At 36.7% G+C, this 144,179-nt stretch overlaps 4 protein-coding genes, 5 non-coding genes and 1 pseudogene across 24 annotated transcripts; 9 read left to right on the top strand and 1 right to left on the bottom strand.

The window, feature by feature from the left end:
• Positions 1–10,478: 10,478 nt before the first annotated feature.
• Positions 10,479–30,726, top strand: LOC109107289 (zinc transporter ZIP9-like). The gene is made up of 7 exons (XM_042774427.1): positions 10,479–11,108; positions 20,554–20,662; positions 26,067–26,267; positions 26,357–26,425; positions 26,575–26,660; positions 27,146–27,280; positions 28,214–30,726. Exons 1-7 carry the CDS (start codon positions 11,013–11,015, stop codon positions 28,445–28,447), a joined length of 930 nt encoding a protein of 309 aa, XP_042630361.1. The 5' UTR covers positions 10,479–11,012; the 3' UTR covers positions 28,448–30,726.
• A 1,513-nt stretch (positions 30,727–32,239) lies between these two features.
• LOC109107287 (pleckstrin homology domain containing, family D (with coiled-coil domains) member 1) lies at positions 32,240–45,199 on the top strand. Its single transcript, XM_042774426.1, has 14 exons — positions 32,240–32,434; positions 32,567–32,726; positions 33,306–33,399; positions 35,884–35,973; positions 36,595–36,671; positions 36,860–36,951; positions 37,042–37,094; positions 37,288–37,382; positions 37,624–37,717; positions 38,026–38,216; positions 39,331–39,463; positions 39,911–40,055; positions 42,271–42,414; positions 44,234–45,199. The coding sequence occupies exons 2-14, from the start codon at positions 32,575–32,577 to the stop codon at positions 44,389–44,391; spliced, it is 1,518 nt and encodes a 505-aa protein (XP_042630360.1). The 5' UTR covers positions 32,240–32,434; positions 32,567–32,574; the 3' UTR covers positions 44,392–45,199.
• A 51-nt stretch (positions 45,200–45,250) lies between these two features.
• On the bottom strand, positions 45,251–51,322 carry LOC109107286 (coiled-coil domain-containing protein 177-like). 3 transcript variants are annotated; one of them, XR_006162190.1, is made up of 3 exons: positions 50,992–51,322; positions 46,593–50,139; positions 45,251–45,976 (listed from the first exon to the last, which is right to left on the bottom strand). XR_006162190.1 is itself a non-coding variant. In XM_042774425.1 (2 exons), the coding sequence occupies exon 2, from the start codon at positions 50,131–50,133 to the stop codon at positions 47,629–47,631; it is 2,505 nt and encodes an 834-aa protein (XP_042630359.1). In that variant the 5' UTR covers positions 50,134–50,139; positions 50,992–51,322; the 3' UTR covers positions 45,251–47,628. The 3 variants fall into 3 exon arrangements, 1 of the variants encoding a protein (XP_042630359.1); XR_006162189.1 differs by having other exon boundaries at positions 46,945–50,139; XM_042774425.1 differs by having other exon boundaries at positions 45,251–50,139.
• A 7,158-nt stretch (positions 51,323–58,480) lies between these two features.
• LOC109109660 (SPARC-related modular calcium-binding protein 1-like) lies at positions 58,481–120,484 on the top strand. Of its 14 annotated transcripts, none has more exons than XM_042774419.1 (15): positions 58,481–58,842; positions 81,392–81,557; positions 83,055–83,135; positions 87,414–87,526; positions 87,937–88,036; positions 89,463–89,513; positions 90,670–90,714; positions 96,381–96,470; positions 96,585–96,656; positions 101,907–102,099; positions 103,735–103,817; positions 105,511–105,616; positions 106,351–106,580; positions 107,742–107,778; positions 118,934–120,484. In XM_042774419.1, the coding sequence occupies exons 1-15, from the start codon at positions 58,741–58,743 to the stop codon at positions 118,968–118,970; spliced, it is 1,506 nt and encodes a 501-aa protein (XP_042630353.1). In that variant the 5' UTR covers positions 58,481–58,740; the 3' UTR covers positions 118,971–120,484. The 14 variants fall into 14 exon arrangements, with proteins under 14 accessions (XP_042630353.1, XP_042630351.1, XP_042630352.1 ...); XM_042774417.1 differs by having other exon boundaries at positions 118,931–120,484; XM_042774418.1 differs by having other exon boundaries at positions 107,742–107,798; positions 118,931–120,484.
• On the top strand, positions 61,458–61,531 carry trnat-ugu. Its single transcript has one exon. It is a non-coding gene; the product is annotated as a tRNA-Thr (tRNA).
• On the top strand, positions 63,966–64,039 carry trnat-cgu. The gene has a single exon. It is a non-coding gene; the product is annotated as a tRNA-Thr (tRNA).
• trnat-agu lies at positions 65,263–65,336 on the top strand. The gene has a single exon. It is a non-coding gene; the product is annotated as a tRNA-Thr (tRNA).
• Positions 66,143–66,216, top strand: trnat-cgu. The gene has a single exon. It is a non-coding gene; the product is annotated as a tRNA-Thr (tRNA).
• On the top strand, positions 67,465–67,538 carry trnat-ugu. The gene has a single exon. It is a non-coding gene; the product is annotated as a tRNA-Thr (tRNA).
• A 9,466-nt stretch (positions 120,485–129,950) lies between the features above and the next one.
• Positions 129,951–137,762, top strand: LOC122148245 (annotated as a pseudogene).
• The last annotated feature ends 6,417 nt before the right edge of the window (positions 137,763–144,179 follow it).

The following is a 144,179-nucleotide window of genomic DNA, read 5'->3' as shown; positions in this document are numbered from 1 at the left end:
ACAAAATTGTGAAATTGTACATATCTTTTATAGTTTTGCTTTATGGCTAAGTTATGTATGACATACATTTTTATATGACCTAAGTTGTATGATTCCATACATTTTTGTGATTTCAAATTAATTATAACATTGACTGAGTTGAAATCAATATATAGTATTGACCATAATGACTGCAAAACTAAAGCACTTTAATGTCCCATAGGTTAAAAACGTTTTATTATTTATTATGAAAAATTGTATGAAAACTTCTGAAAATTAAGATTTTTTTTTGTTTTGTTTGTGTGTGTGTTTGTGTGTTTTTTTTTTTTTTTTACAAAGCTGTACTTTTTTACAAAAAAGATAATTTTTACAAAGCTGTACTTTCTTACAAAAGTGATAACATTGTGTACCTTTTTAATATATGTGAAATATGAGATGAAAGTTGAAATATATGATTTACAAAAATGTGAGAATTTTTTTTAAGATAAATATAGTCATGTGACCAGATTTCTTAATCGTGTGTTGTTTTAAGCATGTTTTGTACAATTATGTAAAACATTTGAAAAAGTTATGTAATTGTGAAGGTGTACTACCACTTTCCTATATAATATAATATAATATAATATAATATAATATAATTTTTTTTCTCAATATTGTCAAAACATCGCTCTTTTTTACTTTAGTTATTATACCAACATTTTTCCTATCCAATGACGTGAGTTAGTAGACCAACATTTTTCCTGCCACTGCCAATATTTATGCAGTTTATATTGATGACATCAGCATGCCAGAAATTAGACACTTCACCTTCTAGATTAAACCATTTATTTATAAAGTCACCTTGTTGTAGCCTATGCACCATGCTTTGTTTATCGTCCTCAAAGTAATAAAATAGCCTATGAAGTCTCTTATAATCACATTGGTAAGAACTGATTGGAGTATGAGTACACAGTGCAGGCAGCACAGACGAAGACATTCAATTATTTTAGAGACGGTCTAAATTTGATTGCGTTGGCTTTTTATTCCACACACTACACAAAATAGCAGTAACCCTCAGAAGTAATTTTGCTGGAACTAACGAGCAGAGAGAGGGAGGGGGCTCCTCACTTCAACTAAAACAGTTTTGATGAACGACCGCTGTCCCACGGCGCACGTTGTCATTAGCCTGACACCAGATAGAAGTTAAGTCTTAAGAAAATGGAAAATTGATTTACCTCTAATTTGCTTTGGAGCAAATGGTCAGTTCCCTGGAATTCAGACCTACTGCATAAACTTTGCAAGAGCCACTACCATTGTTTTTTTTTTCCTTTGTTTTTATTTTTTCTTCTTCTTCAATGACAATTTCAGCAGCTGCTGTCTAGGTAACAAGTCAACATTCATTTAAATGCAACATGAACATCCAATGACCATTGAAGAACTGTAAAATAAATTGAATATCTACAGCTGAATAAATAATTTAGTAAATTTCTGTGTCTTTTAAGCATAATGGGCTTGGCTCTGAAAAATGGGTTCTGTAAAAAGAACACTAAAAGCAGAGTTTATGCATGTTGAAATAGGGCTGATTGATTCCTGAAGAAAGAGAGAGATACTGTATGAAGGTCTTTCACCTGCAGAAACTGTATGTGCACAAGCACATTGTAATAACAGTAATATTCTCCTCTTTAAGAGACACATTTCCATTAGTAATAAATAGAAGAGACTGAGACTAGTCGTCACATTTTTTTTTTTTTTTTTTTTTTTTTTTTTTTACTCCAGTGAATATTTCTCAGGTTGAGTTTATTTTTAAAAATCAATATCTGAGCAGGCAAAGATGTCAAATACAGTCTTACATAAAAGCTATTGAATGTGTCCACAGTTATTGCTAAGGAAACACACTGACTCCTACAGCAGGTTACACTGCCACATCAATATATATTGTCTTGATATATGAAATACTGTATATATTATATAACAATTTATTTGTAATATGATCTGTTATATTGATCTTCAGACCACAAAGATATCTTAAAACCAATATATATATAATATATATATATATATATATATATATATATATATATATAATTTTTAAATGTGAAATACTAAGTTTAAAAAACAAGCTTTTGTGTCTATATTTTAAATTTATTATCATCTAAAGTATTGATATGATATGATATGATATGATATGATATATGATATGATATGATTGATATGATATGATATGATATGATATGATAAGATATGATGATATGATATGATATGATATGATATGATATCTGCATATGCAAATCACAAAACAAATCTTGTTTTGAAATATGAAATACTTCATGGCTCTTCAATTATATTATATTATATTAGTTTAGATTAGATTTATTATATAACAGATCTTAATATAATTTAATTCAGTATTATTATAAAAATACTAGGTCAGAATTCACAAAAAAAAATAATAATAATAATAAATAATCATAATTTGCAACAGTTTTGAACAAGGTGTTTAGAAATCTACATGCAAGAGAAAATGTTGTGGAGTTGGACAAAATGTTCAGTTCAGTTGCCTAAAAATCTTATATAGAAGTTGCTGAGATATAGGTCTTGTGTCAACTTTCTCATGTGACAACAAGCCTTAGTTTCCTCCATTCTTTAGAATAATCATCTTAGTCTTTACACTACTTATATTATTGTAGCTCAAACAATAGATCATTATGCGTAGCACTAGAGAATGCATGAACTTGCAATGTATACTTAAATGCAATGTACAGTAAGTTGCTTTTAATAGATGCATTTGTCATATGTACTGTATAAATGCCAAGCCCCTGGGAAAGGTTCAGGCAACAGGTGTGGGATTAACAAACAATACAACAGTTCCATCTAGTGTTTGGTTTCAAGTCCTCATTTTCTGTGGATGAATGTTCCTACATTTTTCTACATTCCCTTTAAAGATCCAAGGTCAGAAAAGATAACAGATTTCTATTTAATAAATAAATAAATAGATAAATCTTACAGTGATGTGTGTATATATATATATATATATATATATATATATATATATATATATATATATATGTGTGTGTGTGTGTGTGTGTGTGTGTGTGTATTAGATTTTATATTAGATTTTAATTGTAACATATCCTAACATTGCAGTTTTATTTACTGTAGTGGTAATTTCAAAATTAATCTTGAAAGACTTATGATCATTTTTGATATGGAAATAAATATTGTTCTATTTATCCTTGTAATTCCAACTTTAAATTTTGCAAACATGACTTATCAAAAATTGCTTTAGAAAAAAATCTTAATTGTTGTTGTCTTACTGTCATATCTTGCAAATGTATTTCCAAACAATGAGAAATTCTATAGCAAATACAAGAAATGAAATAGTGATTGTGAAAACTAAAGGCTCAATTACAATACCAAACATTAAATTATTTATAACAGTCGCAACAATAATGTACAAAACTGCAATAAGGCATTCAGAAAGCAATATTAGAGCTTGGAATACATTACATTTTTTATTTCTTTGTTGATTTTACACCATGCCAACAGTCACTGGCACACATTCAGACACTCTTCGATCAATATCAGTGTTACATTTACAGTGCTTTTTTTTTCTTTTTCTGGCACTGTGCCTTTCAGCATGAAGGCAGTCAGCAGCCTGTGAGATTGACCATTAGCCATCACAATATTTTGAGGTTATATTTAATATTTTTAGACCTTTACCCCCAAATTTAGTTTTTAGTGCTATTGTTAATGGTATTTTTAAAAATACAAAACAAGCTGAATCTCAGTAATATTTTTCTCTACGGTATTCCCTAAAATCCAACAGTATAAGCAAAATTCTGCAGCATGCAAGTGCTAAAAGAACAGAAGCAGAGAACACTCAGTGTACATGAGGGACGTTCTAAATACACCCGTGGTCTCCTGACATCAGGATTTGGGGCTGACAGACATAAATAGACCTGAAGCCTGTCAACATGAATTTAAATGAAATTCCAAAACATATCTTTTAGCTATTTATATTTATTTTATATTCTCAGATTTTAGTTTTGCTTTTAATCTTTTACTTTGTTGCTCTCATTTTAATCATGGGATGCTGTGTTCCCACCTGCCCTTCAATGCGCAATATGTATTTTTTCTCCGCTAGAGGGCGCATATTCAAAATAAACAAAAGCTGTGTTCGAAATCGCTCACTCGTTCACTAATCCCTATATAGTGTATGGCAGATGAGTGCACTATATCAGAAAGGAGTTAAATAGTTAAATGAGGGTGACATACACACTGCGCGTGAGACTTAGAGCTGTTGCAAAAACATTGTCACATATGTAGCTACTTTTATATTACATGTACTGTACCTTATTTTTAGAAAATAATATAGCAATAACACTCAAAACACTCAAAATGACTTTATATTGTAATTATACATACCTCCGCGTTAGCTTTGTGGTTTCATTGATGGTATATTATTAATTTATTTTGTAACGCTTTTATGTTCATAATCATTAAATATTATTAAAATACTAATAAATCCATAAAGGGTTATGTGGATTTAGGGTTATTGTTTATTACATTGTTTTTGTAGGGGGTTAAACAAAATGACACTGATTAAACAAATCAAATCACTTTTTGGCCTAATTCACTTATAATTTTTAAGACCTCCATATACCAAGATTTGTATTAGGTTACACTACAAGTTGGTGATCGTATTGATGACGTAGGTTGACGTGATTTAAATAGGGGGGTGGGGCATAGATACATCTATGGTTCTCAACGAATAATAGAAAATGGCACTCCTCAGGGAAGTGTAATAAGTCCAGTGCTTTGTTTAATAATGATAAATGATATGTTTAGTAAGGTGGATAGGAGTATTGGAAGATCGCTGTTTGCAGATGATGGGGCTTTGTGTTTCAGAGGAAGAAACAATGAGTTCATTATGAGGAATATGCAGAAGGCTGTGGATGAGGTAGTTAAATAGTCATACAAATGGGGATTTAAGTTTTCCGTGGAGAAGTCACAAACTATTATATTTTCTAACAAGAAAGTAGACAATGAATGGAAGTTAAGAATATTTAAAGGGGTCCTATTATGCTCTTTTACAAGGTCTTGATTTTGTTTTGAGGGTGTACTAGAACAGGCTCTCATACTAGGCTATTCGAAAATCTTTTTTTTTTCACGTATTTTACATTATTACAACACCTCTTTCCCCAGTCTGGCATGAACGACAGGAACAGTTCCTGCATCAAATGAAGGCCCACCTTCTGAAATACGAAATGCGCTGTGATTGGTTAGCTGTGCCAGTCTGTGTTGTGATTGGTTAGCTGGGCCAGTGAGTGTTGTGATTGACAGCACTCAGTGCCTGGTCGGGAAATGTCATGCCCCTTACCATAGCCACCGGCTGTGAGCTTCAGTGTAAATATTGCATCAAAATCAAATCAATTTGAGCCCGATTTAAACCCGTATGATTTTAACCGCTCTAAGCTCATCTGCCTTGGGAAAGCTAGCGTGTTTCCAACATAGTGATAACACTCGTTGCCTTCTCCAGTGCAGCTCAACCAGGTCTCATCCCATTCGTCGATATTTGTGATATCACAAATCCCAGAAAATATGTGTTGTAGTCCAAACGAGTCGTTTGTTGTAGTTTTTCAAAAGTGATTTCTGTTAAATAAAATATCTCCTTTTGAACTTTTTAACTTTGCAGATATTTTTATAAGCACAAAAACCATAATTACACAATAACTAAAGATTAAAAACTCAAAAACCAAAAATAAACCCAATTAATGAATAAATGGCATGAGTGACATCAGCTAGATTCCTAGGAATGTGGTTGGATACTAGACTTGGAAAGAACATATTGATAAGATAGTGAGTAGAGTTTTAAATGTAATGAAATGTATGTCAGGACAAGAGTGAGAAGCAGATAGAGAGGCACTTCAAACTGTTTATATAGCAAGGATAAGATCTGTGTTAGATTATGGAAGTATAGCATATAGGCTGGCTGCAAAATCTCAGTTAGAGAAATTGGACAGAATTCAAGCTGTGGGGCATATCCAACATATTGCAGCAATGCATGTAGAGATAAATGAAATGCTGCTTGATATTAGAAGGTAACAGTTAATGGCTGTATATTGGACAACTCTTAAGAGTCAGGATGAGGTACATCCAAAAAATAAATAAATAAATACTAGGAATATGTTAGGAACAAGGAATGAATAAACATAAGAGTTTTGGATGGGCTGTAGAAGAGGATATTAAGGAGATAAACAATTATAGATGTTTACCAAGAGTAATGTATCCACATAACCCTTTATGGATTCTTCCTCAGCTAGTAGTAGATTTAACATTACTGGAGATAAGACAGAGAGAAGGAAGTAATGAGATGGAAGTAATGAGAGCAAATGAGTATTTAGGGCTTATGCATGGAAATAATATACGGATATACACAGATGCCTCCAAAAAAAGGAGGGAGAGTAGGAGGGGCAGTTAAAGTGCCAAAGTTACTGATGAAGAAAAAAAGCTAGAATAAGTGATCAACTGTCAGTATATACAGGTGAATTGATGGCTATTCTGCTGATTAATAATAACTTATTAAAGGGGTCATCGGATTGGAAGTTGATACGATTCTTTAGGGTCTTAATGAAAAGTCGATAACATATTTTGGTTAAAATTTCTCAATGGTAGTGTAATAAACACCCTTTTTACCCTGCCAAAACCAGCTCTGTTTTCAGCGCGGTTCTACTCCATGTTGCTTTAAATTTTAATGAGCTCTGCTGACCCCACCCCTCTCTTCCGTGGGTGATGTCTGTTTACTTTAGCCACGGAACTTGCTAACTAGTACGTTATTAGGAAAGGCGATTTGCAAAGATTCATAAAAAACCCTTATACTCACTCACTACTCAGTCAGGGTGGGTCTAAGGTAAGACACCAGTCCAGTCTTATATAGACTAAAGCTCACCGTAAGGGGCATGACATTTCCCGACCAGGCGCCGAATGCTGCCAATCACAACACACACTGGCCCAGCTAACCAATCACAGCACATTTCGTATTTCAGAAGGCGGGACAAAAGTCAGGATCATTTGATACAGGGAAATCCTTCAATATATCTAGTTGGAATAGAAATACGTTCATGCCATCCTGGGGAGAGAAGTGTTTAGTAATAATGAAATGGTAAAAATAGCCCTTGCTACCCACATAGTGAAAAAAAATAATAAAAGTGTTGATTAAAAAGTGGCAACATTTAGTAATGAGACTAAAGGGAGACATTAGACCCCCAAACAAAATCAAAAGTGGGAGAAATTGTAGGAAAATGAGAGCAATGGGACATATAGGAATAAAACTTTTTAATAGGAAACATCAAATAGAAATGCAGTCAAATGTGTAGAATATGTAATTATTCAGCAATAGTCAGAAAGAGAAGAAAATGATAACCAAAGAGAAGTACTAGGAATCAAGAATAAGGAAAAGATTTAACATTCATGGTTAACATTCCACCATTCAATAGCAGTGGTGCAGGAACTAGACTGCTTTCAGGCATTGCAAACATAAAGTCTAAAATTGGTTTTAAATACAGTTTAAAAAGTGGGTCTTCTCAAAAGCTCGAGCACAGCTGACAATTGTGGCATTTTGTCATTAGAGGGAAATCAATTGAAAGAGTGTCTTCAACAAGCTTGGGGATATGATGATAAGCTTAATGAACTATTACTGCAGTTAGAAATTAAAGTCAAATGGTAGAAATCGAGCTTTACTTTTACATAGTGAAAAGAAAATCAAGTAATAAAATTGATTATGGAGAAGTGATTCCATCCTGTCATGGATTCAACAGTAATGAGATAATGAGACTACAAGGGAGACCCATTTATATGAGTTAGCATCATACAAAAGACAACAGTGGAAAATAAAGCTATACTTTGGCAAAATTTCCAGTACCTCTGTAAACCTCCTCTCTGTTTGGGTAGATCAATAGGAGGCTTTTAATGTGCCACGAGTTACAACCGAATGGGACTAAGCCTGGGACACCTTGGGGGGGTTAATCTAAAAAGAGCTAAAACCCTTACATCCTTAATGAATTTAAAACTACTATAAAGAGTGTTGTGATGGAGACATGTGGTTTTTCTTAAGAGTCTCATGTGTTTTATAGATTTATGTAATTTTGTACTTCTTTATTGCAAAATGTACTTTGGTTTTGAAATGTAGAAGAAATGATGAAGAAAGCTACCTTGGCCAGGTCTCTCTTGTAAAAGAGATTCTGAATCTCAATGGGACCTCCTGGTTAAATAAAGGTATAATAAAATAATAATTAAAGAATATTTTAGACTCAGATATAGAAAATAGTATGGTAAATGTGTTGTTTCAGTTTCTGAATAACACAGGTTTAATGAAGAACTACTCATGTAGGTGAGTAGGCTATATATTATAGAAAGGTAGAAGATGCAGGTAAGATACTGATATAGTGTGGGTATGAAGGGAAAGTATATCTGAAGGTTAAATAAGGATACAGTGGGATATTGGGAATTAAAGGGAATTGGTGTGGAAACTGGAGGAGCTGAACATGCAATGCTTCTGATCCAAGCTACCTGATGATGGCAGTAATGCATTGTTAAGTGCGGTTGCCAATAAAAGAAAAAAGAAGAAGAAAGAAGAGGAAAGATACATCTATGGGGGTGGGGGGTTTGCATAGACATATAAAATACATAGACACCTCATTGGCCGCTTTGGACCGTTGCTGCGATACGTCAATATCATCCGCCATATTGGTCCGGGCAAGACTGATCTGTAAACAAATACAAGTTACAAGACAAAAAGTGGAGTAAAGTTTACATTTATCAACCGATTTCAACTATTTTTATGACCTGCGTGGAGTACAAAAATGTTTCAGTTTCAAATTACTCAGAATCTCGCTAGTTGAAACTTGTAAAGTATTCACTGTAGTAAGGAATTGTGAAGAATCATGTTTGTCGAGCATAGATATGGTTTATTTTTCTTGGTTAATTATTGTAGAGATGTCCTTAATGTAATATAATGTAATGTACATGAAATTTGCACAACGTTTTACTACAGTACATTGTGGAAATGGCTTTTTCTGTATTCAAAACCTTATTTTATTTTTATTTTTATTTTTTTAAATCACATCATAGGATGTCACAGGACAATTTCAGATGAACGCAAAGATAATTTGCTGAAGCATTTATCTTTACCTTTTCATTTTTACAAGTTGTGTTTACTCCTAACCTCATGCTTATAATGTTTGTATAATATTTGTTTTATTATTCATACCACAACAATAAATGTCTTTACAGAAATGTTTTATTAGTGAAAAAAATACATAAAATATTAATTTAAAAAATAGGTCTAAAAAAATTTTCCTGATCAATAAGCATCTCGATAAGCATTTCACAGATTTACTGTCAGTACACCACAGTTACACAAATAAACCATTTATTTAAATTCAAATGGATGTAAACGGATAGAAAATGACTGGGCTTGAAATATTCATGTGGCTCCCTCTAGTGGGCAACGTTAATATCACAGCTTGAACCCCTATTTATAGAATAATCCTTAATGGATCCAGTAAACAATTAAGTTACAGCAGTAAAACATTTATAACACACCTACAGTACAGTTTAAATTTATTAATTTAAATATAAGTGTACTATAAGGTTAAAGGTAAGATGTTATAGTTAAATATACAGTATATGACAGTTTTATTCTATAGCATATTATTATTATTATTATTATTATTATTAATAGCCTGAAAATAAAAGTCAGTATGAGTATAAAGTAGTTATATAATAACTATGAATAAAATAGCAAATTGTATGTACACACACACACACACACACACACACACACACAAACATAAACTGTAAAATAATATAGTCTATAAAATAAATAAATAAAACAGTGAGTAGTGAATAGTACAATCATATAATAGGCCTAGTATAAGTTGTATAATAATATAATATAATATAATATAATATAATATAATATAATATAATATAATATAATATAATATAATTATTTAATATGCAGAAGAGTACAGTCTCTTGGAAATGCAGAAAACAGACCATGGCTTTCTTCAGACTTCCATGAGGTTTGTGCTGTCCTGGTTCTACTGGCTAAAATGGGCAAAATATAAATGAGCCACGATTATATGACAAGCTCTTCGGAGATGATCTCATAAACTATAAAATAAGCTCAGACTTCATAAGAATCATGTAAGCTTTATATCATTTCTTATAAACTTTGGTGGCTAACTAATGTAAACATAATGTTATAATGACAAAATAAAACCAAAAAACAACTATTCAGACTTACATGTGAAAGGTCATTTCCAGAGAAATCTTTAGAATTTTACGACGATTTGTAAAACCTCAAAACAGTCAGGGAATCCGGGATCTGTGTTCAGTCCACTTATGAGAGTTACGGCAAGTTGCCCGGACCAATATGGCGGCGCCGTTGACGTACGATCCGGATCCAACGGCAAATGAGGCGTCTAGGTATTTTATATGTTTATGGACTTTTGTTTTGACGGCGATGTGGCCCGGAAGTGCTTCATTCACACTGCCAACATTACACTCGGCTAGTTGACGATCAGTGTCGGTCGATGCTGCGGAATAGGTGGCAAACTAGATGGGTTTACCGCGACAAAATAATCTCGCCTATTTAGGAATCACGATGTCATTAAGCGCAGCCTGAGATCAGAGAAGTAGACTATGACAGACATTCACGAATCTGTTGATTTAACGTTATGTGTTTACGCGCAGACCGATTGTTATGATTTTAGCTAAGCGTAACGTGACCCTGTGTGATTAAAGTCGATCTGTTCAGTGTACCAAAAGCTCCAGACCGACTCTGCAGCAGATCAGTAGTGGATGTTCGTGTTTAATCGTGTGATTTGTAAGGGTAGATGCATACAACTGACTAGCTAACCGGCTAATACACCAATCCAAGTAAGAAGTCTCTGCTGGGACCATACATCGGCCGATTGTAACGTTGCAGGATTTGTTGTTAAACTCTAAAGTGATCCTCGAACTGAGACAGCGGTGTATCTTGAGCTGAAATGGATGACTTCAGCTCCATCAGTCTGCTGTCTCTGGCTATGCTAGTCGGCTGCTATGTGGCTGGAACTATTCCCCTGGCTGTCAACTTCTCTGAGGTGAGCCTTCACTTGAGCTGAACATGTCTCCAGTAGTTTATTTAGGACAGGTGTGTTTAGTACTCAGTCCATGAGAGCTCTCTGGGGAAATAACTGTGTCTGAGAAGATAAGTTTAGTCGCCCATCACGCTCAGGAGCAGGGCTGAGATGTACATGAAGATTGAGCACTCTTGATTTAAACTACAAAATAGTTTAAATGTTGAATGTGATATCAACTGTAAGTTTATACTGTAGACAAACCATGTTTAACTTGCCACCTACGTTGTATTTATTAAAATAAAATTAAACACGTAACAAAAAACAAAAAACATTTAATATCTATACAATGGACAAGCTATGCTGTATGTTTTGTGAACCATCAAAACGTGTTTTAGTTGCTAAAGCAGAAAAGTAGAAGGTCTGAATTTAAAATTCTGAACATACTAACCTTTTTGAATACCATAAATATTATTTTTCCAAACTTTGCATGCCTGTAACTCTAAAAGTATTCACGACGTTTTAATATCCTTCTAGTTTATCATTCTTAATAAACTTTCCTTTTAAAATCTTAATTTCCAAGGCCCCATATAGTTCATTCCTGTAGACATGGGGATTTCAGAGCAGCCCCATTTTTCCCATTTCACATTCCCATTTTCAGTGATCGAAAACCAAATGTGGTTCACTTTGCATACAGCTGATGATACTTACTGCATTTAAAGAGGAATGTTTAAACTAGAAATGCATCTTGTTTCTTCTACCGGATGCCTGTGGACTCACTGCTCGATTCCAGCCCAAGTCAATCGGGACAGATGCGGCAGCCGTTCTATTTGAATTGGTTCATTTAAAATAAAACAGAAGTTATATAGAAAGTATATATAAAACGTAACATTTAGTGAAATTACATTTGCATTTATTTATACTTGGATACTGTAGAAACAAACACTCAGGTGACACTTTATAATTTACAATAAGGTTTCATTTGTTAACATTAGTTACCTACCTTACATAACTTAACATGGCACATACATAATAAAAACCTTAGTTAACTGTAGTTAATATATAAACCTAGTTAATTTCAACATTTACTAATACATTATTAAGAACAAACGTTGTGCCTGTTGACATTGAAGTTTTAAATTTAAACACATTTTAAAGTTTTAAAAATTAAACACATTTTGTATTTTAATTTATTTATCTAATCATTTACTACTATTACCACCATGGATCATTTCTGAGTGAAACAGTGAGTACTTTTTTCCTTGGTCGTTGCCAATTTTCAAATCGCTCAGGATTTATGGTTGCTGTGGTGTAACATGTCTTTCCACTTCTTAATTCAGCGACCTCTTTGTTTGGGAGCTTTCATTTCTGCACCTGTAAAGAGCAAATAATATGCAAGTACCTATTTTGAAAAGTATAATGTAAAGGCATCGACATGAACTACATTAAATTTATGTTGTAGCCATGTACGTGTTGTTTGACAGACTATTTACAGCACTAACTGCAATGACAGCACAATAAGTGGCTGTGCCCAGCATAATTAATATTTAGTGTGTAGCATGCTAATTAAAGAGAGATGAAAATCATTTAGTCCCGTTCATACTGTCCGTACCTGACAAACTTGTCGGTTTTGATTACCTGCATTCTTCAAAGTGTTTTTTAAATAATGCAAAAAAACAAAAGTCAGAGGTTTGGTAAAACGTTTATGACAGAATTCTGGTTAACTATGCATTGAAGTACATTAATAAACACTAGTGTTGGGCGATATGGTAATTTTTCAAATCGTCAGCCCGTGAGATCGATGATACACGATATTATCGTGCATGGGTGGAGCAAGAGATAGACTCTTTGTTCTTGTCAGAGCATAACTATTTGGTATTTTAAACTGTGCAGGTGTGTGAAAGAGATCCTATGGAATCACCAATAATCGAAAAAAAATACTTTCAAACATACTGATAAACTAACGTTAAATATAAAAATACTGTATTTAAAACAGCTAGTTCATATATAGTCGGACGCAACTGTCATATCGCATGTCCTGTAAAAAACTTGCAGCATCTCCGCACGGAAGTTATCAGTCTAAATGTTCTGCAAAATCTGTCAATGGTGAAAATCAATAGTAGATTTAATTTAAAGTCCAACAGTTTAACACTAATGTTGGACATAAACGAACACGTTAAATATAAAGTATTTAAAAGTGGTAAGTTCATATATTTGGAGTAAAGTTCAATTGAACTGATGCATCAGTCATACAGTGCTCCATAAGCGGACAATATTTAATGTGCAACCCTATTTTAAATTTTTTTGTTTGTTTGTTTTTACATTAATCACAGATATTTTGTTTTTGACATTTAACGTGTAGTTAACATTATAAGATACTGTAAAGGTCTTAAGTAAAGTTTAAAACAATTTTATGTTAATTATTGCTATATTAATGTAACCATCTATGACAGAACCGAGCCGACTCATTGCCAGAAGTGGCCAGTACTCTCCAGCCAGACTCGGGCCGGTTAGGGTGAACAGTAATCGGTCAAGTGCTTTACAGCCGCATCACAAACACATGCGTGAGAGCGAGCTGCGGGCCACACTCGGCCCAGATAACACTCGCCGATGCCGAGTCTGAGCCAGAGGCACCGCAGGGCATCCAAGCTTGGGCCGATTACTACAAACTATCTGGGTCTCAAAGGTGTATTTGTAAGAATCAATGTTTGAATCAGTTTTATGGATATTTGGAAGATGGAATTTTGTTGATTTTAACCACTTCTGAAGCTACCAAGAGTTCAAATACAGAGTTATTGTAACTATACGTTACCACATTGACATCCTGATATCTTTGAGACTGAACTATATAGGGCCTTAAAAAAGAAGACTCCAAATAAAAAAAAAAAAAATCATAATCTTAAGAACAAGAGTCTAAAATGACATTGAGTTTAACACTTCTTGAATTAAAGACTTAAACTTAGGAATTTTTTTTGTGTTTGTTTTTGGCACTCAGAAAGGTGTATTGTATTCAATTGATTTGATTGACGGAAACAAGATACATTTCAAGTTTCGGTATTATTAGTTCTTCAGACATTCCTCTTTAAACACTGTAATTATCTGGGCCCGTATTCACAAAACGTTTTATCTTACCACTAAGAGTTCTCCTAAATAGCAGTAAAAGCTTTTAGCTTAGAGTTTTCTCTTAAAACCTATTCACAAAGCTGCTGAGACAAATTTAAATTAGGAATAGACAGAAGTCTTAAGCTAAGAGTAAGGGCAGGGTTGACCTTGTTGCTATGGATGATGTCAGCATACTTACTAACTATGCACATGGTGATTGGCTGATAGTCTCTGTCAGAGATTTATTCACAGAAATATTGTAGAGCGCAATATTATGTTGCCATATTCAAATAAAGGTTTTAAAATAAAAATGTTAATTGCCACATTCAAATAAATATTTTAAAATGCAGACTAAGAGTCACTAATAAAACAAGTAGGCTATACAGGTCCTTCTCAAAAAATTAGCATATTGTGAAAAAGTTCATTATTTTCCATAATGTAATGATAAAAATTAAACTTTCATATATTTTAGATTCATTGCACACCAACTGAAATATTTCCAGGTCTTTTATTGTTTTAATATTGATGATTTTGGCATACAGCTCATGAAAACCCAAAATTCCTATCTCAGAAAAATTAGCATATTTCATCCGACCAATAAAAGAAAAGTGTTTTTAATACAAAAAAAGTCAACCTTCAAATAATTATGTTCAGTTATGCACTCAATACTTGGTCGGGAATCCTTTTGCAGAAATGACTGCTTCAATGCGGCGTGGCATGGAGGCAATCAGCCTGTGGCACTGCTGAGGTGTTATGGAGGCCCAGGATGCTTCGATAGCGGCCTTAAGCTCATCCAGAGTGTTGGGTCTTGCGTCTCTCAACTTTCTCTTCACAATATCCCACAGATTCTCTATGGGGTTCAGGTCAGGAGAGTTGGCAGGCCAATTGAGCACAGTAATACCATGGTCAGTAAACCATTTACCAGTGGTTTTGGCACTGTGAGCAGGTGCCAGGTCGTGCTGAAAAACGAAGATCTTCATCTCCATAAAGCTTTTCAGCAGATGGAAGCATGAAGTGCTCCAAAATCTCCTGATAGCTAGCTGCATTGACCCTGCCCTTGATAAAATACAGTGGACCAACACCAGCAGCTGACATGGCACCCCAGACCATCACTGACTGTGGGTACTTGAAACTGGACTTCAGGCATTTTGGCATTTCCTTCTCCCCAGTCTTCCTCCAGACTCTGGCACCTTGATTTCCGAATGACATGCAAAATTTGCTTTCATCCGAAAAAAAAAAAGTACTTTGGACCACTGAGCAACAGTCCAGTGCTGCTTCTCTGTAGCCCAGGTCAGGCGCTTCTGCCGCTGTTTCTGGTTCAAAAGCACACGCCTGTGCACGGTGGCTCTGGATGTTTCTACTCCAGACTCAGTCCACTGCTTCCGCAGGTCCCCCAAGGTCTAGAATCGGTCCTTCTCCACAATCTTCCTCAGGGTCCGGTCACCTCTTCTTGTTGTGCAGCCTTTTTTTGCCACACTTTTTCCTTCCCAGACTTCCCACTGAGGTGCCTTGATACAGCACTCTGGGAACAGCCTATTCGTTCAGAAAATTTCTTTCTTCATGTGTCTTACCCTCTCGCTTGAGGGTGTCAATGATGGCCTTCTGGGTTAAGCTCTTACCCATGATTGCGGTTTTGAGTAATGAACCAGGCTGGGAGTTTTTAAAAGCCTCAGGAATCTTTTGCAGGTGTTTAGAGTTAATTAGTTGATTCAGATGATTAGGTTAATAGCTCGTTTAGAGAACCTTTCATGATATGCTAATTTTTTGAGATAGGAATTTTGGGTTTTCATGAACTGTATGCCAAAATCATCAGTATTAAAACAATAAAAGACCTGAAATATTTCAGTTGGTGTGCAATGAATCTAAAATATTTGAAAGTTTAATTTTTATCATTACATTATGGAAAATAATGAACTTTTTCACAATATGCTAATTCTTTGAGAAGGACCTGTATATTCAGCTAATTGTCAGCCTCTTAAATGCATGCATTTAGTCAGTATGCATTAGGGCTGCCCTCGACTAAAGATTTTTCTGGTCGACTAGTAGTAGTTAATTTTAATTATTAGTCGACTATTAGTCACACTTTTATTAATAAAGCATATAAATCATAATAATGAGCCTTTAATTGCTTACATAGCCTAATAAGCGATCAACAAAACAACAAAAAACAAAAAAGGCTTGCCACAGCGCACCGGCAAATATTATAATTATTAATGTGTTAGGGAAAAACAGCAAGTACTCTGCATTAATGTTTTAATAATTTGTTACATTAGTGTTTTCTGTTTTCTGTTTAAGAGATGAAGTCGGCGACACTGACTTGTCGTCTCCGCAGTATGCGCCTGATGCTTGTTTAATACGGATAACATAATCTGAGAATATTGGCCTTTTATTGTGGCCAGCCTAAGCCACACCTGTGCAATAATCATGCTGTCTAATCAGCATCTTGATATGCCACACCTGTGAGGTGGATGGATTACCTTGGCAAAGGAGAAGTGCTCACTAACACAGATTTAGACAGATTTGTGAACAATATTTGAGAGAAATAGGCCTTTTATGTACATAGAAAAAATCTTAGATCTTTGAGTTCAGCACATGAAAAATGGGGGCAAAAACAAAAGTGTTGCGTTTATAATTTTATTTAGTGTAGTTTTAACGTGATTTGGTCTTTAGATATTCTTCTTTTTTTAAAAAATAAGCTGTATGCAAAGTGACCCACATTTGGTTTTTGACCACTGAAAAATAAGAATAATTTACCAATTTATTCATGGAGCCACATTAAGATCTCCATATCTTTGGGACTGAACCATTGAGGGCCTTTAAAACGAAGATACCAAAAGGAATGTTTGTTAAGAACCAGAATCTAAAATGATTAAGATGTCTTTAATACATCTTGAAATTTTCTTTTTTTTTTCTTCTTTTTTTTTTTTTTTAACTGTCACTGTTGGTATAATGAAACAAGATTTTACTGATAGACCTACCAATCTCTGTGTAAAAATAAATTGGTCCTGCCACCTTTCTAAAGCCATTTTACACCCTTCTAATTTGGCTCCAAATCTCAGGTGAAAACTGTCATTCTGACCCCCCTCTACAAAATAGTGGATTACTCAGTAAATGCACGTCTGTGACATGTAATATTTTGGTTTTCATCACTATATACTAGGGATGCATCGATCCGATACTCAGGATCGGTATCGGCTCCGATACTGGCATTTTCTGCAGATGGGGTATCAGTCAGACGAGACCGATCCAAATCCAATATTGTGCGTATACTATTCTGTGTTATTCATGAGCCCCACGAAAGGCACAAAAACATGATAAAGCATCAAAAAAATTTCATGCACTAATTTTAAGTGTTCTGAAGCTCCATAGTTCAATGTGAGATACAGATTAATATTTAAGTCATTAAATTCAAGTTCACATAAACTCTTTTCTCTGCTGCGGTAGATAGTCAAAACAATGAAACACTCTTCAAGAGTGCAAAGTAACAGGTTTAAAACTGTTAAAAGAAAAGGCTCAGTAAACTTATGCACAGATTTTTAATACACTACGTAGTGCTGGGCGGTTTGACCAAAAATTTATATCACAGTTTTTTTCAAAATTATGCCGTTTTGCCGTTTTATGTCACTACGTATCAATATTGCTTCCCTTTGTAGTAACTTTTCTATGCGGACTCGGAGGGCTACGCAGCCTGTGCACTGTGACTCTGTGTTGTTTCAAGCACATCATTCTGCGCACAGGATGCACATAAGCGCTTTCTGCCGCTCTGTATTGGAGCCTTTAGTATTAAAATACTTTTCTGCGCAGTGAAAGATTATTATAAGTCTTTCTTGTTCTGTTCTATTAATCATATGTTGCTGCCTTCATTACTGTACTATACATTTAAAAGAAATGTCTTTTAATTTCATAGAATATATTTATATATAAATGTATTTACTTGTTTTTTCATGAATGTATTTTACAACAATAGAAAGAGCAGTGTGTTACATTTTACCAGATTTAGACATTCACTTTTATTTGTAAATAAAATTTTCACTAGATTTTATGAAATTATTGTGCACCTGCAATTTTTCTAGAGTATCTGTTGCCGCTGAATTATCCACTAACCTAGTTTATAATAGTATTTTTGTCGTAGATTATGATTATATATTTTTTCATTTGTTATTTTTCATTAAAATTAAGTTGTCTATATGTAGTAGATTGTGTTTAACACACAAAAGAGTGACGATCAGAGAACACAGAGAAGTGTAGAAATTCTACATTTATTTAAAAAAAAACCCTGTGCTGGTATCCGATTGGATTTTTATCGGCAGATACTCAGAATTTTTGGTATCGGATCAGTTCTGAAAAAACTGTATCATTGTATCCCTACTATATACGTTTGTCTTTCCACAGAAAAAAAAAAAAATTAACACAATCAAAAATTTGAGCTGGGGACCTCTGGTTGAGTTGACATGGAATGACCCTTCTGTGAAATATTATTACTAGTGATCGACCGATATATCACCAAAGCCGATATATCAGCTGATATATGGCATTTTTCAAATATCGGCATCAGCCAATAAATTTTTCTGCTTGGCCGATGCGTTCGAGGCAGGCATTTATTTTGACATAGCTGAGAGCATTATAATACATTCTCATTTGCCGTCAGCATTAAGCAAATACGCATTTATATCATTTAAACAAATATTTGAATGACTAATGAACATTTAATATTAGAAACCTTGCAAACTTAAGGCTGATTTATACTTCTGCGTCGAAACGTATGGCGTAGCCTGATGTGCACCTCTCCAAAAATGTCATAGCGCGTCAAACTTACGCGGACCGCAAGGCCTGCGATTGGTCTGCTAATACCACTCCCTCCATATGTGTTAGAGTTTTGTGTGTGTTTTTTGCACTTTAATATATTTTAATGTTACACCTTCTTATTTAAAATAAAACAAAGCAAAGATCAAGTGTCTTATCAATTATTATAAAACGTAGCATTACATCACTTTGTTGTTCGCGACAAACAGTTGTTCTGTCATGGTACGTTACAAGTCCTTGTGGAGATTGAAAGAATGCCATCTTCTGCTGTTCCGTTGTCATCTCTTTTTTTTTTTTTTTTTTTTTATAAATTATCTGTTCTTTGATATTATTTGCCGCAGTCACGGCTGATGCTTCTCCGACAGGCTGCTTCTTCTTCGCCTTTTGTCGTGGTACTGCGGGTAACACAAGCAACATGCCCATGGACACTGTAGACTAGCGGTTTGCATTTGTACTACACGTCAACGCGGACAACAACGCAAAAGTATAAATGAAGACCGACGCACAGCCTACAGTGTAGAGGCTACTGCGTATGTCCGACGCAGAAATATAAATCAGCCTTTAGTCGAATCCAGCTGTGAGATCTTGTGAAGTGTGCATTTTTATCCAGCATGATCGCAAGTTCTCTGTGTGACGGTCGGTCCATGTTAATTGAATGCTAAACTTAAACTCGTGATTTCAAATTATGCTGTGCTTTATGCATTCGCCCACTGTCATATTCATGTCATTTTTTTCTGCGCTGTATGTAAAATGAGTGTTACCCTGGCTTTATTTGAAAAATATGATCCCTACTGCACACAAACTTCCCAGAATACTGAGTGCCCTGTTGGTTATAGTGTTTGCTTCCTTTTTAATTATATTTTATTAAATATTTATTTATTTGTGAAAAATACGTTGTCATCTGATTATTTTACACATTTATTTTTTAATACATTGTCAAATGATTTCAAATTTCTTAAATATTAATTTCAAATTTTTAAAAATGATATTGCCTATTGGTCCTCCTGTTTTCCAAGATATCGGCATTGTCATCGGCTGTCAAAAAAACAATATCGGTCAACCACTAATTACAATTTAAAATAACAGTTTTTAATATACTTTAAAATGTAATTCATTTCTGTAATGGCAAAACTGAATTTTCAGCAGCCATTACTTCAGTTTTTAGTGTCACCTGATTCTTCAGAAATCATTATAATATTGTAGTTTGTTGCTCAAGAAACCTTCTCATTATTATCAGTGCCTTAAACAAAAAATAAATAAATAAATAAATAATAATCATAAAAATTTACTTTTAATGTTACGTATAAGCTAAAGCTGATGATCTCAAAATTGCTAAACATTTAAATTTATCTGCCTGGCCATTTTATTGCTCTGTCTGTGGTGATTAATGCCCTTTGGGTTTGAATGAGCGCAGTGATACCAGCATGCTTGTCTTGATGAATATATTTTTAAGCTATTTTTAATGATATCCAGCTTATGCACATTAAGTTGACCTGATATCAACCCCACCTAAATACATCATTTTGTGACCTAAATACAAGTTTTTGTGATAACTGTTCTTCAGGAGAAGCTGAAGTTGGTGACAGTGTTGGGAGCCGGGCTGTTGTGTGGCACTGCACTGGCTGTCATTATTCCAGAGGGAGTTCATGCACTCTATGAGGAAATGCTGGAAGGTGAGATTAGAGTTTACGCTTCAGTTGATGCATTTGATTCCTTCTCTATTTTATGCAGGAGGTATTTCAAAAATTAGGGCTATGGGTGTGCAATATCACGATTTTTGATCGTGGATGATTAAAATATCTCTATGATCTGCTTTCGAAGAAGTGAAGTATGTTGTGTTATGTTTTATTTAAATATTTGTTCATTCATTTTCTTGAATGCTACTGCTAAATAAACCTACTGTTTGTTTGTTTTTGTTGTTGTTGTTTTTTTTGTCCTATGTGTATTTGTAATGCGTATCTTTGTTCTTATTTTTTAATAACAGAAATAAAATAATAACAAAGATATTTATCTTTGCTCATTTTGGCCTAAATATCTGCCAATCTTTTTTTTATTTTATATTTTGTTACTTTGTAAATCTTTGATTTTTAAATAGGAAATTAGTTTTGAAAATAGTAAAACCAACATGACAAGGAATCGTGATAAAATCAAGAGTCGTGATTTTCCTGAAAAAAAAAAAAAAAAAAAAAAAAGATATTTTTGGCATATCGCCCACCTCTAAGTTGGGCAAAGTTCTTCATTCCTAAATCCTTATCCAGTCCCTCCAACTTTTTCTGTTAAATTCAGTAATTTAATATCTTTTTTTTTTTTTTTTTTAAATAATTGTTTGCTTTCCTACATTATGAAACTTTTAGTTTTACACATGGGGGAAACCTATGAAGGATGAACAAATATCGTCACATTAAAAATAACTTTCAAATTTGGTAATACTTAAAGCTTTGAAGCTCTGAAAAAATTTGTGTATAACATAAAAAAACCAAAAAAACATAACACCACTTCCACAACAAGTTCCTCCAGTATTACTACTAAATCATCCTTGGTGAATGGTGGTGATTTGTGTTTACAGAACAGTGTTTTGCCTGGTTTCCACATCAGTGGCGTTTGTTCTAAAATCTGTAGCTTTAACAGAATTCGGCGCCGAATTTGAATGCTTCTCACGAGATTTCACAGAGATGTTATTGATTCTGTGTCAAATTCGACTGCGTTCTTCACACTGTATCTCCCAGCGCTGTGTCTACTGGTGTCACGTGATCGAGATCAGCCCGCAGCTCTGGCTCGAGCAGAAAAACGGTCGGCGCTGCGTAGCCCAAACTAGTAGCATGGATCCGTTCTGCTTTCAGTTCGTTTATCCAATGTAGCTCTTGTAAATCAATCATGATGAGAACGCACGGCTGTTCGTTCCATTTTTGGAACTGAGAAACAACCTTTCTTTGACTGAATGCGCATTGCAATAATGTCACGGGACGCGTCTAAGCCCAAATTCTGCAGAAAATTTGCGGTAATTATGAAAATTTTCTAGCTATAAATTCAGATAAATCCAACCACTACATATCTATATATATTAATCCTTACAAATGCTCTCATCATTCCACTACAAACCAACAAAAAAAAACAAGAGGCAGGCTATTAAACTATAGGCAGGCTACTTTTATTTTATTAATAAAAAAAAAGTTATAGTTAGCTTTACTATAAGCTACTAATGAAATGTAGCTGACTCTTTGCAGAGATTTGAATTATTAAATGGATCAAACTATATGAGGTTAATCCAGTAGTAAATGAAAGAAGTAATTACTTTTTTGAAAAAAAAAAAAAAATATATATATATATATATATATATATATATATATATATATATATATATATATATATATATATATATATATATATATATATATATATATTTATTTATTAAAATATGTCGAATTGGACAATCAAGACTCACTCATTCATATTTATTGATAGGAGATGAGAAACCAGTCTGTGACTTATGTAAGAATTTTTTTGTGTAAAACATATTTTAATAGAATATCCTATTTTAAATGATATTAGACAACGACATTATTCAAGAAATATACAAAATTATTATTTATATTTTTTTAAAGTCTCTCCTGGAAGAATTTTAGAATTTTTATCACTGCTTTAACTGGAAGATTGTGTATGATTCTTATCAGCAGTTGTTTCTTGTATGTTTTTGTGCAATGATTATTTCTTAAGAAAATGTTATAATATTGTAAATGATGTATTGAAATAATATTGTTAATGTTGCCATGGATATAGCTGATATGGCGTTAAAACATAAATAATTATATTAAATGGATCTGAATATGTAACTAAAATAATTTAGTTAGACCTGCATTATTTGATGAATCTTTATTAGTGACATCATCAAGCAATCAAGGCTTTTATATATATATATATATAATATACAGATGAATCTTTATTAGTGACATATATCAAGCATATATATATATGCATATATGCATATATATATATATATATATATATATAAATTGTACACTACTAAATACATGTTTGGGGTGATTTTTTTTAAATGGTTTTGAAAGAAGTCCATTATAAACACCAAGGCTGCAAATTTTTTTAATGGTTTTGAAAGGAGTCTTTTATGCTCACCAAGGCTGCATTTATTTGATCAAAAATGCAATAGGGTCAAAGACGTTAAAAAGTGTGCATCAAAAGAAATTTATAAAAGTGATTTTATATCCATATAAAGCACATTACATGTAAGTAAAGTGTCTACTTTTAGATTAGATTAGATTCAACTTTATTGTCATTATGCAGAGTACAAGTACAGAGCTAATGAAATGCAGTTAGCATCTAACCAGAAGTGCAAGAATAAATTGTTTTATATACAGATAAGTGCAGAGTAAGTGAAGCTATGATTTACAGTATGTACAGTGGAGTTGCTATATACAATATTAAGCAGAGTATGTACAGAATTTAAATAGTGTGCAATGTGAGGGTTATATGTATATTATGAACAGCAGCAACATAAGAACAGTGGTAATAAATACAGTTGGTTGTGTGTACAATAGTATTGTTAAACAATGTATTCTATGCAAGATATCAGTAGTGCAATAATATTTTTATAGAAATAGTTTACTGTGCTTTGTACAGTAACAATGTTAGACAGTGTAATAGCTTGAACGATGTGCAAAATATGAGTAGTGCAAATACATGTTTGTAAAGTACTGTGACCAAGCAGTAAGAGAGCAGGTGCAGGTTAGATTGGTGGTGTGGAGTGGAATTCAGAAGGGTCTACTAATGCGAGAGCGTAGGCTTCTGTAACGCCTGCCGGATGGAAGGAGGGTAAAAAATCCATGGTTAGGGTCCGAGGCATCCTTGATGATTTTTCTTGCTCTGCCCAGGCAGCGCTTGTGATAAATGTTCTCAGTGGTAGTTAACTGGGTGCCGGTGATCCGTTGGGCAGTTTTCACCACCTGCTGGAGTGCTTTGCGGAACAATTGCTGTGCCACACTAAGATGCCGTTTGTGAGTATGCTCTCAATGGTATAGCGGTATAATTCCACAAGGATCCTGGGACTCGGGTAAGAAGTTAAGGCACTGAGGTGAGGTCATCAGAGTTGTGGATGACAAGGAACTTGAAACTCGACACACGCACCACTACAGCTCCGTTGATGTAGATGGGGGCATGCATGACTCCTAGTTTATGGGTTGAACGACTTCTGATTTTTTTTAAAGTCGACTTTTATGTGTTGAAAGTCGAGTTAAAGTCGACTAGTCACTGATGACGTCATTAATGAACAAATAAGTCTGGAGCTGTGACAAACCCCTTGTGCATAGCTATGGCATATGACACAGCACTGCCCACATGGCTATTGCTCCTATAACAGCTAAATTGTATCAGTTCTTTCACCTTTGGGTCGTTCTATTTCTCACAGATTTCTGCTTGTTCTAAATCAGATATAGATAAAGTAGCACAGTAAAGATTACATATATATGAATCCATTCATGAGAGCGATTGCGTGTGTGAATTAATTCTACATGCCAGCATCTCTCTAGTAGTAGTGACGCTGTGGGATTTAGTTAAGAAATATATGCTTGAACTTTTTAGTTTCTAAGCTATTTTATTGAGAAATCACAGAACAGTGTTGACAGTACATTTCTGCGCTGAATGATTCTGTGTGCGCGAGATCAGTGCATGACATACGAGCTACTCCCTGTAGTCTATGTGTGTGCGTTACAGTGCAGCAGCGCATTAGATTAGAACGGCGATTAACTTACCTGTACTATAAGCTGTTTAGAATGTGCATTCTCCCGTTCAGTTTAGAGCATTCAGTAATATAATCACACATGTCTTGTTGAGCTTTCGGAGTATACATTTATTTGTCATTTTAACTGTTTGGAAACAGAGCGTAAATGTAGAAGTCCTTCAAAGATTTCTTATCCTGTTGCGCCCTCTATAGGACCAGCGACTAGTCGACGTCATGGCAGAGCATTGAAGTCGATTAGTCCGTGCAACCCCTATATTCCGCCTGAAGTCCACAATGATTTCCTTGCTTTTAAGCAATGAAACATCCTTTTAAGGTTTCGAATAAGTTTTTGGAGGATAAAATGTCAAAATTTGGTTGAAATAATGTTACATTGTCATTCAGTGTAACACAATAGTTATGTAAAAATTCAAACATCATGCTTATTCTGACGTGTACATATTAAAATATATAAAAGAATAAAGAAGCATATTAAATTTTATTGTGTTTTAAATAAGTAAAAAAAATCTTACTGATATATGGGCAAAACCTAGGATAGTGGCAAATTTAAAAAATGTAAAATTACATTAAAAACAACAATTTAAAGCAGTATATTACACTTATTGTTTTTTATGCTTAAACCCTTTTTCGTCTTTGACCCAGTAACATTATGAATTATTACAATTTTACGTAATTTATTTTGTTCTATTGTAATATATTTTAAAATATAATTTATTCCTGTCATGGCAAAGCTTTCAGCAGCCATTACTCCAGTCTTCAGTGTTACAGAATAATTCAGAAATCATGCTGATTTGCTGCTCAAGAAACATTTCTTATTATCAGTGTTCAAAACAAAAGTTGTGCAGCCTAATATCTTTGTGGATTTATTTGAAATAGAAAACTTATGTAAAATTACATGTCTTTACTGTCATGTTTGAACAATTTATTGCATCCTTAATTTCTTAAAAATCTTACCGACCCCATACTTTTGATTAATGTTGTACATTTACATAAAATACAATCAGAGTACAGAAGTAGTCACTTTACTATAAACTTCACACTTTACTTTAATTAATTAGTTAGTTTATTTCTTTGTTCATTAACATTATTTGTCCGAACAAAGAAATTTGCTGGAATAATCAAACAGTCTAATACTTCATATGAGAGAGAGCAGGTTTGGATATGAGGCTATGCACAAGTACGGTGTGCCATTAATACAGCTTTTTAGCATTTTGCTAAACCACTAATTGTTGTAACTATAATTAAGTTAGTAGTGCCAAAACCCGTAGTTACTCCCCGTTACAGGCGAATGATTTCTAAAAGCTGTGCTCATTCATGTTTTGTTTTAGGTGCGCACCACCATGGCCACGGGCAGGTGGAGACAGAAGTTTCTGAATCAAAGGTTGTAGAAGCAGTCGTGGGACAGAGCGGGGAACATGGCCACAGTCACGAGCAGCTCCACGCTTATATCGGCGTCTCTCTTGTTCTGGGCTTCGTCTTCATGCTCTTGGTGGATCAGATCGGCAGTTCTCACATGCACAGCAGTGATGGTCGGTGTGACGCTGGCATTTTTTATTTCTACTTGTTGACAAATTAGAATGGTATAAAGTTTCTGAATCTGTTCTCTCCACATTTTTAGATCCAGAAGCTGCAAGGACTGCTAGCTCTAAGGTCACCACCACACTCGGATTGGTCGTTCATGCTGCAGGTAAAAAAATAATAGTGTGAATGAAACATCTTTAGTTGCATTACCAAAACGTTTTCTACGTAATATGTTGTTACTAACTTCAGATCGTATTTGTGTCATATTTATGATGTTAAATCTGATCAATAATCCTATTCTCTCTGTGGCTCCAGCTGATGGTGTTGCTCTAGGAGCCGCTGCATCCACATCTCAGACCAGCGTCCAGCTCATCGTATTTGTGGCCATTATGTTGCATAAGGTACAGTTTTACATTATTTTTCTGTGAATATAGTTCACTCTTGTGATAAATTGTTTGCGCTGTTTTTTATTTGAATTGATTTGTTTAGAAATACCTGCTGAATGACTAAATTTAAATGTATGTTTAAATACTTATTTCCAGATATTTAAAATATGGAATAAGGTTTACATTTTTCTTAATATTTTGAATGAAAGATCAAAAAAGATAAACAGATATATGATTGACAGTATTTGCACTCACATCATCCTTTTCTATTTTCTTCATCTTTGCCACTATTTTCCAATGTCCTGCTTTTTAAAACTAATTGAACTAATTGATGTTTCTGATGGTTTTTTTTTATTTTATAATTTTTTTGTGAATCTGTACTGCTACGCCTTTCATTTTGCTTGGCTTATGTTTTTGTGAACTGTTTAGTTTTTTTAATCTTAAGTTCTTTTTTTATGCTGGTTAAATTTGATTAAGTCTGGTTGCGTCTTGTTTTTCAGGCTCCTGCTGCGTTTGGACTCGTCTCTTTCCTCATGCATGCAGGTTTAGAAAGAAACCGTATCCGGAAACATCTATTGGTCTTTGCCTTGGCTGCTCCTGTTTTGGCCATGCTAACTTACGTAGGACTCAGTCAGGTATATTCCAATAAAAGAATGGAAATATATATTTTTAAAAGAGTGCCTTAATGCCTGCCCACTTTGTCAGCGATGTTGGTAACAGCTACAGTCCCATGAAACATTGTGAATGTTTGTTGCAAAATATGCTGTGTGATTTGCTTACTGTGACTGTCTGATTGGGGGAATGTTTCTGAACAGCATCGTGGGTAATGTAGTTTTTCATAAATTTGCTTAAAAGAAGTATTGTAAAAAATGTTGAAATAATGCAAACATATGGCTTCAACAAAAGTGTATACAATCGTTTAACAACCTCTGGAAATTTCTGAAGGATTTATTATTAAAAATCAGTTTAACAGTCTCTGTGGAAAAATCAAGTTTTGGCTTTTTTAACCAGATTGATGCACTCTATAATATTTTTATTACTAATTTAGTTCATCTTTATTACTTTTTTTGTTAATGACTTGTTTTGATTATGAAAATTTGCCTTATTTTGAATATGACAACCCTGCCACTAATTATTTATTATAATTTTTTTTTTTTTTTATGTTATATCCAGTAATGGCATGAGGTTTAGTGTCATTATTATAACTTCACAGCAATAACTTCAGATGCTTGACCAGGGTTACATAACAAGCATGGAGACCCACACTGTGTTTTTCAGATTCGGCCCGCAGGCTTCCCATCGCCATGGGAACGGCTGAGGTGGCAGAGTGAAGATTACTCACCTCTGGCTCCCCTGCTGTGAAGCACCCCCTAATTGTGTCTCTTTAGACAGCCTGGAAATCACTGAAATGCAGAAAAGCAGTGTGATTTTTCCACTGGGATGCCAACGAGCATCCCTGTAACAATACTGAATATTTAATGTCCACCAAAAAAAAAAACAGAAAAAAAACACGCAGACTGTGTCCTAGATTCACCTGTCATCGAACACTTTTCCTCTTTTCCTTCCAGAGCAGTAAAGAGGCGCTATCTGACGTCAATGCCACTGGCGTGGCCATGCTGTTTTCCGCCGGCACCTTCCTGTACGTTGCCACGGTGCACGTCCTCCCAGAAGTAGGTGGCATGGGTGGCCACAGCCACTCGCCCGGAGGCAGCGCAGGGAATGGACTGAGCAAAGTGGAGGTTGGAGCTCTGGTTCTTGGCTGTCTGATACCTCTGGTGCTGTCCATCGGCCACCAGCACTAGTGCTCTTCACTTGAAGAGCATAGAAGAGGATCTGAAAAGTGTAAATGGGACTTTGAACAGCATTGGTTGAACAACAGCCTCGCCGATGTGGTTTGAATCATGCCTCTGTCAGTTTATTCAAGTTGTCGGTTGGAGTGAAAGCAGGAACATTGCAGTCAGGAGCAAGATTTGAGAAGCGCTTCTGGACTTCTGGAGTGGGCTGCCCTGTCCCTTCATAAAGCCCCGTGGGCTGACAGCTTACGATGATCATACACAAATAAACATGATCATGTGTCCAACTCTTAATTTTATGTTTTCTTCAGTGGTGCTGGTTTAAAAGATTCAGTTGTTGGTGGGTAGTCTTGAATGCTTTAAATTTGGTATTCTTTTAGTTTTTTATATGAAGTATGTCCATGAATCCTTTAAAAGATGAATCAACACAGTTGTGCCCATTCACAATAATAATAAAAAAGTTTAGATACTTTACAAACATTAAATTCATAGTCCTCGAGTAATTATTTTGAGTTTATTGTCTCCCTTTTTCTACAGTATTGATTAGTTATTTTAAACTTTGATCAAATTACACCTTGCCTAAGATAGTCAGTTAAAACTAAAGTTTTCATCAAGAACATGTTTTCTTTGTTTTTAATCCCATGATGTTATACTTTTTTTTTTCTTTTTTTTTTTCTTTTTTTTATGTCGTTTTATTAACGAGATAACAGTTTTACTCTATATTCCATTAATAAATATGCTTCTAAGTTAGTACTGGAACCGATGTGCGGGGCTTTGTTTTCCCCTTCTCACAAACTTTGCTACTGATAAAATTATTCTCTGCTTATAAACTATAGTAATTTCTTCAAAAATGTCATCATGTATATGGTTATTGGACAAATATGACATCTCTCTTGCAGTACAGTTTTAAATATTCAAATCTTTTTATTATTATTATTAAATCACACTTGAAGGTTTGTAGTCCAAAGGCTTGCAGGTGGACATTGTTCTGTTGAGCTCAATGCATGTACAGCTTTATTATTTGACTTTAACCTTTTTTTTTCTTTTTCTTTTCTTTTTTTTTTTTTCAAACCTGACTGGTTGTTTAATCCTGAAAAAAAAAAAAAGGATCTCATTGGTCATTCAGATGTTTTGTACTGTGATGCCTGCTTCGAGCAGAGCATGTGTACTGTAAATATGTATTTTCTGTATAAATGACAAACCAAAATACCCTATTTAAAGAAAATGTGAGGTCAGTTAGAAAGATTATATGGTGGATTCCTGGTTTTGGCACCTAAAGTTTTTAGATTTGAAGGTGTGATCTACGAACAGGAATCCTGGTGTGTTCATCACCAAGTTACAGAACTCAGTGGTTCCCAACCCTGATCCTGGAGGCACCCCAACACTGCATGTTTTGAATGACTTCTTAATCGAACACACCTGATTCAGGTCATCAGCTCATTAGTAAAGACTCCAAGACCTGAAATTGGTGTGTCAGAGAAAGGAGACATGCAAAATGTGCAGTGTTGGGGTGCCTCCAGGACCAGGGTTGGGAACCACTGACTTAACTGTTGCCTCCGAAGCCTAAGAAAATGTTATGAGACTTTTGGGGCCAACATGGACACCAGCAAAAACCTATGGTCCTGGTTTACAAAGTCTGCAGATTTGGGGCCCTCCAGGAATGTGGTTGGGAACCTCTGGTCTGTATGAAAGCTGTGTTAGTGCTTTTAGCTCTATAGCGCCCTCATCTTACCGTAGTGTGCAAGTGCAGCATCAACCTCAATTTGTGAAAGAAACACGAATGAGAGAGACTTAATGCTGATTTGTAGATAATTCTTTTATGACTCCTTTAAAAGGGAAAACTGCATTAGCCTCAATTGAATACTGCGACATGACCTCCTCCTGGAGACTTGGGACAGATATAAAATGGAACTAAATGGTGATCGGTTAGGTGAATTGTTTTGCCATATTGACTTATTTTGACTGATTCTACTCACACTGCCCAAAGCTGTGAGGGAGGGTGGTGGTATTAAGATAGAGATTTTACAAATTGGTGGGATATGATGAATTTAAAGTTTTGGGCTTTTTTGTGATCATTCCACAAGAGGAGTATGCCTTATTTTTCAACTTAAAATGGTCTCAAAATTATCTGTTCATGATTTGAATAAACTTGTTTTCTTTTTTAATGGATGCAAATCTTACTATGTACCTTATTTAGCCTTTTTAATAGCATTTGGAATTGCATTGAGACATATTTTCACATTGTGAATTAATAAAGCAAATAAATGAGAAATAAGCAATCCTTTAAAGAAAAATATGAATTATTGTCCAGTCAGAAAGACATACACAGGCACATATTTGGATATTGGTATATATATATATATATATATATATATATATATATATATATATATATATATATTATTTTTTTACACAAATTACAGCTCTCAGTCATGCCTGTTTTGAGGCATCAATTCCACCACAAACAATTTTTGCCCTAATAAATCTTTATCTAAAGTTATTGTACTTAACTATTGAGATAATATTGTTCATGAAGATCATGCTTGAAGGAATAAATCTGTATCCTGCATATTTTCAAAAAAACAATAAAATCTGTAAAAACTCCTAAAATAAAACATATAAAAAAAATAATAATATTATAAGAAACTTACAAATGCATAAATGTGATGTGTATCAAGATACATTATGATGTAATATAACAAAGTACAATATTCAGTTTTCTGCTCATAAAATCTACATAATATAATCATGTAATTAATACAACAAAGTACTTTCCCTGCATTATACAGTAAAAGTGATTTTTGGTTTACAAGATGTAATTATCTTCTGTGATAATCTACAAAGATGTACTGTAAAATGCAAATAACCTTTAGTCCATGTGTGAAGTCACAGATGAAGTGTTATCAAATACAAATCCACTGGAACTGGAGCTGTGTTAAGTGTCTAGGATACATAATCCCTGATCCATCAGCAAACTATGAGCTCATAAAAGTGTGTGATACCATACATTCAATGATAAGACGAATCACTGTAAATATGGCAGATTTATTAGGATCCATAATCTGTTTGCTAAAGTTGTTTGGACAGGAATACACCTGTAATCCTAACATTTATGCACACAATAACACCAAAAGGCTCTTTAGCAGATTAATCTGTCTGTAAAATTGGACAGATTGCTGTTTTATATAAGAAATCTCTTTTCCCCACCTGTCTAAAATATTTTTGGTAACTATAGGTACTTGTGTCCCTGTGTAAAATAAAATTAAAAAATTAATAAATAAATGGATGAATGAATGAATGAATGAATGAATGAAAATTAGGTTTTAAAAAAATGTAAAATACGATTACAATTATTAATGAATTAATATTTTGATGCATTTTGGATTTACAGCTTTACAGAATTACAGCTTGACTGGAAACAGCGTACAAATTTCTTCACACATCACATCTCATACTTAATGTTAAGCTTGATCTCTATTATCTTTATTAAGTTTGAGTTGTAATTTGTGTAAAAGTATCTAAATTATATTCACATAAATATTGAAATGGTTTATGATTATTTTACTCTGTTTAGATTATCATTCATTCATTCGTGCTGATTCATTTTCATAGTTTAACATAGTAAGTAGGGAGGGTACTGTAACATATTAAGTCTGTGTCTGGGACATTGGTGAAATTATAAAATCTATGTAAAAAATGCCTCAAATAAATTGTAAAGGCAAGGCAAAGATTTCCAGAGACCTGTTTCATTAATAGATAGATAGATAGAGAGAGTGAGAGAGAAAGAGAGAGAGAGAGAGAGAGAGAGAGAGAGAGAGATAGATAGATAGATAGATAGATAGAGAGATAGATAGATAGATAGATAGATAGATAGATAGATAGATAGATAGATAGATAGATAGATAGATCCTCTTTCTCTGATTCTGTTTCCAGACTGTCCAATATCAGCTGACGTCACTATTGGCAGATGCATCATTCCACATCGCTGAATAACTGGTGAGTGCATCAGAAGCTCTGTCTGTTTGAATGCGGCTCTATGGGATTATTGGAGAGTGTACATGCTACTATTTGAACTCTATTGACATTTTTCTTTTACCACACCTCCTCCTCTCCTACTTCCTGTGAAAGAGTCAGCTATGTTCTCCTCGTCCAAACCCTCCCTACTCTCGCCCTGGACCTCCATGGATCAAGCTGACTCGGACGCTTTGGATATCAGCACCAAAGTGCAACTGCATGGGGTTCTGTGGAAGAGACCTTTTGGGAGGCCCTCAGCTAAGTGGTCCCGCAGGTAATATTGGGACCTAACTATACACAGTCTGTAATCAAATTAAAGGCATTTATAAGACGGTTTTATTAGGAGGTTGTTTTATTTTAGTTTGCTGTTTTTCTATATTTGTACTTTGCATGCACAGACAATGCATTTGTTTGTTTTTGTTGTTCTGGTCAGCAATGGAGTGTAATGAAATATACAATGTTTTGGATTAGATAGTACAGTGAGGCAAAAGGACAAGCTACGGAATTATTAGTATTTTTTCTTCTTCTTTTTTTTTTATTATTTTTTATTTATTTTTTTTTGCACTGAGATTAAGCACATTATATTTTTGTGTGGTGCCTTGTTGTGTAATGCACTTTAAAAGCATTAGATGATATTGAGTAACCTGTCATTATAAACTGAACTGAGATGAGCTTTATGAGCTTTAAATGTGCCTTTAAAGCTGAGTAAGTCAGATCTGTGAAGGAAGCAGTGAAGGGTTTTCATGTAATGCTTCCTGTACCTATTGTAATGGACAGAATGTCTTCATTATGCGCAGTGTTAGCTGTGAGGTTATTATTGAATTTCTTGTTGCTGTTTGTGCTTTCATAACAGATTCTTCATCATCAAGGATAGTTTTCTTTTGTACTATGCTGAGAACGAGAAAAAAAGCTTTGAGACCAATAGATATTTCAACATTCACCCTAAGGTACACAGACATTTGCGTTTCTTAGAGTTACACATTTATTATTATTATTATTATTATTATTATTATTATTATTATTATTATTATTTATTAAACTCTAACCAATGAAATATTCATATATATATATCTATATATATATATATATATATATATATATATATATATATATATATATATATATATATATATATATATATATATTTAATTATTAGTGCTGTCAGTTGATTCAAAAAATAACTTTATTAATTGCATATTTTTTTCTGAAATTAATCACGATTACTCACGATTAATCCCACCTAACATTAAGGTTTTTAAATATACTTTTATATTGCAAAATCTCATATTTAATTAAGGTAGAAACAACACAGTGATAGTGCATTTTTAATATTTGTTTAATAGCATGAAGTGTCTTTTGTTTAATGATGGGTTTTTTTTGTTTTTGTTTTTTTTTATGACTGAAGGCGAGTATCACTGATAGCACTATTGATGTCTCTATGGAAACTGTTTCCCCTCTAATATTTAACAATTGTCTAACATTACAGCATAATTGAGAGCCATCAGTTTTAACATTTATTAGACTTTAAAAACATAACTTCTAATTTAAGTGAACTTAAAACCATCTTCACATGAACCCATTATAGTAAATGTCATATTTAGCATACCTGTGCCCTTCAGCAAGTAGGACATATACAGAAATAGAATATAGAAAGTTATCAAACTCTAAATTCTAATTTAAATAAAGATGAATCCTTAAAGCTACCAAAGTTATTGATTCTCTCTTTTTACTCTTCTGTTCTTTGATGAACATATATCACATCAGCTGCATTATTAAGTTATTTCGTCTGCTTTAAGAGCTGCTGCTGCTGAACATGACGCAGTCTCTAATAATGAGCTGACGAGTTGAATCGGGTGTGTTAGAGGAAGGAGACAGTGCTGGGCTGCTCCAGGACAGTTCTGAAAAACACTGCATTTCAGAGACATAAATGTGGCTCATATCATATACAACAATATTTACTTGCATGCACAGTTTTAAGGCAGTTTAATTGTTTGCCGTTTTGGTAACTGCATGACTTAACTGATGACATAATTATGACACTGCATGCTCATAGTGTCTTCTGTACTTTAATATGAAATGATATACAGTGCGCGTTTCCACATCTGTGTGTGCAATTGAATAGCACAAGTACAGTATAACTGCTGACAGGACAGGAAAATTCATTTTTACTGAAATATGGCCTGGCAACATCTCATTTGCCACGTTTGTTGGGATCATAAAGATTTTCTGCATCTAAATAACGCAATTCTTGTCAAGAAAAAAAAAAAAAGAGAGAGCGAGACAGAAGCAGCAGTTTCGAGTGGGGTGGCCAACCCTAGCTCCACCCAGTGTTCGAATTGAGGGGGGGCTGGGGGAGTCCAGGACCCCAAAGCCCCCAAAAATTAACTTGGGGGGTCCCCTGGTTTTTCAAATAAAACTGTAATACTTAAAACATGAATCTAATAAAAAAAAAAGAAAATTAAATGATATGTTGATTGCTGTAATAAATTTAGACCTGCTCATGTCACGTCACATTTTTTTTTAATGCATTGTTACAAAGTTGCACAATATAACCAATCGCACATGATTCTTTTGAGTTTATGAACACAATGGCCAATCAGATGCATCCACATAAGTCATCACAGAAACCTCTTTGAGTTTTTGAACGTGCGTACTAAATGAATCTGGCTAATTTTCTCATCATAAGCAACAAAGTCCAGATGTATGAATTGCATAAATAAGAGATTAATTTATCATACAGTGTATGGACAGCTTCATTGATTATTAATTGACCAAAATAACTGATATTGAACAAACTTTGTCTTAGAATCGATGAACAGCCGCTAGGTTGTTAGGTTTTCTGAGCCATAACGAGGATAAGAAAAAAAAAGAAGCAAAAAAAAAAAGATTTATAAACAACCACAAAAATTAAAATATGATGAGAGATTAAAAGAAATGTGCCAATTTTGCCACTTCATTGATTTTTGTGGAGAAATATATATTTATTTATTTATTTATTTATTTATTTATTTATTTATTTATTATTAATCATTTATTTATTTGTATATGGTCTGGATTAGGGGGACCCCCAAGAGCTTTGCACAATTCGAACACTGGCTCCACCACTGCATTAATTGCGTTATATTTTTAACACGTTTAACTGAAAATAAATAAATATTAATAAATAAAATACAATTTTAACAATCGCGTGCGTTAACGCGCTAATTTTAACAGCACTTTTAATTATATAATCATATAGTTAAGCAATATAACACAAGCAAGATGTGCAGCTGTTGTTGTACTGAATATCAGCACAGCTGTGTGATGATTGCTCACTTTTATAATATAACCAAGCAATTAGATACTAAGTAATGTAAGGAAATCATGTCCAATTTATTCAAGTATACATTTTTACTGGGCATGACATGTATTTTATCTTTTTCTCAATGTAAGGGGTGATTCCATTAGGTGGATGCATCGTCGAGCCAAGAGAAGATCAAGGCATGCCATTTGCCATGGTTATCAACCATGAGGACTTTACAGTAAAAACATTTTCTTCTATTCTATTCTATTCTATTCTATTCTATTCTATTCTATTCTATTCTATTCTATTCTCCTTCTTTTCTTTTTTGTTGCTCACTGTCTCACAATGACAACTGTCAGTGTGAAAACCTTATCCCACTATGTTTTTGAACAATTTTGGATAACAGAAGGGCCACCATTCAAGTGGGAATTAAAAATTCCATGGAGGGATATATAAAAGATTTTAAAATAAATATGGTGGGTAACTCGAAGCGAGGGTAAATGCAACTGATACTCTACTGCCATTGGCTCATCTCCGTTCGAGGGGAGGGGCTTACTGGTAGGTCAATTGTGCATTCCAAAACTATAGGCCTATCAGAAAAGGATGGGATGAACCAATTCAAGTAAATGAATCATACTTTTCAAAGCTACATTATGCGAAAAAACAAAGAGCTATTAAAAACAAACCCACCCACCAGAATCTTGTCACTAGAGTCACTATAGTCTTAAAAAAAAAAAAATAAAAAAATAAACAAAATAAATTAATAAAATAAAATAAAATAAAATAAAATAAAATAAAATAAAATAAAATAAAATAAAATAAAATAAAATAAAATAAATTTTTTACTTATCCTTTGCAGGGAAGCATTGTCCTGGCTGCTGAATCGGTGTCAGAGCAGAGCCAGTGGGTGGAAATGCTACAAGAGTCAGGAAAAGTGTGAGTGAACTTCTAACAGCATCTCTTTAAAAAATTCTGTATTCTGTAAAAAAAAAAAAAAAAAATTATATGCTATAGATTTTGTCTGAAAGTAGTGTTACTTACACAGTAGTGTGTGTGTGTGTGTGTGTGTGTGTGTGTGTGTGTGTGTGTGTGTGTGTGTGTGTGTGTGTGTGTTTTCATGAAAGCACCTGGAAGAATGCTCAGTTGGGTGAGGCTATGATTGAGAGTCTTGAAGCTCAGAGCCTACAGCTGGCTAAGGAAAAACAGGAATATGTGGGTATGGTCACATCTTCTCTTAGCCTTCACATTTATATTTCTCTCCCATGAAGTTCTAATTTATTAAATGTGTTGTGTTTTTGTTTGTCAGATAAGCTCATGGAGGAGACAGAGGAACTGTGCTTGCAAAGAGAACAGAAGGAGGTTAGCTCTCTCTTTATATTTTGATATGTATAAATTTACATCAACAAATGTCCACTTGTGCAGTGTTTAAGTATATTATGCTGTAGGTTTGTACACAGATATGTTTAGATATTCAATCAATGCATGTAAATTGAGTGTTGGGATAAATATGTAAATATATCTGTGTTCATGTGAGTGTTTTTATGTTTTGTAGGAGCTGGAGAGACTGAATCAATTGCTGGAGGAAGAAAAGCTGAAGTTTGAGGAAGTGGTTCAAGACCTGAGAGCAGAACAAGATCAAGTTAAACTGTAAGGCACTCATCCAATCAGTATCTATCTATCTATCTATCTATCTATCTATCTATCTATCTATCTATCTATCTATTAATAATATAAAAAAAAATTTATAACAAAAACATATAAAAAAAATGGCTCTACACAAAAACACATCTTTTGTATAAATAAAATATTACATGAATAATTGACATGTTAAATTTACCCTGAACATAGAACTTCCCCTGAAACAGTTTCTATTGCTTTGTGTTGGTAGAGATCTGGACGGTACTGCTCAGTGTCTGACAGGAGTGGAAAATGAGAAAGAGGAGCTTCATAATCTTACCACACTTCTGCAGAAGTCTTTAGAGGTATCAGGAAATAAACATTTTAAAATATAATTTTCAAAATAAAATAAAAAAAAACTCCTTACAAAATCCTAGTAAACCTAGTGTGATCAGGAGGACCCAGATTTGAAGCACAAAAAAAACAACAACAAAAAAAAACATGCAGCAGCACTGATCTGAGGTGAAATTATGTAATGTGAGAAAAATGAGACTGCAGAGTTATATGAAAGACATTATACAATAAAGTTCTAGCTTGTTACTATCCATGAGGTGTGTCCCATTAAAAAAAAAGTAAAAAGGTCCATAGCAAAAGTCTGACTCTGTCTCTTCAGGAGTTATCCCAAGAGAAAAAGCGTACCCTCGAGCTGCTGCGAGAAAGAGGACAGGATGTGGCTGAAACAGGAAGTGATCGACGGGCTTCTTTAGACTCTCAGAATCCAGAGGTGCAGCTTCAGGGCAACCTGCGGCAAATCGAGGAGCGGATGAGGGGCCTGCTTAAAGAGAAAGAACAGGCAGAAGAACGGTAAGAAAATCTGGACGATAAAAATGTTTCATTACAAAATATTATTTTCATGTTTAGAGATTTCAGAGTATACAGCAATTCCCTGTTCCAGGGAAACAAACTATTTATTTGGAATGTAGATTCTAGAGCCATTGTTTGTTCAGAAAGTGCATTAGAATAAATGGACTGTTGAGACCATGACAATGGAAATAAATAAGCCATGTCTATTGATTAGATGCGGATGAAAATTGATTAGACGCGAATAAAGCACAAAAGACAGAGAGTGGATTGACTAGCGGGTATGAGTGACCTCAAAAACAGGATATAAATAAATGTGACTCTTCAGTATGGTCCATTACGCATGATACAACAAATCTTACTGTTGCAAACTCTTTTAAAAAAGTTACAAAAAACAAAAATTATCAAATATACTTACTGTTAAAAATTAATTACAAAAAAAATATATAGGCTACTACTTCTATTTAGACTGCCAAAACTTGTATTAAGCAAGAAAATGAATACAAAAATGTATTTAAATTTGAAAACATAAATTACTTTAAATTACATTAAAAATTAAGTACATAAACTAGTATACAAAATGAAAAAATTACCTTATTTCAGAAATGCAGAAAATTAGTGAAAAAAAAATAAAAAAAATAATAATAATAATATATATATATATATATATATATATATATATATATATATATATATATATATATATATATAAAGTTTCTTCAGTGCCATTCTATATTTATAAAATTTCTTCAGTGCCATTTACTACTTTTGAAAATATTCTAGTATGTAATATTTGTAAATACTATGTATTATGCAGCAATCTGTACTCATAAATAAAATCAAAAATAATAATAAAATAAATAATTAATTAATTAATTAATTAAAATAATTTAATTAATTGACTATTTAATTATTTAATTATATTTCATGTAAAGATTAGAAAAAGAATGCCAATAAATATGATAAATAACTTATTTTGTACTTTAACACAGGAAACAGTGAGCCTCTGCAAATATAGCGTCTCTGGCATCTGATCACAAACCACACTTCAGTGCTCTTTCCTACAGCCTTGTTTTGATGGCAGTAAGCCAGACCTTCTCTCTGTCGCCCCTTGCAGGCTGAAAGAAAATGAAACGCGAGCCAAAGTTCTGCAGGAGGAGAGGGAGTTTTATTCTTCTCAAGCTCAAGCTCTCCAGCAGTCGCTCACACAGCTCACAGCAGACAAACAGCACACCGAAGAAGAGCTGAAGGTGCAAACTAAAGTGCCCTGAAACTGCAAAAATTCTCATTATTCTTTTAAAGGTGCTAAAGGCTGGATTTTCTGTAAATCTGGATGTGGAACATTGCAAAAATTCTCATTATTCTTTTAAAGGTGCTATGATATTTTTGCTTTGGATATAACATACAGTGTTATTAGGTTACATGCAACATATGTATCACATTACCTCTCCTAAATCTCTGGATCATCTGCACATCTATTATCACTTCTTACTGATAGAAAAATCAATTGAAATTCTATAAAGGCCCATGTCTGTCTACTCCCCCATACCTCTCCCTTCTAAAATGTATCTCCCGTACACTCTGTCTTCATAATGTACATTATATGTTGTTTATGTGTGTGTGTGTGTGTGTGTGTGTGTGTGTGTGTGTGTGTGTGTGTGTGTGTGTGTGTGTGTGTGTGTGTGTGTGTGTAACAGGCGGAGATGGAGTCTCGTGTGGAACTGGAGCGTAGGCTGAAATTGGCTGAGGAGGCGCTGCAAGATCTAGAGCAGGGTCTAAATGCAATAGAACACACCCATGAGAGGGATGAAAGAATGAAAGGAGACGTCAGCCATCTCCGCAGTGAGTACATTCCATTAGCCATGTTCTAATACTGAGGATTTTTGCTACAACGTTAAAATTTAACTTGCTAAATTGCATTTAAGTAACCATGTTGATTTAAGTTCGCATTTTCAAAGTTTAAATTAAGATATTTTTAATGAAACCTGACACGGATTATTGACACTTGAATTAAAACACTCGGTTCATATGAATTTGTTTTACAATGCCTTTATAACCTTTTTGGATCTTCAAAGTTTTAGTTACCTGAACAGAAACTAAGGGTGAACTAACCCTTTAAGGTTGAATGCAATTTAGTAAACTTTAAGAAGTCACTGCATTTTGTATAATAAATAATTATTAATAATACAAATAATCAAATAATATACATAACTCTGGATTTAAAGGGTTTACAAATTATATATACAGGTGCATCTCAATAAAATAGAATTCCCTCATCAGTAATTCAACTCAAATTGTGAAACTCGTGTATTAAATAAATTCAATGCACACAGACTGAAGTAGTTTAAGTATTTGGTTCTTTTAATTGTGATGATTTTGAAAGGTTTCCTGAGCCTTCAAAATGGTCTCTCAGTTTGGTTCACTAGGCTAAACAATCATGGGGAAGACTGCTGATCTGACAGTTGTCCAGAAGACAATCATTGACACCCTTCACAAGGAGGGTAAGCCACAAACATTTATTGCCAAAAAAGCTGGCTGTTCACAGAGTGCTCAAGCACAGTTAACAAAAAGTGAGTGGAAGGCCAACGTGGGGAAAAAAAAAGATGTTAACCAGAAACCGCAGTTATGAAGTGGAAGAAAATTCAAGAATTTGTGGTGAAGACAAGGAATGGATGATAACTGGTGTCAAGGCATCAAGAGCCCCACCACAGCCTGTATGGAGGACAGTTGTCAAAGCAAAATCGATCTTAAAGAATTTGACTGTTGAACTTCACAGATGGAAAGGATTTCTTTGGAAACCAAAGGTCCTGGGTCAGAGTCATCAAAGTCCAGAGCCACCACACACAGCATCTGTGGAAGGAATTTTTTTTTTGAAAACCAAAGTCACTGCACCCTTCTTCTACCAAGAAATTTTGGAGCACTTCATGCTTCCTTCTGCTGACCAGCTTTTTGAAGATGCTGATTTCATTTTCCAGCAGGATTTGGGCACCTGCCCACACTGCTAAAAAGCACCAAAAGTTGGTTAAATGACCATGGTGTTGGTGTGCTTGACTGGGGTATTGTGGGGTATTGTCTATGGGGTATTGTCAAGAGGAAAATGAGAAACAAGAGACCAAAAAATGCAGATGAGCTGAAGGCCACTGTCAAAGAAACATGGGCCTCCATACCACCTCAGCAGTGCCACAAACTGATCACCTCCATGCCATCTGAAGTAATTAAAGCAAAAGGAGCCTCTACCAAGTATTGAGTACATGTACAGTAAATGAACATACTTTCCAGAAGGCCAACAATTAACTAATTTTTTTTTTATTTTTATTTTTTTATTGGTCTTATTAAGTATTCTAATTTGTTGAGATGGTGGGTTTTTTTCGTTAAATATGAGCCAAAATCATCACTATTAAAAGAACCAAATACTTAAACTACTTCGTGTGCACTGAATTTATTTAATACACAAGTTTCACAATTTGAGTTGAATTACTAAAATAACTATAAATGAACTTTTCCAAGACATTCTAATTTATTGAGATGTACCTGTATATTTTTCCCCCAGCGCAAAAAGAGGGCTTATTGAAACCATAAAGCAAAAGAGGCAGCTGTTGTCTGTGTGGTTGTGCAGCTGGTACATTGTCAGATGAGTCAGTAGAAATGCTTAAACCCCCTTATTTGTAAGGACATTGCCACCACATACTGTCTTTATGACGTGCATCCTGGAAGGCTTTTAAATGGCACTGAATGAGTTCCCAGGCATGCTGGGATGTTGGCAGCCTTTCCTTCGATATCCGTTCCAGCTCAACCATTAAGAAAAAAATAAATGAATAAATTAAAATATTAATTTTGGAAAGTCAAGTGCATCCAAATCCAGTTTGCCAACAGCAATGTAAATTAGTACTGCAATTTCTTTTCCATGAGGAAACTTAACTCGACTCGAAGGCATTGTTTAGGCATGGTTGCCAGCATTCTTCAAACTATCTTATAATATGTTCAGCAGAAGATGATTTTCGGATGATTTATCCCTTTAACGTTGTGCATCTGTACCGTTGTGCATGTGTACCTCTAGTGTTCTTTGAGGAATGTATTTGTGTTGCGGAGATTGAGGCCAAGTTACCATCCATCATGAAGAATGCCGTGTATCTGCATAAAGCTGCTGCTCGACGCATCAAAAGCTGCCGTATCCAGAGACGGGCCTCTAGGCAGCACTGGTGTAAGTGTTACACATCGGTGCACGTATGCACACATGATGTTATTGCTATTTCTTCTATTAGCAGAAACAGCACTCTCTGTTTTTTTTTTGGTTTGATTGAAGGTTTTTTTTTTTTTTTTTTTTTTTTTAAATGTTAAACATTTAATGCATATATAAATTAACATTAACCTGTTAACATCCACTCCACTAATATTGGCACCCTTGGTAAATATGAGCAAAGGTGGCTACATAATGTAAAAATAAATCTCATATTATGAAATAAACATTTTTCTCCAATGCATGTTGGCCAGAATTATTGGCACCCCTGGAAATTCTTATGAGTAAAATATCTCTGAGTAAAATATCTCTGAAGTATATTCCCATTCATAATTAATTTTTTTTTTTTTTTTTTTTTTTTTTTTTAGCACACCAGGAGTCACCCTGGCATGAAATTGTCCAGCCATGACTTCCTGTTCCACGGGATTATAAATATGAGAAACATAAAGGCCAATATTTTCTTAATCATCCATCACAAGTAAAACCAAAGAGTTTAGTTCTGATGTGCAGAACAATGTTGTTGAGCTTCACAAAAGAGAAAATGGCTGTAAGAAAATGGCTTAAGCATTGAAAATCCCCATTTCCACCATCAGGGCAATAACAAAGTTACAATCAACAAAAATGTTACAAATCTGCTTGAAAGAGGATGTGTGTCTATATCGTCCTAATGCACAGTGAGGAGGAGAGTTTGAGACTCTCCAAAGATCACAGCTGGAGTATCACAGAGATTAGTTGAGTCTTGGAGTCAAACAGCCCCTACATCACCACATGTTGTCCGGGAGGGTTCCAAAAACAAACTCTAGCATATTCAGTTGTCAGATATGACTGGAACTTCAAACAGGACTGGCTTTTATGGTCAGATGAAACTAAAAAAGGAGCGTTTTGGCAGCAAACCCACCAGATGGGTTTGGTGTAAACAGGGATAAAAAGTACCCCATGCCCACGGTTAAATATACTGCCAGATCTTTAATGTTGTGGGCCTATATTACTGCCAGAGGTCCTGGACATATGTTCAGATAAATGGCTTCAGATATTAACAGATATACAATCTAAACCTGACTGCCTCTGTAAGAAATCTTTTAATGGGCCACAGTTGGATTTTCCATCAGGACAATGATCCAAAACAATAATCAAAATCAACACAAAAATGCATCACTGAGCACAAAATGAAGGTTCTGTCATGGCCATCCCAGTCCTCTGACCTGAACCCTATACAAAATGAGTGAGGTGAACTGAAGAGAAGCGCCAACCTGGTTCTAGAGAGATACTGTCCGAAGGAATGGTCTCTGATCTCTTGTCAGGTGTTCTCCAAACTCATCCGGCATTAACCGACATCATCCGACAAAACTCAGAGCTGTTATCTTGGGAAAAGGACGTCAAAATAATTGTGGCCAGCGTGAGCCAGAGAAAAACATTTATTTCATAATGAGAACCCCCCCCACACACACACACACACACACACTCAATTTCCATTGTTTTACTTCAATGATAGGTTAGAATTTTGTGAATTTTTAAATGAAAGAACAAAAGGATAACAATGCAGATTTATTTTCACAGCCACCTTTGCTCATATTTACCAAGGGTGCCAATATTAGTGGAGGGCACTCTATATGTTTAAAATTATGTAATAGTTGGCATAAGCTATTAATTGTTATTTCACTGATTTTACAAATATGTGTGAGACACTAATGCCACATTTTGTGGAATTCCCAAAATGGCTTCAATGTTTTGGTTAAATTTACTCTAAATATATTCTCTTCACCTTCTGTTGTCATTGTTACAGTGAAGCACTCTCAATCATTTGCCTCTTCTCGTGGTGCCTCCTCCACCAGTCTTGAAGAGCTGAGAGAAACAGCCCTGCGTCTGACTTCAGACAGCTGTTTGAGACAGCGGGCCTTCAAGATCATCAGCCACCAGAAGACCGTTCAGTCTGAGGACTAACAATATTCTGACAGATGGACTGACAGAACATCCTGGGAGAGAGGGGAAGTTGTTATGCTGTGTAACTTCTGGTGAAAAGTTAGACATTCATATTTCAGTAACGGGAGTCGACACATGCAGAGTGCTGTCATACTTTGGGACTATATGACCTTCATATTTTGTCCTTGTAGATTTATAACATGGTAGAACAATATAAATGCGAAATGTCAAATGTTTGCTTTTAGTGAAAATAAATGTTATTCAAATTAAAATGTATTTAAAACCTAAGGAGAAACAGTACAATGACCTGTAAAATCTCAACACAGTAACTATGTCGAAACTGAAAATATGTGTGTGTGTGTGTGTGTGTGTGTGTATGATAGAATGATAGAATGTATAACAGCTTTAATAAAGGAAAGAATTACAATCCCATAGAGCATTGCAAATGACATAAATTAATAATAATGGACTTAAATATTTAAAGAATGGTTGATTAAAGATATAAACCATAATATTTTATGTTTATTGCAAAATATGCATTTGTAGTATATGCATATTTATGTAGTTTAAGCTTGTAGGAAGACCGACTCAGGCCTATATAAGTTATCCTTAAAGATCAATTTCCTAATGGAGAAAATTAATGACATTTTTGTTTTACTAATTTTATATATTATGTTATCGACTGTTAGACTCTATGACATAGTTGAGCCAAACCTGTCTATCACAGGACAGAGATCACAGGATTTCAGCTAGAACTAACTTTTGACAAAATATGTATTTACTGCATAAGTTTATTAACCCTTCCAAATTATTCTAAAAAAATCAAATGTAATGTGAATTCATATAACATTATGTCCAGAAGCATAACACAACTAAATAATTCAGATTTTATTTTATTTTTATTTATTTTATTTTTTTTAAATACAGTATGCCATTTTCAAAACTGAATTGTTGGTTCTCAAGTAAAGCATCACCCTGCATTTCACTTTTTAAATAAACTAGATATGAAACATCTGTAGCCTACATAAAACATTTTCATTGCAATTAACAACAAAAGAAAAAAAAAGGCACTGAGACGAAAATATAACAATTTGAGAAGATATACTTTTATGCTTAAAATAAAAGAAACAACAAAACATTTTAACAAAACAATCTGTTTTTATCAAACTGTAATTAACACTTGCTTTGTTGCTTTGTCACTAGCCCTAAAAAGCTTTGTTATGAATTACATTCAGAATCCTTTTTTTTTTCTTTGTCCATCTTCATGAAACCGAGATTATTAGCTTAGTTATGATTCAACACGATTCTGCTTCCATTTAAAAAGCCCTTAAATTTAACCTATGATACAATATGAAATTGTACAAATGAAATTGTTTCTTTGGGCTTTTTATGATATTAAAAGTGGTGTTGATATGCCATCTGGATATGCTGGAAGTAAAATGGCTTTAGTGTTTATTAAACCTTTCAATTACGTCATGCCTAGCTGAGTCACTGCCAGAAAGGGAATAAGGATCTGTGATCAAAGTGAAATTTGCAGTTTCTTGGGGGTTATTTTTACTGAATCAGGTCACAGATGTCAACATCATCATCTTCTCCATTCCCAAACCTGCATCAGAAGAGACAAACCAGATAACAGACAGTTATTGCACAGAAACTTTGCTTTTCACTCTGTTGTATAAAACAAATAATAATTAAGCTGCACTATCAGACTTGCTTGCATAACAAATTTGAATATATAAATGTGTTGTGCAGTTATCATGCAATAATTATCTAAAGAGCCTGTATGCAGAGGCACTGAAAATGTGCTAGCCCTAAAAACAGTTGTTGACTGCTTTACAGTACAAAAAAAGCCTGTGACAGATGGCTGCCGTGAAAAGCATCAGTGTGGGTTAAGCTCTCATAGGAACTGAAATGCCTATTGCAGTGCTTTTCTCACAGATATCGATGTGAGCTCTCCTCCAACCCTGTCCTCTAGATATGTACCAGGATGACATGGCATTTCTAGTACAATGGGAGTTTTATGACTAGCACCCTGTTTCTTATATGTAATATGAACATTCATATTGCATTAACCATTAATATTCAGGCAATGTTCAAAATAGCAAGATGTACTACTGATCTTACTATTTCTACAGTATATAGCTAGTATGTGTCCTGTGCATAGTATGCATATTTTCCGTATGCCCTGCAACCAAAACGTGCATTATACAAAAAAAGCATACCGGAACAATTTTTCCCAGAATGCAATGCATTCCCATTTCTGCACGTTCTCATTGTTTTATTGGACTGCCAAAAGTTGACATTTTAACTCAAACCTAAATTAAAAATGCAAATTAATCATAGTAGTGACATGTTGTGATGAGGTAATGTCATGTTACAATAATGAAGCACTCAGAAAAATTTATTCTAATTGGTTAGTTGAATTCAGTGGTCAAATATTTCTGAATAATGAGCACTGATGTTTAGTTTATACTGCACAGTAAGTAGTAAGCTAGAATTCCATTCTGAACATGCCGTATGGGAAGTGGAATACTAAAAATGAAGCTTGTGAGAAAAGAAAAGAAATAAGCACACCTGAAGGAATGCAGGGGATGTCAGTATGGATTTGAGCCCTGATTGGTCTGTTGCTGACCAAAGACTCCTGTGCTTCATCAGCAGTTAGGCTGTGCTGAGATCATTCTTTGTCATGTCCTGACTATGGGTCTAGGATGTAATGCTGGGTCAGCATTTAGCTGGAGTTTGGTTTACACACAGTCAAGTCATGGCTCACTCTCCTACCGCCAAGATTCCTAAAACAAGAGTCTCCCTCAAAAGATTTACTCTGGGAGAAACATCCCATCCCCTTTTTCTTTTTCTTCTTCTAAGAAATAAAGCTACCCTTAGAAAGAAGCCATCACTGTTGCCATAGTGCCAAACTTCTCTGTAAACAATGAACTCATTATATACAGTTCTCAAAGCAACATGGCTGCCAAGTTACAAAAAAACAATCATGCCCCGACATATAATCATACACACATAAGCACAAAGTTCTTAAATTAACATTTAAAATATATAAATACAGAAAAATATTTATTTAGATGACATGATGAAAATGATCCAGCATCAGGAATAAATGAATCTTTAGATACAACACTTAAGGGCATGACCATCAATATTGTTGCTGTAGTTTGGTGATGAGGCTAGCATGTAGGCTCAAGCACAGCTTAGTTCTAGACAGATGTGCATGGAAAGAGCAATTAAGTTGCACAGTTGAAGTGCTCACTTCTCAACTAAATTTGCTTTTAACTGTGCCTCCAGGGCCATCTTGTCAAAGGTGCGCATGTTTGTCTCTTCACGAACACGATCCCGCACGTGGAAAGATGCACGCGCCACGGATCGGGCACTTTCCAAGACTGCACGTTTTTCTCTGAAAATCTGTTCACTTTTTTCCAGTTTGCGTTCAATGGACTGCAAGAGTTCTAGGCGACGCTGTTTCTCCTCCTCCTCTACGCGTTGACGGTTAAGCCTTTGAAGTCGTTCTTTTTCCTGCCTGCTTTGCACCACACGTTGGGCCTTCTCCCGTGCCCTCTCTTCAGCTATTTGAGCGGCTTGTTGTGCTCGTCTTCCGGCTTCCCTAGCCCTTGCCTCCATCTGTTCCTTCTGCTGTTGCTCACGTAGTTCAGCAGCCCGTCTTGCTTTCTGGATCTGCTTCTCTTCACGCTTAGCTTTCTCCTTTAACTCTTGCCCACGTTTTTCTTGTATTTGCTCATAGTTTTCCAAAGACCTACTTAGCTTCTCATCGGCTATTCTCCGTGCTTCTTCACGCTCGTCCACTTCTCGCCGTGCAATCTCTTGGATAAGAGCTGCATGGCGCCTCTTCTCGGCACGGTTGAGTCCACGACGCTCCTCTTGAATTTGGTGCTCTCGCTCCTGTCGCCTCAGCTCAGCGATGGTCAGTTTCTCCTTAAGGAGCAGTTTCTCTTGCTCAAGAATAGCAGCACGCTCCTCCTCCAGAGCTTTAAGGTTCTGTTCTTGTAATGCTTTCTTGTGTTTCTCCTCACGAGCAGTCTGTTGCAGTTTCTGCAACCGGCTGCGTTCTTGTTGCTCAGCCAGTTCCTTCCAACGCTCCTCACTTTCCAATGCTTGGCGAAGTTTCGCTTCTGCCGCATCACGCTCCTGCTGGTTAAGCCAGCGCTGCCGGGTAGAAACTTGTGACTGCCATGCACGCTGGCACTGCTGCACAGCCCTCTGTTTCTCCCGTTCTTCACGTTCCCTTCGTAGCTCCTCTAGTCTGCGCTCACTGTCCCATTGCAGGTGTGCTACGTAGCGTGTCTGGCTCATTATGTCCTCCTCTTGGTACCTGGCTAGCATTAGTGCAGCAATCTTTCGGTCTCGTTCTGGGACAGCTTTAAGTCCTCGTCGTTTCACCTCTTTCACAATGCGCTCCACTTTTTGCATAGTCTGTGGAGAGTGGCTAAGGTCTCCCAAGCTCAAACTGCGACCCATCAGGGAGTTAAAGGTAGCTAAAGTGCGGGCACGAGGGCTTGATGTCTTAGCCCAGTGATCTCTTGCCCCATCCCAGCTATAGGATGAGGAAGCAGATTCAGAGGAGGTACATGTGGTAGTTGTGGTGTTTGTTGTTGAAGCAGTAGAGGAACAAAACATGTCACGTCTGCGTTGCAAAGACTCCAATGAGTGGCTTCTGCATCTAGCCTTTGATTTGGAGATGATGTGCCCGTTATGCTGTGCAAATGTACTTGTGATGCCATTGGCAGGACTTTGGACAGCAGATTTTGACACTATTGGGGCAAGCGAAGTTGGTGTCCTTGGAAATGAAGAAGGTTTTGTTATTGATCTGGGGAAAGTACTTGGAGCCTTTGTATGAGCACTGGAGGGTTTTTTTGAACCCTGACCTCCTGGAGCTGACTGAATCGATCGTTGGATTATTGAAGGTTTTGGACCTTGAGGTTTTCCTCCAGATTGTACTTCAAGGGACTTAGACGTTTTGGCAGAAGTTCCTTTAGCGGTAGGAGCAGAGTTCACTGGACTGACTTTTGGAGGAGAGCTGGACGTGGACACTGTAGAAACTTGTCCTGACCCTGCTGTCGTGCTTTTAGGGGTAGTTGATGTAGATTGTTTTCTAGGTGCACCGCTGCATGTGGGTGTTATTTTGGGGGCTGGATTTATTAAATTATGATTGGTTTGTTGAGACAATCCAGCATTAACAGTTTCCTGTGACTTCTCTGAAGCCAGTGGATCAGCATTATTGTTGAGAGCTGCCTGTGGAATTCGCCTCTTCTCCTCTCTGATAATCCGCTCTCTTTCCTCTCTGCAGTGTCGGAGTTTAGCATGTCTATCCCGCTCATATATCTCAAACATTCCTGTGGCGACACGCATACTCCTGCCGGGTGCCTCACGGGCAAAATCAGACAGTGGACGAGGCAGAAGCTCCACAGGTTTCACTCCACAGTGTGCACATGCCTCGAGAGAGTGAGGGCTTGTCAGTACATACCGGCTGCCTTCTGCAGCTGGTGAGTCAAAATTGTAAAGGTCCAGATGTAGTTTTAGCTCTTCTGGTTGACTGTTTTGCTGCTGGCATGGTTCTTGAGAGCTCGGTACAGGTTCAGTACTGGGCTCTGTATGTGGGCTGGAATCCACACTAACATCTTTCTCTCTATCATCACCTGGCTCAGGTCGACATGGTGCTTTAGAGGCTCCAGCAGGGCTTTTAAACTGGGCCCCTCTGAATTTACTCTGGTCATCAGGTTCCAATGGGTCCACCATGGTTCACTATATAAAAAAAAAAAAAAAATACACAAAAAGATAATACTGCAGTGTTTCAATGACAGTGCTGGATGACCCACAAGCAGATTTGTGAAATCACAGGGATTATTATGTTCTGTCTAGAGATCAAAGCTTAAGAGTGCTATCTAAGGTTGAGGGATGCCACAAAGCTTGCACATGCATGCATATTTTTTACGCTCTGCTTCTGTATGTGATGAGGGTTCCCACCTCTGGATAATTACATAAGGTTACACATGCGTGCTGGGCAATATTAAAGAACTCACGCAGTTGCTATTTTTAGAGACTGATTCAGATGCAATCATTCAAGTATGTAAAACCATTTCAATATGTCTCATCACTAAACTCTGCATCTATCTTTCTAACTATCTATCTATCTAGGCCTATCTATCTATCTGTCTGTCTGTCTGTCTCATGCCTCTAAACCTCAATAATGCAGTTATTCACTCAAAATTATTGAAAAAAAAAAAATCATGTCAAAATTATGGAATGTTTCGTTCACTCCATATTAGCGACACATTTGGTTGTGTAGACTGTGTATCGTAAGCTTCGATTAACAACAACATTATAGGCCCCAACAAGACATATGTTGTATATTTAGTAAAGACGCTAGATTTCAAGAAAACAGACTCCAAGAGCCATCCAAAAACACAAATGCTCAAAACAGCCTCTCACTTTGCAGATGGTTTCCAGAGTAGATGTTTTTGATTTTACATATACAGTAAGCGGTCCCTATCACACCCAGCGCAATAATATCTGATGACATGAATGCGCTAGGAATCACTTGCCCACAAGAACATAGGGCACGACGAGATCGCAAAATAAAACTAAGAGTCTTACCGCTATCAGGTCCCACTAGTTTAAAGCAGATCAAGTCATTGATATTTCCCCTCTTCCTCATCAAATGTATTTGAGATTCTGTGGTCGGTTATCGTCTGGTTCTTTCCTTCAGCAGTCAGTCTCCACCTGCTGTTTGACACTCGCATCCTTGGCCGTGAAGCATTCGTGCTCCGCCTCCGTGTGACTGCGCTCTAAAAATATCGTACATATTCAGCCCTTTGTCAGCCTGTTATGGCCATATGAACGGAGAATGAACGGTTCTGCATTGCTGCCATGATGAACATGCTAAAAAATGACATGCGTTAGCCTATGTATTTTTTATCGTATGTCGTGTGGTTTACGCAGACTTGAAAATGATATAGCTAGCATATATCCTGTTTCTGCAACAGAAATAGTAATGCAAATATATTATTACAACTAATGTAACACTAATCAGTTGTTTAAACTGAATTTTGCAAATGGTCCATGGAAATTCATGAGTGTTAATTTTGGAAGAAAAAAAATATGTTTCTGACAGGGCAGTCTGCTCAATGCTGTAATAAGTAAAACTATACGCTAGAGGGGGCAATATGCACAAAGATAACGTGGCTTTAAGGAAATCTGCGGAGCTTACTGTCTACGATGGCTTTAAATGGACACTCTTTGTGCAGTCATGCTACTCTTAAAAACCGTGTGAATTTTATTGCATTAGGTAACTAAATATCAATTCAAATGATATCTGCAAACATTGATCACATTTCTTCAGAACTAATTTCAAGTTTTTTTTTTTTTTTTTTTTTTTTTTTTTTGCAATTAGTTTCAACCAGTTCCTCCCAAGGTCATTTTTTTGTTATTTATGAATTCATGTATGACTTCCCTTCCAGTTCAACAGCAACTGATGAGTGATTCGAGACATTATCTATTCACATGTTTACTGAACTCAATTACGCCCCAAAAGGGTCAGATTGCCTTTTGTCATAAATTTGAATGGTGTAGCAAAAAGTAAATTATTATTTTACTGTTATTTATAGTACTTTTGATACTAATATGGGTGTATTTTTTTTTTTTTTTTTTTTTTTTTTTTTTGTAACTTGGTATCACTAAGCCCAATTCACTTTCATTCAACAGAAGATGTGGACAATACTTTTATCAAGAATCCACTTTTTGTAATGGAATAAATAAAGTCATACAGGTCTGGAATGACATGTAGGTGAGGAATTAAAACAGAATTTTCAATGGTGGGTGAACTATTTCTGAACTGTCCAGAAAGTAAGGTCACAGTGAAAGAAACCTTGACAGGCTGCTAAATTTCATGAGATTCGTCCAACAATAACAAATTATTCCATTATCAGTTGTGCTAAATTAAATTCAGAAACAAACTCAGGATGCGTTTGGATTCCGTGAGCGTCCGGAGAGACATTTTATAGAATAGGATTAGATAACTGGAGGGGGAGTCTGTGGTGGTGACCCACTAAACTTCTGACCCAGTGTAAAAACAGTGCGAGTTTAATTTGACCCCGTCTCTGGACCCCCAACAGAAAAGCTGCGAGGACGGGGTGACATCAAGCAACGTGCAGGCTGCCTTGTCATTTGAGGGCATGAGATCTGAGGTAGGAGTGTATGGGAGGTATAGTTCACTCTTCACAATAGTATGCCCTCAAAACTGTGCTGGGGGTCACAGAGAGGTGAGTTGCGTGGTATAGTGATGGAGCTGGTTGGGGTTAGCTGATGGAAACATATGGAAAAGTTTCTATGCTTTAATCAAGACCCAACATTTTTATTTTTTTTCATCTGGATTGCATTTAAGTTATGAGCACTATTAGCTGATGGAATGACATCTCCTTCATGAACCATGATGTCATGTCTAAATTACTGCTAACAAATAGTGGACTATAGAAACCTGACATACTGGAGTGTAATGACACGGTTTTGTAGAATCCTCATGTTTAAACTTTGATTCTTCACATGATCCAGTAATCAAAGTCTAATTTCAATTCATTGACTCAGATTTTGTTTATTGGATTTTAGATTGGTGCACTTTGGATGGATAATCTGGCTTTGCTCAATATTATATGAAATGATACACAGTATTTGGTAAACATATGAATTTAATTATTACATTAGAGTGTCATAGGACTTTATTCTGAATAACAAATTAATTTATTAAATTAACAAATTAAACCCCAGCTGTCCACATTGAAGTCTTCTGCAGTTGGATAATTGTTTGTAGAAGCTGATTGGGATTTGATTTGTCTTCAGTGACCAAGCTCCTTTCAGATATTAATTTACACTGTGAGGTATATTTTGTTTTATCGGGAACCAAAAAGAACCCAAGCGGCCTCCTCCTCAATTTTTTTTTTTTTTTTTTTAAATTTTTTTTTTTTTTTTTTTTAAATAAATGTGTGTTTGAACAATAATGTAGGAAAATAAAATAGCATGCAGGTGCACTGACAATTTCTTCCATGACTCTCTTGGGGTGAATGACAAGAACATGTTTGGATCATGTTTAATCCCTTAGTCAAAACAAATAAATAATTAAGCACATTTTTCAGACCCATTCTAATTACTGTAATACAAAAATAATTAGATATAATTTCAGATATAAAGCATTTGTTTTGGGGGAAAAAAGTCTCTAATTCTAACCAAGGCTGCATTTATTTGATATAAATTGTAGAAATTAAGATATATTATTTCAATTCAAACATTTTGTGTTATTAGAAATGTTGAAAACTGTTGTGCTGCATAATATTTATTTATTTATTTTTTTGTAGAGATTGTGATACATTTTGTTTTTCAGCATTCTGTTATGAATAGTAAGTTCTAAAGGACAGCATTTATTTGAATTAGAAAAAATCTTTACTGTCACTTTTGATTAAATTAATGTGTCCTTGCTGAATAAAAGCATTAATTTCCTAAAAAATGAAGGGTATATCATGGTAGCATGGTAGTATTTCTTGTACTGCCTTTTATTTATTAGTAAATTACATTAAATAAAATATGACGTTACTTGGTGTGACATGGTGTATGAAATATAAAAGTTAATATAAAACAGTAATTAATTATTTTAGAATATGTATTATTTTGAATTATTATGCCATTTTAATACAGCATCTCATATTTATTGCAAGAATACATAGAATATATGTACTTTTCAAAAAATGTCTTTATCATAACGCAACCATTTTCCCTTATGTATTCATACTGTATAAATTTCAACATCACAAAAATCATCACAAATCACATTAGCCCTAAAACAAAAACATCTTTTTATACAAAATATTAAAATAATTTATTTTATTTTATTTACCCCGCCCCCCCCCCCCCCCCCCCCCCCCCACACCACCACCTGGCAGGCCTGTCCTTGCAAAGACCGGGACCTCTGAATGCCCCCAGTTCACATTTCTACCATGGTTTTGCCAACAGCAAGGGCCACACTTTGCTGACATTTTGACAACTCTGCGCTCTCGACCCCTTGCACCCCCCCTCCTTGGGGCTGGCACAGAGGGAGTGAATCCCCCCTCTCCAGTGGGGTGAAGGTCCCTGGAACCAAGCTGTTAATTTAATCAGGAGGGTGGTATGCTCAATTAGGCACTCATAAGGGCCCAGGAAGGGTCTGGGGCCCCAACAGAGGGCAGGCAGCCCTACCCCTGAGAGCCATTAATTGTGGATGACAGTGTGTAAACACTTGGGTGAATAGGCGGTGCAGGTGTTGGACACACTACTAGTTGGACACTGTATCAATGGTTCTTTTCACACCCTGCTTTCCTCTGATCGTTCTCTTTTTCCGTGTCTCAATCATTCTTCGCTTAACAGAAGAGGTGGTTGAGCGATACATTGAGGCTGATGTTGATTTCAAATACCAGTTAATATGTGTGTGTTTGTGCCTTGAAAGATGACCCCAAAGAAGGTGTAAAAAAAAAAAAAAAAAAAAAAAGTAATTTACTGGACCATCTGAACTCTTTGGCCAGGCCTGGAATCACGTGACACCTCCAGATACAGGAGCTTGTGTCAGTACATGTAAAAGACAAGGAATTCAAGAAATGAAAGCCAGATGAGGGACTTTAAAGTGAACGGGCTCTGCATCTGACCTCAGATTCTCTTGTTTGAAGTCCTCTCTCTGTCCATCTCTTTTTTTCATTCTTCCCCGATTAGGTCAAACAGGCACTTGTGGAAAAAAATGGACAAAGATATATTGAGCAATCCTCAGATCTGAAATGTCTTGTATCAGTCCCTAAACTTACAATGTTTCATCTTGAAGACACAAACCAAGTGACTAGGAATACACATACTTACTGTACACACACCTGTGCAATGTACAATCACAAATCAGATCTCAGTTGTTTTCCACTAAGATTACACTAAGACAAAATATAGATTTCTACTTCAGGTTTTTCTCCTGAGAAAAAGAACTTAGTCTCTACTTTGCAGTTTCAGGACAGACGTTCCAAGTAGTCTGAGATTTTAGCACAAACTTTAGTATTTCTCATCCAATAACTAGGTATCTTAGTCATAACTATTCACATTATTTATTCAGATTGATTACACTTTATTTTAAGGTGAATTTATTACAGTGTAATTACACATATAAGAGTACTGAGTATTATTCATTAACTAAATGTACTAACTGTACAGATAAGGCTGATTTATACTTCTGTGTTGGACCTACTCTGTAGCCTTTATGCCATAGCCTTGACGCCGTAGGATATGCGTCAGTCTTCATTTATACTTCTGTGTCGTTGTCCGCTTCGACGTGCAGTACAAATGCAGAACGCTAGTCTGCAGTGTCCACGTGCATGTTGCTGGTGTAGATTTTTGGAGAGGTGCACGTCAGGCTGCACCATACTACACATAGCCTGCAGCGTAGCTACGGCGTAGGTTCGACGCAGAAGTTTAAATTGGGCTTTAATGATAGGGTTTGGTTTGGGGTTCACTGGTTGTAATTATGCATCATTTACTGTTACTATAGTAAGTACAAGTAACATGTTACTGTGTACCCATACATTTTGTAATTCTATAAACAAAAGCAATATTGCAGGTTAAGCTCAACTGACAGCATTTGTTGGATAATGTTAATTACAAATATATATATATATATATATATATATATATATATATATATATATATACACACACACACACACACACACACCTCATTAAAAATGATTAAAAAACAAATTATTATTAAAAACGTGTGTGTGTGTGTAAGCACTACTTTTGTCATTTATATATAATATACTTTTGTATTATATTATATATATGACATTTCTTTCTTTCTTCAGACTTTTTTTAATTCATAGTAAAAACGGTACATGCAACTAACCTTAAAACAAACCCTAACCCTGAAGTAAGAATATGTTAATGTAATATGTCTTAATTAATTGTTCCTAATTGTTTTACACTGTAACAAGGACAACATAAAATAAAATGTAACCTTTTTATTATGTGTGTGGTAATGCACATTATGCCACAAATGCTGTCAGCTGAGTTTATTAAATAAAGAAAAAAAAAAATAAATAAAAAAAGAAATAAATAAATATTAAAAAAAGAAAGAAAGAAAGAAAGAAAGAAAGAAAGAAAGAAAGAAAGAAAGAAAGAAAGAAAGAACTCTCCATCGATTGAGTTCATTAATTTCTTTTTGACACTCATAGTAAAACCATACATTTTTGAATCAAAAAAAAAAAAAACATCTACAGTAAAATATTTTGTAGATTAATTAGACATCTGTTGAGGATATGCATGTCTTGAAGAAGACAATTGCTGTCAAAGACATTAGCTGGAGGAATCGCTCAGGACTAGAGTCGAAACTTTCTATGAAAGCTGGTAAACCCACAATAAAGCTTGGTCCAGATGTCTAATTATAAAAGCTGTAAATGGGTTTAACAGCAGTTAGAGCCACACCATATAAAGTACAAAGGTATTAAGGATACTTAATGTGAAGCGGCCTGTCATGGTTATCTTCGACATCCTAATAAGATAAGGGTGGGGGTAGAAAGCTCTCCTCTTTACTGATGCATTGATTAAAGCCACTAAATGTGCATAGCCTGGCAATAATTGCGTTGGAGTCGGCGGGGTGCCCGCTGGTTTAGGCTGGCTGGTCTTGTCTACAGACACCTGCTAATTTTCTGTCGGCTTTGCTTGCTATAAACAGACAGTAAACTGTCACTGAAGATCTGTGGAAAGGGTCGGTGTGATAATTGGGCAGCACAGCCCTTTTCAGCTTGTTCGCCCTCTCCTTTCTCTTTGGACGTTGTCAAACATTTGTTTCAAGTCCAGCCAAGTGACAACAGCCGTCTGTGTTGGTCAACGTTTCTCCAACAACAATTTTTTTTCACACGCCAGGAAGCGGCATTGTTTTGTCCGAGGACATAGTTAAAGGAGCGGGCAGGAGGAAAGTGGATACAGGACATAAAGTGATCTCGTTAACATTCCATTAGACACTCCTGTCCACCCCCCTCGCCCCTCCCCTCCCCCAGAAGAACTTCACACAGTCCCGGCCTAGCAGAGACCAGCTGGCACTGTGTAGAACGCTGCAGCATAACCGAATCCCGGGGAGTGATTCGAATGGAAACCTAATGGCACATGTACACCCCTCATAACCATCAATGATAGTTGTACCGCATGGAGGCAGCCCTGAGCTGTGCCTTTCTTTCTTTCCTTTTCTCCTTAACATTAATTTGAAGAAAGTGTAGAATACAATTTTTGAGAAGAAAGTGGAAAGTGGTTCAGAATTTATTTTACAAATTGAAAAAAAAAACTTTATATCCTCTGTCTATCTATCTATCTATCTATCGATCTATCTATCTATCTATCTATCTATCTATCTATCTATCTATCTATCTATCTATCTATCTATCTATCTATCTATCTATCTATCTATCTATCTATCATCTATCTATCTATCTATCTATCTATCTATCTTACAGGGGAGATCTACATCAAATCCACCAAGTTTGCCATTTCATAATAACATAATAGTACATCTTCATAACGAACCTATTATTTAACTAAATTATTTCAGTCTCCTGTTGATGCCATGTGCCAGTCCTCTCTAAATAATAACTGTCTGTCTCCTGGGCATGCATTAGCAAATATATATATATATATATATATATATATATATATATATATATATATATTATATATATATATATTAATGAAATATGCATTAAAAAAAATTTATAATAATAATAATAATAATAATAATAAAAATATTATAAAACATGTAACTGCTTGTCCTATTCTCCCTCTGAACAAATAAACACTTTTTACGCCAATTATACACCTATAAAAAATAATAAGTTGCAAAATGTTTCGAAGGAGACTTGGGTTAAAGACAGTCGTAGAGCTTTGTACGTCATTACTCTTGCGGTAACCAAGTGAACTGATGATTAATCTGCGGACCTTTGCACCCCAACACCCCCCCAGTACCCCTCTCATTGGACGTCCCCTCTGTCAATCACGCCAAACAATCCCACCTCCTTAGGTTTTAAACGCGTCCCAAAGTGAAAGACAAACTATTCAACCTGCAGCTTTGGAAGGCACAGTACATCACACGCCGTGGAAAGAGTGCATGATTACGATTTTCATCATGTTGTCTGCGTACTCTCTGGCATTATGAAAACAGACACATGTAAAGAAGAAACCCGCTGAGAACAAATTTATTTGGAAACAAACTTTTGGAATTTTCTGCAACTTTGGGACCACTGCCAATTCTTAAGTCTGTCTTGTCCGTAGTCTGTCAGTTGTCTTTGTACTTCAACGTCAAACAGAATGTACAGCCACAATCTGGTCATTTTTGTATTTTGGTATTCCCACGCGCTACTGATGATGTGCCTGCCAGCAGCCTCAGCGCAGAAGTCGAATGGTCCTCGGGTAAGTCCGTACGCAAAGCCGCTCTCCGCCTCATGTGTTGAGCTGCGCACATTCACGCATTTGTCATTCTGATAACTTCAGTGCGTCATTTAAAGTCGTCAGTGTGACACATGTGTCAAAGCCAATGCATTATTATGAAACAATTCAGTGTTTTTCCATTTATGACAATCTCTGCTTCAATATGCAATGCACCAAATATATACAATAACAATGTATCCTCAATGCAATGCTTATACAGTACTTGTGAGTTTTACAAATATCAGTTTTAGGAAGGATTATCTAGACTAACTGGAATGCATAAACTACCCTCTGAAATTTTTACAGCATCTTTTTGCTGCCTTATATGGTGACACTGAATTAAAATAAACTTTAGTACATTACATTTTCTGTCCTTACTTATGTTTACACATATAAGGTAGTATAAAGATTAACTTTCATTCTAGAATGCATAATAACCCAACATCAGAACATCTTTTAGGGATTCAGCTGAATTGTTGGGTTTTGCTTGCTGAGGCACATTGTCAGTGAGACTTGGGTACACCCATTGACCTTTTGTCATGAAGGTCTTTTGCTTCCTGTGCACCCCTCTGTGCCCATAGAAAAGAGGACCATTGCCTTTCCAATGCAGAATTTCATACAATTTCAACAAAGACAACTGTGTGGAGTAATTGTTTCTGCGGCTGAATCAGTTTGCATACAATATTGAATATTAGAGCTATATGATGTCTTTTAAAAAATGATCCTCTCAGAAAATGCAAATACATCTCTCTGGATGTCTATAAGGGAGAAAATTTGTGTCAAGGTGATCTGCTGTTGACCTTAATATCAATAATTTAGTAGTAAAGCTTAAAGAAATAAAAAATTAAAGCAACTTACTTGAGTGATTAACAACACTAACCAGTCAAAGCATAAAAACTTGCCCCAGAAATCGAACTGCTGGAGTACTTTTTTATATCCTCAAGTATTTGAGCAATTCAGACTGAAGAATGGTTTGTCAAGGTTGCCGCAGAGCTCTTGTGGTAAATGTCCATTCAGTTGTGCACTGAGACCACTGAGAGTGAAAGTAAGTACAAATCAGAAAAAGAATACTAGAGAGAAATTTATGGACGCTGCTGCGGTATTATCATACTTGAGGTTGGAGGGGGTGGTCAGTATAAAAATCTATGATACGCACACACACACACATTAAACCTAAAAACACCCCACATATGTGTGCGTTTGTGTGTGCATCTCCAAAATATTGTTGTTGCTTTGTTGTTGTTGTTGTTGAGTTATGTCTTAACAGCAAGGTACCAAAAAAAAAAATTGCATATTTTTGTCTTCAGGAAATATTTTCTGAACCAGTTAATCTGCAAGGAACAAATTGGACCTCATTGAGATACATAGCTATATTTTAAAAGAGTATTAAAATAAATTCCTTGGTAATTCAAATGATTAACTATTCCTAACACACATCACAGAGTTATAGCACTCTATTTGTTTATTTCTTAATTATGGATTAGAAACAATTGTGACATCAGGACCGCAGTGAACATAAACACTTCTCTACTGTGTCTCTGCATGTTTATTAAAATAAATGAAGTTCTCTGTGAATAAATTGTGCTCGCTATGAAACTAGTCTCTGGCTGCTGAGAAGAACTGAAAAGCAAAAATCTTTGTCATTAATGAAATGTTCCTTTTAATGATTTTGCCCCTTCTCCATACTTATGCAGCCACTTTCTCATTTACTTGCCTTAACCCTCCCAGGCTCCATCTATTATGATTTAATATATGCTTACTTTTTTTTAATTTTGGCAACAAATATACTGTAGTTGGTTAAACATGAGATTCTGGGTTCGAATCCTTGGAATCTGCCTTTGGCAGCCCTCGTGTCCCTCAAGCGTGTACTTTTCTGAGATCGGACCACAAACAGGGATAGCGAGGAGTGCAAAGGCAGCAGGCAATTCTGTTTCCAAACCATCTCTACTGAGTTGTCAACGCATATTTTTAAGCTATCCAGCACCTGGCCTGCGAACCAGTGGCCCCTTCTCTGGATGCTGTGATCCTCTGAGTTGTCCTACCAGAGGCCAAACATGTAGGATGGCGCCATGGCTTAGTTGGTTAAAGTGCCTGTCTACTGTAGTAAGCAGGAAATCCTGTGTTCGATTCCCAGTGGTGCCTTTGGTTGTCCACTTGTGTGTTCTTGCGGAGCGTGTGCTTTTGAAAACCACTCCTCAGCTGTTTTTGAAGGATAGCACACCATGTAAGCGTGCCACAGCTATGAGTCACCATGGCTTAGCTGGTCAAAGCGCCTGCCTTGTAAAAAGGAGACCCTGGGTTTGAATCCCAGTGGTGCATCTATGCTGGTGGTTGTGCTGGACAGGAGACCCTAACAGTGCTGTCTCTCTTTTGGACCGGGCGTCAATTGCACAGAGACGTAAAGACCGAATTTCCTTTGCGGTCCGCACCGAGCTGGATGGGCACAAACCAGGAAGTAAAACCTTTACCTTGCCGACCATAGCACACTGACGGCCTCTGTGGCACAATGGATATAGCATTGGACTTCTAGACTGCCAGATGAGCGCTGGATGTTTTGATCCACTGAGTTGCCCTCCTGGAGGTGTAAATTGCTGCTTGGTGCTGTGGCTAAGTTGGTTAAAGTGTCTGTCTTGTAAACAGAAGATCCTGGGTTCAAATCTCAGCAGTGCCTTTGGCAACCCTCGAGTCCCTCAAACGTGTGCTTTTATGAGATCGGACCACAAACAGGGATAGCGAGGAGTGCAAAGGCAGCAGGCTATTCTGTTTCCAAACCATCCCGGCTGAGTTGTAACTGCATTTTTAAGCTACCCAGCACCTGGCCCATGAACCATTGGCCCTGTCTCTGGATGTGTGATACTCTGAGTCGCCGTCCCAGATACCATGCATGCAGGCTGGCACTGTGGCGTAGTTGGTCAAAGTGACTGTCTTGTAAACAGGAGTTCCTGGTTTTGAATCCCAGTGGTACCTCTCTGCTGGCGGTGCAGTGGATAGTGCATTGAATCTTTAGAATGCTGGATGAGGCCATTCAAAGTTGTGGGTTTGAGGCCCACCAGAGTTGTAGCTTTTAGCTTTTTGTTCATCCTTACACTGCACAGTGTTGCCCTCAGGCAACAGAAAGTTGTGAACAATCTCTTAAACCAGTGGTGCCCAATCCTGCTTCTGGCGATCGACTGTCCTGCAAAGTTCTGCTCCAACCCTAATCAAACACACCTGAAGCAACTAATTAATGTCTTCAGGATCACTTGAAAATGAAAGGCAGTTGTGTTAAATAAGTGTTGGAGCTGAACTTTGCAGGAGAGTCGATCGCCAGGAGCAGGATTGGGCACCCCTGTCTTAAGCTTTCAATCCCACATACTGTGGTTTAGTTGATTAAAGTGCCTGTCTACTGTAATAGCTACTGTAATAAGCAGTACATCCCCACCTTCCTGTCTACTGTAATAAGCAGGACATCCTGTGCTTGATTCCCAGCGGTGCCTTTGGTTGTCCACTTGTGTGTCTTTGCGCAGCGTTCCTTGCTGAAAATGTTCTTTCGAAAACCACCCCTCAGCTACTTTTGAAGCATAGCACACCAAACAAATTTGTCACAGCTATGAGGCACTGTGGCTTAGCTGGTCAAAGTGCCTGCCTTGTAAACAGGGGATCCTGGATTTGAATCCCAGCGGTTGTGTTCTGTCGGCTCGTCATTGGACAGGAGACCCTGACTGTGCTGTCACTCTTTTGAACCACGTGTCAGTTGCACAGAGACCTGAATACCTGTCTTTCGCATGCACAAAGGCTTTTTCTATAAAGTTGGGCAGTTCAAACTTTGCAAGGACAGTCTGGCACATCCTGACTCACAGCCTGTAGGTACGTTTTTTATATTTAAATAATTTGCCAGTGATGATTCAAATGTGAGTTTTGAGCAGTAGAGTAAGCTTGTTTGTTGTTTCTCAGATCACAAATTAATAAAAGGCTTTAAGCAAAACCAAACGCAATGTGTAAAAAGACAGTAGAACTCATTATAATCAGTAAATATGATATGTCGTTAATTATGTCCCCACTGGATGCAAAAAATCCCTCATTTGTAATGGGTTTTATGTGTTTTGTTTCTTTCTATTTAACCGGATCTTCTTAGTGAACCGGTCAAACCAGTTCAGAAAATCGAACTGAATCGTTTAAAACGGTTCATGTCTCCAATACACACTAATCCACAGATAACTTAAGTTATTCGGTTTATAAACGTGCCTTACACTCCCTCTGACGCAAAATAAACCAATATCCTGAGTTATTCAGTTACTTCTAACAGTACATTAACTAAACTGCTAAAATAGAACCAAGTCTCGTGCTGCTGCCCTGGGAGACGGCATAGTATGTTAATGGGCATAACATTTACGTCACACACTTGAGGCATTCGGCCAATCACAACACACTGAATAGCTGGTCAATCAGAGCACACCTCGCTTTTCAGACCGATAAGCTTTGTAAAAATTGACGTGTTTCATTTGCAAAACACCCATAAGCTGCTGCCAAAGACTGCTGGCCCAGGCCAACTTAGCACTGCAGCAGGGTGCCGTGGCTTACCGGGGCAAAGTGCCTGTCTTGTAAACAGAAGATCTTGGATTCAAACCCCAGTAGTGCTTCTTAACCAGTGGCTTTGCTCTATGGGTTCTTTTTTTTGGATAGGAGGCCCTGGCAGTGCCTCTGCTTTTCAAACTGCATTCTAATTGTGCAGAGACCCAAGGATCTTGTCCTTCCTACCCACCTAACACATGACCTCACGGCAATGGACTGTCACAAGCCCAGAATAAGCTTTGAGCACAGTGGATAGCGCACTGGACTTCTAAGGCTTTAACAGCCCTTGTGTCCCTCAAGTATGTGCTTTTCTGAGATTGAACCACAAACACCCACCCAGAGGCCAAGCGTGCAGGTCGGTGTTGTGGTTTAGTTGATCAAAGTGCCTGTCTGCTGTAGTAAGCAGTAGATCCTGTGCTCGATTCTCAGTGGTGCCTTTGGTTGTCCGCTCGTGTGTCTTTGTGCAGTGGTCTTTGCTAAGCATGTGCTTTTGAAAACCACCCCTCAGCTGCTTTTGAAGGATAGCACACCATGCAAACATGCCACAGCTGTGAGGCATTGTGGCTTAGTTGGTTAAAGTGCCTGTTTCGTAAACAGGAGATCCTGAGTTCGAATCCTAGTAGTGCCTTTAGCAGCCCACGTGTCTCTCAAGTGTGCACTTTTCTGAGATCTGACCGCAAACAGGAATGGCAAGGAGTGCAAAGGCAGCAGGCAATTCCTTTTCTAAACCATCCTGACTGAGTTGTCACTGCTCATTTTTAAGCTATCCAGTGCCTGGCCTGCGAACCATTGGCCCCTTCTCTGGATGCTGTTATCCTCTGAGTCACCCTCCCAGAGGCCAAGCATGCAGGCTGGTGCCGTGGCTTAGTTGGTTAAAGCACATGTCTAGTAAACAGGAGATCCTGGGTTTGAAACCCAACAGTACCTCTCTGCTGTTGTTTGTGCTTTGTCTTCTCATTGTTGGACAGGAGACAGTGCTGTCGCTCTTTTGAACTGTGCGTCAATTGCACAGAGACCTGAGGACCTGTCTTTCCCATGCACAGAGCATGCAATCCCCACTGAGCTAGACGATCAGAAACCAGGAATTAAAACCTTCACGTGGCCCACCATAGCATGCTACTGGGCTCTGTGGCACAATAGATAGTGAATTGAACTTCTAGACCAGCGGTTCTCAATTCCAGTTCTCACGACCCCCTGCTCTGCACATTTTGTATGTCTCTCTTATCGCTTCAGACGTTTGTTCTATTCAAACGTAAGTGCCCTGCGAAATGGACATCACAGGATATTCTGCCATGATTCAAGTTCAAATCGAACATATATGTTCCTTTCAAAGTGCATCGAAGTGTGCGATATGTCAATTTAAATTGTATTTATTTAGAGAAGTATATGATGTTACATGTGTGTAGAGGTTGCACAGCGCAAATCCGTGAATGAATGTTCTGAAGTGAAGTAAACATCAACAGAATTCCCTGCTCAGGGAGTAAGGAGAAATGAACACTGTGTAGGGACCATGTCAATGGGAACACAGTTCATGTATATGGAGCTCACTTCTAAAGAATTGATTATCTGAATCAGGCGTGTTGAATCAGAGAGACATAACAAATGTGCAGAGCAGGGGGTCGCAAGGACTGGAATTGAGAACCGCTGTTTTAGACTGCCATATAAGGCCATTCAAAGGTTGTGGGTTCGAGTCCCACCAGAGTCACGACTTTTGGCATTCTGCTAAGGGCTCTTGGCCAACAAACACAGAGGCTAGCTGGCCACCCCAACTCAGTTGTCAAACAAACTCTTTAAGGCTGTGCAGTGCTTTGATTCTTTAAGTTACTCTCCTGGAGGCCTAGCTTGCAGGTAGGCGCTGTGGCTTTGTTGGTTAAAGTGCCTGTTTAGTAAACAGGAGATCCTGGGTTCGAATCCCAGCAGAGCCTTTGGGGGTGCTCAAGCACCACCTTGGAGTGGGAGGTTTTTCTTTCTGGGAATGAAACAAAAACTGGGGGCGCAGTGGAGCGCCAGGGCAGCAGGCAAATTAATTTGTGAACCACCCCTCAGCTGCTGCAGAGGAATCCTATCCCGGGCAAACATGCCACTACAGCAGGGCGCTGTGGCTTAGTAGGTCAAAGTGCCTGTCTTGTAAACGGGATCCTGGATTCAAACTCCAGCAGTGTTTCTTAACCAATGGGTTTGCTCTGTGGGTTCTTTCTTGGATAGGAGGCCCTGGCAGTGCCTAAGCTTTTCAAACCGCTTTCCAGTTGTGCATAGACCCAAGAACCTTGTCCTTCCTACCCACCGAATGCACGACCTCACGGTGATGGACTGGCACAAGCCCGGAATTAGCTTCTGTGTGGGGCTCTGGGGTGCAGTGGATGGCGCATTGGACTTCTAAGGCTTTGACAGCCCTTGTGTCCATCAAGCATGCTTTTTTATTCAATTAAGGAGTGAAAAGGCAGCAGACTAGACTGAGTTGTCAACGCACATTTTTAAGCTATCCAGTGGCCTTTTCTCTGGATGCTGTGAAGCCAGAGACCAAACATGCAGGCCGGCGTTGTGGCTTAGTTGATTAAAGCTCCTGTCTACTGTAGTAAGCTGGAGATCCTGTGCTTAATTCCCAGTGGTGCCTTTGGTTGTCTGCTCATGTGTCTTTGCGCAGCGGTCCTTGCTGAGCGTGTGCTTTTGAAAACCACCCCTCAGCTGCTTTTGGAGGATAGCACACCATGCAAACATACCACAGCTGTGAGGCACTGTGGCTTAGTTGGTTCAAGTGTTTGTCTCGTAAACAGGAGGTCCTGGGTTCAAGTCCTAGCAGTACCTTTGGCAGCCCACGTGTGCCTCAAGTGTGTGCTTTTCTGAGATCTGACTGCAAACAGGGATAGCGAGGAGTGCAAAGGCAGCAGGCAATTCCTTTTCTAAACCATCCTGACTGAGTTGTCACCACTCATTTTTAAGCTATCCAGTGCCTGGCCTGCGACCCAGTAGGAATGCGACCCAAGGACCTTGTTCTTCCTACCATCCGAATGCGCGCCCTAACATCGATGGACTGGCACAAGCTCGGAATAAGCTTTTGCATGGGGCTCTGTGGTGCAATGGATAGCATATTGGCTTTCTATACTGCTGGGTGAGGCTGTTGTGGTGTTGAGGCCCACCAGAGTTGTGGCTTTTGGCTTTTTGTTCATCCTTACACTGCACATTGTTGCCCTTAGGCAACAGAAAGTTGTGAACTATCTCTTAAGTTGTCCAGCCCGTGGACCGTTGGCTTCAGCGCTGGATGTTTTAATCCATTGTGTTGCCCTGCCGGAGGTGTGTTGTGCTGGTTGGTGCCGTTGCTTAATTGGTTAAAACACCTATCTCGTAAATAAGAGATCCTGGGTATGAATTCCAGTGGGGGCTTTGGCAGCCCTTGTGTCCCTCAAGTATGTGCTTTTCTGAGATCGGGCCACAAACAGGGATAGTGAGGAGTGCAAAGGCAGCAGGATATTCCATTTCCAAACCAACCCGATTGAGTTGTCAATGCACATTTTTAAGCTATCCAGTGCCTGGCACGCGAACCAGCGGCCTCTTCTCTGGATGCTGTGAACCTCTGAGACACCCTCCCAGAGGCCCAGTGTGCAGGCCGCCCTTACCAAAAAGTAGTATACTTCAAGTTTATTTTATTAGGTATACTTAAGTAAAGTTCAAGTATATTTAGACTTTTTGTAAGTATAAGTCAAGTATACTTAAATGTCATTTTAAGTATATTTCTGAGAAGTACATAAAGCCCATTTCTGAGAAGTAAATAAAAAGTAAACTAAAAGCATACTTTCCTATTTTTAGTTTAAAAGAAGTATACTAATAGCTCACTTGAATAAACTTCTTTTTCGTAAGGGCGGTGTCGTGGTTTAGTTGGTTAAAGCGCCTGTCTACTGTAGTAAGCAAGAGAATCTGTGTTCGAATCTCAGCGATGCTTTGGCTGTCCACTCGTGTGTTTTTGCGCAGCGGTCCTTGCTGAGCATATGCTTTTGAAAACCACCCCTCAGCTGCATTTGAAGGATAGCACACTGTGCAAGCTTGCCACAGCAGTGAGGCACCATGGCTTAGCCGGTCAAAGCACCTGTCTTGTAAACAAGAGATCCTGGGTTCAAATCCCAGCGGTTCCTCTCTGCTGGTGGTTGTGCTCTGTTAGCTCATTGTTGGACAGGAGACCCTGACAGTGCTGTCACTCTCTTGAACCTCAAGTCAGTTGCACAGAGACCTGAGGACCTGTCTTTCCCCTGCACATAGCTAGACGGGCACAAACCAGGAAGTAAAACCTTCACGTGGCCCACCCTAGTACACCAACCAGTTCTGTGGCACAATTGATAGTGCAGTGGACTTCTAGACTGCCAGATGAGGACGTTTAAAGTTTGTGGGTTTGAGTTCCACTAGAGTCGCCACTTTTGGCATTCTGTCTGCTAAGGGTGCTTGGCCAAGAAACACAGAGGCTAACTGGTAGCCGTACAGGGCGCATGTGTGCACATTTGTGATTTGTTGTGCTCAACAGCATTAAAGTTTAGAAATATCTCCACAGTGTTTAAACATCCTTCATCATCCTTATCTAATCATCATAGGAGACCAGAAAGGTTGTGTTAAAAAAGCTTTAAAAAAAATCTGAAGTCAAATGCTTCAAAAGTTATACTTCCTTCTGTGCGTCATTTATAAAACACTTATCTATGAACGCTGTCAGCTCCAAGAACCCAAGGTTTCAGAGGAGATATGGCTGCTCTGCTGAGCTGGAAGACATATTAAGGCCAATAACAGGATCAAGCTCTTTCCTCAAAGCCAATTGGGTGATTAGGTTTATAAAAAAAAATAAAAAAATAAATGGGAAGTGTCTCTTGACAGTAGAGGGATTTTAAGTTTCCTTTTCCACATTTAACATAAATTTAGCACACTTTTCCAGTCGAAGTAATTCTGATTTCTTCGACCTGGCCAATTCTGGCATGCCACAGACTTAGAATATAATATTTTCTGAGGATTTAATTTTCTCAGCATGTAGTGATGCAGCTGAGCACAATGAATACACTACCTGTCAGTAGGCATTATTTTGACGATTAATCTTAAGATATTTTGGTTAAAGCTTTCATGTATTATGTATGACTAAATTGAATAAAAAAAAAAAAAAAAAAAAAAAAAAACTAATTTCCCCCCATCTGACATTGGCAGAATAAACAGATAGCCCTGCCCCCAAACTCACATAACTGGTTGAGCCTATATTTCTGTGTTTTCATAGCACCACAGTGAATCAACATTTGGTGTTGTCAGTGTATTTTTACATCAAACAAATTACGCATTTTTGTGCAAAGGTCACTAGGAACTTTCACTGTTAACAGTCTGACAAACATGATCCTCAAAGTAGCCTGACATCATCATGGATTTAAAAGGACAACAGAGAATTTCTGCTGGATACATAACATAAGTCAGTGAATGTTTTGTCTTGGTGTGATCTGTACATTTTTCTTACACTACACATACAGTAAGACTGAACCCGAGTTGTATACTACTGTATATTGTTGAAGTTTTTCCTTTAGTAACATGAACAGCATTTTTTATTTATTGCAAAAAACTGGACTGCATGTGGAGCTGTCTGTAACCTTGAAATATGTCACGCAACCCCAGTTTAGAAGGCACCCAGCTGCAAAATTAATAACATAACAAATAAAGACATGCAATATTTCAACTGGCAGAGTTAGACATTATCTGACAAATCAATCAGTTAAAAAATGTTTTTGCCGATACAGCCAAGAAAACTGACTAGCAACTTTTAGCAAAAAAAAAAAAAAAACAACAATTAGTATTGTTATTCTTTTTAAACACAATGTTCTGTTACATGTCCTTACACCATTTCAGCCAAATATTAATGATATATGTTAACTAGATGTGTTCATTACTTGTCTAGGGATGTGTATTTATGCTGAAATACTATAAAGAACTGTCTTTTCAAATTTTCTATTGAGTGTCATTATATTTATAGAGTTGGCTCATGTGGTTTATGTTTAGCACTTCAGAAATGTGACATAATTTCTGGTAGGGAGCATATGAGCATTGATGCTTCCTAATTTTTGTGGGATTTTTCAGGGAGCTAACGTTTTGGTACACTGGGAGGAATTTGGAATTGAGACAGCCCTTAAAACTACTGAACAAGGGAGCTGATTGAGCTGCACCCATAACTTCCTTATACACTCTAATTTGTTACCATAAAAAGTTATTTCTACCTGATATAACTACTTTATTTATTAGTTGTATAACATCAATGTTGACTCATTGTCGTTAAATAATATTTTTGACTAAATTTGGTTCCTACCACATACATTTTTTATTTTTTTTATTTTTGTATCTTCAGTTTATGATTCAGTTTAAAGTGATTATATAATGTCCTTTTACAGTTGTTTGTACTTATTTAGAATTTTGTAATAATGATTTGAAGTATTACAGTTGTTTGTACTTATTTAGAATTTTGTAATAATGATTTAAAGTAGTGTAGACATACAGTATTATGACCAATATTTGCATTTTAAGGCATTTTTAAAAATGTTTTTTTTTTCTATTAAGAAATGGATATTTGCACAATCGAACCTGTCGCAAAACAGATAAATAAGTTAGGTAAACAGCCTAACATTCACCTTATAAATATAGGTGAATGTTAGGCTGTTAGGCCATACACACTTTCAAGAGAACAAGATGTATTTAAAACACTTCAATATTCCCTTCCCTTTGAAGTATAGACTTAATAGAGTGTGAACTTTTTCAAAAAAAAAAAAAAAAACTCTAATCTACAAAATTTTCAGTCTACTTTCAGTCTGTTCTATTTTCATTCAGTAGTTCAGTTAAAATGTAAGACATACGCTTTCTCACAGCACTTATTTCTCAGAATTAGCTATCTACACAAACAAAACATCATGGTAGTTTTGTCAAGCTTCCATGCAAAAATGAACATAACCAGCTTGAGTGATTGAAAAATGGATGCATGGAGGTGGCCTGGGGAAGCGCTGTATACAGCATGCCTGGTCGAGTGCATCACTGAAACCTCGTAAAGTCATGTAAAGAACAAACACAGCGAGACGAGTGCAAGTTCCATGCCAAGACAACTCTGCGTATAAGTGTCAAACCCCCTGCCCCCACTTCTCTCTGCTTTTTTTTTTTTTTTTTTTTTTTTTTTTAGAGTGGCCCACATCACACCAATGATGCAGGTGTTAGTGTTGTGTGTGTTTGCAGGTGAGGGAGAGATGTGGGAATCATGTTTATGCAGGTTCTTATCTGAGTGCATTTAGAAAGAGTGTTTCTTCTATGTGTGTTGCATGAGTACTAATTTTACCCAGACATCTAATAGTCCAGAGAAGTAGTCAACCAGTCAGCAAGTCATTGTTTACATTATATTAAATGACTCACGATACACTGTGCAGCATCAGCGGGCTTTGCAGTTAACACTGTGTTGACAGAAAGTGTGTGAATGTAGCGATGTTCGCGCAACTGAGATCTGAAGTCATGAAACATGTACTGTGATAAAAATCATGCCACACTTATAATAATTCGTCAGAGGTGAACAGTACGACAGATATATATAGAGTGTATGATGATGACACCTATTAAATCATAGGCTACAATGCAAGTTAGTATAGAAGAATAAAACTTCATAAGCATGCACTAGTGGTAAAACAAGATGAATCATGCTTTGACAGTTGTGGTTTTTATGTGTACTGAAAAAAAGAAGAGGAGGCGGCGGAGGAGACAATAAAGTACTTTTTGGAATCCCACATGCCAGTATTCCTTTTAGCTCTTTTTGCCTCCATGGCATTTATGTTTTAGCGCCATGTCGCATTGATCAGTTCATCATTTTTAATGGATAGTCAGTAGGCGACGGTGTAGAAGCAAACACACTGTGATATGGTTATCCTAAATTTCTGACTTTACAAGAAAATTAATGCAGGCTATCTTTGGAAAGACTGAGACAACGGCCGTCTTTGAACATTTCTCACAATACAGCATGGGACCACCGTTTAGGAGCCATGACCAAAGAAACTGCCACAATTGTTTCACATTCTTTTGGGACAAGCCAAAATTGTACATGTGTACCAGACATTAGAATGTATTTATACTTAGTGCAAATAGTGACTATTTGTACCTCATTTAGTGCATGTTAAAATGTTATGCAGTAATTAAAATATATTCAGTAAGTATTTATTAAAATCATAATTGGATGTTGGAAAAAGTTGGATGCAAACTCGAGTTGGTCGAGTCAAAAGCTAAATCTCAAGTTCTTAAGATGCAGTCACATTTACTGCTGTTCAGCAAATTTTTGCAGCCGAAATCTAGTCATTTTGATAGGAATTCTCATGATCTGAAATTTAGTGTATGGGTCAAAGATTTCGCCACACAGGTTTCACTCATGTTTAAGTTTTTCACACAAATTTGCCACAATGACCAACAGAAAGCTTCTTTGTTTTGAAAGTGACTTGCTTCATAAATTGCTGCTGTATTGAAGACAACAGACCTTTTTGCCCGCAAGGTTTAACTGAAATTACATTAATGTGACTGCACTCTTCACACCACAACTCTTGTTACCACATGTGTTTTTTTTTTTTTTTTTTTTTTTTTTTTTTTTTTTTTTTTTTTTTGTAATTTTGTGGACAGAGTTAGTTAAAATAGCCTTTGCCAACAAATCAGGATATTTGTACTTTGTGTAAAAAGACACTATATGCTATAATCTTGATTGGTTTCATGGTGGCTAACCTACGTGTTTACCATATACTAGGAGCACATAAAGTGAGCTTTGGCTTTACATTTCATGTTATTAACTCATACAGTGAGAGTTGGTATATAACAAAACATTTCTGAAATCGCACAGTGTATGCCTTGCTTCAGATGTCTGGAAGACCAATATGGTTCATGCTTAGTGAACACAAAGTGGTCTAGGTTTATTTTATTTACAGATTATCACATTAAGCTAATGGCATGCAGCTACATTGTTACACAGGCTGTGGACAGACCCAGTATGTTGACTAATGGCAGATCTTACTAACAGATTCAACCAGAGGTGGCCTTTACTGATTTTTTTTTCTGTCATTAAGCCAAATTGGACAAACACTGATTTAATAATGTCAAATTTATTTATAAAGTATATTACTTTTTATAACACATGGTTTTAAAGCAGCTTCACATAAGGTCATACTGTTATGTCTGTATAAGGCATCAATGCTTTACTATATCAGTGTTGCAGTGACTTACGGTAGTTACATGTCTGAGTGTTAAAGCAATTAAGAGATTTAAATATTGGTCTGTTTTGTTTTAATTGGGAGTAAGCCTAAAGTTCCCGGGGTATAAAGCATCCCTGCCAAAATAGACAAGGAAAGTCATGTGACTAAGGATTTAGAATGACAAATGAGAGATCCAATGGTAGTCCACTGGAAGAATTAATGTGATAATATTTAATAAATCAGGAGGTCAGTTCACAAGACCGCAATTTGTTTCTTTTTCACAATGTCTGGGGCAAAAAAAAAAAGCCACAACACTTCTTAAGACTCTCTACAGAAAGTAATGCGATATCAGTCAGATTTAATACATCAAACATTACAATAGAGCATGAAGAAAAATATACAATGCAGTCCATCAAAGTGTGTGTGCATGTGCATCAGCACTAGTGTGTGTGCGTGTGCATGTGCATTGCGTGTGTTTCCAGACTAAATTGCAGACAGCAAAGTTCAACAAGGACTGGAGTGGACAGAGAGAGAGATAGAGACAGAAATACATAACCAAATAAACAAAAAAAAAAAATGAAAAAGATGTATATAAAGAACAAAGACAACAACTCCCTGGGCTGTTCTCCCTGTGTGGGCCAGAAGCAGCGCTGTGTGCTTGATATACAGTGAGTGACAGCTGCGATTTGGATAAGGAAGGTTTTCTGACAGAGAGAATGTGTTCTGGGTCAGTGCTATGGCATTTTGCTGTGGAGAGATTGCAGTGGCTATCAGCATTTAATGATATGGCTTTCTCTGAGAAAATACCAGAGATTACCAGCCTCCCATAGGCTTCAATTACAGCCCTATAAAAGTAGTGTCTCTTTTACCATGCCGGACAGCCATTAGTCATGACATAGCAGGTTTCATAAACTGAAAGTCATGTCACAGTTTTGCTATATTGGCATCATTAAGTGGGATCTTCTCTACACTGATTGTTTTGCTGATGTCGACAGAACTTATTGTGGCGCTGCAATGGACAAACAACTTTTACTGGTTATTTAGTCTGCATGTTTTTATTTGTTGCTACAAGCTCTGGGATCAAATAATCAAAAGCATTTGATTAACAACAAAGAATGTAAGAAAACCTTGACTGTTTTGTGTTTGGATGTTTGTCTAAAATCTGGATTGGCATTTGGCATTGGCGTAGACTGTTTACAAGTGATAACTAACAAACCAAAAGTATTATTTTCTCCCAACACATAAGTAAATGCAAAGACATTCTTAAATAGGGATTTATGGCTAACACTAAGTAATACATCCCAAACCAGCTTTGTCAGTCCAAAAACTGGACTTCCCAGACTTCAGTGATGTGCTGTATAAGACTAAACAAGACCCAGACCAAAATCAGACCCCATTTAAACGAACCCGGCTAGAGGGTGGAATCCACTGAATCAATAAATTACAAAACCAGCTTTGTCAGTCCAAAAACTGGACTGTACATTTAAACGAACCCGGCTAGAGGGTGGAATCCACTGAATCAATAAATTATTTGATATTAAACTGATTCACTTGACATTAAGGACTGAAATGCAGGACAGAATTTGGTTACTGGACAGAAATTCTTGCATATCTTAATTTGTTCCACAAATTCCTTCCTGTTTTTTTTTTTTTTTTTTTTTTTTTTTTTTTTGATCAGAGAGTCAGTGAGATTCCCAGAAGAACTAACATGACTATTCTTTAGCCAAGCTGTATCATTATAGTGACAAAGTAGGAAGTTCAGGAAGCAGATTTCATGTTAGCCTGGATTTAATTAGTCTAATGATCAGAGAAGAGGGATTATGATTTCAAATCTTCTTCGTATGAATTCTGACAGTCACTACTGAATCATGAAAAGCTGTTTTAGGAGGGGATTTGAAGTTTGCATAACCAATTTCTCACACTCTTTCCAATGTCTTCTTCCCAATTCACACACATACACACACACACTGGTTCCCATGTTTTATGGGGACATTTCATAGGTGTAATGGTTTTTATACTGTACAAACTGTATTTTCTATCCTCTTACCCTAAACCTCACATAAAAATTTCTGCTATTTTAGTTTTATTTTAGTTTAGTTTTAGTTTTTCTGTATGTTTTATAAGGTTGTTAAACAATGGGAGATGTCAAAATTTACTGGTATTACTATCCTTGTGGGGATATTTGGTCCCCATAACATAAGGAATACCAGGTACGTACACACACACACACACATATACACTCACCTAAAGGATTATTAATTTCTTAAATTTTGTTCAATTTCTTATTAATGCAATTATCTAATCAACCAATCACATGGCAGTTGCTTCAATGCATTTAGGGGTGTGGTCCTGGTCAAGACAATCTCCTGAACTCCAAACTGAATGTCAGAATGGGAAAGAAAGGTGATTTAAGCAATTTTGAGCGTGGCATGGTTGTTGGTGCCAGACGGGCCGGTCTGAGTATTTCACAATCTGCTCAGTTACTGGGATTTTCACACACAACCATTTCTAAGGTTTAATAAAGAATGGTGTGAAAAGGGAAAAACATCCAGTATGCGGCAGTCCTGTGGGTGAAAATGCCTTATTGATGCTAGAGGTCAAAGGAGAATGGGTCGCCTGATTCAAGCTGATAGAAGAGCAACTTTGACTGAAATAACCACTCGTTACAACCGAGGTATGCAGCAAAGCATTTGTGAAGCCACAACACGCACAACTTTGAGGCGGATGGGCTACAACAGCAGAGACCCCACCGTGTGCCACTCATCTCCACTACAAATAGGAAAAAGAGGCTACAATTTGCACAAGCTCACCAAAATTGGACAGTTGAAGACTGGAAAAATGTTGCCTGGTCTGATAAGTCTCGATTTCTGTTGAGACATTCAGATGGTAGAGTCAGAATTTGGCATAAACAGTATGAGAACATGGATCCATCATGCCTTGTTACCACTGTGCAGGCTGGTGGTGGTGGTATAATGGTGTGGGGGATGTTTTCTTGGCACACTTTAGGCCCCTTAGTGCCAATTGGGCATCGTTTAAATGCCACAGCCTACCTGAGCATTGTTTCTGACCATGTCCATCCCTTTATGACCACCATGTACCCATCCTCTGATGGCTACTTCCAGCAGAATAATGCACCATGTCACAAAGCTCGAATCATTTCAAATTGGTTTCTTGAACATGACAATGAGTTCACTGTACTAAAATGGCCCCCACAGTCACCAGATCTCAACCCAATAGAGCATCTTTGGGATGTGGTGGAACGGGAGCTTCATGCCCTGGATGTGCATCCCACAAATCTCCATCAACCGCAAGATGCTATCCTATCAATATGGGCCAACATTTCTAAAGAATGCTTTCAGCACCTTGTTGAATCAATGCCACGTAGAATTAAGGCAGTTCTGAAGGCGAAAGGGGGGTCAAACACAGTATTAGTATGGTGTTCCTAATAATCCTTTAGGTGAGTGTATATACAGGTGCATCTCAATAAATTAGAATGTTGTGGAAAAGTTCATTTATTTCAATAATTCAACTCAAATTGTGAAACTCGTTTAATAAATAAATTATGTGCACACAGTCTGAAGTAGTTTGAGTCCTTGGTTCTTTTAATTGTGATGATTTTGGCTCACATTTAACAAAAATCCACCTATTCACTATCTCAACAAATTAGAATATGGTGACATGCCAATCAGCTAAGCAACTAAAAACACCTGCAAAGGTTTCCTGAGCCTTCAGAATGGTCTCTCAGTTTGGTTCATTAGGCTAAACAATCATGGGGAAGACTGCTGATCTGACAGTTGTCCATAAGACAATCATCGACACCCTTCACAAGGAGGGTAAGCCACAAACATTCATTGCCAAAGAAGCTGGCTGTTCACAGAGTGTTGTATCCAAGCATGTTAACAGAAAGTTGAGTGGAAAGAAAAATTGTGGAAGAAAAAGATGCACAACCAACCGAGAGAACCGCAGCCTTATGAAGATTGTCAAGCAAAATCAATTCAAGAATTTGAGTGAACTTCACAAGGGATGGACTGAGACTGAGGTAAAGGCATCAAGAGCCACCACACACAGACGTGTCAAGGAATTTGGCTACAGTTGTCGTATTCCTCTTGTTAAGCCAGTCCTGAACCACAGACAATGTCAGAGGCGTCTTACCTGGGCTAAGGAGAAGAAGAACTAGACTGTTTTGTATTTCATTTGGAAACCAAGGTCCTAGAGTCTGGAGGAAGGGCGGAGAAGCTCATAGCCCAAGTTGCTTGAAGTCCAGTGTTAAGTTTCCACAGTCTGTGATGATTTGGGGTGCAATGTCATCTGCTGGAATTGGTCAATTGTGTTTTTTGAAAACCAACGTCACTGTACCTGTTTACCAAGAAATTTTGGAGCACTCCATGCTTCCTTCTGCTGACCAGCTTTTTGAAGATGCTGATTTCATTTTCCAGCAGGATTTGACACCTGCCCACACTGCCAAAAGCACCAAAAGTTGGTTAAATGACCATGGTGTTGGTGGGCTTGACTGGCCAGCAAACTCACCAGACCTGAATCCCAGAGAGAATCTATGGGGTATTGTCAAGAGGAAAATGAGAAACAAGAGACCAAAAAAATGCAGATGAGCTGAAGGCCACTGTTAAAGAAACCTGGGCTTCCATACCACCTCAGCAGTGCCACAAACTGATCACCTCCATGCCACGCTGAACTTAGGCAGTAATTAAAGCAAAAGGAGCCCCTACCAAGTATGGAGTACATGTGCAGTAAATGAACATACTTTTCAGAAGGCCAACAATTCACTAAAATGTTTGTTTTTTATTGGTCTTATTAAGTATTCTAATTTGCTGAGATGGGTGAGATTGGTGGGTTTTCGTTAAATGTGAGCCAAAATCATCAAAATTAAAAGAACCAAAGACTTAAACTACTTCAGTCTGTGTGCATTGAATTTAATTAATACACGAGTTTCACAATTTTAGTTGAATTAATGAAATAAAAAAAATAAAAATAAGAAAAGAACTTTTCCACGATATTCTAAGTTATTGAGATGCACCTGTGTATATACACACATATTTACAGATTGCAAATTTCTGTTTTAAACTGATTTCTATTGAAACAGAATTGTCACCTATTTTTCGAACCATTTTTGAGGGGCGCCAGCTACACTTGACCAGGCCTGCTAGTTATATGGCGTCCAATCAGAAGTCTTCTTTTGCCTGTTATTTTTGTTGTTGTTTTTTTTGAAAGGTAACAACCACTTCACACATTATAGAGAGTAGCTCTGGCCCACCTCGTGAATACCACACACATACACACAGAATTCCATCTGAAATTCCATAAAAATCCATCTGTGCAATGAGATTTCTCTGTAAATTTCACTTTATTGTGAAGAGTCCAGGCAAAAGTTAAGAGTATCCTTATTCTCAAAATAGAGTGTTAAGAAGAAACATTTGTCATAAACCCCAAACTGAAAAATAAGAACATTTTTTTTTGGAGATCACTTTTTAGTTCGAAAAATGCGCTAGACATATTGTTTAATCAACAAGAGGATTGTTTTTAATGGTTTACATATGAGTTTAGCAGTGTTGGGAAACTAGTGGGATTTATGGATGGCTGACTACTAAACAGATCATTTGTTTTGTAAGAAAGAAGTGTACTGACTGAGAAAACTTTACAGTGCAATAATGACTTACGAACAACAGCCTTAAACATTTATTGAGCACCTATGCCACAACTAAATACAATAGAAAATGTATGAATATCATTGTATTAGTTACAAAATCAGAGAAATGTACAAAAGAGATATAAAAAGAAGATGTGTGTTGGGTTATAAAACGGAACAGAAATTTGTCAGACATTAATAGTGGAACATTTTCATACTGGTTACCCTGCTAGGACACTCAGAAATTTTAAGGGGAATTGACTTCATAAATCCACTTAAAGTACCTTGTGACCACTTTTTAAATGGAATAGCAAAAAAAAGAGGCTAGTTCTGAGAGTTCTTGCATTTTTTTTTATTTCTTTTTAGAGTTTTAACATCAAAAGCTTGTAGAGGCCTTCAGTTTAATATTTTGTTAATCGGCACATTGCATTTTTAAAATGTTTGACTTAAGTGTCCCAGAATCTCTCAATTCTTTCTGGGGCATTGTATATTGTTGAAAGTGAGAATGACAGAAGGTTTTTATGGTGTGTAGGCTTCTGTTTTCTTCTGTGTTCCATACTTAACTAAACTTCTGCCCACACAAACTGACAGACTGTGTGTGATTCATTTCACTTCCAGTTATACAGTTAAACAGTAATACTTAGGCTCATATTTTATAAATAAACACATATTTTACAGACCCAGTCACGGATCAGTATGCTTTCAATCTAAGGTGATACATAAATTTGTTTTCTGTACCACGTCAGTAGTTATGTTGTTAACCTCCCAGAGCCCTTTCTTATGTTGACTGTAATTTTGTGTGTGAGACAGAACTAACTTGTGTCTGTGTTAATGCCTTTCCAGAATACCTAATTTTATCTCATATATTTGTGTTATTTGAAGGTTTTTATTAAGAATTATTGTTTATTGAGAGGTCCTCCTACATTTCCAAGCAAAAACCTTTTCAGGTATACAGTATGCTTTATGAAAAAGAAGTACACATTAGAATACTTTTTAAAAGAACACTTATTTTGGAAGTAATATACAGTACTTAACAGTTGGAAAAAAGAAAGAAAATAATATGCATAAGTGTGAACAATGTGAGAATGTGTACTTAAGTGTGAACTAATGTTTTTGGACACATAATTCCATGTTAATTTAAAATGAAAATGTATTATGCTATATTTTAAATTTATATTAAATGCAATCAGCTGAATTCTAGAGTGCTTTTTGATTTAGTATGACTTAAAATTATTTACTCACCTTCAAGTCTTCCCAAACTTATTTAGACACTGTTTTCTTGTATGATATTTGATTTTCTTTCTTCTGTGCAACACAAAATGAAAATGTTTTGCAGAAAGTCCTGAAGCTCTTTATCATGTAATGACTATTTGTTTACAACGATTCCTTTAATTGTGACCCTTTAGGCTTTAACTTAATATCTGTGTACCTTACTCAACTCCTGCAGATGAATCTTAGACTATAAAGAGGTGCACTTTGGGTTGTACAACTGAGTAGTAATCTTTTATGCCTTCTGTCATAATAAATGTCATTAGACAGAACACATCATAGAAGTATTCATGCAGTCAAGATGAATTATGAGACTACGACTGCCTGACTATGGAACCTTTGCCTGTTGCTTTCTTTTTCCTGGTTTCCTTCAAAGAAAATGGACAAATAGGCAACTCACCATCTGGACGTGTACTCAGTTCTAAATCATCTTTCTAACAGCTTGCTTTGGATGCAGCATTTATATTGCAACTTACACCAGGATTATTTTGGCCCGTCTAATACAACACTAAAGATATGCTTAGGTATTCATTTTTAATGTGGCTGTTCTGAATTATTTACCCAAGTGAGAATCAAAAAGTAATTTGATAATATGTATTTATATATTAGGGCATACATAGGGATTTGTGGTTACATTGAGTATGTATTCAAATCTACTAATAGTATTTGTTTAGTACTATTTAAGCAGGATATACATGGTAAAGGAGACAGATTTAATAATGCCATACTGAAGGGTGGGGGGAGTCTTGTTTGTCATGCATTCAGACTGGTTCAGTTCATGTCTACTATATTAGTGACATCATTTGGTTCCGTTTGCTTGATTGCTCAACTCAAGAGATTCAGTCCTGAAGCAACGTTTTGTTGTTTGCTGTGTGTGTGTGTGTGTGTGTGTGTGTGTGTGTGTGTGTGTGTGTGTGTGTGTGTGTGTGTGTGTGTGTGTGTGTGTGTGTGTGTGTGTGTGTGTGTGTGTGTGTGTGATCAGAAATGGTCAGCTCTGGTTATTCAGATGGGTCGTGTTAAAATGGAAAATGTGCCCTGTGTTTCTGGCTAAAGCTACCCTTTTTCCAGTAGAGGTTCTCCAGTTTTGTATACCTGCTGTGCTGTGAGACCACTGCAGTGTCAGACGCCACACTGCATGTTGGACCAGCAGCTATAGCACAATCTCTGAAGTGAATTTGTCTTGTAATAGGTCACTGGCCAGCATATATCTACAGTGAGTCCTGAAGCAAACTGGCTTTTCTTTCCCTTTCCCTTTCTAAAGACTCTTCTGTTCCTCTGAAATGTTAGGGGAATATGTGACTCTTTGAAATTGTGGAAATGCAAGAATGATTTTGTATATTTAAGATGGCTGGTTGCATTACAGAAACAATAAGGAAAAGAAATAGAAGATACCATTATTACTCAATTAGTATTTCATTTTTCTTCTAATGTGAGAGAAATAAATACATATATTTTTATGTCTCACACACACACACACACACACACACACACATATACTGTATATATATTATTTCATTGACCAAAACAAAATGAAAACAGATGTGACAGACAGACAGACAGACAGACATAAAAACATATACATATATATAATAAAATTAAAAAAAGATAGATAGATAGATAGATAGATAGATAGATAGATAGATACATATACAAAAATAAAGAAAAATACACAAATAAATATTATCATACCCTATACTAAAACCTATGAAACTAATTGAGCTGTAGCTCAGCTCAGTAGCTCTGTTTAATTTATTGCACACACAGTAGAGTCTAGTCAGGGTCTTCTTTCAAGTACCCCATGCCTTATTACACTGTCATGCCCCAGTGCTCTATTTAAATATACTTCATATATGTGTACATGTGTTTGCAGTGGCTAATAGGGGACAGAGAGAGCCCATGTTCCCCTGTGTGCTCCAGGAGTAACAGCAAGCCTGTGTGTGGGTCAGATGGACACAGTTATGATACCAGCTGTGACCTGGAGAGGGCGAAATGCAAGGACCGCACGCTCACCCTCGCCCACAGAGGCCGATGCAAAGGTCAGTGGACATCACACACTGTTGTGTGAGAATTTCTGAAAACAAATGAGACATCTTGAAATGCATGTGGAGATTGTATCATTTCTTAAAAATAAATAAATTAATAAATTAATAATACATTTGTAAAAAATAATAAAATAAAAATATGTGTATTACATGAAAACAAGCCTTATTATCACATGCATTTTCAAACATTAAAGGAACAGTTCACCCAAAAATTAAAATTCTGTCATTACTGGAACAACTTGAGAAATGTTTTGGTGAACTATCCCTTTAAGCGGTGCTTTTTGTGTTTGACTATTCTATGTCTTTACATTTTTTGTCTACTGAAAGTCTTTTGGGAAGATGTTTTGTCAGTAAAGTCCATTTAACACAATGTACTTCTGTTCCTCACAGACTAATTTTCCTTCCTGTCAAGAAAACTAATCCTGAAAGAAACTTTGCTTCATCCATAATCACATTTTTTGACTGGGTATTATATGTGATAAAAAACTTCATCAGACATTGTATGTAGAATGAATGTGTGTAGTATTAATGTGATGCATGTTGGCATTGCCATGTGACTTACATCATCAACATCACTTCTCTCTCCTGGCCACATGGGATAGTGAGGTGTTCATTGGATGTGCTTGAAGTAGATCACCTGGGTACTTTTCGCCTACTGTTTTATAAGTACTATGTATTTCGGGCATACCGCTCTTTCGGTCTACTATATAGTAAAGAAGTCAGCATTTTCAAATGCATTTAGTGATGTTACACTCAACACGGAAGCTCCTAAGCATGTATAAAAAAAAAACAAACAAACAAACACACATTTCACATCAAAGCAAATTTTGCCAAAAGCACATGATCTATAAAGTTTGAAGCTTCGTTCGTCTGAAAACCACGTGACTGTTTCAGTATCTGCGAACCTCACTTTGTTTTTATTGTTGTTTTTTCAATATCGTAAATAAAAAAATAAAGTTCAAATGAACTTTGCGTATGAAATAACAGAACTGAGGCAGAGTTAAAATAGACAGTTTGCGGATTTAAATTATGACTTTATGTTTCATAAAGTTGACAGTACACCGACACAAATGAATAACTTTGACAATGACAATTATTTGTTTACAATAATATAAAACAAAGAACCAGATGTGAAACCAGCGGCTGTAATGGAACAAGGCAGTTTGGAAGGTGTTATTAATTTTTATGACCACTAGATGGCCACAACAAAAACCTTGTTGAAAAGCTTCGCGTAATGAACCTTTTTCCAATACAGTTGTGTTGAAAGCTTCACTGGTTCAGAACGCTTCACTTCGCCATCACTAAAAGCAGTGCTGAAAACAGCTAATACAGGAAACAGAAATATGAGGGACATAAAACACTGAACAAGACAACAGGAACTTAGAACGAGAACTTCCAAATGAAAGCATTTAACATAATAAAAGTCCGTTCTTTGAGGAGTTGTGTTACGCAATATGCACTTTATTTATTTATTAATTTTTACAATTTCAGGTAAAAACTCGGTGAGGATAGATCAGCCTCTTCCTGCACCCACACTTGTTTCAGAGGTCAAAGAGTTGACAGGTATGAAAGGTATGGAAACCTATACACACACACACACACACACACACACACACAAGATTCTACCAAATTTGCACTCTGTGATTTCTTCCCAATTTGCATATTTCTGTAGGCCCACTGTGCCCTCAAAGTACTGATGATGTTAAATTACTTAGGAGCAGTGTTGGGGAAAGTTGTGTTACTCCCTAAAAAGTAACTAATTACATTACAGAGACGTATGTGTTACTTGGCCTGGGCTTGCTTGTTTGTTTTTAATTTAAAAAGTTATATTTTTGTCAAATGCAAAACTCCTTTCACAACAAAAGTGAAATGAATAATGAAGGAAATGTAAATTCAACACTTTCACTTTAACATTTTCTTCACAATCACAAAAAAAAAGAAAGAAAGAAAGAAAGAAAGAAAGAAAGAAAGAAAGAAAGAAAGAAGAAACAAATGTTGCTTGTCTGTTGTGGTTATGAGTCATTTTTGTTTATGGATGAATTGGATCATTGAAGGAAACAATTAAAATAAAAACAAAAACAAAAATAAAATTTAAATTATGATCTAAAACATTAAAGCATTAAAAAACAACAAAAATAAAAAAAAAAAATTTTTTTTTACACCACTGTAAATAATTTGCATGCATTCAAATGTGATTAATTCAACCCATTTGCAATATTTAAATAGTTTAAAGGGTTAACAAATATAAAGTGGTTAGTATTCATCAAGTCAGCTTTTTATTTTACATGGAGCTGATACTAATATGACTCAATTCTTCATCTCGTGTGAGTGTACTGTATACGATTTTAAACTTTTTTAAAGTAATATTCATATCTACGAATAAACATTTTTTTATTTATACTTTTAACTTTTAGCTTCATATGTTTAAAAGTGCACTGGCACTTTCAGCCTCATATTCCTCACCAGTTTTCCTTTTCAAATTGTTATGCAGTTTTGTCATTCATGTGTTGGCATGAAGGTGGCTGATCTCAAATCAAGACAGAAGAACACATCTGTGTGCGTGTCAGTCTAGAGAGAATATACAGTACCTGGAGCATTAGAGCAAACTACCGAGGAAGCGCGTATGCCCACTGGTATGCATGTAAGTTTTTGCAGGCCAGGTTCACATGCTCAAAGACAGATTGACTGGCTTTAAGTCAAGGTCAGCCTGCATCATCAATTTCTTAAACTGGATTGTGTTAAACTGTCATTTAAAAGTGCCAGGAATAATCATTGTTGTCACTGTTTTTAGGGGGGGAAAAAGAAAGAAATTAATGTCTATTAACATGCTCCGTTCAGATAATTTAGGTTGCATACTGCTGAACAAAAACTTTGGTTAAAGCATAATTATTTACTGAGTTTAAACTTCATATACAGTACACACCAAAAACCTCTTCAGCAAAACAGAAGTAGTAAATTGAAAATAAAAATGAAAGGAAAGTCAGGCTTCTTAGGTCTGCAGACTAACAAAGTTGGCCAATTACCAAAATTATTGCATATTTCGTTACATAAAAATGAACATTTGGCAGTTGGCATTATTTGGAATACACAAGTAAATTTACTGTTTTGTAAAATACTATTTAAAAAAAAAGTCTGGAGGTCTGTTTCTATATATTCTACACAATGAAAACACTAAAATGGTCAGTATAATAATTGATTCGTTTGGGGTTTGGTTTTTCTTTACATGTCCATAAGTCTTGTGTTGTTGGGGGTGATCGCAGCCCACCTGCCTCTCTTAGCTGATCGGTCCCAGACTTCACAGATACAACAGGTGTTTCTTATTTCTGCATCATGGATGATTTGAGAGCTTTTGCTCTCAGACATGCAGGGCAGATTTGCAATTTGTCTCTTTGTGTGCTTGATATGCTTATGTCTGTATTTATTCATATTTTTTAATGTATTTGAAAGTATATTGCAAGTCTATGCATTTGAGGACTTAACTGTGAAAGATAAAAGTGTAAAAATGATTACATGGTTTTTAGCCTCCCTACATCTTGGATGCAGTCCAGCACTGAGGTCCAACTTGTAAGCGTTGTTTATTTGTCTTAGAATGACTAAATACTCTTTGTGTTCACACAAAATGACCAAGTGCTTACATGCTGGAACACGACACTCAGCTTTGACATTTCAAACCTCATATTTTCCATCCTTAGATCAAGATTGAGAAGCCACAAGTGATGAGGTTTCTTTCAAAGGCTGTTTAATGAGATGGATTTTCCAATAATCCAATCTTCAGTAATTCTTCAATTAATTGTTTTCAGAATTTCAGTGGTCATGGAAATATCAAGCTATTAATGGTGATTTTTAAGTCTGGAATGCTCACAAACAATAATATATTAAAAAGGTCATGGAAATGGCATAGAAATTTCCATTGTGATTTTTTTTTCTTCTTGTTGTTCAGATCTACAGTGGGGCAAATATTTATTTGATCCCCTGCTGATTTTGTAAGTTTGCCCACTTACAAAGAAATGAAGGGTCTGTAATTTTTATGGTTGGTTTATTTTAATGGATAGAGACAGAATACCAACTAAAAAATCCGGGAAGAAATAACAAAACAAAACAAAACAAACAAAAAAAACTTATATAAAGGTTAGAAATTGATTTGCATTTCAGTGAGTGAAATAAGTATTTGATCCCCAAGCAAAACATGACTTAGTACTTGGTGCAGAAACCCTTGTTGTCAAGCAGAGAGGTAAGACGTTTTTTTTTTAGTTGGTCACCAGGTTTGCACACATCTCAAGAGGGATTTTGGTCCACTCCTCTTTACAGATCCTCTCTAAATCCTTAAGGTTTCTTGGCTGTCGTTTGGCAACTTGAAGTTTCATCTCCCTCCACAGATTTTCTATAGGATTGAGGTCTGGAAACTGGCTCGGCCCATCCTTGACCTTAATGTGCTTCTTCTTGAGCCACTCTTTTGTTGCCTTGGCGGTATGTTTTGGGTCATTGTCATGCTGGAAGACACATCCATGACCCATCTTCAGTGTTCTGGCTGAGGGAAGGAGGTTCTCGTCCAAGATTTTTCAGTACATGGTCCCGTCCATTTGCCCCTCAATGCAGTGAAGTCGTCCTTTACCTCTAGCAGAAAAACAGCTTTTTTTGTGTGTTATTGGGGTCATAGTCAGCGTTTCTCTCCCTCCAAACACGGCGAGTCGAGTTAATGCCAAAGAGCTCAATTTTGGTCTCATCTGACCACAGCACTTTCTCCCAAGCCTTCTCTGAATAATTTAGATGTTCACTGGCAAACTTTAAACAGGCCTGTACGTGTGCCTTCTTGAGCAGGGGGACCTTGCGGGTGCTGCAGGATTTCAGTCCATTGCGACATAGTGTGTTACCAATGTTTTGCTTGGTGACTGTGAACCCAACTATCTCAAGATCATTAACAAGCTCCTCCCATGTAGTTCTGGGCTGATACCTCACCTTTCTCATGATCATCCTTACCTCAGAGGCAAGATCTTGCACTGAGCTCCAGATCGAGGGCAACTGATGGTTGATTTGTATTTCTGAATAATCGCACCAACAGTTGTCTCCTTCTCACCAAGCTTCTTGCTGATGGTCTTGTAGCCCATTCAAGCCTTGTGCAGACCTACAATCTTGTCTCTGAGATTCTTTGACAGCTCTTTGGTCTTGCCCATGGTGGTGGGAGAGGTTGGAATGGAAGATGGACAGGTGTCTTATACACCTAACAAGCTGACATTAGAAGTGGCAGCCAGCAGGACTAATCTTGTGTTCCACATGGGCACATAACCAATCTGTGGGAGCCAGAATTCTTGCTGGTTGGTAGAGGATTTTGGTTTTGGTTGATATTTTATCTCTATCCATTAAAATAAACTTAACATAAAAATGACAGACCCTTCAATTCTTTGTAAGTGGGCAAATTTACAGAATCAGCAGGGGATCAAATAAATATTATCCCCACTATAAAATAAAGTTGGTATTTGTGAGTGAAATTTCTGTACATTTTGGGTTTTTTTTAAGTCTATTTAAAATGCCTTTCATGTAATCATGAACAATGGAAAGGTCATGGGAGTTCACTGGTGGAAAAGTGTGGGAGTGTGTGTGTGTTTGGTGTCTCACTGTATATGCATTTTCCCATGATTATTTAGTAACATGCCTTATGTAGGATTCAATTTATTAATTTCCTAGATATTTGTTTCCAAAGCAACACATAGTGAATTCAAGGTATATTTTCTTTAAAAATACTCTCCGAGTCAAATGACATTCCCATTGCATCACTATCCTTATGTATTAAAATATTAAAGCAATAAATGTACGTCAAGTGTTTAATTAGACACATTTGTATCTATATTGCAGAAGCGGGCCAGACAAAATGTCGGACTGAGAGGATTCAGGCTCTGGAACAGGCCAAAAGGCCACAGGAATCCATTTTTATCCCAGAATGCAATGACGATGGAACATTTGCCCAGGTCTGTCAGAGTTCCGGACTGCCTGAGTGTTGTTTCTGACATCGACTAATCCTAAAGCAAACATACCTAGTGGACAAATTAGCCTTCCAACATCTTCCCCAGCCTCCAAAAATTTGCACTTCCCTGTGTTTCTCATCAGTACGGCCGTATAGGGAATTTGAATGGAAAGTGTACATTAAATCACATTTATAGACTCGCAGCCTCTATTTCACCTGTGCCTTGCTTTGTTAAACAGCGATCATCCAGTCCGCCTAAGCTTTTAATGCCTCATCGTTTATAAGTCATGTTTCACTCTGAATAATTGTATTCCCTTAGCTCAAGTGCCATGACATTTTCTGCGGTTAATCCAGGAGATACAAGAGTGGTTACTGGAATTTTCTCTCACCTCTATTCGTCTGTATCTCCTCCAGGTCCAATGTCACACCCTCACAGGATACTGCTGGTGCGTGACGACAGATGGCAAGCCAGTGAGCGGCTCTTCTGTCCAGAACAAAACACCAGTGTGTTCAGGTACTGTATGTATGCAGATAGTATCTCTAGACTGTACGCATGGATTATTGCTTTGTGTTTAGGTCGTGCTGAAAAGCAGTACCGCTAAACCATCATGTGCCTCGGTCAAGAAGTTGTGCCTGTAGTCCATCACTTTCAGCACCATTAGACTTTGTTTGATTTAAATTGTGCTCTTTGTTTTGATGGAGTCAGTGTGATGTTAAACTCTAGCCACCACTCTGTTTAGTTTACTTCTACCGTGTTTGTGCATGGAACCGAGAGGTGATGGATAATATCCTGCAGGACATATGCTGACTCCAAAAGTTTATCTTTTTTTTCTCTCCTCTACTTTATGGTTTCTACATTTGGGCTTTTCTTTCTTTCTGTCTCTTTCCAAATTCACACTCAATCAATCTCTCTTTTCATCCGTTTCATTCTCTATTATTTTTCCTCCTTCTCCATCATTGCTTTCTCATTCTCTCTTCATTGTATAACTTCTTTCAGTGGAAGGTTGGAATGAGGAAGCTTTTCTTTCCGTAAATAAATGGGAACACTTTTCTCTAATGGCCAAGATTGTTCTTTTGGAGATAACACCACCGTCTCCTGCCACAGCTGGATTATATTATGATTGGAGCACCTGGTTTCTAGTTTTTTTTTTTTTCTTTGATACATGCCATCTTATGCTTATCTAACCCTGATGCTACATTTCACCTAGCTTTCTGACTTTTTGAAATGTTTGCCTTGAATGCCATTTTATGGATGAACAGGAAGTCCTGCCCCCAAACCTGTTTTTTAAATCAGTGTTATTATATTGGGCCTATCAAATAAACAGCAATGGGTTGAGTCACAGGTTTTGTTTTGATTAGAATAGCATGCTACCACACTACTTTTTCTGTATTATGCAGTGTGTACAGTACACTGTAACTTTAATATCTTCATAAATGGAAAAGTGGATTACTACTACACTTGCCAAAATATAGTATACACTATAACATTCCACATTGCAATGCACTCAACTTTACCTTCCATTTCCTTTGTGAGAAATAAACTGGAAGTAATAGAGTGCTGCAGTGTATTAAGCCAACCCAGAAGTTAGCATCACCCTGGTTCCCTCCAAAAACCCAATCAGATTTTCTCATTGGAGAACTTTTGATTATTCAGTGACAACTCTTCCTGTCTTTATTTAAAAAACATGATCTTGAAAGTTTGAGTTATGGTTTGCAAGAACACATTTTTAAACACAGTAAAAGTGAGTAGATGAGTTTATCTGGTCAGCTTGATGATTTTCAATGTCGCAGACCTGGTTTTTTTTTTTTTTTTTTTGGCTTCAGCCTTGGCTCAGTGTTCTACATCTCATGAATGTTCAAAAGATGGACTAGTCCTGTCCCAGAAATGAGTAAATCCCATGAATCACCACTTAAGTGAAATGTCTTGCACACGTTTGCAGGAAACTTCCGTGAATTTATGGGAACTCATGCTGGGACAAGTGGATTGTCAGGTAGTAAATTTCATTCCAAATAGCCCTTTTGTTCAAAGTTCTCTTTCTCTCCAGTATTTTAATTGGTTTGACTGTCTAATCTTGAATTTTGCATGCCTTTAATCCTGAGCATTTGCACGTTCTTGGATCAATGTGATTGTTTGTTCATAACTACCCCCTCCTCAATGCATTTTATCTGTTTCATGTCCCACTAAAGTGGGTTTTATTCATGGATATTCAATACTCCTGGAGATCTGCCTTGCTGCAGAATTTAGTTTCAACACAAATCAAACAAGCTAATCAAGAATATCTACATTGACATCTACACAGGGGACTTCAATCAGGAAAATCTCACTGTAGTACAATTACAAACAGAAATGCTCAAAACATTTGCTTAAAAACTGGTATGTTAGAACAAGGTTGGAGCTATATTCTGCAGTAAGGTGCATCTGCAGTACATTTGCCAATGACAATAACATTAATTAATAATAATATAATTAATAATATGATGAGAATTATTAAATAATTGGTGTAAATAATTGTAACAACTATTGTAGTTATTTTCACTACCTAAATAAAATATGTAGCATTGCACACCATTTTTCCTTGTGTGTGTGTTTGTTTTTTTTTTTTTTTTTTTTTTTTTTTGGTATGTGCTATGAATGAATGCACCAAACATCTAGAATAATATGGGGTTAACATTACAGGAAACTTAATTTCTAGATAATAACATCTTAACATTTTTAGCTGTGAAAATGTGGTTTCAGAAAATGTGGTCTGGTGGTTATTTTCAAATTGGGGTGTATTTTAATTGTTTTCCCTGAACTGATTTCCGTTTCTCTTATATTTGTAAGTTAAGATGCTACAATTATAACTTGCATTTTGTAATCTTTTGTATGCATGCTGTGTTCCTACAAGTGCATATTTTAACCTGTTCTCCCAAAATGAAGTGGTTACTGTAGTGCAGTGTTTCTCAACCCTGGTCCTGGCTCCTTTATCTGACACACCTATTTCAATTCCTGGAGTTTCTTTTAATGAGCTAATGAGTTGAATCAGGTGTGTTTAATTAGGGAGACACACAAATGTGCAGTGCTGGGGGGTGCTCAGGACCAGGGTTGAGAAACACTGCTGTAGTACATTGCAAAAGTTGAGTAAACATTCTGCTCTCTCTTTAAAGGGTCAGTAACCGATAAGCCGGGACCTCCTAGTTCTGGCAGAAAAGGTGAGTTGGATTTCGCAGAAATGTGAGCATGTGCTTATGTATGAGAGATATTGAAAGCTAACAATTTAAGATACTAAACTGCACCATTACTAAATGTTGTGTTTCTTGCCTTATTTTATTTATTTATGTAAGATTAAATGTCAACACATTCAAAGACATGTCAACTGTTGCCTTGTATTTCTCTGACATGTTCATTGGCCTGACTCTGACTCAACTTTCTGTCAAGCTTTTACTTCAGACTAAAGTTTCTCTAAGGACCGTAAAGGATGAAAACCTATTCCAGTTGTTCCATTTAACAGCCAGTGAAAGAACTTAGCACACATCAAAGGCGGGGCTCTGCCAAAGCCCCACCAGTCTCTGTTACAGCAGTGATACAGTATCTCAAACAGCTTATATAGATGTTAACAGCAGCGATGGCATGCACCTACTCTTGTGGGCCCTAACTCAGGAAAGCCAGATTGTCATTTACAGGCCCCAAGCGTGGTGTATAGGGGTTTGGGAATCTCATTAGTTTTATAACGCAATATTGGGAAAATAATATATTTTTAATTGTAAGGAATTTTTCCCTGTTATTTATTTTTCCCTTTTTTTTTTTTTTTTAGATCTTGTTTCACCGCACAGGGCTGCACTCAAGAAAAAGTGTGTGTGCAACAGATGTTTATGTCACCAGCAGGTGGACGGTGGTTGTGTGCCACTGTATGTGAGTCTTTAGAGTGCACTGTAGGGCTTCAGGATTAAAAATTCCTTTCAAATTTCTGTTAACATTATTAATTTTAAGCAATAAATACAAAGTTCTGTCATGCAACTCTAGATGGCACAGGGCAATAGGTTCTAACTCTATCTGATATAATCACATCATTCTTCACATGGCTAAGCTGATTGGTTTCTTTCAGCCAATGAGCTTGCTGCTCAACATTCAGATACTTCGCTAGTGCTTGCTGTAGCAATCACATAAAGCATCATAAACAAACCACCCACCCCACCCACACCCACATATATATACCATCTATTAATCAAACTAAAAACAAGTTATTTAATTAAACGTGTTATACGATACATCTTATACGTGCAGCAGCAGTATTTCCTTCATGCTCACAGCAGCATGTCTGTGAATGTATTGGCAGTAGCAAGTCTTGGTCCTTGCTCTGCCGCAGCAGCAATGTAGCAGATCTGTTCCGTCAAGACCAAACACATTAGCATTGCCATGTCAAAACTAAAACTAAACTCTCAAAGAGTTGTCAAAACAGAACTATAAACCTTTTGACAAATACCTACAATGAGTTGTGAGGTTGTTAAAGGTAAATAAATGATAAAATAATAAATAAAGGTAAATTGCCAGCAGCCATATCACCCTGCAGCCCAAGACTGGTTGCCCACTGAAACTAAGCAGGGTTGAGCCTGGTCAGTACCTGGATTGGAGACCTCCTGGGAAAACTAGGTTGCTGCTGGAAGAGGTGTTAGTGAGGCCAGCAGGGGTGCTCACCCTGTGGTCTGTGTGGGTCCTAAGTCCCCAGTATAGTGACGGGGACACTATGCTGTCAAAAAAGCACCGTCCTTCGGATGAGGGTCCTGACTCTCTGTGGTCATTAAAAATCCCAGAACTCTTTGGAAAAGAGTAGAGGTGTGACCTCGGCATCCTGGCCAAATTTGCCCATTGGCCTCTGACCATCATGGCCTCCTAACAATCCCCGTATCTGCTGATTGGCTTCATCATTGTCTCCTCTCCACTAATTAGCTGGTGTGTGGTGGGTGTTCTGGGGCACTATGGCTGCCGTCGAATCATCCAGGTGGATGCTGCACACTGGTGGTGGACGAGGAGAATCCCCCTCACAATGTAGAGCGCTTTGAGTGCTTAGAACAGCAGGGAAGCACTATGTAAATGTAAAGAATTATAATCTTATCATTATTGTTATATATATATATATATATGCTTTAAAGAACAACATCACATGTAGTTACCCTTACCAAAAAGTTGTATACTTTAAGTTTATTTTAAGTATACTTAAGTAAAGTTTAAGTATATTTTTAGGTATACTTTATGTAGCAAGTATCCAAATATCAGTGTTCTAGTAGTATACTTGTAAGTGTACTGTTTCAGTACTCCTTGGGACTAAATTGGCCCACTTTCTAGTATATAAAAGTATACTTTAAGGATAACAGTAGCAGACTTTGAGTACACAACTAGTTTACCTCTATGTTTGTCGTTTGTACTGCTATTATACTAAACGTGAACTTATAGGTATACTGATAGTTTACTAATTAAATACTTTGTACACTTTGAAGTATAGTCTCAGTAAACTATTAGTTTAGTAGTTTATACTGCAAGTATACTCATAAGTTTTCTTTAAGTGAACTTTACATCATACTTTAAGTATACTACTATGTCCCCATTTAGGTTTTAATTTGTATATATTTTGTTATATGAATATCTGAACATACTGTACAAAACATACAAAGAAAGAACAGGGTACCTGCTTGTAAACAAAAACATTTTATTCTAGCTTCATGCATTTTTTTTTTTTTTTTTTTTTTTTTTTTTTTTTTTTTTTTTTTTGAAGTATAGAATAAAAAAAAAATAAAGAAATAACATTTTGAACAAAAAGCTGAAAAAAGACTATGAATTGGATTCTGAATGATAATCAAAACGTAGATGGAGTCGATTAACTCCCCAAAGCTTGACTGTAATTATTACCCCTTCATCAGTCGACTTTATTCGATTTTATTCCGTAACATTACAGTTTTGATGCGGTTTCATGTCAGATGATCATGTTACATGTGTTAGTATCTGTTGTTTCTTTTTCTTCACTCGTGGGTTTTTTTTTTTGTTTTTGTTTTTTAATTTTGTGCAGAAGATGTGTACTAGCGCCCTCTACCGTATATAGAAAACACGGATTCTAGGAGCACAAGTATAGTTCAAATATATTTAGACTTTTTGTAAGTATAAGTCAAGTATACTTAAATGTCATTTTAAGTATATTTCTAAATGATATATATAAAGCCCATTTCTGAGAAGTACATAAAAAGTAAACTAAAAGCATACTTTCCTATTTTTAGAAGTATACTAATAGCACACTTAAACTTCTTTTTCGTAAGGGTAGCTAGGTAGTGCTAGTGGAGGCTAGCTAAGTTACTTGTTAGCTAGCTACATAGCTTGCTACATACAGTGGAGATCAAAATTAGAGAACAATTTATGAACACTTGATTTTTCAAGGAAATGCTTTTCCTGTTTTGCTGTGTATTGTCCTGCATGAAAACTGCTGACTGATTGGGCGATAAACGCAGGGGGGAAAAAAACGCATGTTGCCACAGGAGGCTCTGATAAACATTTACGTTCACCTGCCATGTGTCTGTATAAGAGGCTGCAGAAAACATCCCACAAACCATGACACTTCCTCCTTCACCTTTCACTGACTTCTTTACACATTTTGGCTTTAGTCTTTCCCCAGTTTGACGATGAACATAATGTTTCCCATCGGACCAAAATAAATTAAACTTGCTTTAATCACTGATGTGAACTTTGGACCAGTTCTCCTCTCTCCACACAACATGCTCCTCAGCAAAGGTTAGTCTGACTCTAGCCTTTTGCACTCTTTCAATCAATTTTGGTCATTGCAGAGTGAGCTTTCAGTCCAAATTATCTTAAAAGTCGAGACACTGTATGCCAAGACAGATCCTTACCCTGTTCAGCACTGGCAAGCAATCCCAGTTGCAGAGTTGAACCGATTGCCCATTGAGATTCTCTGCATTATCCTGTCTTCTCATGCATTTGTCTTTCGTGGGCGACCAGCCACAAAATTCTAGAAATCACAGATTTGGAACAACCAGCTTCTCATGCAGTGGCTGAAAGGGTCATCCCTTTGGCCTTCATCTAGACAACCTCCTGTTGGAGGGTTTTAGTCACTTTTGAATGGCTCACCATCATGCAAATTCAGTGAAAACTGTAACGTTAGGCTGCCAGTTAAATAGGGTTTGTCAGATAATTAAGGAATTTAGCACCAGGAGCCAGATTAACACCAATAACTGGGAGGTATCTGAAAGTGTCCACTAAATTTGATCAGTGTTTTTTTTTTTTTTTTTTTTTTTTTTTTTTTTTTTTTTATAAATACTGTTTCATAATGTATTAAACTTACGAAGTATGCTTAAAACTTTGCTATTACTCTTGTTAGAATAACTTCAAATAGGACTAAACAGTGACCTTGAAATTTAGGAAAATGTGGGTTGTTCTCTAATTTTGATCTCCGCTTGTACAGCAGCATAGTTAAATCTGTGATTGTATTATTAAAGGGATAGTTCACCTATAGTATATATCCTATACATATTTCTACATAGGAATTCATTCCTTCATAAAAGACAGACGATTGACCCTTCGCAAAAACCCGACCCCTTCGTTTCTGTTGGTTCGCCGAAAATTTCTAACGCTCTTATGCCACACATCATGTTCTCATGCAGTGAAAAAATATATCATGGAGCAAGGAGGAACCGGCAGACAACGTGCCGGCAGACAAGACAGAGCAGGTTACTTTTGGAATGAAACAAAATCTCAGCTGTGGCCCTTTAATGTGTCGTGACAGATCGATGTAGCGTCTGAGTTCATCGGAACTGATCATCTCTTCCTCTTTAGTAATTATAGCACAGAATAACCATGAATGAACATCATAAGGTATCTTGTTTCAACTGCGGAAAGACATCAATACACACTATTTTTCAAGTTCGAGTCCACCAATGTTAAGCTACTCTCCTGTCTGGTTTGTTTGTCGGACAAAAATGGCAGATTCTTTTTTTTTTATGATTGGTCAGATCACCTGTCAATCAAACTCCCTTCAAAGGGTCAGTTGCATGCTTTTTTTTCTGATTTTTATTTACTTTGAATGAAATGTTATGTTGAAATTAATGTTGAAGCTGGTTGGTTTGATTTAAAGTGTACAATTTTCTTATAGAAATTGATGAGTAGCTGTCACTGTTGCTCTTAATGACAGGATATTCTCTGACTCGGATGTAAAGATATCTCTAAAAATAACTTTTAACAGCGTGTGGATCATATTACTGCTGCTGCTATCTTTCTTAATTACCCATGTTTATATAAAAGCAGGGAATAGAATTCACTTTCAGAACTTGTATTATAAACATTGATTTTACGTGCAAGCGTAGAGGTCAGGGAAAAAATAGTGTCACATTGACTATAATTCAGTTCAGTGAACTACATGTACTCTATGAACTGGTTTCGCTGCCACCCTATTGTGGCTTTAGCACTGTGGCTTTGGCCCCTCCACTGCCAGGGCCTACAGTGATGTGAGCCACAAGAAAATCAGCCTGAATGCAATAGAACATAAGTGGGTAAGTACTATAGGACGTTTGACATTTCTCAATTATAATGCCAACTTTAAGTTAAGTTAAGTAATGTACTGTTGCCTTTTTATACAATACAATACCATTTATCTAAACAGTATGTATGTGAAAGTTATATTTTTGCATTCTGACGTGTGTGTGTGTGTGTTACTGAGTGGATGAACACTGTTATTTATCTCTGTTTTCTCACTTGAATTTTCTCACTTTGTACCCTCTATCCCTCACCCACTTTGTTTTCTGTGCTATTGGCCGGGCCATGTGCAAATCCCAATCATTCAACAGTTGTGGAGAGTAGATTGTATTAACCTCAATAATGGTAGTCTCTTTCCGTTTCTTTCTCACCCTCAATCCAGATGATGGTTCCAAGCCAACACCAACCATGGAGACGCATGTTGTCCCAGAAGGTGAGGGTAAGTTTGGACCCCATGCAAAAATAAGCGACACGACAACAACATTAGAGTCTTGCATTTATGGATATGACTGATATACAAGTGCAAATCAATTTTATGTTGTATTTTAAACAGAAATTACAGCTCCAACGTTGTGGATTAAGCAGCTGGTGTACAAACAGAACAGTTCAATCCCTAGGAAGCCAGGTCAGAATATATATCTATCTGTCTGTCTGTCTATGGTTATTGTCTATTGGTAAATTTGATATTCTGATATATCAAAATCAGTTGTCTCACAACAGACATGCATGTCTACAGCTGATTTGACTTATGATGGATACAAATGGAAAGAAAATCCTATAAGCCTATCTCCTTCTTAGAGCAGCAATGACCGAAAACACATATTTTCAAGCAGAACTTTGTGTTGACACATACAAGTCTGCTGGCTAGCCTACATAGCACTACAGGAATATTCCAAAGCATCACCATTGCAGCATCCAAGTCAACGTATTCAGGCACACTTGATTGTGCAATAGTTCTGTTCCAGTTTTAGATTTAATATTCAGCATGTCCAGGGATGAGAAACCTAACACCAGTAGAATTGCGGCGCCCCTCTTTCTCTGTATGTCTCAACTCTCCTCTGTGTAATTTGTTTAGCTTTCTGTGTCTCCTTTCAAAAAATTTCTTTCAAATGAGTCGAGCACCCTCTGGGCATGCTCAGTCAACTCCGTCAAGCTCTGTGAGGTTTTTGGGCAATGTGCTTGAGAGGTAGAGGGATCTGAATTTTTGTAGCACAAGAAGAGAGCAAATTTCATGACTGAGGGGAGAGAAGTGTGTGTGTGTGTGTGAGTGTGTAAGTGAGTGTGTGTGTGTGTGTGTGTGTGTGTGTGTGTGTGTGTGTGTGTGTGTACATAGTGTGTGTATGAGCAGTTCCAGTGGTGTTCCTTTGTGTACTTATTGCCTGTGTGGCCTATAAATGGTAGACATTGAAAAATAATCTATTTATTCCACCAGAAAAAAAAAAAAGACAATTTTGACAAAAAAAAAGAAAAGAGAAATTCTGTGCTGAAGGAAACACTTACCTTGAGCAGAAGTTGTATATCTACTCTGACAAGTCTTTGGAACGCTTCAGAATCTCCTCCTGTGACCAATTAGCATCTGTTGCACATCAACACTGTTCAACAAGAATAGCAGATCCATGGTCATCACAAGGGTGCTTTTGGTTCCGAAGTGACGGAATTGGCATCAGGTTCCACCGTCGCTGCTCTTGGGAGCGTGTGTGGGATCTGGAGTAAATCGAAACACTGAGATGTTGCTTTTGCTTCTAAAGTAAATCTTGAAGAAAGCCAAGATTCCATCTCTCAGTGCATTGTGGGAGGTACGCATCAGTTAGATCTTTCACACATCAACTCGTGCAGTTATAAAAGTGAGCATGCTCATCTAAGGTGAGGTAAATGGTGTGTTTCTATGGTAATTGGGGTTGTGGTCTCCATTAAACAGAACAAGCATAATTATAATAGTGTGCCCTCAGATTTGGGGGTGGCGGTATTAAGGGTTTGAACTAGTTACTGTATACAAATGTCTCTGTGGCTTCTAATGCAGGTAACAATTGGCAAAAACAGATCTGTAGAGTTACAGAGACACCACAGGGCTCTTTAAAAATGCTAACTTTATCTAAAACTGTCTTTTTTTTTTTCTGCAAACATCGCTCAAATGATTGAACCGAAGAGTTGTTTTTTTTTTTTTTTTTTTTTTTTTTTTTTTTCCGCATCATTTAAAAAGATCACCATTAACTTTCAAAAAAAAAAAAAAATCCATAGTTTTTGGGTCACAATCACCATTGGCATTAGGGGACCAGCACAGGCCCTCAAACTAATACTCGTACTGTAATCCTCATGTATTGTTACTGCATTATTTCATCATAGTGTAAATTCATATATTTACTTGTTGTTTAAATAAATAACTGAAATTCTTGTTGTATCAATCAGTTTCAATGTTATCTATTATGACTGAATATTAAGTCTTAAACTGAAAAACATTAATCGTATATGAAATATTATATTACATTATATTTACAGAATTATTATAATGCTGTTTCTCTTACTGTAAAATAAATTTGCATGTTTAATATGGCAAAAAAAATCATTTAAATATGATTTCATAACATGGAAATGTAACAACATAACAGAGGTGAAATGCAGAGCTGAAGTGCAGGGAGACAATTTTAATTGTATTTTTTAAATAATTGTATAGATAGATAGATTTTAAATTAAGTCATGTCCTCATTAATCATTATATTTAACAGGTTGTTATTTTTTTTCATGAGGACATGACTTAAAAAATTAAATATAATGTATTTCTTTGCATTTTATACATTTTACAGAGTTAAATTAATCTACTGTATGTGGATTATTCTGTATGCATCTAAATGTCAAACTACCCACCTGTTTTTTTAATGTAAGAGTGGGCGTAGCCATTTGTAATTTAAATGTACAAGGCTTCTGGTGTCATTCACTTCCAGTTTTTTATCTGTACAAACCTGTTTACTTCCGCATTGTAAAATAAGGTGGAAGTTCTCTGAGGAAAAAAGTTCTCTGTCCAATTAATTATATGAGTTGTAATCAATGGAGACGCAAATGAGGCACAAATGGTTTTCTCAGAATGACCCAATTTGGTAAGTCACTTTGGATAAAAGCATCTGCCATATGGCAAATATCCAATGCACGTCACATGCCCGGGAATTTCTTAAATGCTTACACATCATTGGCCCATCATCTGTAAGAAACAACATATTGTGTTTCTTGAAACACATCAAAACCCACTATTTGCCAATTTACATGAAGCAAATAAAAATGTATTCTAAGTTGTTAGAATACTTCTAAGGATGAGGAAATGTTTGACAAGTGTCGATAAACCTTTCCATCCCCTTTGTGTAGCATATTAAAATTTTAAAAGGACATGGTGCCCGCCCCTCCTCTTCTGGCCCATCTTACCCTCTGCTGTTATTTTATGACCACCGAATGCATAAATCCAAGAATGGAGTGATTACTTACCCCACAGCTGAAAACAATTGGAGTGATAGCAGAAGAAAGAAAGACAGAAAGAGAAAGTGAGATATATGCATCTAAAAGAGAAAATGAGAGAGAGAGAACGCTGTGTTTACAGGAGGCCGATAAGTCTGAGTTTCAAGCTATTTTGTTTGGCCAGATCTTGGCACGATGAAACACATGAGGATCTGATTTTCAGCATGATAGTGAGGAAAATCAGCAGAGTTTACCTACAACATGCTGCGCATAAACTAATCAATACCAGCCTGTAAACAATGAGAAGGAACAGCAAAGCATTCTGGGGAACAATGAGCAATGAGGTCTCACCTTGGCTGTATTTTCACTTATGTCTGTTTGTTTAAACAGAACTCATGCAACTCACTTCTTGGAACAACAAGGGACAGAATGCATAAAAAGGAGGAGGGTCGGACTAAGTTTTACATGCAGATTAAAAAAAAATAAAAAATTTATGCATAGCAAAAATGTGACTTGAATAGGATTAAATGGGATATGAGACTGTCCATCCTTTTTTGTCCTGTTTTATTGTATTAGGATGAGAGAGAGAGAGTAAAAAATAAACAACTTTCTTTTGGGAATCACAGCTGCTTGGCGCCAGTATACCCTCGCTACAATAAACAGTGCTAAATAATTTAGATATGAAGGAACCTTGGCGGGAAGCACAGGAGTCATGGACTCTGCCGTGAACACTTGAGTGCTGATTGTGAGCCCATCTCTGAAAAAGAGGACATATTAAAACTCCAATAGTTAACTCTCCCCCGTTCCTTGTCTTTGCAGTCAGGTTCCACTTAAAACATCCCAAGCCTTGTTCCCAATCACGCCAACACTGTCAGTCCCCTTACCAGAAGTATTTGTAATGAAGACAAAAGCAAAAACAGCAGGATTTGGTTACACTGAACAGGATTGTAGCTCATGGTTTTCATTTGGAGGTACAGATGAACCCTGACTGGGTAGTGCCGTTCTCCTCTTACACTCCAGATCTTGTCCTACCTCAGTTTCCAAATGAAACTATTGAGCTTGGATTGTACACATTGAGGCACATTGTTCTGTGGTGCTCAGGTAGGCTCAGGTTAATTTCATTGATTAATATGGACTGTTTAATCTATTAAAAATATTTAACCCATTTAAAGAAGGATCCATTTTTTACTTCCTATTTATGTGAAGATTGTTATTTCCAACCCAGGCTCATTGAAAATATGTGCCTGTAGTGTCAGGCTACATTTTATTACAAAGAGAAAGAGAAGGAGACTTGAGAGAGTTTTGTATGGCTTATGCATCTGTGCAATCTAATGATTAACAGCTTGAGTGTCCCAAGCTGTCATGCTGAGGAACGGCCATTCTGATAACTGTTCTTGCGGCACGATGTTCACTAAACATCTGATTAAAAATGATATGAATCAGTATTGCTAAAAAGAACTTCAACGCCCTGTTAGCTGGATTAGGTTCAACATGTGGTGCTGTTATACTTGGCCCAAAGCACTACAAGTGAGCAATGTACTAAATGGTTTTCAACATAAATAGAGATTTATGAGACAAGGCGTTAAAACATTTAAAAGAACATCTCTCAAGTGTCCTTTGTGTTAATAAATACAGGGAAATTAAATCCTAATGGCTCAGAGAACTTCAGCAAAGGAGTGAAGATGCCTCTTGAAAGTGTTTAAGTCAATTCTGCTTCTGTTAATTTTTAAAACAATTGGTGAGTTTTATTGTAGCTAAAAGGGAAATATTTTTTGTAGCTTGTGTTGCCAATATTGGCCACTAGGGGCAATCACATAAGGATGCCAGAAAGGTACTTATCTCATAATGTGGTGTCCTTGTTTTTGTTAAGTGAAGGTGGTGCCACCTTGTACCAGCTTAATAAAGATGGATGATTAATGTAAAAACTGTTTTTGCCATTAGCTGCTTCCCCGCCATTGATAGACTTTTAGATTTTCAGTGTTTTCTTTATATATATAGTGAAAGGCGCACCTTCTGAACAAGTTTTGAATCCTCAGATCAAAACACAGTGAAGAAGTAGAAACAAGCTGTCACGTGTGCAAGCAGATGCATACATAAAATAACGAGATCATCAAATATTCAACAGCATATAAGCCAAAACTGCCTAATATTACAGAATGAAATGTCAATCCAGGAAGTGGTATAGGCCTATGCAAGCTTTGGGGGTGTTGATGGAAGTGATCTACTCCATCTATGTTTTGATCATCCATCTGATTCCAAAGCGGACACAGCCTTTGACATAAAGAAATACAAATAAATAAATAGATCTTCAGCTTTTTGTTTTAAAATGTTGCTTTTTAATGATATAAAAAAAAGAATGCATGAAGCTAGTTCATACGGGATACTACCTGTATGAGTTATTTCTGTGTATTGAGTGTGTTTCTCATGGTTTTAGAGAAAGTTCCCTCTTGTGACCAGGAGAGGCAGGCCGCTCAAGATGAGGCTCAGCAGAACCCACGGGAGGCTGTCTTTATCCCTGACTGCGGCCTGCAGGGCCTCTACAAGCCGGTCCAGTGCCACCAGTCCACTGGGTACTGCTGGTGTGTGCTGGTGGACACTGGGAGACCCATACCTGGAACCTCTGCGAGGTAAGACAGAGACATTTTGTTCTTATGACAAATTGTGTAATTGTATCGTTAGCATTGCCTACTATTTGGGCTGTTACCTCATTATTTTTATGGCATGTTTCTGGATGAGCATGCATGCTCTAAAAATCTGAAAATGCTTTAAGTATTGCAATCATCAGTAATACAATCCAATGTGACTGATTAGTTTAGTTGTGGAACATTATGACAATTGGCCTTCTCTCCAAACCACATAGTCTTTATTTTTCCATGAGCAAAGCTGTCAGTGCTGGATTGTGTAGAAAGGACTCAAATTGAAAGCGTAACACGTACTCATGTGCTTCTATCCATTATGAGCCATGATTTAGTTTCCACTTTAAGAGATGTGTAAATTGCTCCTTTTTTGCTTTGGAAATATTGAGGAAAATTTAGCCAACTGGTTCTCACTAAATGAAATTTGCTATTTGAATTCAGGCACTGAGCCCACGAAGCCTCTGTACCATGCTGAGACAATTTGATCTTTTGAATAGATGTTCTGGTCGTTTCCATTAAATCCTAGATTTTTTTTGTTCTTGTTTGAGGCTGCAGTGTCATGCATTCTTATGTCTGTCTTGGTCAATTTTGAGAGCAATTTTGTGTAATAAAAACCAGTGAACCAAATCTAATCAAACAATGGAATCAAATACTTGGAGTTTGTTATGTCTTCATTTGTTTGGATAGCTGGTTTAACCAAGACAGGACTTGTATGGCTAAATTCTCTTTTTCTAAGGGTTTGTTACAGTGAAAGCCAAACTCTGCAATCTCTACTAACAATTAACAAAGAAAAAGTGCAGGATGCTTTTCCATGAAGATTTGGTTTCCAAGTCAACTTATTTGGTGTCCAAGAAGTTGTTATAAGGGGGTCATCAAGGTATTCCGAGTGGTTTTAAGCATGTTTTTAAGCATTTGTTATGTTGTGGAGCAAACGAAAGCAGGCAGAGAGCTAAGGGATGGCCTCCTTGATTGTGACGGGACAGGCTGAGAGTTTGGGAACAGTCTGCACCTCCTCAGGAGGTTCTGTAGCAGTCCCCGCCGCCTCAAGGCAACTGTGTACACAGTTACAAACAGAATGGTGACCAAAATCACTGGAAGGGCAGCAGTTGCTGGAGCTTGTGGAGCATAGCAAAGGCAGGTTTAGACGTGGACCTATGTGCAGGAATTAAATAAAGTAACAGAATGCACAGAACACAGAGAACTCCGGAACAAAAGCATGCAGGAAAGAGGCAACCATTATATCAACAACTGAAACACAGAGCTATATACACATAAGAACAAAAGGGACCAATACGTAACCATGACAGCAAACAAGGAAGGGGGTGTGGTCAATTAATTACTATGACAACTAACAGGGGTAAACAGAAAGACAAATAAGGCAGCACATCAAACAGTGACAAAGCACACACAGAGAATATGTAACCGCCAGGAGCTTGTTCCTTGTGGGTTGCCTATTGACTCAAATAAAAATAATCCATAAGAGTCCAAAGTCTATGTGATATTCTGGCCTCCAGATATGACTTGTATGACGTTGTACAAAAAAAAAAAAAAAAGCCTACTGAAAAAAGTAGAGATTTTTTTATAAACATTGTAACTAAGTGCCTCATGTTTCATGTTCTCCATCAGGTATAAGAAACCAGAATGTGATGGTGCGGCTCGTTCTCGAGACTCAGACATGGAAGATCCTTTTAGAGACAGAGATCTGACAGGTGAGCAAAACACTTGACATGAGGTGTGTCCCAATTTGCATATTTGCACACTATTCTATTCTATGTTTTGTGTTTCAGTCAACACATGTTCATGCTGAAAATTCCAACAAGAAGTGTAGTTCATTACACATATGATGCACTCATTTAACTGAAAAAAGTGTAAAATTGACACACACTTAATGAACTTGTCAGCCCGCAGCCTTAATAACATAGCTTTAATAACCAAACTAGTCATACAGTAACAATAATGATTGATATTGCTAATATGTTTCTCTGCATTCAAATTGGTGTTTTATCGTACATATTCATTTTCATGATTATGTTCCTTACCTTTTTTGTGTTTGCTAATAATGTTTAACAAATGATTACAGGATCAAATACAAGAACATGCAGCACCACATGTTAGCATTTAAAGGTTGTTTTCCCTTGGAATATTAGGCTTTTGCTCATTCCAGTTCATTCCTAGGTTTCTCGCTTCTTTCCCTTTCATTTAGAATTTCATTGTTACTCCTTTTTAATTCCCCATCTGGTAAGTTTACGGAGTAAAACATGGCTCCTGACTGGGCAACAGATGTGTGGTGTAGTTTACGACAGTGTGGACCACTGGGGAGGGCAGCAGCAGGGGGCCGAGAGGTGCTGTCAATGCCCGGGGGACTTCAGTGAAATTATTTTGATGTACTCTACTTGAGTGCTACCTGGCACCAAAACAAAGAGTCTTGGTTTCATCCTTTCAACACCGGAATGGAGAAAAAAAAAAGAACTCTGGATAGATGTACAGCCATTTCCACAGGCCAAATTCCACTACAAGACCTACCTGTAGCATCATGCTAGTGCAAACAAACAAACTCAGGGCTAATCTACATCAGGGCTTCCAACAAGCTGGATTTATGAAGTCTACATGTGCCGAATACAGTATGGCAAGTTTGACAAGTTGAGTCTGATTCCATATGTTCTGATTTAACACTTGGGCTGAGAAGCACTGAGCCGGCACGTCATCACACTTGTCCAAACCTTACCGATACTAATTGGAGTCACCTGGTGAGCCACAGGGCCCCACCTCCCATACTATCTTAAGCCAGCAAAACTACAATGAGGAAAATCAGGAAAGTTAGTGGGACTGAGTTAGAGGCTACAGCACAAAACCAAAGTGAAAATTTATACTCTGATTATTTTATGACATACTCCTGTTTTAAGTTGCCCTTTAAGAGACACAATTAAGGCCAAAACATTGACTCAAGTTGAGCACACCGTTGCAGCAAAGCATCTGGGACAGTTAAAAAAGTGCTACCCAAGATGTTCAGCAATGTGTCATAAAAGTTAACGGGGCTTCAGTGGTCTGTGAAAGTGCCCTCGTCACCTTGTCACTTTACCTTATTTGCTGCTTTACATTTCACACAAGCACTCAAGCATTTGGTAATGCTAACATCTTTTGCTTGGCATATTGTGTTGATGATGGGGTCTTTGAACTGCTAAAATGTTAAGATTGAGATCAAATGTGACTTGTATTAGAAATACAACCGTATTGCATTATGTTTTCATTGGGACAGCTTAATATGTCCCTTGCTAACTCTGAGCATAATTGAAAACAAGTTGGTCTGAGTGTATTTCAATGTTGAAATATATATTTTGTGTGCTGCTGCAAGCCTAAATGGGAATGTTTGAGGTTATACCGCTCTTTCTTTAAATGTTACAGGGTGTCCAGAGGGAAAGAAAGTGGAATTCATAACCAGCCTGTTGGATGCCCTTACTACTGACATGGTGATGGCTATCAACTCACCAACCCCCTCTGGTGGTGGGAGGTAAGAATTTAATAAAGTGATGCATTATTTACAGACTTGTCATGCAACAGAAAAAATCGATTTGAGAAAATTGTAATGTTATTAGAATAAAGCAGGGGTGGCCAACAATGGTCCTGGAGAACTACAATCCTGCAGAGTTTTGCTCAGACTTTGATAAAAACTCATCTGCCTGTAGCTTTCTAGTAACCCTTAGACCTTGATTAGTTTGTTCAGGTGTGATTGATTAGGGTTGCAACTAAACTTTGTAAAAAAAAAAAAAATTCTGTACTACTGCTTTAAATATTATGAGAAACTTTACCTACTTTTCTTCAGAGAAAAGGCGTGATTGTGGATTATTATTATTATTATCACTATTACTATTATAATTTTAATATAACATTAAAACACTGTCTTATTTTCAAGACATGAGCCAAAGATAAGTCTAGTCTTAATTGGACCAACATTGGTAGATTTTTACATTTTCTGGAGAAAAAAAAAAAAAAAAAATTTCTGCTTAAAATGTCCCAACACAATGTTGAGTTAGGCCTGACATTTTTATTTTAAAGGTACAGTAATTTGAAACTGCCCAAATATAATACTATCTGTATCTCTTCTCCTTAGTCATTTGCTCTCTTTCTTCTCTCTCTTACAAATTAATCACACCACAACAAAAAAAATCTTAAATGAAAAATGTTTTACTTGTGTTGAAAGTATTATACAGTATACCCCACCGACTGGGATTGTTTCTCCTCCAGGTTTGTTGAGCCTGACCCAAGCCACACACTGGAGGAACGGGTGGTTCATTGGTACTTTGCCCAGCTGGATAATAATGGCAGTCACGATATCAACAAGAAGGAGATGAAGCCCTTCAAGCGCTATGTAAAGAAGAAAGCTAAACCCAAACGATGTGCCCGCAAGTTCACCGAATACTGTGACCTTAACAAGGACAAGACTATCTCCCTTCAAGAACTCAAAGGATGCCTAGGTGCCAATAAAGAAGGTGTGCAGTTTTTCTAAAAGCATTTATGTTAAAAAAAAATCATATGATGAATTAGATTTGGTACTTTAAAGGAACTGGTGTTGTGCTTTGGTGGAACCACATTTTTTGACATTATTACGGAAGTTACTTAATTTCCCTTGGTACTTCCTGTTTCATTGAATACACAATGAAAGTTGGTGTTTCTACCGACGTCCAACCAGTTTCCAACTTTTTTTTTTAGGTAGTACTTTTGAAATTAACTTCTGATTTAAATAATGTAAATGTATTTTCCTCTTATCTAATCAAAATCCAGTAGACAGATATAATTGAAGCATATCTTCACAACATAACATGATTACATTATCACAACATGCAAATGCACTTTTTAAAAATTATCATTATCCAAAACAGTAACGTTGTGTCTTTTTGGGGTCAAATTGCCACCAGCCAAAACACACTGTATGTGTTACATGATTGATGCATATTGTTAATGCAAAATTTCTGAACAGTACATTTCCATAAGATTAGAGAAAGTCCTGAAGTTTCTTAGGGTTTTTTGTTAAATGTAGAATCCCATTTCAGACTTGCAGTTGGAAACAGTTTATTGCTACTGTGTTTCTCATAATTGCAACTTTATATCTCACAGTGTGACATAATATTTTGCAAGGTGAGTTTATTATTTCAAACTGTGACTTAATTTGTCATAATTGCTACTTTATGTGAAGCCATATGACTTTATATCTCACATTGGGACTTTATATGTTCCAGTGTAATACTATATCCTGCAAATTGCAGTTATGAATTTTGTGAATTTGTCAAACAGAATGACTTTATAACTCACAATGTGACTTTAAATGTCACAATTGTAATTTCATACCTCACAGTGTACTTTATACACACTTTGTCACAAATAGTTTTTTTATTTTTTTTTTATTCTGAGGCAGAAACAGGCATAGTGTGCTTACTCAAACCCCAAACAGCAGTGACTGTACAAAATGAGTCAAAAATTGGCGCAGCGACATCTTTGTAAGAGTCAGCAGTTCTTATCACTGGGAAAATAGTGGAAACATCAATAGGAGAAACACTGGTTTGAGAAAACATGTCAGTCAGAACCTTTACTTATTATTAAAATTTGTCTGTCTTTCTTGTATGTTCTTCTTTTTGCAGGTAGCACTACAAGCAGCATCAGCAGTCAGGGGACAAGGCAAGGGACAAATTTGTTCAGTAAGGCCTGACTAATTGCTTTTGCACTAACATTTGCCTCAGCAGCTGCAGAGAGCAGAAATTATAATATATTAACAATATGAATAGAGTGCAAGCATTGTAGTGAACAATATATGCCTTGCCCTTTTATGATGGAGATGGGATGAATGATGCATCTTTATGGCCACCCACATTGTGTCTGCTTTTGTGTGCACATGTATTCTTTGTGAACTAAATTCAATAGATGATTACTTTAATCATAGTTTTTCACTGTAGTCAGAGTGCTGTATGAGTCAGAAGTGACCTATTCTCAGAATAATCAGGGACAAAAATAGTAGATACAGCGTCATTATGGAGAGTAATTTGGTGGAAAATTCACATTCCCCCCATAGGGCCTCTAGAGTGATCATATCAGTGAGGAAAATACGGATCTTTGCTCATAGGCACACAGTTAATTTTTTTTCCCTCAAAAAATTTAGTTGACAAGGAAGTGCAAAATGAAATCAAGTACAGTTACTTTGAACTTGAATGTAAACTTTTCCTTTAAATACTCCAGCTCTGTGAAATAACAGAGTAAGTCAACTATTGTCATAAAGTGTTTTGAATTAATACTTTAGCTATTCATTGTCCATGTGGCAGCTGGTAGTCTGATTCTGGCAGGTCACGTGACCTGCCTGTTGTTGGCTGCGTGGCGGCTGGCAGTCCTCTGTCAGGAACCATTGATTATGGCAGATGTATGTGTTTTTTTTTTTTTTTTTTCTCTCCTTCCACTCTAGATCTGGAAATATTATTATTTTTTATTATACATCCAGGTGAACTGGCCAAACGTGTTTGAACCGCTCTCTGCCTTCCCCTAGCCACAGGTCTGAAATTAACAGTGGCTTGAGGCAAAAATAATTTGGCATTTGGCATTTTTGTCCAAATAGGACAAAAATGCCCCTGCTTAATTCATCTAAATCTATTACACTCTCGCAAATAAAGTGAAAATAAAAGGAAAAGTGTTGATTGCGGTATTACATTTAGATCTGCTCATGTCACATTATATTTCTTTTTACACATTTTACAATGTTGCACATTATAACCATTCACGCATGATTATGTTGATTTTATGAATGCAATGGCCAACCAGAGGGTTCTGCAGTCTCTCATCTCATCGTGAATTGTCTCATCATAAACCATGCAGATGTACGTATGGTGTAAGAAAAAGATTAATTCCACAGTGTAGACAGCTTCACTGATAATAACAAGAGAGTTTGTAGAGAGTGCATTCGCGCTAGACTGAAGTTAGTGAAAATGTGATATATTTGCTCACTTTCGGTAGTCTATGTAATTTATTCTGTGTTTGATAAATTGTGGAAAATAGACAATGATTAGTAACTTAAAATGTTTTTATTGAACTGTGTTTGAGATAAATTAGAGATAAATTCCATCAAATTAAAAATTTTTATGACATGACACCCATATCTGGTACATGCCAAAAAAGACATGTTTATGATGTTAATAGATTACACTAACATTAGGTGACTTTTAGCCTTAGAGTTGGTTCACCCTCCGCAAATGAAATTAGATATCATTTGAAAGATTAAAATCTCAAAATTCATCCTGTGAAAACCATTTTGAAATTATCGAAAATGTCAACAATAAAAATGGTAGACAAATATTTCATTTGACTAAAAGAAATATCATCCAATAATACCTAATGAAAAATGTAGTGCAAAGTGTAGTGCAACCGTGTGGCGCTGTAGCTGTTTTTACTGTTGACAGTTTTTTTTCACATTTATTTTATATAAATGTTAGTGAAAAGAATAAAAATAAAAAACATTTAAATGTCATTCTGTATATGTGATGGACATTGGTTTTATGATAATCTTTGGTATCTACTTTGAAGGCATCTTGAGTAAAACTGCTTCATATTTAATAAAGCATATGCAAAACGCTTGAACCGGAAGCGGCGAGACCAGGTCAACAGAATACGGAAGTCTGTTGCTCATAACCCCTGTTCAAGAGAAGGCACAGCGCTTTAGAGCAAAGGCGGCCGAACCTGAAGCTGCTGAGTGTCGTTTGGATGAATATGTACTGTAGATATTTGCTGTGTGCTTTCCTCTAAAAAACGAAATAAACACAACAAAAACTGACAGCGGTGGGAAAGCAGCAGTTAAGAAAGCATCCGATTACAGCCATGTGGATGTTTGCACGAGCTCTGCACTTCGGCACTCCAGTCAAGTAAAGTCCAGTCACGTCATTTTTATTTATATAGTATTTTATGCAATGCAATAGACTTAAATCAAGCAGCTTCACCGTATTAAACATGGAAAAACCAGTGTCAATGTCACTTTCAGTTAGAATTACAGCTTGATCTTCTGTTATAAAGCAGCAAACCAGATATATTTTTTTGTACAAAACATGGATTGTGGAATGTTTCAATATATATTTAAATACACAAAGACCAAAACATAAACATAAATATAAACAAATATATCAATATTTATATATTTATATTATATTTATATATATTTATATTTTATATATATATATAATATTTCATTAAAGTGATAGTTTGGTTTGCAGAGATCAAAGCTTGATCTAGCTCAGGACTGTTTTGATTATCAGAACCCTATAGGGTATTTTAACATCATGTTGTGAATAAAATAGTTTATCCAAAAATAAAGCGTCTCATCACTTACCTTCATTTTGTTTCTTATTCATATGACTTATGTTGGGCAGAATAATGTGCCATTCAGTTTCTTTTTCATACAGCTAATTAAATGGTGAATAATAGTTTCTCTGTCTGTCATCTCATTTTGTGTGCTAAATATATATTGTGTTTATAAATTAATTGTATAATAACTAATTACATAATATGATTTTCAAAAGCTGAAGTAATTAGGCCTACCTTTATTTATTGAATTATAAATATTTTAACAAATATTTTAACTAATTGCAAAAGCTGAATAATCATTCAAAGTCTACTGTTTAATAAGTGAAATAATCGTTTGTTGCAGCCCTAAATCGAACATTGTGTTACCATGGAAATGGTACTTTAAAATCTTTTGGCAGTCTCCTCCCCCTAAGTGGGCAGTGTCAAGTGTCATATTACAAAATGTATTACGATTTTTTACAATCATTCTATAATATTGACAAAATACGTATCGTTGGAGGTCTCAAGATTCCATTCCATGGAATGGTGGTTGGTTTGGTGGTTATTTTGTGAAAGATGTAAAATTGGCAGAGAAATTAAGACATTTTTGGCAAAAAAAAAATGAAAAAATGCATAAAAAAAATCAATGGAGTTTGAGTGTCATCCGGTGGCTGTTTGTGTTATAATGCCTAAATAAAATCTCACAGGAACCTATTTTTTTTTCTATCAACTTCAAATTTGGAACATAACTTATTTAGATATAAGGCTTTAATTTTATAGCAATTTTAGAGTAAAACCTGTTATGAAATGTATTTATTTTACATAAAATATAATAAAAATATACAGTGCTTTTTCTTTACAGTAAATTTAAACTTCTATAACTTTTTTTGATACTCTCATATTTTGAAATGATTTCACTTCTACAACAAAATGCTGATTGTCTTCTTTAAAAAGAGTCCAACCTCAGGTCTGCATTCCAAAGTGTTCATTAATTATAACAATTTAAGTTTGGATAGTCCACTTTAACGTCTTTGTTCAAAAATGAGGGGTGACACTTGTTCACTTCAATTAAAAGTAATTTTTTAGTCTAATAAATGTTAAAATTCATAGCTCTAAATTTTATTGTAATGTATAATGGCTATAGTCAAAGGTAAAATTAAAAACAAAAACAACAACAAAAAACCTTTCATAGAGACATCATATTGGTATCAGTGATACTGACCTTCAGTCATAAAAATTTGCCACTGAACAATTATTAAATAAAATACATTAATTGGATTAATTTCGGTGGGGGGGGGGGATTAATTCATTATTTTTGTAATTTATTGACAGCACTAATGTAAATAACCTATAATAGGTCTAAACAGATGTCCTTTTTGCCCCCAGAATGGTGTAGTTAGGTCATGTTAAACAGCCAAAACTTGACCCTTGAGTTGGAAGCAACTTCTATCCTCAGATACCTGGGCCGGATGCCACAGCAGCCCACAATCCACCTGATCCTCTGCTGATCGAGTTCAAATAATATTACATCCCATAATTAGCTGCACCAAGTTCTGCCACTTCTTCACACGGCCAAAAGACTAGCTACTTCTGTTACTTATTACAAGAAGATATCCCCTTCTAATAGCTTTTGTTGGACAAAAGATGCAGGTTTGTAGTTACTCGCTTCTCCTCTAACACATCATTTGTTCTACTTCAAAGATAAGCAATGACAAGTGCATTAGTAGGTCTGTAAAATGTTTCCAACCTCATAAATCTAGAAGGAGAATACAGTTTTCAAAATAACCACCAGGAGTCACGACCCCAGGCTTTTTTCTCTTTTTGCAAAAAAAATTAATAAATAAACAAATAGTGCTGTCATGACTTTGCTGTATTTTACCAGGTTATGAAAAGAAAAGTATGGTTTTAATATTAATGCTGATGTGCTTCTCCATATCGGCCTCCTCTGGTTTGTGGTTTACTAAAGTAGAATTTAAGGGGAGGAATTATTTATCTAAATGCTATAATTCAGTGTGTCCAGACCCACCTGTTTCTCTTTGCTAAATTACAGCATGAGGTTTAATTCATTGGGCTCCTGTGTGTAGACGCTAAGAAGTCATGCGCAACTTTATAACTGGTTTGAATAAGACTTTGTGGCACCATTTATACACATTTGATTAGTGGTAGTCTTCAGTGATATTTTCTTTAGAGCCACAGAAAAAAAAAAGAAAAAGAAAACACTTATTTGGAAGCATGACTGTTTATTTGAAATGATGGCAAATGTAATAGCTCTGAGACCAAGACTGTCTCACTCTTTTTTTTTTTTCTTTTTTTTTCCATTTTTTTTACTGTGTAGGAGACAGAGATGCAAAGCAGAAAGCAGAGACATTCTGTCTCGTAGCATGATGACAAGTCACTCTCTCGCTCCTTTGCGTCTGTTTTTGCCAGCCATAATGTTTTGCCCATAGTTAGGTGTTTAGCGTTTGATGACAGGCTCACTAGCCCACTAGCACCGTTTCTAGCCAGCTCACTCTCCAACCAGTGGGATTCCCTTGTTATTAGTCGCGTAGCTGCTGTTTACCCTGGCTTGTGGGTTCTGGTAGCCTAGCAGAGACCCACCAAGGACCCAGTGAGGGCTGAGCTCATGTGTTTACCCTGGCGCTGCCCACTTCAACCTAAAAACAGTGGCAGGGAGCAGGCAGAAAGTCAGGCCCAGTAGACCATGAATAGCACTGCCAAGATAAACAGCTGCTTTGTTTGGAGAGCTGAGGGGGCTTCTCCTACCCACAGCCAAAGAGTTTGCTTTTCAACACCCCCCTCCCGTGTACACACTCGAGGGTTGATAAATTGGGCCAAGCTTCTCCTAAAAGACAGTTTTATGTCTTGTCGCTTAAGTGTACTAGAAGTAAAATTGATGAGTCTGATGTAGACTCGATTTAAGATCATCCGCTGCCAAAATATCTACGACGCAATGAGAGCCAATAGACATTTCCTTCATCTGGCTGTGGCTGTTTGACAATGAATGTATGACAAATTGTAATATTTATTTAGTTACAATACTGTACTTGCAGTTACTGCAATCCAGACACCAGAATTATGTCTTAAAATGTTGAGAGTGCTTTTTACTACACCATAATAAGGATTTTATAGATCTGAGGTTTTCTTAGACAAGTGAATTACTGAAGGCTACCAGGAAAGTTAGTATATTAAAGGGATAGTTCACCCAAAAATGAAGATTACCCCATGATTTACTCACCCTCAAGCCATCCTAAGTGTATATGACTTTCTTCTTTCAGACGAATACAATCGGAGTTATATTTTAAAAATGTCCTGGCTCTTCTAAGCTTTATAATGGCAGCGAATGAGTCTTGAGGTTTTGATGTCTAATAAGTTGCATCCATCCATCATAAAACATATACTCCACATGGCTCTGGGGAGTTAATAAAGGCATTCTGAAGTGAATTGATGCATTTGTGTAAAAAATAAAATAAAAATCTCCATATTTAAAACTTTATAAATTGTAATCTCTAGTTTCCGCTAACTGTCGTATGTGCGTTCACGAGAGAGTAGCATTCCAGTGGATGACGTAGCGTAGGCTCTGGTGAGAAGTGACCAATGTGGAAGTGTAGTGGAGAGAGCAAAACAAACACCAGTCATGAATTAGATGTACAAAACAAGGATTTATAAAGAAAAATTACGGAGGATTTTGATATAAGCCAAGAGGAGGCTGGTTTTCCTTTGCTGTGAACAAAACTTGGTTCTCGCAAGACTAGCATATTCTCACCGTGCTTACGCTATGGCTAAGTCATACGTCTTCGACTGGAACGTGGATAACTGTGACAATTTGAGTGTTAGCAAAGAATAGGGTCGTTTTGTCAGAACACTTCAAACAGGGGTGGGCCATACTACCAACATAATTCATTATTTTTGGAAATTGGGCATGCTCTTAAAACAGGGGTGGGCCATCCTTCCAAGCTAATTGTTTAAGGACAAATATCACTATATCAGATTCTACCAGTACATTGTAACACTTATTAAAACAAAACCCACCTAATATAGCCTCTAATGTGCATCTTAGTTTTTATGTCTTTTTTGGAATATAGCCTCTAATGTGCATCTTAGTTTTTATGTCTTTTTTGGAAATTGGGCATGCTCTTAAAACAGTTTTATTCCTTCCCAAGCTAATTGTTTCTTAGACCCACCTGCATATTTACCAGACAACACTGCATGCCCTTTCTCATTAACTGTTTAAAAGTTTCTTTATTTAGCAAAATGCATGCCACTGAATTCTTTTTGAGCGTTAAGTGGTAAAAATGCCCACTTGGTGAAGGGTGGACGAAAAGTAGATGCCAGACTGAAGAGGTTTTAGTGACCTGGAAAATATGTCACTTTGTTTGTTTTAATTTTGACAGCAGACGTGAGGCTCAACTCACTCTGACTCTTATTTCTGGTGTAAGAAAGAGGCTTTGTTTGTGCGTGCCATTAGCTTTGTGAACAAGACGCTTTAAGCATCTGGATGGGAGAATGTTGCAGACACACTGATTTGTTGCATCTTTGTCATTAACGATAATTATGGATGACATCATGGTGATGTTTTCAATGGAGTATGTAAAAAAGGAAGCAGACTGCTTGCTTGGGAAGTTTGGCACGGACTTGGAGTGAATTGTCCTCACTTTGTAAAAAAAACCGTCCTTTTCTGTAGCCTTTTGTATACAAGCACAAGTCTAAATTGAGTTTATTGTATGTTCAGATTATATAGCATTTGCTTTCAGTTTCCTCTGTTTTTGCAACGCTCAGTATTTATTTTTTATGTTTTTTCTCAACTGGAGGGTTGTGATCCAAAAATGCAGGTGCAAATCTGAGTATGTGAAAAGAAAACTGAAAAAAGAATAATAAATAAAGTTGAGAATGGAAAATCTGCCATTTTCCATCAGAACCAATGTCTTGTTAATTATTTTGCCTATTATTGGGTCATTATTGGAATCATGCTGATATAAATACCTTTCATTTGTTTGGTTTTTAAAGACTTTTGTTAACATTTGAATACTAAACAATATTGGTTGCTATTTAATGCCCAAAAACGTTGTTAACCAAGACCAGATGAAATCCAATATGTTGTGTTCTGGATATAAAACCCTGTTTTTTGCAGTATATTTGTAGTACGCTTCTAAATGTTGTAGAAATCATTTTTGAATCCGCATCAGCAATACCTTGTTGCACACCTTTTCTGCCACCAGGCACTAGCCTACCTCCACTGTTCAGCCTAATCTGAGATCAGTTGTCAGGTAAGGCAGCTCTCAGACACTGTGGATCTGGTTTCCCTGGCCTTTATCAGATGAGGGGGACGGGGGTGAGCAAGGAGAGGCTTTGTGTACTTAATGGCACAGTCATTTCATCACTTTACCACTCTGAAAGAGTAGAGGCCAAAGTGGACCCTTTTTCTGGTGCCTGTTAATTACCGAAGGGAATTGGGCTTTTGAGGAGAATGAGTATGCAGACACTGAAAGCTTAAAGAATTCTCCATGCTAACGGACAAACAAGACAAACTCTCAAATCGCCCCAAAACCAGCCCTCCATTGCCTCTAGCTACAAAAGTTGTGACCACACGAATACAAGCTATGTTTGATAGCAATGCTTGCTGTGGTGAATTTACAATACCTACTGTATATTGTATGTTTCAACCAGTGTTGGGGAAGATACCTTGAAACTGACGCTTATAAAAATACAAACTACTTATAATTTAAAACAGCTCAACGTCAGGTAAACAAGCTACTCTTTTGAAAAAGTAGTTATCTACAATGTAAGCTGTTAGCAAATGACATTTAAGTTTCTCAAGGAGGCAATTGTAGCTCAAGAACAATCAGGGTAAAATCAGAGGTAAACAGCCACATTAACCAAAGTTTTTGCTTAATATTTGCTGCAAAGTATATTCTATAGGTACTCAAAATTAATAATCATTTGTATTGGTTAATTTACACTTCCAATTTCCAGAGAAAAGACAGTTGTGTGTAATCCCTCAGGCTGCTGTGAAGCTATGCTGCAATTCATTCTTACATTAAAACAAATCATGATTTTTATAGTGATATTTGTTGGACAAAGTAGCTTGCTACTGAAAAACTACAGTATTTTGAAAATAGCATAGTTATTACTGAAGAAATGTACTGTAGATAAGGAAGTGAACACTTTGGTCTTTCTATTGCACTTCCAGTGACATCAATAAGACAATTAAAGACAAAAAAAAAATATTGTCTGAGCAACTAAGTTGCATACTATACCTTATGCCATAGTAGCCAGACCTTCTTCTTTTCTTTACTTAGGATATTGCATAAACATGCATAAGGATAAATAATGTAAATCTGAAATTTCCTGCCAGATTTGACTCAAATTATCAAACATTATTGTTGGCTTTACATTACATTACAAACATTAGTGTAAGGCAGAAACACTGACTGAACTGATTGTTTTTATATCAGCATAGTAATGGCATTTTATTATTAGCCCATACACAGTATACCTTTATAGTTAGCAGAGACACTTTTAGTTAAATAAAGCTAGGGTAGGCAGTGTCTGTGGTATTACTGTCATCTAGCAAAAATAAAGCATGTTTTCAACCAACAACCTTTGCAAACGCCCCTTTGCCGCATCACACGTCCTCCAACTCAAACATCACAAACACAGCTCTTACGGGTCTATAAAAGTGAAAGGTAAAAGTAGGCTACTTTCAATAAACGTCCAACATAATAGGATATTTTTTTACTTAAAGTTTAGCTTACCTGTCCAGAAGAAACTCTGCAAGTTTATCATATCAATTGACTCCCAAAAATTATATCAGATTCCTTCATCTCGTAAAACACTGCCAGTGTTTACCCTTGTTTTACCGCCATAGTTTGTGACTTAGTAATCAATAATCAAATCTTTCAAAATACATACCTCAAACCCTATTTTAAATAATTACAAATACAAATCTATAATTCAAACGATCTGAAGAAATAACGTATTTTTCGGACTATAAGTCGCACCTAAGTATAAGTAGCATCAGTCCAAAAATACATCATGATGAGGAAAAAAACATAGTATAAGTCGCACTGGACTATAAGTCGCATTTATTTAGAACCAAGAACCAAGAGAAAACATTACCGTCTACACGCTAGTCTTCAGTGTAGACTACAGGAGAACTGACAAATAGAGCGCCCTCTCGCGGCTGGAGACGGTAATGTTTTCTTTTTTTCTCTTGGTTCATTTCTCTCGGTTCATGTCAAATTAATTTTGATAAATAAGTCGCACCTGACTATAAGTCGCAGGACCATCCAAAATGCACTGGAGGCTACATAATGTGTATGCGTAAATTAATTAAATAAAAACAAAGACAAAATAATCACAAAGACATATTTATCAGTCATAAGTTCTGGAGAAGGCACTGGAGGCTACATAATGTGTATGCGTAAATTAAACTTTTGTATAAAAACTGAAGTACTTGAGTCTGTGTGTGTTGTAAATTCAGCTTAGCTGATACAACAGGTCTGTTCCTTTTGATTGAGCATCCACCTGCATTTCTCTACCCCCAAATCTCTGCTGTTGACCTTACACACATACGCACACATCTGATGGACTCTCCAAGGCCGGGACCCCCTCTATTTGTCAGACCCTTCCCCCATGGGGAAGAGGAGTGGGTTCTTCTCTGGAACTCTTGTACTCACTTCCACAGCAGCCATCTGCAAGCAATCTGTCTGCTTTACACATCTCCCCTTTTCCTCAGACTCTCTCTGATTGATAGCTCCAAAAGGAGTCTTATGGCCCAGACTGTGGACACCAAATGTCCCTGTTCCCAATGCCATCATGATCCAACTACACAGTCCGTTATGGTTTACTGTACAGAACACAGCATGAACTAAATACCCTGTCTTTGTGCTGCATGTAGGGTTTATGTTTTTTTATATACATACCTAAAAGCAGCAGTTTGCATAAATCACCAATGATTTGTGGTCTTACGTCAGACGTCCCAGCCTCAAAGGCAGAATGGATAAGTGAGAGAATTCAAGACAAGGAGGTAGCAGTAGAGAAAGGATTGCACATCAGCCGCAGAGGAAGGATCTGTTTCCCACATGACTTTGCAAAGAGAACAAACATGGCCTCTCATCCTCCCATCCACATTAAGATGCTTACATGCACACAGCATATTTTAAATGAAGCCATTGCATTATTGGAGCTGACATCGAACATATCATCTTGAATGCGTTTGGTGCATCTGGAGATGTTCTGTTCGCAGACAAAGCACACACATCCGCAATGCCAGACCTTGTCGTTTGCCCCATATCTTTCTTCCTATTTGTTGTGTGCATGTGTATGTGCGTGTGACCGGAGACAAGATCAAGGATGCATGTATGTGTGTGCGCATGTGCATGCATGAGTGCAGATAATCTCAAGAATGCTGCTGTCTTGTCACGCTATTGCTGTGTTTTGGCACATCTGCAGGCCAGCTAAGCTGAGCAGAAACACCTCGCTGCTCACCTGTCTCACCACCCTGTCTGTTTTCCAGTAGGTCGTCTGGTCTGAAGACAGAAAGTTCCAGAAGATGAGGCACTAGCACAAAGCACAGTGGGAAGGCATCTCTTCACTGCTAGAAGAGTACAACGAAGGATTCTGAGAAATTATTTAGAGGTTCCTTAAGAACAAAAAAAAAAAAAAAGATGAAAATGATATCATGGAGCCAAAATATTTGCACTTTCTCCTCCCATTGTTAGACATTTTTATTATTTCCTTTGTTTGTGTTGTAAACGTCTATTAATATGACAAAAATGTATGTCAGAGAACACAGACTGTAAGTTGATTGTAAATGATTACCTGCTTGCGTCCACATTTTCAGAACATCCATGCTAACCGCTAATCCAGACAGTATTATTTAGTTGTGTTTGAATGCAACAATTTTGGATGTCAATTCAAAAACTGAAAAAAAAAAAAAACAAGCATTCTATTTTGAAATTAGCTTGTCTTTAAATGCTTCTTCTTCAGTTTGCTGTTGTTTCTGATAATGTCCACTCAACCAGTATGTTTGCTCTGTTGTTCACCTTGGCAACGGAACTAATGGAGCATTGATAGTGAACGAGAAATGGAGTGAAATCGTTTCTGTCAACAAACATTAGCTACGTTCTCTCAGACCTGCACCCCAGGACTCTAGTAATGTAGACATAACCATCACCTGAGAATTAACAGTAAGTTCCAGGCGGTTCGTTCAGAAGTCAGAGGTCAAAAACACTATCATGGAAAATTAGTTTTGTAAATGTCACGGAACACTTCACTTAGCTTTAGTATCTTCAAATAGATTATTCATTAAGTGTATGGTGCGTCTCACATAATGAACAACTGGTGTTCTGTTGTTGATTTTTTCACAATGCCTTTATCAAATCCTGAAATGAGAAATAGTACAGTATTGCTGTAGACTGATGAGTGCATAGAACTAGCCTAGCAGTAATCTTCATGAGAAATACTTCTGTTTAACTTCTTTCCATACATCAATTCTACCCAAGCTGGTTTTTTGCATACACTTTTTACTATGGTATTTTCTGAGGTACCTGGGAGTGACATGTAAATACCATGGTAATCTTTAAGTACCACTGTATTTTACCATGGCATTACCATATTACATTTTTTATTTTTTATTTTTTTGGTAGGATTCCATTTTCTTCTCTGGCTAGAAGAGTCTTGTATAAATCACAAGCTCTGTGTAGGTCTTAAAATAATTCAGCGTCCTTTTTCTTTTTCTTTTTTTTTTTTTTTTTTTTTGCAAAGTCTCTGAGCTTATGTCCTGTCTGGTGTGATTTATTGTTAAGCATCTGTGTTAGCTGGAGTGTGTTCAGTAGCAATGATTTGTTTCTCATCCAAGGTAATCGCTTGTAGTTATTTTGCAGGAATGCATATGAGAAAAGGGTCATTGATTTAAATTGATTAATTGTTTTGATGTATTTACACTGACTCAAAGTTACCTTCTGTGTCATCATTGACTGGGCTTTGGAAATAGTATTTGTCTATTCCAAAAGCGAAACATCCAAGTTCTTGCTAGACAACAATAAAATTAAAGATATAAATATATTTACCCCTTATTTTGATGACTGAATTTTTCCACTTTAGGAAAGATTTGTTTTGTTGCTCTTTGTGTCTGTTCTTTTATATTTTGCCGTGTGTGTGTGTGTGTGTGTGTGTGTGTGTGTGTGTGTGTGTGTGTGTGTGTGTGTGTGTGTGTGTGTGTTTTGTTGTTGTTGTTTTTTGTTTTTTTTTGCTTATTGACGTACTTGGTAGCCATTACTTTGTCTTAAAAATGAAACCAGTTCTGTTGTAAATATTTATCATATGTGCTTTTTGGTCTTTTCTCCAATTCAGTTTTGAAACAGTGTTTAGCGAACTCTAAAGGCTATGTCAACTTCAATTAGATTATATCGTAGAATAAATTGTAAGGAGGCTGTATTGCTCTCATCATAAATCATTTCTGTTGTATTATTCAGTCTGTTCATCACAATGTAAAAATGACAGCCAGTGCCAATACACACAAAAAAAAGAAAAAGAAATCTGTCTGTTTTTTCATCTTTTGGAATTCAAATCATGTGGATACTTAAAATAATATTCTTAAATGTGAACTGACTGTAATGTTTTTGGACACTTAATTGCATTTGCAATTAAATGAAAATGCATTATCCTAATACAAAAAAAAAAAAAAAATTACATAATGTTTTCATTAAGCATGACAAAGGATTAAAGCAATTATTTACTTTAATGAAAAAAAAATTCATTTGACATTACAAACATTACAAAGTGCACATTTGAAGTCAAGAAAGTGTACGTGCAAGCATTTCTTTTAATATGACAATATATACAAGTGCACATTCAGTACAATTAAGCAATTTTTCTAAAGTGTTAGCTTCAGAACACAACTTTGTGTGATATTTGTCTCACATTATTATGAAAATGAAACTTGTTCTGTTGACTTTTTTACTTTTAAATTATTTTAATATGCAACATTTCATGAAAGACATTTGTGTTATCAAGGTTTTTTTTTATATATATATAATATGACAAGAAAGTCATAATGTATTTACCTAATATTTCAGTTTTAAGTATGTTTAATATTTTTAAGATGGCCTGAGGATTATAGGTTACATTCGGTAATGGTTCAGTGATTGGGTATGTCTATAGTAGACTTGGGACAACTGTGTTTTTGAATTCAACTTGAAGTAAACACATCCATGTTCAAAGCTGCTGCCCATTTTCTCTTTTACAGCCACCTGAAACCCAGGTCCGTTTGTCCCGTGAAGTACTTCCAGACCTCAGCTGAGGCCTCATCACATTTTAAATGTTTCAAATTGTTCGAGCTGTAATAACGGCCAATCAAACGAGAGAGCCAATCTTGAGGGAGGCACAGATTACTGTCAATATCACAGATAGACAGAAGGTACCTCAAAAGAAAGGTATTTAAGCCTAGAAATTGGCCTAAACCATCACCATTCCAACATGGTCCTTCTGGCAGCAGTAAAGAAAAGGCCACATGTTCAGAATGTACGGAATGGCAATGAAAGCAAGAAACTTCCATAAAAGAGACAACTCCCTATTCCCAGGTGCACAACTGATCAGATGTCTAGTGATGCATATTGAATAAGGATCGATCCAAAGAGGATGTTAGATCATTGTTGAAATGCAGTAGAGCATTGAGGTACCAAAGTGGTATCCTCACTTAGAAGCAAGAGCACAGAGATAAGCTCTTGAAGACGAGGTTGGGTCAGAGGTTGGGTCAAAGATTTTCATGATGGGGGGTTGGGGGGGGGGTGATTGGGGGCAATGAAATAAGGGTTGTAAAGCAGCTGGGATACATGTGTCTAACACTGACACATGTGGCATTTGACTTTCAGTGTGAAGTTCAAAAGAATTTTATAATGACGCAGCTGCTTCGGGATGTGTACATGAAAGAGCGTGTGTGCGGGTGTTTTGCAGAGGAGGATAATAGATTTCCATTGTTCTTAAAGACTTATTGACTCAAAAAAAATGTCATGTTGAGTGGTTACATGCTGTGCTAAGTAACTTTAGTCTTACTTTAGTCATTAAAATATAGTAAATTAAGTCTTAATTGTTTAAGGAACAAGTTTATGTAATGAAGGAAAACAGTACAGACAAAATATTTGCTGTACGTTGTCATTTAGTAGATTTAATTATTCATAGAATCCTATAGTACGCTTATTGCAGGTTCACATCAGTGACCTGGCTTTCAGCTTGCAGGAATCAAATCAGCCACCTTCTGATTACAAGCTCAAAGCTTCAACCACTACGCACTTTTAAATAACGAGGCAGTTCGCTGCGTGCATGATAGAATATTTTATGCAAGACATAAGGTAAGGCTAAACTGGAAATAAAATAAAAAAAAACTAAATAAAAATAAAAAAAAAAAAAAAAAAAAAAAATAAATAAAATAAAAAAAAAAAAAAAAAAAAATAAATAATAATAATAATAATAATAATTTTATTAGTCCTGCCCAAGTTTTGCCAAGACTTTTGGTTAAATTTCTTTCTTTCTTTCATAATAATCTGCAAGTATTATATATGCATATGTATTGCCACTTTGCCACCTCAATTCAGGAAAGGAAATGCAATTTAAAAAGCATTCTCAGTTCAATTCTGGATGTTTATTTATCAACAAAGAAGCAGCATGGGCAATTTGAGACATTTGATTAAAAGAAACGGACCATTTCATGCATTATTTTGGCAGATTCAGTCCAAATGTTACCATTTCATAGCTTCAGCCCTTGTGTGAAATTAGGATCTTGCATAAGCATTTCTGCACATGTGCAAAACTCTGTAAGCCATTATAAAGCACATTAGAGCTCATGAAGGGCAGTCATTTATACAATAATGCACTTAATAGTTAAAGCAAAATAGCATGTGGAATTAAAAAGGGGCATGTTAGGTCTTGCAGTGTGAACCATTTGTGTCTAACACACTGCTGTCTGTCTGTCTGGAGCAGCACCTGCCGAACAAGCCGTGCTCCCAGCGCCAGGGGTCACCTACCAGGATGCCTAAGAGTAAGGTCAAAGGTCATATCTCAGACAGGCATGTGTGATTGAGAACACAGCTGGACTAATCAGGCTACTTGTGAGAATAAAATACTATTGATTACTGTGTACTGTGTAGGCCTACCATTAAAATAAATAAATAAAAAAGAAAGAAAGAAAGGGAAAAAAGTAATGTTACAAGATGACATAATTCAACAAGCATTGTCCAGTTATGTTATGCAAATAAAAAATATTTATCTATCTTATGGTTTTTATATTTCAAATTATGGAGTTTTCTAGGCAATCAGATGATAAAACAGGTGGAAAAGTTAAGAGTCATAGCCCTGAAACTTTTCATATTTTCATTGATGAAAACAGTTAAGTGCTGCTTAAAAAAATAATAATAATAGATAAAAAGCAACAAAAAATCACTGACAATAATAAGAACCATTATTAAAAACAGTAATAATCAAGCAACAAAAACCGATTTCATCACTGACAATAATAAGAACCATTATTAAAAACAGTAATAATCAGTGATAATAATTGACCACCAAATCAGCTAGAAGGATTTATGAAGGATCATGTGACACAGAAGAGTGGAAAAATTGTTGCTGAAAATTCAGCTTTGCATTACAGGAAAAAATAAAAAATACAATAAATTAAAATAACAAACAGTTATTGTAATAACATTTCACAATATGACTGGTTTTACTGTATTTTTGATCTTTTGCATTAGTGTATTCCATGCATACAGAAATGTACATACTCTGCACAGTATACATACTTTAAACTGTAGAAACAGTAAGAGTAGTGTGTTACTGTTTCTGCATAGATGTCTTATGTGGGTTACGAATTATCAGATTTTGATGGAGAGCTATTTTTTACATTTAATACTCATTCGTGATCTCATAGTCAACTTCAGAACATCTGTATTTTATTACCTTTTGGATTGAAAGAGACCATATTCTGATTAACTCTATACTCCCCATTTATTGCTATTAACAATTTCACCGGCGCTGTCAGCTTAGAAAGTATATATATATATATATATATATTAATATATATAGGCTATATATTGGGTATTAGTCCAGGCATTTTTGTTCACATGATCCCCTCTCTTTGCAAATCATTAACCTTAGATCAGCCTCATTCTAACTACAATGGAGTACTGCTACAAATTCTAGATTAAAGTCATACATTTGTAAATGTTTGCGGTTTAGTTCTTATATTTAAGATCATAAACAAGAAAAACACATTAATGTAATGTATGGTCTATTAAAACTGAATAAAAGCAACTTTACTGTAGATCCGTGGGAGTATTTATAGAAGGGCAAGTCATTTTGTGTGAACGTGGGCCCCCTGTTGGGGAACAATTTAAAAAACATGAGTCCAATTTTACTGTTGGCCCCTGACAGGAGAATGAAGTCAAAGTAACTAAAATAGCGTTAAAATTTCCACTTTCTCAAAAAACTTTGAAATGAAATCAGTGAGGCAGTTTAATTTGAATTTCATTTCAAGTAATCTAAACATAATGAAACACAAAAGCATTCCAAATGACGTTGTTACTGCGCTAAAAGTCACATGCTTCGGTGAGGAGGGCTCCAACACGGCCTGGTTTACCCGGAACTCAGCAGCCCTGAGGGCACACAGAGGGCACTTTAACTTTATAGTGTTTTTACCCACTTTTATTATCATGCTGTTTCTGCCCACTTGTGATGTGGTCCGTGCGCAGGAATGCCTCTTCACCTCTGTTCATTACCCCACTGTGTTTGGCCTCCCCTTTTTATTCCCTTGGATTGCCCACGCATATGAAGTACCCTGGGAATTCTTTGCATCCCAATTGGCTTCATTTTCTCGGTGCAGATAAAGTGTACAGTAAATCATCTTCTGAAGTCTTAAGGAATAGGTAAATCTGGCTACAGTTGAAGCAGCCCACATGTTCACCTCAGATTGGTTTGTTCTCTATAGCAGTATTTTTCACTTTTTTTCACTCTGTAGCTCTCTGTAAGAATTGCTCGTATCAGAATTCAAACTCAATTAAATTAGAAAGAGTAAGAGTGTAGATTAAGATTAATTACTGATGCATTACAGCACATGTGTTGCAGCATATGGGAATTTTAATGTTTAAAAATGCAAATTCACACATTTGAAACATGCTTGTGTTCTTTTATTATACAAGGAGCCTTGAACTTATTTTACTACTACTCATTATTAATATTTCTTCATTCTTTTTCTTAATGATTTATTAAATTGATTGAATCTGAAATACAGAACACCTGTTGTTCCAAAAACATTTTTTTTCTGTGTGAACACAAAAGGAGTTTTTGTAGAATCTAAATGCAAATCACATCCAATAACAAACAAAAAAAAACACACCATACCTTTTAACTAAAAGTGATGAAAACACTAAATTTAAGTAATTACTGTACATTTACTGATAATCACCTTCAAATTGCTGTGACACACTCAATTGTGATACATACAGGCTTTTTTATTGCTTTAATTAACATGAGATTAATCTCATACTAACCTTATCTGTGCAAAGATTATATTCCAACTCATACCCCTATAAAACTGATAAATTCATTCATTTTCATTTGATACGTGCAAAAATGCCAGAAAGGGAGAGAATATGGCAAAGTACTGTGTACTGAGCAAACTTCACCCACAGGAATTACAAATGCAATGCATAACTAGAAATGCATCTGTCTCGATCAGCAGCAAATTAAAAACTGAGAGATGAGTCAACATGAATGCACTTTAATGGTGAAAAAAAAAAAAAATTAATCAAAAAAAAAAAAAAATGTAATCACTCAGCAGTGAAATGAAAACGGTTTTGAAACATTTGCATATATTGAAGCAAGCAAATGAAGCAAAGCATTTCAAACACTCAAACGCTGCAATTCCATCAGACCCAGCTCAAATTCACCAGGCCAGTGTGACTTCAGCGTGGCTCCCAGGGGTCCCAGAGACGGTGGTGTTAGTCCTGGTAGATGCAGGGGTGTAAGGGAAGGCTCAGTGGAGGTGGAAGGGGGAGGAATGGGTTGAGTGTGTGTGGAGGGGTGGGGAGACAGAGACAGTTTGGGATAGATGGATGCCATTCTGCAGAAAGCCAGTCTCTGATGGTGCTAGTGAACAGTGAGGTGTAAATTCATGGATGGAGTCAAGACATTCACAAGAGGTGCCAGGGAACAGTGAGGACATTTTTGATTCACTGTCAGCCATTTCTGAGCAGAGCTGTTGGCAACCGCTCCTGACTGTTGTACACCGGTAAGTGATATGTCATTCTGTTATTGAAGAGAACTTGTCAGTATTGTCAGTAATACTTCACTGGAGTTTTGTTAGAATTAAAAAAACATCATCTATATGTTATAAAGTACAGTGAAATTAGACATTTGGATAGTTTAAAACTGTCCGGACTCTACAGTACTTCCAATGCTCATGTTACAGATCACATGATATGCAGGGTTATTATCATTTACCAAAACTTTCAAAAATACTTACTTGAAAAGAAACAACTGAAATGAACTTATTCAATATTTAATTAATTGTTAATTATTAACCCACTATTTGGTGATCCATCCCCCAGTATTCATATCAGTGGTTAACAAATATAGGTTTTTCCATGAACACAAAATACTAGAATAGTATAAAAATATTAAAACTATATGCATTAATACTTATTCATCATTGAAATTTGAAAAATAACAAAATCTAATTCAAAATATTACAAAATAATAGAATAGTATAAAACATAAAAACTATAACAGTATATCAATTATACTAAAATAACAAATGATGAGCATGAAGTTAAATCTGTCACAACACAGGCCGGAGACAAGGGATTAGTGCAATAACAGGTAATTTATTGAATGAGTTGCAGGTAGTAATGACTTGAAAGGTGAGTACTGACACGTGGAATGCTTCTTGGTTCTTCTCTGAGGTGACTGGTGTAGAGCCTGTGATAGGGTATTCTGGATTTGTGCAGGAGTCAAGGAGAACCGGATCAGAAGAGCACTGGAGTATCTGAGGGTAAATAAAAACATGTTAGTAGCTTGAGAGAGTCTGGTAAGTGAACTGTAGAACAGATGATGAGTGTTTGAGTGAAGTGTGTTTATGAAGGAGTGCTGATTGCAGGCTGCAGGTGCGGGTGATCAGTAATCAGGTGACTGGGATCTGGTGTATCTTGGGGCTGGTGACTGTGGTAATGACAGTGATTGTGAATCATGGAGTCATTAAATAAAGCTTTTATAATATTGCAACACGCTAGCTAACCAACCACTTGAGCAACTTTAAATTGTTTCAAAAGTCTTCAAAGGCAATTCATTAAAATTATATAAAGCAATTTAATAAATTCTGTAAAAAACAATGTAAAAATACATTTTCCCCTTTATTTCAGTTGGTGAGAGTCTTCAAAACCAATGACTTTAAAGGAGGTTAGTGCATATCAGTAGCTCTGTCATTCCTAATTTGACTTTTCAGCCTTCATCATAAACTGTAAGCAAAATAATTTGCATATTGTTGGGTATATGCATTATAGCTGTACAGTTTATGTAAACAGGAATTTTTTTAACAATACCAATCATGCATTATGCTATTGCCTTGTTTAACCAATTAACCACAACACGTCCTTGCACCCAGAATCAGCTGACTGTCCCGTTACTGACCTCCATCGTGGTGGCAGTGCTCGGCTCATTCCAAATAGGATAGGACACAGGCAACAACAATGCCCCTGTCTGCGTGAGTAGAGTTGACTTTGGGGGCCAGCCGCTGGTTAGCATGATTTCTCAGTTTACGTACAAACTTCTCAGTGCCCTCATAAAACACTGAATAAACTTTACCAAGTCAGAGAATATTTCTCTTCAGCCAGCGCTGGATTTGGAAGGCTTCATATTTGCACACAGGTAGCTATGATGTCTAGCTTGTGTTGATTTATTGTCTGTTTGTGGATATAGTCCAGTTCCCTCCGGTCGGTTTTTCAGTATGAAAACATTGGGACTGGTCTCAAGATATTAGTCATGTCTTTCAAGCAAGTGAAATGCACTTTCAGAGTAAAATATTAAAATTACAGGCTGCTCTGAGTTTCTGTTCACATTAGCATTACGTATGTTGTTTGTTTGTTGATGTATTATGTAGTGTCTGAAAGTACTGACTCATTTAATCATTACACGGACTCATTAAAAATTAAGATGCAGTTAATATTTTTAAACCCAAATGGCTATATTTAATGTTTATGCACATGAGTTTTCTGAAACAATGTATTGTTATGTATGTATTGCATATATTTATTATCATGAAACTGCATGGGTGAGCATGTAGCAAAGCGTGGCATAGGATTAATATCCTTTTGGTTTTCTTTGAGGAGTTCTAGACATGGAGATCTAGACACAATCAGTCAATACCAGACCACAGTCTCACGTTCCTGTGGTCCCTCTCTGTTAGTATTAAGGATTTTGGAGCACTTCTTGGTTCGCTTGGGGTGAAAGGTCTTGCTGACACCTTCAGGAGGTAAGAAAATGTTTTGTTTCACAAACAGTCGACCCACAATATATATATATTTAGAAAGTGAGTGAGTGAGTGACGTGACATGACGTGTAGCCAAGTATGGTGTAAAATACACATAATCTGTTACGGTTGTGAGGTTTTTGTTGTTACACCAACATTCTCCTACTACAATAATAATGGTTAATATTTCAAAAATTTCATTAATTTAACATTAACATTTTAATATTACAAAAAATAATAGAAATATAACACGAATGTGTATTCATGTAACAGTGAATTTTTTTTAGTACAAGGATTGGGGGTAATATTTCATGAATTGGGCATTGAAATATCCATATTTATTAACCACTGATATAAGTAATACTTGGGAGACGAACCCCCTGTAGTGGATTAATAATTAATTAATGTATTTTGTTTGTTTATTTATTTTAATAATCATTATTATCAATAACAACCTTAAATCAATACCAACCTTAATCCCATAAACATTCAACATTTTTTCAACAATTTAAAATAATAATAATAATAATAATAATAATAATAATAAATTAATTAATTAAAAAAATATACTCATTAAAATATCTTTCTGCTTACCATGTTACATTAAAAATGTACTGAAGGTTGTATTACTTAATCAAATAACTAGAAAATGTCACCACATCACTGTATTGCTACTCGATATGATATTATTCACAATCTATATTGTTGTTCTTTCTGCCCCCATAAAAAAAAAAAAAAAATAATAATTAAAAAATCTACTTGTTTGTCATTTTTGTCCCATAACCCAAATAACATTAAGAGCTTGACGAGGACAAAATAAGTGTACACATGAAATAGCTTTGTATAATAAATACTGATAAAGATAACTTTTACGGGTAGTTAAAGACACTTTAATAATTTAACTTCTTCAAATATGTTATCAGAAAAATCAAACATGAAAATACTTTGGAAAACCTCACCTATGCCTAAAAGTGGCCAACCCACAGCTGTACAGTAAATAAGTGTTATTTAAAATATATGTATATTTTGAATAAGTTCTCTCATGTTCATGAGCAAAGTCACAGCATCATTTGAAGTGACTATTGTGAGTCGGCTGATCTTTGGCTTGTTCTGCGGCCTGGTGATGAGCCTAAACCCACTGTACATCCAAGGTGTCTCACCTACAAATCTCCATGGTGCCTTTGCAACTCTGAATCAGGTCTCTTTCGCCACAGGCATTCTGCTGGGCATGGTGAGACACACCTGCTTCCATTTTGTTTCCAGCTTTGTCCTTAATTGTTACATAAATTGTAAATAACTAAGGCCTGGATCTCATTAATGCAAGCCTGATGGTTTGTTGTGTGTATATCTCAGGTGGTGGGCTTGGAAACGGTGTTGGGCCCGGAGAAATACTGTTCCTAGATGTTGTCTCTTTCCCTTATTCCTGCAATGCTCCAGTATGTGAGCCTTCCTTTTTGCCCTGAAAGCCCGCGTTACCTCTCCATCAACAGGGGCAAAGAAAAAGAAGCAGAGGCGGGTGAGTTAATCTCAGTTCTATTTGGCTAGAAAGATGACTTATGACTCAATTAAAACACAAGTAAACTTGTAAAAGCTAAAGTGACGAGAAGTTCGATCCAGCATCTTTATTTTTATTATCAGCCCTGAGAAGACTTCGGGGAAATCCAGAGATGGTGATGAAAGAAATGGAGGAGATGAGAGAGGAAGCAGCCCATAGTGAAGGAGGAGTGACTGTGAGAGAATTCCTCAGGAAGAGACGCTACAGGCAGCCGATAATCCTTGTGCTTATCATAAACCTGGGCAGCCAGTTATCTGGATTCAATGTGGTTGGTGTTCCAATTGAAAAATCTTTCCTTTGCCTGAATGTCCATAATTGCAATATATGATCTAATAATGATGGTATTTCACAATACAACTTGTTTTCCTAGGCTACAGTATATAGAGATATTCATCATGAAGGCCTCTTTCCATATTTCCATGAGTATGATGGTAATGAAAATTCAATACATAGGGCTGAAAATCAGTTTATTCAAGCAGTGTTCTGGAAAGTTACTTTTCAAAGTAATGCATCACAATATTGCATCACTCTATAAAAAAGTAACTAATTGTGTTATTTAGTTACACTTTATGGAAAGTAATGCATTACATTACTTTTGTGTTACTTTTTTGTCACCTGGGCTGGGCTTGCTTATATGTTTTTGTTGTGAATTTAAACGTTTTGCTTTATTTCAATAGTTATTTGAAAAAAGTAATCTGATTACATAACGTCTCTGTTACGTACGTAACCCTCATTCCCTGATGGAGGGAATGGAGACGTTATGATGTGATGACATTTGGAGTCTAACTTGGGAGCTCAATCATCTCTGAGTTTAAGAGAAAACTCCAATGAAAATTGGCTAGTGGATTTTGCACACTGAGCCACTCCCCTTGCACATGGGTATATAAGGCGACAGCGTGCATCCACTCATTAGGTTTTACGCTGAGGAACCGAGAACATGTCCCGGCAACAGCGAGTGACTCAAGGTTGTGGCATGGGAGTCTAACATCTCTGTTCCCTCCATCAGGGAACAAGGGTTACGTACGTAACCGAGACATTCCCTATCTGTCAGTCACTACGAGTTATGTTGTGGTGGCATTAGGAGTCTATGGAAAAAACTGTCACAACCCTGTGGCGCTGCAATTGTTGACAAGCCATGCGTGTCAAGACAAAGCAACGCAAAGGTTGAACTGACTTTTGAACTGAAAGGGACCAAATGGTGAGTACATCGCTGCTGGAGAAGGCCATGCTGCTGTTCTGTCCACAAAAAAGATTTTGGAAGGGATTTCAACCTTTAGTGAAAGATTGCTTCAAATCTTTCCTATTTGTTCTTTCAGTCTGGCAGAACGATGGGGAAGTGAGCCTTAAGAAAGGTTGCTATGGAGACCACATCCTACCCGTAGGGAGGTGATGTGGAAATAATGATATGGTCTGACCCAGGGGGCAGTACTACATATGGAATGGGTCTCTGAGGCAGGTCCTACCATGGAAGAATACACATATAGGATTACCCGTAGGGAATCAAGCCATATGGACACCTAGCCAGTACAGGGTCTGACCGGGACTCCGGGCATGCTAACACCAGTATTGGGCCTGGTGTCAGACTACTCAGGCAGATGTCTGCCAGAGAGGCGCTGTGCGCCAACGCCCAGAAGAAGGCAACACTCCGAGTAGAGTGAGCTCTCACCCCCAGGGGGCATAGCTCGCCTTCAGTGGGCCAGTGGGCCCACCTCTGCTTGGAGACAGCCTTCCTTTTCTGGTGACCTCCAAAGCAGACGAGGAGCTGCTCAGAGCTACTGAAGCTTTGGGTGCAGTCCATGTATATGCGTAATGCTCTTACAGGACACAGCAACTCCAAGGCTGGATCTGCCTCTTCCGGGGGCAGCGCTTTCAGGTTCTCCACCTGATCTCAGAAGGGAGTGGTGGGAAACTTGAGCACATATTCAGGCCGGGGTCTCAGGACAACATGAGAGTAGGCTGACCCGAACACAAGGCACTCTTTACTTACTGAAATGCTTGGAGGTCCCCGAACCCTCTTGATGGAAGTGAGCGTGACCAGGAGTGCTGTCTTAAGAGACAAGAACTTTAGCTCAACTGAATCGAGTGGCTCAAAGGGACCACTCTGAAGTCCAGCCAGGACAACAGAGAGATCCCAGCAGGGTTTTTAGGGGTGTCCTAGGAGGATTCAACCTTCTGGCACCCCTCAGGAATGTAACAATCAGGGTCATGCTTCCCCAGGGACCAGCCAATCCACTGCATCGTGATGTGCTGCGATCTTTCTTGCGGGAAAGAAAGCACGACTCTAAGTCGAATATCTCGGGGGGTGTTCTCAGCGAGAAGAACACCAATTTGTGTACAGACTCCACTTCAAAGAATAGTCTCCCCTCGTAGAGGGAGCTCTAGCCTGAGTGATAGTGTCTACCTATGCTGGAGCATGAGTTCTGAAACCAGGTCCGGGTGGGCCAGTAAGGTACAACCAACAGGACCTGTTCCTCATACAACTGGCATGAGAGGACTTGTGGGAAGCAAACAGGTCCAACTGAGCTTCCCCGAATCGATTCCAGATCAGCTGGACCATCTGAGGATGGTGTCACCATTCTCCAGGCAAAGTGAGCTGTTGTGAGAGTGCGTCGGCCACACGATTGAGCTCCCTGGGAATTTGAGCCATGTCTGACTCCAGAGGAGGAGATAGAGGGTGAGTTGAGACATGCGACGTGATCGTAGACCACCCTGTTGGTTGATGTACAAAACACTGCCGCAGTGTTGACCGTTTGGACCAACACATGCTTGTCCAGCAGCAGCGGACGGAACTGCCGCAAGGCTAGATGCACTACCAGAAACACCAGACAGTTGATTTGCCAAAGCAGTCAAGGTGAGCTTGCTCTTCTCTCGGTTGACCTGAACCCGAAGCACCAGGTCCCTGTGATCGCACAACTCCTCTCGTGACCGGGCCATGATAACCCAGTCATCGAGATCCTGATGCCCACTTCCCATAGTGGGGCAAGGGCACCCTGCTGTAAAGTAAGGGCTGTAAAACCTTTTCCATATCTTGGCTCAAATGCATCCATCGCCAACAGGACAGCAGTCTCCTCGTGCAAGACAGAGGCGTCTCGGACTGCCACTGTAGTCTTGAGAACACTGTTGAACTTGGAAGGTCACCTAGTGAACTGAATTACATAACTGAGTAGAACCGTCTGAATGAGCCAGCAGGGCAGGTTGGGCAGCACAAGCCACGCTCCCAAACTCCGTACAGGTGGCACCAAAGGGACAGTCGACATACCCGCAGTGGTGCAGCAATAGGGAGATGTGCTGGGTGGCCCAGAAGGCATCGCGTTCTGAGTAATCACAGCAAAACTCCCCGTGTCCCCGGAAGGACTGGCCAGAGATGCGTGGAGAAGCGTTGCATCTCCTAACCTTAGTCTCTTGGCCACCTACGATAGGGGTGTAGTGGGTGAGAGTGAAGAAGCAGTGTGTCACTCACTGTCAACCCATGAGCCTTGCAACCCGGAGGAAAAGGAAACTGGTCTTTCTTTGTCAATGTGTTTACTGGTGTCCATCGAGCCAACGGCAGAACAGAAAGAAACAGATTTTCCACCCAGCCCTGCTCTGGGGGAAGGAGCGGTGCTGTCCTCGCCACCTCCTGAAGAGTTGTCTCCCACATTTCCGGGTTGCTCGTGTCAGGGCCGCCACTTCATCTTCCTAGAGGATTTGACAGCTGGATGCAACACAAGGGGCACCGCTCTCTTGCATGGGGCTTGACGCGCCAGCCTCGACGATTTCTCAGCACAGGGTGGAGCCAGTTTGGAGGACACAGGAGGGTGTCCACGGCGAAAAGCAGGCTAAGACATGGCTCATGATGGAACGATGGCAGCTGGAGGATCACGTCAGGGCAAGATGTGCTGTATGTCCTCAGTCTGCTGTTGTACTGACGAGAACTGCTGGGCATAGCCCTCAACAGTATCGCAGCACAGGCCAGCCTGAGAAATGGGAGCATCAAGAAAGTGCACTTTGTTAATGTCTCTCATCTCGACCAGGCTGAGCCAGAGATTGCACTCTGGACCACCAGAGTGGACATCGCCTTCCCGAGGGACCATATCATGAATTTTGTTGCCCAGAGTGCGAAGTCAGTTGCTTTGCCCAGCTCCTGCATCGACCTCAGGTCAGTACCTACCTTGTGCATTTGTTAAGGCCTTGGCTTGGTAAACTTCCAGGATAGCCGTGACATGCAAGGGCAAAGACGGCATGGCCCGTAACACTATAAGCTTTGGCAGTGAGAGCTGCAGACAGCTTACAGGTTTTGGATGGGAGACAAAAAGACAATAGTGTCATTATTGAGCACAAATCAATTCAGTGTTGGTTCAATTCAGTTAAATAAGCATATAAAGTACATCAGTTATGAAATTAGTTTCAATTCAGCTATAAGCAGCTCTACAGAAGAGTAATGTTTTACTTTTAGCTGGAATGATTCAGTTGAGTTCAATAACACTGCGAGATTGCGAAATTTATCAATTATGAAACAAATTCAACTTGCGTCTTAGGAAGACAATAATGGCATCATCCAGTTCTGTTCAGTTCGAGGTTTGTTCTCGTTTGAAGACTTATTAAGCCTAAGGTGACTGTGACAAGGAAGCCAAACTCTATCAGATGACACAAATGGAGAAAAACCTTAAGGAAAACCAGGCTCAGTTGGGGGGACATTTGTCCTCAAATGAACAAACACTTGTATTTAACTTAGTCATAATTGAATATAAAATGTGTCAATAATCAGTGATGTTTTTGGTATGATTATACAATTACTTTTGTATATGATTTAGTTGACACCTTTTGAGTAATAGCAAGGGGGGAAAAATCAAGAATCTGATCTCAAATTCTAACAAGATGAATGTGCTTTCTTTTTAAAGATATATGAGTACAACACTGCCTGATTAATAGTCATGTTTTCTTATACCACTAAATACAGTGTAAGGAATCTCCCAGAGGTTTGCAAATACAGCAAAACTGCCCAGAATAGCATTTTACAATGTCTTTTATTTTTCTTCCAGATCATTAATTATTCCACAAAATTGTTTGCCCAGTCCAATTTTGATGAAGCCAAATATCTGACACTAGGGGTGGGGGCCATTAATGTGGCATTTACCATAGTAGCAGTAAGTATTCATTATATGATGTTCATTTTCAGTTAAGTCAGTGTTATTGGTGATTGTAGTCTTTTCGGAAGATTCTCATTATTTTCACTATTATAATTCCATTTCAGAAGTAGCTGTAGGATTTCACTGTGCAATGTGTTCAAGATTTTTATTTATTTATTTATTTATTTTACTGGCCTATACAGTGATTCAGTAGTCTACAGTGGTCTTGTTTTTTGTTTTCTATCTGCTAGAATGAATGAATGAATAAAAAAAAAGACGTGTTGAGGCAACAAAAATTTGGGTGGTCAACATGGTGACCACCAAGAGTGGGCAACCCACTTTATGTAGAATAAAAATGATTTCTAGGACTCTGATATGGCTGTAGTCTTAATGTACATCAAAATAGCTATTTGGTTCTCTTTCTATTGAGGAAAAAGTTACTTTGTGCACTGTATACAAGGCTTTTGTAATTTAACTAAAAAATAAAATAATTTCTTGGACAATTCTCTCTCTCTTTCCAAGTTCTTTTTGGTGGAGAAAGCGGGACGCAGGAAATTGTTGCTTGCTGGATTTCTATCATTAGCACTGTGCAACTTACTTATGACCATCACATATTCCATACTGGTGAGATTGAGTATCCTTCTTGTTTTTCAAACTCCAGAAATGAGACTTTTACTCTTCTCTACTCTCTTTTCAGGACATCGTTCCAGACATCTGTAATATTCAAGTGCTGGTGGTTTTTTTTTTTTTTTTTTCTGATCTCAGCTTATGAAGTGGGCCCCGGACCAATCTCTTGGTTCATTGCCGCTGAGCTTTTTGACCAGTCGGCCCGTCCCAATGCCATGGCCTTCACTAGCATGCTTAACTGGGGAGGGAAGTTTTTACTAGCACTGCTCTTTCCACCTCTTCTGGTATGTGCATCTCTTGTGTTCAGCACAATAACAAGATCAACACAGTATATACATTGTACTATTATACTGTAATAGTTTACTTAAGCCTAAACTTTAATTCATCAACTTCTTTTGTGCAGAAAATGTGCTGGGCCTACATCTTCCTCCTCTTCATGTGTATGGCCTTGCTTGCCTTCACCTACACCATGTTTCGTCTTCCTGAGACCAAAGGATGCACTTTTGATGACATTGCGGCTGAGTTCCGTGGGGCTGAGGGTATTCCACTACATAACAAGACCACATTTAAAACATTTACCTGATCACTCTTAGGGTTAACAAGACCTTTAAACAGTGATCAACTCAAATGCAACTGGTTTGTTTACACAACCAGTAATGAAGTACATTAAGGACCCTGCATAGAATAACTCATAAAAATGTTAACATTCATCATTTATTCTGAAAAAAGGACAACCTTGTAGACATTCTCAGAGAAAATATAACCTTTGCAAGTTTTTATCACACTGTGAAATCTCACAACTCTCTGGTTTATGTAGACATCTATTGTAGAAGCTGCAAGTCAAGTTTAAGAAACCAAACAGTTTGACTGATGACATTAACAGGTATATTAACAGCGAAACTACTTTATAGTTATTTGTAAGGAAAACCATGTACCTGTTTTCACTGTATAATTAGTCCCTGAGACATTTGCAATGTGCTTAATTTGTTTCTCATTTAAATGTTTTTAGAATGTGAATATGATTGTAAACATGGAATACAAGATTTTGCATTTCAGCATATTGTTCCAATTTAACAAGAAGTAATACACATTGGTGTAATTTGTTTTCCTTTTTCTTTCTTTCAAAATTGGAAACATCCAGAGTCCCTACAAACTGAGAAGGTGAATTTCATAACAGCCTTTGTAAAAGAGAATGTTAAGGACATGACATTGTGGACATCTTGTGGAAAGCTTGGAATTGCTTTCTTGTGTCATGTTGTCTATAACAAGGTAATTACAAGATTACAAGAACAGAGAGCATTTCTCGTTCACAAAACCCATGAAAAACAAATATTAGAACAAACACACTCTTCACAGTGGAAAAAGGAAATGCATGCGAAAGAAGCCACAGAGTTTTACAGCTCAATTAAGTAGACCTGTAAAATAGAGCCGCATTTTTAACAGTCCTTCATAGTCCAGTAATGAGAACCGTTTGAACCATCAGATTTCGTAATGTAAGCTGCCAGTTACTGATCAATTACTGAAAAACACTGAATAAAAAAAATAAAAAAACAAAAATAGATGTGTCACTTGGATCTTTGAATTTTGACTTGAAATGGCAATATGTTCTTAAGATAAAAAGCATAAGCACACTTCTCAAGCTAAGACACACACACACACACACACACACACACACACACACACACACACAAATATGATGTTTGAAATGAAAAAAAAAAAAAACAGAGAGATGTTCAGAATATGTTCAAATTTATGGTAAAAAGTATCTGGACACTTCTGGTTGTCAGTCATGTTGCCATGTCTTTTTGTCAACCCTTCTGTATAACTGTAAATATACAGTACTGTATAAAATGGCAAATATAACAAATTATATAATTGAGTCAAGAAACATTGTATTATGGGATGCATTATGTATGCTGTTGTTTAGAGTACTTAGTGTGAACATGCATCCACTTTTTCCCAGACATGTACTGGCCGGGATTTCTAAATTGCCTAAAATGTCGGGGTTTTGGATTTGTCCCTGTACATTATATGCATATTTCATTGTGCATGCCATGATTGGTTGATTATGTGCAATGCCTGCATGCTACTGGTCAAACTAAACTAAACAAAAACAAAATCTCTTCATATCAGGCAATTTAAAAATCCCAGCCAGCACATACCCGGGAAAAAGAGGACATACTGTATGGTTGCCCTAACTTACTGCACATTTTGGGAAAATATATAATCAAAACATCAGAAGAGTATTTCATGTATACTATGTATATAAATCAAAGTATTATGAAGAAATGACAACACCTGTAATTTTATATGAAATCGATAGGGGGAGCTCACGATCTATTGTAGGATATTGAAACACTGAACATCAAAGTAGAATATCATCAGAATATTAGGCAGCAGTTCCATTTTTATATATTCTTATCTATAATACTCAGTTCAACGTTTAGCAAAATCAGGCAAATGTTAAGATTTCTCACTGAGTGTGATAAACAGAAGAGAGACCAAATAAAAAGACAAAATTGAACTGAAATGAGTTTCAAACAAGAATCGATATCTAATCCTTTAAAACCTTTCAGTTAGTGACAATGCAGTGTACTTCAGCAAAACGAGCACACCTACTGCAAATGGTCATGCAAAAGCTTTTTTCTTGGCACATAACAGCAGTGGTGTGACTGCAAAAGAGTTCTGAGTTTGATTTTCAGCCAACATTTAAACAGAACTGGATCATATGTTGTGGCAGAATTTTCTAGATCACAAACAAAAAGCAGAGTGATGTCACATCCTGTGCTTCCTTATTAAAGCATTCATGGTTTCATTTTGCCTTTATGACATGTTTGGCTAAAGAACTAACATGATTATACTAATAATCATTAAACTGATAATTCTGCAAAATATTTCAGGTAGGATATCATTAAGTTCATACTGTATTTCATTATTTTGGACTTAACTGAAAAACAAATCGAACTAATTGTTTTATGATTGTCTTGCAGAAGCATACCTGTTGAAATCTGTGCAGGTAATTTTAGGTCTTAAAAAAGGTCTTTAAAAAAGTATTTTTTTTTTTAATTCATTAACATACACGTTTAACTATCAAATCTGATAGTTTGTGAATCCGGAGGAGAGTTTTCGGGGTTGTCTGTTTTACGCGCAAATTACTCTAAATTTACTAATAAATTTATGCAAGTTTCATGAATGAGGCCCATTGCTTTCACATTAATAATCCTCAAGCCAGACTTTGGTGAATATTCTGATGATAAATACTTCTGCTGTTCTGTGGCTTTTTCTTCCAGGACGCTGTACTTTTACGGTACTAAATTAGTTTTAATCGTTTAATCACCACAGCATCTTGTCTCCATTGGCAACACGCATGATTTGTGTCGACTGCAAGTGACGTCACAGGTAGCTGAGAGTGCAAGTGGCGATTGCAAGCGACTTCATAATTTAGTTTCTTTTTTCTTGTCTTCAACACCTGACTACTGTTGTAAAATGTTGAGCGATTCAAACAAAAAGTAATCAACAAACAGAACAAAATAAAAAATAAAAAAAGACTGTTAGTGATGTCACTAGCGGAAGCGCAAGTGTCTGAGAATGCAAGTCTGAGAGTGCAAGTGCGAGTCTGCAGCCAGACCCTTCTCGAAAAATTTGCAGCCTGATGATAGTGCTGTGTATTTCTGTGCAGTGAGTAAACACAGTGACACAGACCTACTGTGCTGTACAAAAAACTAAAATGTTCATGCTCCCTACCTTGTGTATCTGAAAGACAGAACATTATGACAGGTGGTAATGATAATGAATTTGCTCTGAAATGATTGTGACCACCAGCTTCCAAATTATGCATCTTGCACTAAAAATTAATTAATTAAGATCAGTTAATAAATATCACACACACACACACACACACACACACACACACACACACAGAGAGAGAGAGAGAGAGAGAGAGAACAACACAGTAATTGTTGAGCCACAAAAGTACATGAATCCAGCAGATGGTGCTACATTTGCAGCATATTACAAGAGAAGTGGCTCGCATACCTCAGCAGCAAATACCTTAAAGTCAGTTCTCTTTGAATTCAAAGTTTTTTATTGTATTTCTTTAACAACTTTTCCTGTTCAAACCAATAACAAAATGAACAGTAGTTTTATACTGTTCTTTATAATTATTATTATACATTTATAATTATACTACGTATGATGTGAGTACCATGATGTCAGCTCTCCACCTCCCCCAGCTCCACCTGTCTAGATCTGCTGTGAGATGTATGTATGCCTATGCATGCAGCAGCATATCTTACATTAGAGGTTGGTGGTTCCCCTGGTAAAATTCGCATTTTGGGGCTAAACATCTCATTATTGGGGTCATTTCAACCCACGGACATGAAAAACAACGCGCAGCAACAGTGTTAAAGTAGCCCAATTCCACGGAAAAACTGCAGACTTGGCAACACTGGTTCCCACCCTAATAAAAGGGGGACTTGACCAAGCTAATCAAGGTCTTTGGGATTACTAGAAAGTTACAGGCAGGTGAGTTTTGTCAAGGTTGAAGATAAACTTTGCAAGAAAGTGGACCGTGAGGGCCAGAATTGAGAACCCCTGTGTTACATGCTCGCAGCAGCGTGTCTGTGTATCTATTGGCAGTCACAAGTCCAGACTTGCTATGCAGCAGATATAGCCTGCCAAGACCAGAAGCATTAACGTTGTCATAAAAATTAACATGCTAACCCAATTCGAAAGTTGATAAGAAAAATAATGGTAAGTGTAATAGAATGCTATGCTTAACACTATGGAATGTCATAGTGATGTCACATCCTGCGCTTCCTCATTAAAGCCTTGACAGTTTCTGCATTTATGCCATATCTAATCCAGCCAAAGGACTAACATGATTATACTAATAATCATCAAACTGATAATTCTGCAGCATATTTCAGGTAGGATTTAGGTTCATACTGTATTGTTCTGGACTTAACTAAAAAAACAAATCTGACTCATTTTAATATTATTTTGCAGAATCCAGTGATGTTACCCAGACACCAGTACTATGGGTTCCAAAGGGTGAATCTGCACAAATGAACTGCAGTCATACTATGGGTGCAGACTATTTCTACATGTATTGGTTTCGACAGCGGCAGGGAGAAACAATGAGACTCATTGCTTTTACTACAACTACAAACGACAAGCCAGATTTGGGTGAATTTTCTGTTGATAAATACTCAGCTGAAAAGACTGTAGCTGATAAAGGGTCTTTCACAGTGAAGAAGCTGCAGCACGATGACAGTGGTGTGTATTTCTGTGCAGTGAGTAAACACAGTGACACAGACCTACTGTGCTGCTGTACAAAAACCTAAAATGTTCGTGCTCCCTAAACACAGAACAGGTGCTATGACAGATGTTAACAATGACAATGAAATTTTGCAGTTTGTTTGCAACTTCACCATACTTGTAGGGATCTTTTGAAAATCTGAATATAATGTTAAAAATAATAATAACTAAAATAAATAATCAATTCATATCAATTCATTAATATTATGACAAAATTACCTGGTTGTTACTCCTTCTGCAAGATTTGATGGAGGTAGCATAATGGCATGAAGTGTTTAATCATCAGAATTAATATGTAGTCACTTACATTTAAGACACAATATTATAAGTTTTGTTTTCTGTTTTTGCTCCATCAATGAAAACAGTTTTAAACAAAGCCATAGCAAAAGCTGTTGCAACACTGAACAACCTAAAATGTTCATGCTCCCTAAACACAGAACAGGTGCTACAACAACACAATGGTTGAGCCACAATAGAACAGGAATCCAGCAGATGGTGCTAAAGGCTAACATTTACAGTATATTACAGGAGAAGAAGCTCACATTCCTCGGGTTTTGGTGCCTCAAGTCAATCTTCTTTCGGGACAAACATTTTCTTATACATTTAATTTAATTATAATTTTTTTATAACTTCTCTGTGTTTAAACTGTTAACAAAATGAACAGCAGTCTCATGTACTGTTCTTTAACTGGTGACATATCAGTTAGAAACATTGTTATACAGTACATTTATAAAATAGAACATAGAATATTGCAACAATGAACAAAATATTGTAGAATATTGGGCAGCAGTCTTCCAGTTTTATATATTCTTGTTAATGAGTGTATATTCTTGTTATTCTAGCTAATTTTTAGATATCTCACTAAGCTAAAACAGGGATAATCTAAACACAAAATTGAACTGAGAGGATTTTCAAACAAGAATGGGGCTTTGATCGTTGAAAACCCTTCAATGAGTAACAACAATACAGTGTACTTCATTAGACAATAGTGTAAATCAGTTAGAATTATTGTGATGCATTTAAAAAAAATACACTACACATGACATGAGTAACATGATGTCAACTCCCTTTACACTAATATAGTTCCATAAAACTATAGCCCTTGAGGTCCACTGTCCTGCAGAGTTTAGCTCCAACCTTGATCACACTCACCTGGGGGTTCACAACTCAACACACCTAGACAAACTATCCTGCAGAGTTTAGCTCCAATCCTGATCAAACACACCTATCTGTAGTTGAGAATCGTTCTTTTTCATTCAATCTGATCACATCATATACTGCATGGCACAAACTGACTGGCCTCTCCTGATTCTGCAACCAATGAGATTGCTTACTCAACATTTAAATAGTCTGGTTCAATGTTCGCTATAATGTGATCCTGAAGTTCGCTATCATATTTCCTCTGCAAACTGTCCTCCTCCCCCAGCTCCACCTGTCTAGATCTAGTATTCTACAATCATTTCTACAATCATTTCAACACGGCGCGTGGCAGTATTTTCTACATTGAAGACATCTTTAATCCAAGCCTACACGAAGCAAAGGGACAAAGTGATGTCATAGTGACGTCACATCATGTGCTTCCCCATAAAAAACTTTTACAGTTCCCTTCTGCATTTATGTCATATAGTCTAGTGAAGCCAAAGAACTAACATGATTATACTAATAATCATCAAACTGATAATTCTGCAGCATTTTTCAGGTAGGATATTTTTAAGTCCATACTGTATATTATTGTTTTGGACTTGATTGTAAAACAAATACAACTAATTTTATTATTCTTTTGCAGAATCCAGTGATGTTACACAGACACCAGTATTATGGGTTTCACAGGGTGAATCTGCACAAATGAACTGCAGTCATACTATGGGTGCAGGCTATAACTACATGTATTGGTTTCAACAACGAAACAATGAGACTCATTGCTTTCACAATGCTAGGCAACAGGCAGCAAGCCAGACTTTGGTGAATTTTCTGTTGATAAATACTCAGCTGAAAAGACTGTAGCTGATAAAGGGTCTTTCACAGTGAAGAAGCTGCAGCACGATGACAGTGGTGTGTATTTCTGTGCAGTGAGTAAACACAGTGACACAGACCTACTGTGCTGCTGTACAAAAACCTAAAATGTTCATGCTCCCTAAACACAGAACAGGTGCTATCACAGGTGTTAATAATGACAATGAAATTTTGCCGTTTGTTTGCAATGCCACAATATAATGATTTTGACCACCAGCTTCCAAATTATATAATAAATAAATAAATAAATAAATAAATGAATGAATAAATAAATACCCAAATTAAATAAATAAATAAATAATATCAGTTCATTAATATTATGACAAAATGGCCTTGTTGTTACTCCTTCTGCAAGATTCGATGGAGGTAGCATGATGGCATGAAGTGTTTAATAATCAGAATTAATATGTAGTCACTTACATTTAAGACACAATATTATCAGTATTGTTTTCTGTTTTTTGCTCCATCAATGAAAACAGTTTTAAACAAAGCCATAGCAAAAGCTGTTGCAACACTGAACAACACAATGGTTGAGCCACAATAGAACAGGAATCCAGCAGATGGTGTTAAAGGCTAACATTTACAGTATATTACAGGAGAAGTAGCTCACATTCCTCAGGTTTTGGTG

Source organism: Cyprinus carpio, chromosome A17, assembly GCF_018340385.1.
Source record: "Cyprinus carpio isolate SPL01 chromosome A17, ASM1834038v1, whole genome shotgun sequence".
NCBI classification, from domain to species: domain Eukaryota; kingdom Metazoa; phylum Chordata; class Actinopteri; order Cypriniformes; family Cyprinidae; genus Cyprinus; species Cyprinus carpio.
The sequence above is the reverse complement of the archived record's forward strand: the minus strand, read 5'-3'. Positions and strand labels throughout refer to the sequence as shown.

Coding starts and splice junctions, on each gene's coding strand:
- LOC109107289 (XM_042774427.1), top strand. CDS start 11,013: ATGGATGACTTCAGCTCCATCAGTCTGCTGTCTCTGGCTATGCTAGTC. Junction 20,663..26,066: donor CTATGAGGAAATGCTGGAAG/GTGAGATTAGAG, acceptor GTTTTGTTTTAG/GTGCGCACCACCATGGCCAC. Junction 26,426..26,574: donor ATTGGTCGTTCATGCTGCAG/GTAAAAAAATAA, acceptor CTGTGGCTCCAG/CTGATGGTGTTGCTCTAGGA.
- LOC109107287 (XM_042774426.1), top strand. CDS start 32,575: ATGTTCTCCTCGTCCAAACCCTCCCTACTCTCGCCCTGGACCTCCATG. Junction 36,952..37,041: donor GGAAAAACAGGAATATGTGG/GTATGGTCACAT, acceptor TTTGTTTGTCAG/ATAAGCTCATGGAGGAGACA. Junction 37,383..37,623: donor GAACAAGATCAAGTTAAACT/GTAAGGCACTCA, acceptor TTGTGTTGGTAG/AGATCTGGACGGTACTGCTC.
- LOC109109660 (XM_042774410.1), top strand. CDS start 58,741: ATGTACAGCCACAATCTGGTCATTTTTGTATTTTGGTATTCCCACGCG. Junction 96,471..96,584: donor TGTTGTCCCAGAAGGTGAGG/GTAAGTTTGGAC, acceptor TATTTTAAACAG/AAATTACAGCTCCAACGTTG. Junction 106,596..107,741: donor CCTAGGTGCCAATAAAGAAG/GTGTGCAGTTTT, acceptor TTCTTTTTGCAG/GTAGCACTACAAGCAGCATC.
- LOC109107286 (XM_042774425.1), bottom strand. CDS start 50,133: ATGGTGGACCCATTGGAACCTGATGACCAGAGTAAATTCAGAGGGGCC.